Below are 140,200 nucleotides of genomic sequence, written 5' to 3'. Positions count from 1 at the left end.
TGGCTAGTATCTTGGTGAGAATTTTTGCATCCATTTTCATCAGGGATATTGGTCTGTAATTCGCCTTTTTGGTGGGGTCTTTGTGTGGTTTTGGGATCAAGGTAATGCTGGCCTCAGAGAAGGAGTTTGGAAATTTTCTGTCCATTTCTATTTTTTTGAAATAGCTTCAGAAGAATAGGTATTAATTCTCCTTTAAATGTTTGGTAGAATTCCCCCTGGAAAGCCATCTGGCCCTGGACTCTTGTTTGTTGGGAGATTTTTGATTACTGCTTCAGTTTCCTTGCTGGTTATGGGTCTGTTCAAGTTTTCTATTTCAGAAAGTCTTGTGTTGCTATATTATTCCCTCTTAGGACTGCCTTTGCTGCATCCCAAAGTTTTGAACAGTTTTATTTTCATTTTCATTTGTTTCCATGAATTTTTCTAATTCTTTTAATATCGTGGCTAACCCATTCATTCTTTAGTAGGATGCACTTTAACTTCCATGTATTTGAGTTCTTTCCAAATTTTCTGTTATGATTGAGTTCAAGTTTCAAAGCATTGTGGTCTGAAAATATGCACAGAATGATCCCAATCTTTTGGTATTAGTTGAGAACTGATTTGTGACCCACTATGTGATCTATTCTGGAGAATGTTTCATGTACACTTGAAAAGAATGAGGATTCTGTTGCTTTAGGATGGAATGCTCTGAATATACCTGTGAAGTCCATCTGGTCTAGTGTGTCATTCAAAGCCCTTCTTTCCTTGTTGATCTTCTTCTTTGGTGATCTATCCATTACAGTGAGTGCAATGTTAAAGTCCCCTACTGTTATTGTATTATTATAAATGTGTTTCTTTAATGTTATTATTAATTGGTATATATAATTGGCTGCTTCCACGTTAGAGGCATAAATATTGACAATTGTTAGATTTTCTTGTTGGATAGACCTTTTAATTATGATATTGTGTCCTTCCTCATCTTTTATTACAGTCTTTGGTTTAAAATCTAATTTGTCTGATAGAAGGATTGCTTCCCTAGCTTTATTTTGATGTCCATTAGCATGATAAATGGTTTTCCACCCTCTCACATTCAATCTGGAGGTGTCTTTGGGTCTAAAATGGGTCTCTTGCAGACAACATACTGATGGGTCTTATTTGTTTTAATCCAATCTGATACTCTGTGTCTTTTGACTGGAGGTTTTAGGCCATTTATATTCACAGTAGCTGTTGAAAGATATGAATTTACTGCCATTGTATTACCTGTAAAATCTCTGTAAAATCACTCTGTTCCTTTCTGGACTATATTACTTTTGGGCTCTCTCTTCATTTAAAAAATTCCCTTTAATATTTCTTGCGGGGCCAATTTAGTGATCACAATTCTTTTAGTTTCTGTTTGTTCTGGAAGCTTTTTATCTCTCTTTCTATTCTGAATGACAGCCTTGCTGGATAACGTATCCTTGGCTGCATATTTTTCTCATTTAGTATCCTGAATAATCATGCCAGTCCTTTCTGGCCTGCCAGGTCTCAGTGGATAGGTCTTCTGCCAGTCTAATATTTCTACCTTTGTAGGTTATGGACCTCTTATCCTGAGCTGCTTTCAGGATTTTCTCTTTATCTCTGAGATATTGTATGTTGAAATGTTTACCTATTTTCGTTGATTTTGAGGGGGACTCTATGTGCCTCCTGGACTTGAATGCCTGTTTCCTTCCCTAGATTAGGGAAGTTCTCAGCTTTACTTTGTTCCAATTACCTTCTGCCCCTCTCCACCCTTTCCTCATCTTCTGGGATCCCAATTATTCTAACATTGTTTCATTTTATGGTATTATTTATCTCTCAAATTCTCCCCTGATGATCCAGTAGTTGTCTATTTCTCTTTTTCTCAGCTTCTTTATTCTTCATCATTTTGTCTTCTATATCACCAATTCTCTACTCTGCCCCACTTATCTTAGCAGTTAGAGACTCCATTTTTGAATGCATCTCACTAATAGCCTTTTTGATTTTGACTTGATTAGATTTTAGTTCTTTTATTTCTCCAGAAAAGGATTCTCTACTGTCTTCTTTTTTCAAGTCCAGCTTGTATCTTTATAATTGTCATTCTGAACTCTAGTTCTGACATCTTACTTACATCCATACTGATTAGGTCCCTAGCAGTCAGTTAGTACTACCTCTTATTCTCTTTTTTGAAGTGAGTTTTGTCACCATGTTGTTGCAGAATGTGATTGCTTTTCTATTTGTTGAATTGTAGCAGTTCTTTTCTTAGATTTCCGTTTGAGTTCACAGGTGTTCATAATGATTTGATAGGTATCTAGCTGAATTCCTGGGACCAGAAAAACTAAGGTCTCCTACTCCTCTGCCATCTTGGAAAGTCCATGACATTGTAATTTCATGTCTTAATTATTCAAGTGATCAAATATGTGAAGGGAAATTTGAACCCCCCAAAAAATTAGACCCCCACACTAAACCAATATTTCCATTCTAATAGGACCTCTGGCCCCAAATGCTACATGTGTACAACTTCAGCAGGGCAACACCACTGTGGAACCCCTACTTAAATGCCCACTACGTATCTTACATTTACTAAGAGTCTGTGTATAACAAGGAGGAGCCCCTACTGTTAATTACCTAAGAAAAAGAAGGAATGTCAAGGGCCTGTAGTTGCATTCATCCAGGGTCTAGGGAAGACTACCCCCAATGTTTCAAGTGTAGAGGGCTGTGCCCCAAATCAAGGGGCAGTGTAATGATAATCTGAATTGACCGTGTTCAACATAACAGTGGCTAGATTTAAGACTTCCAATCAATGCAAAAGTTGGGTATTCATCCTTTCTGATGGCTAAGTAATATTCCATTTTGTATATGGACCACATCTTCTTTATCCATTTGTCTGTTGAAGGGCATCTCAGCTCTTTCCACAGTTTGGCTATTGTGGACATTGCTGCTATGAACATTGGGGTACATAAGGAGGGCACGTATTGCATGGAGCACTGGGTGTTGTACATAAACAATGAATCTTGGAACACTGCATCAAAAATTAATGATGTATTTTATGGTGATTAACATAGCACAATAAAAAAACCCCAAAAACTTCCAGTTGAACTCCCCATGAGCACACATGAAATATGTAAGGACTCATTCTCAACCACCCCATTGGAAACCCACACCCTACTTCTCTTTGTCCCCCTGATATCCCACACTTACCCTTTCAGCCTTGTCCCCAGATGCAGTTTGTAATTTACTTCCCCCTCCTACTTCCAGTCTACCACATGGACCCCCAATTCAGAGCTGGTCTCCTCTTGTCCACTTTCACATAGTGCAGACCACCCAATATAGTATTTACACACCTGGCTTGGCCTCAGGATACTCTGAATGAGGATGTACTGAGTAATGGCTTCATCCCTCTTTCAGTGCCAGAGAGCCATTCATTCATTCACCATTTCACAGACATCGACTGAGCACATGCTCAATTCCAGATATAATATCAATACCTAGGACATATGCACAACACCTCCCTCAGGGAGCCGGTCCCATGAACCCTCATGCTAGTCATAGCCTGGACTCACTCACTCAGCAGCCATTCACGGTCTTCCAGTCACAGCTCCCTGGATTTCCTTAGCAGAACCTTGGCTCGCACACTCACATTCCTTCTTGTCCCTGAGTGCTGAGGTGGGGGTTCTCCTTCCTGCCTTAACACCATTCCCTGACCCTCCTCTCTAAAGTCTGTGGCTTTGATCATTATGTTACCAGCCCTGCTTGCTCCAGTTATCTATAGACCCCTGGGGCTTTCTCTCTCATTCCTTGAAGATTTCAGTACTTGCACCACAGTCACTCCTTCATGGTATCCTTTTAGGGATACTGTGATTATATATACCATATAATGACATTCCAACACTATATATTTCAAGCTCCTTGACTTCTTGGACTCCATTCAGTGTGCTGAGCAACACGTATATGTATGTGCTAAGTTCTCAAAATTTACTGGGTAACTGGGTGGTGACAATAAGATAGTCAAGTTAGAGTGCCCCACATCTTTCTTTCTTTTTCTTTTTTTTTTTAAGAGAGAGAGAGAGAGCGCATGCATGCACAGGGGCAGTGCTGGGAGGGGCAGAGGGAGAGAGAGAATCTCAAGTAGACTCCATGCTGAGTGCCACACCTGATGTGTGGCTTGATCTCTTGACTGTGAGATCATGACCTGAGTTGAAAGCAAGAGTTGGATGCTTAACTGACTGAGCCACCCAGGCACCCCAGTGCCCCAAATCTTAAGGAAAGCACAGCATCAGAGCACCTCCGTGGCTCAGTTGGTTAAGAGCCTACCTTTGGGGATGCCTGGGTGGCTCAGTTGGTTGAGTGGCTGCTTTTGGCTCAGGTCATGATCCCGGAGTCCTGGGATTGAGTTCTGCATCAGGCTCCCTGCTCAGTGGAGAGCCTCCTTCTCTCTCTCTCTCTGCTGCTCCCCCTGCTTGTGCTCTCTCTCTGTCAAATAAATAAGTAAAATCTTTAAAACAAAAAAGAAAGAAAGAAAGCACAGCATCTTGTAGTTTCTTGGGCAAAAAAGATGGTGCATGGAAGAGTCTCCATTCAGTGAACCGAACAACATACTGGGTGTACAAGTGTATAGCTCTTGGAGGCCTGTTGTAGGGAAGGTAATCCACTAGGAATATTGAATCTAACATGAGTGTGCCACAGCACTTGTAGAACTGTTAAGTGGCAATTAGACAGAAATCCATTGCTAAAGGAGACTCACCAGATCCAAATCCTACAGTTTGTTACAAAAAGAGAATATGGATAGAAACAACAATAAAGTAAGACTATGCATCACAATTAAAGGTTAGTTTATGGGAAGGGGTCCAGAGAGGCCAGGTACAGGATCCTTTGTCCTCCCTTCTGTAAGGCATGTGGCCAGATGCACTTTCCCTTTTGGATCAGGAACCACCTGAAACAAGTTGGAAACAGGGAACCCGAAATAGAGGCTCAGCTGGGAATTTTAATATTTTTGTTTGGTCATCTAGATGTATTTCCAAGGCATAACCAGCCTCAACAGCAGAGTCCTCTTGGGGGTCTCACTGAGACCAGGTGCAAATCATCTGTCTCACTGTTTTCAATAAACAAGGCGGACAAGCTGGTACAAATCTGCTTGAACCTCTACAAACCCATGATTACAAAGCAACATTATTAATCAGTATGCTTCATGCCCTGACCAGGAATCAGGGCCATGCAGGAGCTTTAGCAAAATAGCTCAAGCTGACTCCAGGCCCTCATGGTACAATAGCTTTTGTAGTCATTGCAAAATGAAATGGTACAAGTAGAAGTTTACATTCAGCACAGTGATTACCAAAGTGAAATAAAGGCATTTCCTTTCATGGTGTTGGGAACTCTTTTGTGAGAAAATCCATTCACTAGACTGAAAAACTTACTGAAAGTAAAACTGTCTAGCTCAGAAAAGGGAGAGTACTGTTTAAAGATGCCCCCCAATGTATTGAACAATTGTATAAAAGAATTGTTGGGCTTTTGCTGTTCGCTGGGGAAGTGATGTTGGGCATGTCAGAGAGTCCATTGGGTGTCCGGGAAAGAGCAGAAGTGCAAGTATTCCAGTGTTCCATTTTGTTATAAAAATGAGATGGTATATGTTTTCACCATGGTGGAAAAAAAAGTGGAAGTACTCTTGTCTGGCATTTGCAATTTGTTATGGGGCCAAGAGAATTTTTGAATACTTCATTCAGCCAGCAGACTGAATAACACAGTAGAAAGCCAAGTGCTCAGTTCTTGAATTTTTGGGGTATGATAATGGGGCATTTAAGATACCTCATTCCACATGCTGAACAGATTGGAAATTGTTCAGCTCATGTATCCACATGTGTTTGCATGTGTGTGGTGGGGGTGGGGAGGGCAAATTTGAATTGTGTGTTTAAAAGGCTCAAATCACAGCCAGCAACATATGGGAAGTACAAGTATTGGAGCATATAAGTGACTGCATTTGGAGGAGTAAATGACAAACTGGAAGGACCAGTGTCCAACCCTTGCAGCTTTTGGAAACCTGAGATGGTGTTGATAAGATATTCCTTCACGATGCTGAACAACATCTGGGATGTGTAAGTGTCTAGACATTAGAATTCACTGAGGTACTCAGATGGTGCTTAGCAGAGTCTCAGATCAGTGTCAAAGCATTCTGGATGTACAAGTGTCCAACACTTGAAGCCTGGGGGAAACTAAGACGGTGGATGTAGAGGGTTATTCAGCATGCTACAGAACATAGCAGAAGCATAGAAATCTAGATTTTGGGGGCACCTGGGTGAATTAGTCGTTAGGTGTATGCCTTCAGCTCAGGTCATGAATCCAGGGTCCTGGGATGAGCCCCACATCGGGCTCCCTGCTCAGTGGGGAGCCTGATTCTCCCTCTCCCACTCCCCCTGCTTGTGTTCCTTTTCTCCCTGTGTCTCTCTTGCTGTGTCTCAGTCCATAAATAAAATCTTCAAAAAAAAAAAAAAAAAGAGCTATAGATTTTATAGTTTAATGGGAAACTGAGCTGATGCCTGTATGCAACTCCATTTAGCTTCTTGTGCAAAATACTAGTAGTCAAAGTGTTTTGCCTTTGTAGTTGTAGGGAGACCTGAGCTAGTTCACATAAAGGACTCCATTTTGCTTGCCAAAACCATTCTGAAAATAAGAAGTTTCTAGTTCTTATACTTTGTTGGCAAAATGAGGATGGTAAGGATGTGAGGTTCCATTTGCTGAACCACATGCTGAAATTACAGGGATCTTGTTTTGGTGGTTTCTCAGGAATGGCTGCTGTCTGGTGATCTGCGAGGTAGCAGACAACAGAATCTGATTGATAATAGCTTTTGATCATCTACTTGGATACTTGTACTTCTGTCATCTCCTCACATTCTCTGTGCTCTTTGATGTGTTTGTTTACCACTTACAGTGCAAAGACTGTGTGTGTGCATGCATGTGTGTGTGTGTGTGTGTTGGAGCTGCTGGATTGGTGTTTTTGAGTTTCAGATTTCCTGTTAACCCTTGGCTGGAGCTGTAAAACCTAAGCTTGTAGTTCTTTTTGTATGGGTGAACATTTAATTTTATTTTACTTATATATTTATTTAAAAAAAGATTTTATTTATTTGACAGAGAGAGAGAGAGCACACAAGCAGGTAGAACAGCAGAGGGAGAGGGAGAAGCAGGCTCCCTATGGACCAGGAAGCCCGATGCAGGGCTCCATCCCAGGACCCTGGGATCATGACCTGCGCGGAAGGCAGATGCTTAACCCACTGAGCCACCCAAGTGCCCTTGTATGGGTGAATATTCTAAAAGGGAGTATGAAAGGAGTGCCCGGGTGGCTCAGTCAGTGAAACGTCCAACTCTTGGTTTCAGCTCAGATGGTGATCTCAGGGTCATGGAATCAAGCCCCATGTCAGGCTCCACGCTCAGCAGGGAGTCTGCTTGAGGTTCTCTCTCCCTCACCTTCTGTCCCTCCCACTCCTTCTCTCTTTCTCTGAAATAAGTAAATAAATCTTTAAAAGGGAGTCCAGGGGCGCCTGGGTGGCTCAGTGGGTTAAAGCCTCTGCCTTCGGCTCCGGTCATGATCTCAGGGTCCTGAGATCGAGTCCTGCATTGGGCTCTCTGTTCAGCGGGAAGCCTGCTTCTCCTCTCTCTCTCTCTCTCTCTCTCTGCCTGCCTCTCTGCCTACTTCTGATCTCTGTCTGTCAAATAAATAAATAAAATCTTTAAAAAAAAATAAAAGGAGTCCAAGAGAGAAAAAATACCTTTCCTCACAAAAGATGACAATCTTTTGCAAAGGCTTGTTTGTCAATAACCCTTTCTGCATCTCTCTTGTCTCTCAATTTAAGGGGAAAGCTCCATGGGCAATAATAAAGTGTTATGAAATCTTAAAAGCTATGCCACTAACTTCAGCCACAAGCTGCCCAGACAAGCCTACAGCTAAGGGTGTAGAACAAAATAGCTAGAGGTAATCTAGCTATTAACTCCTCTTTAGGGTCCTCTTACCTGAGATGAAATGGTCTTTGGAAGAAACACCAAAAGAACCACAGTCAAGGACTGTGGATACAGAATAGACTGACATTGTCAGCATAGACTGCTGTCAACCTGAACTAAAGGACTGGGGTAGGTTTTGCAGACTTCTTAGTCCAGAAGCAGACAAATGCATGAAAATACACTGCTTAACCCAGGAGCTGCGAAACCTACTTTTGATTTAATTATGGGTAATATTCTACTTTTAGTGAACATATCAAAAAGCTTTTCCCTTCATCTCTAACCACCAATTTTACTGCCATACTTGTTCAAACTGGAATGAGACATCCTTTATATAATATGCTGTACTAACTGACCCCTTGGAATTCAGAATAAGCAATCCCATAAAGAGTATAAAGTAGATTATAAGCTAACAATGAAAACATATGATAAAGATTATGTTATGATTAATGATATAGGTTGGTTAGCTTTATCTACAAAACTGCTCAGAATAATGGTAACATTGGTTAAATATTATGCAAAGTGTCTTTACCCAGTTTTCTTCTTTCCTAACCATAATTTTTTTTTTTTTTTTTTTTTTTTTTTTTTTTTGCATAGCTTCACTAAGAATCTGTCTTCTTTTTTACCAGGTTATAATTGGATAAATCAATTTATAACCATGATCATGATGAAGATTTCATTTAAGTACAATAAGCTTTATCAAGGAACAAGGTGGTATATTTCCTTTTTTTTTTAGTTTTGAGAATTCTTTATATATTCTGGATAAAAGTTATCTGTCACTGATGTGACTTGCAAAATACTTTTCCAATCTGGGCTTGGCTTTTCTTTCTCTTAACAATGTCTTTAGCAGAGCAAAAAGTGTTAATTTTGATGAGGTTCAATTCACTATTTTTTTTTCTTTTTTGGATTGTGCTTTTAGTGTCTCATCTAAGAACTTTTTTTAAAAAAGAGCTTTATTCAGGTATATTTCACATAAGATAACATTCTCCCTTTTAAACTATATAATTCAGCAGTTTTTAGTATATTAACAGACTTGTGCAACCATTATTATTTTAGAGCATTTCATCAACCCAAAAAAGAAACCCCATACCTGTTAGCAGTCATTTTCTGCTCCTTCATCCTCACCCTCTGTCCCAACCCCCAGCCCCCGGCAACCACTAATTTATTTCTCTGCCTATTCCAGGCCTTCATTATAAATGGAATTATATAACATGTGGCCATTGGTGACTGAATTCTTTCATTAGGCATCATATTTTCAATATGTGTCTCACAATTGAGACATTCATGTTGTAGCATTCATGTTGTAGCATGTAACAAAATTTCATTCCCTTTTATAGCTGAATAATACACCACTGCATGAGTATGCCACATTTTGTTTGTCCAGTCATCAGTTGATGGCCATTTGGGTTACTTCCACTATTATGAATAATGCTGTTATTAATTATGAATTAACTATGAATATTATGGCTATTATGAATAATGCTGTTATTACAGCATTCATGTAGAAGTGTTTATGTGAGCATATATTTTCAGTTCTCTTGGGTATATACCTGGGAGTAGAATTGCTGGGTCAGATGGTAACTCTAGGTTTAAATTTTTTGAGGATCTGTCAAACTGTCTTACGGAGTGGCTACACCATTTTGCATTCCCACCACTAATGTAGGAGGGTTCCAATATTTTCACATTCTCATCAATATTTGTTATCATACAACTTTTGGGTTACAGCCACCCTAATGGGTGTGAAATGGTATCTCACTGTTTTGAGATTTGCATTTCCCTGATGACTAATGATATTGATCATCTTATCATGTCCATTTTTGGGGTCCATTTGTTCATCTTCTTTGGAGAAATGTCTGTTCAAATCCTTTGCCCATTTTTAAATTGTGTCATCTTTTTATGTTGAGTTATAGGAGTTCTTTTTTTTTAAGATTTTATTTAAGTATTTTTTTTAAATTTATTTATTTGACAGAGAGAGATCACAAGTAGACAGAGAGGCAGGCAGAGAGAGAGGAGGGAAGCAGGCTCCCCGCTGAGCAGAGAGCCCGATGCGGGGCTCGATCCCAGGACCCTGGGATCATGACCTGAGCTGAAGGCAGAGGGTTTAACCTGCTGAGCCACCCAGGTGTCCCAAGATTTTATTTATTTTAAAGAGAGAGAATGAGAGAGAGAGAGAGAGAGAGAGCATGAGAGTGGAGAGGGTCAGAGGGAGAAGCAGACCCTCCGTTGAGCAGGGAGCCCAATGCGGGACTCAATCCTGGGACTCCAGGATCATAACCTGAGCCGAAGGGGTTTCTTAACCAACTGAGCCACCCAGGCGCCTGAGTTCTTTACATATTCTAGATAATAAATGCAGATGTATGACTTGCAAACATTTCCTCCCATTCCATGGCTTGTCTTTGCACTTTCTTGATAGTATCCTTTGAAACACAAAATCATAAATATTTTTATGAAGTCTAATTTTTTTTGATTCCTTGGGCTTCTGGCGCCATATCTAAGAAATTAGTGTCTAATTCAAGGTCACAAAAATATACACCTGTGTTCTGTTCTTCTGAGTGTCTTATAGTTTTACTTTTACATTTTTAAAAAATATTTTATTTATTTATTTGAGAGAGAGAGATTACAAGTAGGCAGAGAGGCAGGCAGAGAGAGGTGGGGGGACTGGGGGGAGCAGGCTCCCTGCCTAACAGAGAGCCCCTTGCAGGGCCCCATCCCAGGGCCCGAGACCATGACCTGAGCTGAAGGCAGAGGCTCAACCCACTAGGCCACCCAGGCACCCCTTACTTTTATATTTAAGTCTTTGATCCATTTTGAATAACTAGTATGAAGTACAGATCAAGTTTCTCTCTCTCTCTCTCTCTCTCTCTCTCTTTTTTTTTTTTTTTTGCACATGGATATCCAATTCTTCCAGCACTAATTGTCAAAAAGACTTTTTCCTCCATTGAATTGTTTTGCAACTTTGTAAAAAAAAATAATCAATTGGCTCCACTCTTTATTTATTTATTTTTATTTAAATGATTTTATTTATTTATTTGAGAGAGAGAGAGAGAAAGAGAGCATGAGAGGAGAGAGAAATCAGCAGGAGAAGCAGACTCCCCGCCGAGCAGGGAGTCTGATGTGGGACTCGATCCCAGAACTCCAGGATCATGACCTGAGCCGAAGACAGTTGCTTAACCAATTGAGCCACGCAGGCGCCCCTGGCTCCACTCTTTAAATGAGAGCTGCACATATTGTTTTCTTTAAGGGGGAACAGTAATTTTAAAGTATATAAAGTAATACATTACAAATATTACTTTGGCCAGGGGACCACAGTTAAAATCAGTACTAAGTCATGTGTTGGTATACATATGATGGGATGAAATGGCACTTTATCTCTATAATCTTCCTCCCTCAAATCCTTATCCCCAGTCTAATCAGAAGAAAAACAGCAGACAAATTCCAGTTGAAGATTAAACAAGATACCTGACCAGTACTCCTCAGAACTATCAAGGTTGTTATAAACAAGAGGGGCCTGGGCGCCTGGGTGGCTCAATGGGTTAAGCCTCTGCCTTGGGCTCAGGTCATGATCCCAGGGTTCTGGGATGCCAGCTCTCTGTTCGGCAGGGAGCCTGCTTCCCTCTCTCTCTGCTTGCCTCTCAGCCTGCTTGTGATCTCTCTCTCTGTCTGTCAAATAAATAAATAAAATCTTAAAAAAAATTTTTTTTTTAAACAAGAGGGGCCTAAGGAAACACAGCTACTTAAATGTAATGTTGTATCCTAAATGGGATTCTGGAACAGAAAAAAGACTTTAGGTAAAAACTAATGAAATCTGAATAAAGCATGGTTTTAAATTAATTGTGTATTGATGATATTGGTTCATTAATCTTCATAAATGTACCCACCTTACATTTGATAAATGTAAAATATCAATCATAGAGGAAACAGATTGTGGGATCTATGGAACTCTCTGAACTATCTTTTCAATTTTTCTGATAAACTGTTCAAAAAAATAAAGTTGATTTAAAAATACCAATTGACCCTATTTGTGTGTATCTGTTTCTCAACTCTACCTGTCCATGGATCTGTGCATCTAACTTTTCCCCTATAACCCACCCTCTCTTTTTTTCAACTTTTTTGAGAGGCATAGTTGACAACTACAATTGTAATATATTTCAGGTGTACGACATGATGATTTTATGTACATATACATTGTGAGAGGATTTTCTCCATCAAGTTAATTAACACATCCGTTACCTCACTGATTTCCTTTTTTTTTTTTTTTCAAGTGTTTTCTCCACTACTATCCTTTTGACCAATGTAAGTCATATGGCCAAGGCCATAGTCAGAGTAGAAAGGGACTACAAAGTTACATGGCAGGGACACCTGGGTGGCTCTGGATTAAAGCCTCTGCCTTCAGCTCAGGTCATGATCTCATCATGGTCCTGGGATTGAGCCCAGCATCAGGCCCTCTGCTCAGCAGGGAGCCTGCTTCCCCACCCCCCACCCCACCTCTCTCTGCTTGCCTCTCTGCCTACTTGTGATCTCTGTCTGTCAAATAAATAAATAAAATTATTAAAAAAAAAGTTACATGGCAAAGCTTAATTAGGGCCCTTAATGCAGTCAGTCTACCACGGGTCTGAAGCCATTCTGACCCCTAACACTTTGTGTAGAAAATCTGTTTTATCTCCTCAAAAATGTATCTGAAATTTAGAAATAAGAGTTGGTGTACATCTTTTCTCATTCACCGTGGAGCACTTGCTGGGTCCTTTTAATAAGTAAATCATGTTCTGGACAATTTCGGTGGTTTTATTGATTCTGTGTTCTCTCTTTTTCCTATTCTCTCTTTTTGGAACTCCTGTTTGAATTTTGATTTCTTGGACCATTCTTCTAATTTTCTTACCTATTTTCCATTTTCCTGTCTTTTTGTCCTACTTTCTGGGAGAGCTTCACTTTATAACTGTTCTAGTGAATATTTTTCTTTCTATAACTACATTTTTAATTTCTTAGAATTCTTTTTTGTTCTGGCTATTTCTTCGTATGGTATACTCTTCCTAGTTCACATTACCGTATCATTTAACTTCTCTTATCTGCTTGAAAATCTTACTTCTTTTTTTGAGAAGTTGTCTTCTCTCTCTATATTCTCCCTTTACTCCAAGTTGCTTTTTATTGTTTTTGTTTTAGTGTTAGATGCTGTATTCATTTTTTAGGGCTGCTGTAATGATTACCATAAACTGAGTGGCTTAAAATGATGGAAATTTATTCTTTCACAGTTCAGGAGGGGAGAAATCCAAAATCAAAATGTTGACATGGTTGGTTCCTTCTGGAGATTCTGAAGGAGAAACTATCCCATGTTTCTCTCCTAGCTTCTGGTGGTTGCCAGTAATCCTTGGTGTTTCTTGGCTTTTGGCAACATGACTCCAATCTCTTCCTCCTTCTTCACATGGCCATCTTCTTTCTGTGTGTGTCTATGCCTTTGTGTCCAAAGTTTCTTTCTTTCTCTCTCTCTCTCTCTTTTTTTTTTTTTTTTTTTGGAAGGATTTTAATCATTGGATTAGGTTTAACCATAGTCTGGTATAAATTCACTTTAACTTGACTATATTAGCAAAAACCCCATTTCCAAATAAGGTCACATTCTGAGGTTCTGGGTGGATATGAATTTTGGGGGAGGATGGGTGTAGGAGCTACTACAGATTTCTACAGATTTCTACTACAGTTTTCTCAGATGTGTGTTAATTCCTCACTGTCTGTCTGTTCCAAATGTCTATTGCTGTGCAACAAGTGACCCCAAATTTAGTGGTATAAAATAACAAACGTGTTATTTTAACATTCTATAGAAACTGTGAGATAATAATAAACGTGGATTGCCACTAGGTTTCTGGTAATGTTACAGAGCAAGAAATGACTAATACATAACTGTTGTGAAATTAGATTCTGTGTCTTTTAATTTACCTGTATGGAAGAAACTTTGATCGATGATAGAGTTGTACTTTGCCATGCTGGGAGACACTTCACTTTCAAGGGGGCAGTCTGACCTTGTTCCTTTGGTAGGAAACCTTGGAAGATAGAAAAAGTGTCTGTGTCTGGTGCAAAGGGCAGGTTTGTTTATAGCCTTTAAAGACAGAGATTGTGTCTCCTTTTGAGCAAATGGCAGATGTTCTTACTGCCCACTACTAAAGGTTTTTCTAATCTCACTGTTCCTTTCCTGTGATGCAACCCAATGTGTATGCAGCTGTCACGTGGCCCTCCTCACCCCACTCTGAGAATCGGGGCTCAGGGCACTGGCACAATAATGTGGCTACTGGGCTGTTATAGCTTCAAGCAATAAATTACCCTTCATCTCTGACCCAGTGGTTTTCTGGCTTCCACTGGCATTCATGGAACTGCGGCAGGCAGATAGGGTAAAATTTCAGACCCTTCAGAATTCTTAAAAAGCTAAAGAGAGCGGTGCCTGGCTGGCTCAATGGATTAAGCCTCTGCCTTCTGCTCAGTTCATGGTCTCAGGGTCCTGGGATCGAGCCCCGTGTCAGGCTCTCTGCTCAGCAGGGAGTCTGCTTCCACCTCTCTCTCTGCCTGCCTCTCTGTCTACTTGTGATCTCTTTCTCTGTCAAGTAAATAAATAAAATCTTAAAAAAAAAAGCTATAGAGAATGATATACAGCACATATTTACCTGTGGAAATTGGAAAGCATTTTTTTTTGCAGAGGTGGAAATGTAAAAACTATACATTTATATATATATTATATATGTATACATGTGTATGCACACATATACATATAAATACACACTTACACATAGACTCTGAACCTATTAAAGAGGCAAGTGAGAATTCAAGCTGTGTAGTTCTTTCTCAGAATATGGTGTTACTTCTTCTCAACCAGCCTCAACTAGTCACCCTCTCTTGGTAAAGTCTCCCTACCTGGGATCGGTTAGGCATGAATGATGGCTAAGAATACCTTTATCATGGAGGGATTTTAGAAACCACTACCTTAATTGTTGCTTGCTACTTTATGGGAACTGTTGTCCCCTCCACAGAGTGACTGCTTGCTGCCATTTGTACTTCAGGTAGCCATTTTGTACCGTACGATAACATATTCACTGTACTATGAAGAAGTCCATTACCGTCACCATGTCAAGTCTTATGGCCTACTAGTTTAGCAAGTATAGTAACAGCAAAGAGACCCAGAGGCCTGAAACAGTAAAGGATTCTTGGTTAAGATCAGAAGGGAGGGGTGCTTGGGTGGCTCAGTGGGTGGCCTCTGCCTTTGGCTCAGTCATGATCCCAGGGTCCTGGGATTGAGCCCCGAATCGGGCTCTCTGCTCAGCAGGGAACCTGCTTCCTCCTCTCTCTCTCTCTGCCTACTTGTGATCTCTGTCTGTCAAATAAATAAAATAAAATAAAATAAAATAAAATAAAATAAAATCAGAAGTGAGAAGCAAGAACTTGTTATAAAATGTACTAATCAAACTAACCTGAGTTGCCTTTGGAAAAAAAATGGTTGAACACAATCTTTTATTATTTAGTTTCCACATGCCACCTACTCTCAGTTTAATCTCTAATTATAGTTGTCTGATTGTTGTATTTTTCTTGGGGAAAATGGGTCATTATTGGAAAAGGTAGCATTTAAATTGTGTAATCAAAATATTGTAAACCATCTGTTTGATAAAGAAAAATTTTAGATCAGAAATATGAACCTTATCTTTAAGATGGGACAGGTTTTGATTAAATGAACAAAACCTCTAATTTCCTAGGTTTTTAGGCTTCCTGTTTGCTCAATGCAATGTTGGAAATTGTTCCTGACCTTGCAAGTAAGTGTTTTTTGCAAAGATGTTGTGAGACATGAAGTTGGATCATCCAGGCAAGCCATGTGTTTGAAATGGAGAAGACACTGTGTTTTATATGCTGTTTTATATATAGGGGTTCATGTCCCTGAACTGTCCCAATACCCAAGACCCAAGAAAGTAAGGGTTTGCTCAGCTGTGTATAAAGCCTGTATTTTGTCATTTCAATTGAGGGTGACAATAGTCTCATTTGCTGTGGGACGTCTGTTTTTAAAACTGCAAATCCTGTGTGCTGGGAAACCCCAGTCCTGGGAAAACTGGGATGATTTGTCACTCTACTTCAAATATAAATCCTAACCCCTTTTCTTGAGTTGACTTCACATTTGCGAACCGTGTTTGGGAAAACTGAATACCTTCAGAAAGCATTGTGTTATAGCTCATTAATTGTACCTCTTGTTATTCACTTACCATGTAAATGAACTGGTAGCGGTCCCTTGACTTTTTGGGTCCCTTTTCTTCAAATTTATAAAAATTACATATGATTTCAGGCATTTGAGAAACAGACTGTCTCTCCTCTGCAGTAGTTAAAACACAGATAACTTGGCTTTAACCAAAGTCCTTTCATAGTTTCTGAGATTATGAAGTTGTTGAGAACTGGAGGGTGGGATGTGGTCAGCTGTGGGCCCAGTACAGGCCTGGTAGACAGGCAGATATAGGGCGCTAGGCAGACCCAGAGAGGAAGGGCAGAGGAGGGGTAACAGCAAGGGCTCAGAAGAGAGGAAGAACCTGGTATACATTTCACTTTCAGTTAAATTGGGTAGTCTAAGGCCTTATAGTTACCAGATAGATGTTGGAGACAGCAGTGGGCTGCTTGTGAGAAGGCCTCCGGTGCTCCCTGCTTCCTTATGTAATGCTCCCTCACCCCTGAGGGTGACTTCCTTCTAACCCTCAAAGGTGATTAGATGTCACTTTTGTGGTATTGTGACTGACTTCTTGCTAGTAAGCCCTATTGCCTTCTTGGCTTGCATGCTTTGATGCTATTGGGGAACTCCAAGTGGCAAGGAACTGTGGGTGGCCTCTAGTTTCTGAGGACAACCTCCTGCTGACAGCCAACAAAATGCAGAAGCCCTTAGTCCTATAACCACAAGAAACTGAATTCTGAGTGAGCCTGGGAGCAGAACTTTCCCCAACAGAGCCCTGGATGAGACCATACGCCAAGCAACACCTTGATCGCAGCCTTGCGACACCCTAAGCAGAAGAACCATATACGCCTCTCTCCTGACACACAGAAATTGTGACATAATAAATGTACATTATTCTAACCCACACATTTTGTGGCAATATTGTTATGCAGTAATAGCTAATGCAGAAACTTGTATATTTTGTCACAAATAGATTAAAAGTGACAAATAGGGATTTTATTCATTTTTTGGGCACACCAATTACATATGGAGAATTTTGCTAATTACTGGGTAAGTACACCAACAGAAGAGATCTACTTCATAATACTGGATATACCTGTATCTGTATCCAAAATGCAACCTCGGGAGGCCTCAAGGTAATCCATGCTTCTTTGGAGGACGTGGCAGAAGTGCAGTAAATTGGCTGCCTGTAGGAGTCTACACCAGGGCTTCCATGTTCTGACCAAGGGGGATACCTCAAATGCTAGCAGAAGAAAATGGGAGGATGATGGAGATAACAGGAAGTGACTGTTCTCTGAAACTTCCGGGTTTGTGGTTTGGACCCCAGGAGTGGAGGTTAGCGGCAGAAGCTAGATTTGCTTTCTTAAGAGATTTTGTCAGATCATGAAAGCAAGCAGTGCTGTGATTGACTCTGGAGTGCTGTGATTGGAGAGAATGACTTGTTCGGCTGCTCTGCGGGGAACATAGCCCTGCTCTGGCACCTGAGGACGGATGGTCTTTGAGACTACTGGAGGGGCAATGTCAACATCCCCCTTGGTGTCTTCACAGAGGGCATTATCAGCTGAGGTTGCAGAGAAGCATTTGAGAGAATTTGTGAACAGCAGGGGAACACTCAGGACAGAGAGCTGAGTTGAATCCTTTCAGTGACTCTGCTTTACAGATTGGATAACTAGCAGCATAAGAAGCTCTTTATGGCTTATGCTGCCTGCATTCCTTAAAAGACAAGTTTGATGAGTGTTGATGTTCAAGCTGGAGAGCATGAAGGAAAAGGGAAAGGAAGCAGGAAGGACAAGAAGTGCTGAGTTGGAGCTGCTTCCCACAGGATGCCAGAACATCAGGAAAAAGCTTGGCAGGTGGCGCGCTCAGCCACACACATCTCCTGACAGGTGTGTAGAGAAACCATGCCTTACACTAGTCCACCTGGGGGATAAGGAAAGGGAATTTATTTGTCTGGCTCCTTCTGGCCTTGTTCCTACTGATCAATTTGCCTTGATCCAAATTTGCTCCTCGTATCAGGCCAGGGAAGTCTGGGGTATTTTGGTTTCAGGCAAATGACTATAGTGAAAGGCAGGTCTACTCAAGCTTCTTAAAGAGTCTCTGGCTTAGTCCTTTTGGGCTGCCATAACAAAAGTACCATAAACTGCCTGGCTTATAAGCAACAAATATTTATTTCTCACAGTTTTGAAGTCTGGGCTGTCCAAGATCAGGGTGCTGGCAGATTGGGTATCTGGTGACACCTGCTGTCGGCTTCATTGATAGCTGTCTTTTGCTGTGTCCTCACTTGGTGGCAGGGGCCCGGAGTTCTGTGGGGTTTCTTTTAGAAGTACATTAATCCCATTCATGTGGATTCCACCCTTATGATCTCAGCACCTCCTAAAGGTCCCATTTCCTAATACCTTCCCATGGGGCATTACGTTTCCACACACGAATTTAGATGGGACACAAACTTTAAGTCCTCAGCAGCCTCTTTCCTGTTGGAGCAAAGAATTTGAGAAAACTAAACCCTAAAGGGGTTTAACCAAACCCTGAAGGCTGACATTCCAAATAAAAGGAAGATAATGGACCAAGATACCAGGGCCAGGAAGTGCAAAACGTGTTAGGGGAATCCCAGTGGACGTAAAGTTTCGGCCCACTTTACATTTCTGGATGAAGTACTTGAACTTTATTTTTTAGGCAAGAACACGCTAATCAGTAGTTTTAACCCAGAGATATCACGCAATGGGAGATTAGAGCTTAAGAAAAGTTTTCTAGTTTCTGTAACTGTGGTATTGTACAGTTGAATCCACAAACACAGAGGGAGAGATAAAGCTGGGTTAACCCCTGTATGTGAAACGCTTGGGGGGAAGTGTCTGTGAAGCTCAGAAATTGCACCCTACGTTTTTATGGGGGGGGGTGCCTAACTTTCATCACCTTTTCAAAGGGTCCGGAACCCAAAAAATTAAAGTGCCCTGCCAAAGAGAGAAAATCAGCACGTGCCTTTCTGTCCTAAGCCTGGAAGTACATAGCTCCCGTTTGGGGACCAGGAGACTGGAGTGAAACTAGCCTGAATATCTCCTCATTCAGAGTTAAGAGGCAGTTTCAGTTGTAATGACATGACCTGGGGAAAGATCTTGGATGCCAGGAGGGACCTATCACCGTACACACTCCAGCAGACACAGGACGGATTCGGAGACCCATTTTACGCGCAGGGAGATGAAGAACCCCGCACATCCTGCCTCACGCTTTCTTCCCGCAGCTGCGCAGGCGCTAGGACCCAGGCCCGGCCGCGCGCCTCCCGCGACGCTCCACCCCGCCCCGCCCCTGCGCGAGGCAGGACGGGAAAGCCAAGATGGACGCGTTCATTTGAACATCTCGCCTGAGTGGCTTCTTAGCACTCCTGTCTGTACCTGCTTGTCGTTCGCTGTCGCGCCAGTAGCTGCTGCCCGTTCTTCCTCCGGAATAGGGGAGGGAGAGGGAATGAGAAGCTGCAGCGGCCGAGGAGTCACCGTGACCGACCCCGCCACTGCCCTCGGGCCCCCTCGGCCCCGCGCCTCCGGGGAGCAGCCGGGGCTCGCCGCGCCTGACGCGTCCCGAGTTACACAGGTGTGGGCCTGGGCCCGCATCGTCGGGTGGTTCACCGCGTGCCCTGTGACCCTGCACCCGCCCCGAGCTGACCTGCGTTCGGTGACCAGAGGGCTGGGAGCCTAGGAGCAGGCCCTGAGCGCGCGTTTGCGCCAAGTGGCCCCCGGCCTGCGGACTGGGCTTTCCGGGGTGCACCTCCCCGCGCCGCTCCTCGCCGACTTCCTTCCAGAGCTAGACGCAGTGTCCCATGTGGGCCTCAGCTTCTATATCGGCCCCTTGCTTCTCGGACAGGATTTTTTGAGGCCCAGGGGCTTAGCTTGTTTGGTTTCACCTAACCCTAAAGAGGCTGTTCCTGCTCTGCCTTTTTGCGGAGACTCTACGCGAGATGCCTTTCCTGTGCATTTGGGTCTCTTCTCGAAGCAGTTTTGTGGTTACCTTTGGCAGGGTAGTTTTTGTTTATTGTAAACAATGCCGATAACTTGATTTATAGCTTATCAATGTAATATAGTACTTTTATATGTAGCTTTTTATGTTGCCCTAATAAGTAAACACATAGAAATTTGGGGTACTATAAAGGTATTAAATATGTTTTAATCGTACAAAAAGATACTGCACTGTTAAAATAATTTTGTAATAATGTAATTTTCTCAAAGTTTTAATAGAATAACATTTCGAAATTGCACAACTGAAGTTGGATAAAGTCGCAAGTTTAATGCTGGCTGTCCTGTTGACTAGGAAATAGGAAGACCAGCAGAGTTTTGTTGTTTTCTTGTAAGTTTTATAAGGCACGTTATTAGTTATGTCCTAAATTCAACTGTTCTCAATTCTGAATTTTAGCAGGAGGAAGTAAGTGCCACCATTGTGACATACAGTTGTCTCAGGAATGTTAATTCACAGCAAAATAGGTTTGCAACCCTGGTTGCTGCATAGGAGCTAAATAGGCTTTGAGATAGTGCAGCAAGGAAAACTACTGATGCCAAAAAAAAAAACACCTCAAGTGAGAACTCTAAATCAAATTTAATTAAACTCTTCATTTTGAGTACTTTCCAGATACTAAATGTTGTATGTGGTGTTGACATCAAGTGTTTGTTTTGATTCCTTTGTTCGAGGATTGCAGTTTAAATGTGTTGCCACAAAACCTTATTTCTAATGTAGGTGTTGTCTCAGACAGAACTGGCTTCCACTTTACATACCATATTGCAGAGTATCAGAATTTTATTAGCTGTCAGTTGCTGTATACAGAAATGTTTTGGAGGTAAAGGAGTATTTTTCCACCACAGCTTCTACATCTAATGAACTGTGCTGTAATAGATTAAAAGCTAGCACTCTTAAATTTGCTACAAGCATGAATATTTCATGGCCAGGGTTATTCATGCCTTGGTTCTGGTTTGACCAAAAATTGGAATTGGTTGTAATTACATGTTTAAATGAATTGGGGTGTCAAAACTGTGGATGATATTTGACAGTTTATTATGTCTTTTATGGACTGGTCAACCAAAAGCAGTACTTCAACTACTGATGAGTTAGAAGTAATTTTTTTGTTGTTGTTTCCTTTCAGTATGCCAGTGATCCTTTTGGTATGCTTCTCATGAAATCTGAAGTGCCCTTTGATGTTATGATTACTTGTATACCTACAATATGATAGGATTATTTGACACTCATCTAAGGATTAATGACTCTTCTGTAAACTTTTATGATATTTTTATTCTGGTTTTGACTTTAGAAGCTGACCAGAATGTGTTTGAATTCATGCAGAAATAATGTTGATATTTGGAACCCATGTCGAACTTCTATGAAGAAAGGGCAACGATGATTGCAGCCGGGGATTTGCAGGAATTTGTTCCTTTCGGTCGAGACCACTGCAAGCACCACCCTAATGCTTTGAACCTTCAGCTTCGCCAGCTACAGCCAGCATCTGAGTTATGGTCTTCTGATGGTGCTGCTGGCTTGGTGGGATCCCTTCAGGAGGTTACAATACACGAGAAACAGAAGGTTCCATTAAGCTTCCCATTATATTTTTGAAACGTAGAGTGGTGTGATCTCTTTGTAATTTAAGGCTACTCAGATGCAACAGAAAGGAATATGATGCAACTTGTAGAGTAGAGATTCAAATTTCAGTCAAGGCTAAAATAATGACATTATTGTATTATGGGGTCATAACTATTTATTTATTTTAAAGATTTTATTTATTTATTTGACGGAGATCACAAGTAGGCAGAGAGGCAAGCAGAGAGAGAGAGGAGGAAGCAGGCTTCCCACTGAGCAGAGAGCCTGATGTGGGACTTGATCCTAAGACCCTGAGATGATGACCTGAGCCGAAGGCAGAGGCTTAACCCGCTGAGCCACCCAGACACTCCACATAACTGTTTATTTAGACATGTGTAACTCATGGTGTCATAATGAGTGTCAATTTCAGTAGTATGATTATGGTCTATTTTAAACCTCCTCTTCACTTAGTATGCAGAGACCAAATTTCATGTTATTTGATGAGTAGATTGTAGAGTTAGAAATGGTTCCTACTGCAAAAGACCTGCATGTTTCTAGAGGAGAAAAGAAATGCTACACAAGTAGATAGAGTAGGGGAATGAGATGCAAGTGTGTGTCAGAAAATCAATCTTTCCCGCCTTATGCCCTTTTCCTATCCCTTTGTGATACCAAAATCTCAGAGGGGAGGTTTAAACCTTTCTGGTTCCCATTCCTTTTGATGGCTAGGACAAGGGAAGGAAGGTGAGCGTATATGCAGTCGTGAAATAGGGAAATGTGTATTATGCATTAACTCTGCTGGTGATTCCCATGTGTACCTCACTACTCCCTTTCCATCATCCCCACATATGCTTAATACACCTTTTTAGTGTCCCACGTATGTTGGTTTCATTCTATAGATAGGATTATTTTTGTTTGTTTATATTTTTGGCAGGATAATGTGTTATAAGGCAGTTAATATAGAGAATTTTTGAGTAAAGTTTTGTTCATGAAGTCATGTAACATTTATAATATACACCCACTCTGTTAATCAGTGGCACCAGACCTTCCAAGAGATTGAGTCTTACTCCACAGGCAGAGAGAGAGTAGGAGACTTGTATCTGGATAACCATTTGATTTAATTAATAAATCTTGTTCCATACTGTTGTAAAAGAGAGTGCTTTAACATGTCTTATATTTGTTAATTTTTAAGGAAAGCTGGCAGTTAAGGAAAGGCGTCAGTGAAATTGGAGAAGAAGTGGATTATGACGAGGAACTCTATGTGGCTGGAAATATGGTGATCTGGAGCAAAGGAAGTAAAAGCCAGGCATTGGCTGTTTATAAAGCGTTTACAGTTGACAGCCCTGTTCAGCAGGTGAGTTGATTGGAATTTTAGCATTTCGTTGACTATTTAACACTTTTTTTAAGAAAAGCTTTTGTCCTAGAATTTAACAGAAGTGATGAAAACGTAGTTGAATGATCCCAGCAGCAGGACATATATTTAAAAATGTAGTGAAGATAATAGTAGGAAAATAAAAATTTCACTTGTTTTCTTTGTCCTCACTTTTTAAATATTGTCCTTTGTCAGTTTAATGATAATCTTTAAACATTGTCCTTGATTAATTTGATTTATTGTCAATAAAAATTTATAAGATGTTAAGGGTACAAAAATGTTTTAACATATGATGATTATAATTGATTGCAGAGTATTGAATAAAAATTTGGGTTCAGAGTAATAGAAAGGGAAAGGAAAATAGCCTACTTTGCTATCATTATAGTTGGCTATTAAAACGAACTCTTCTAAAATTGGTAATTAAAGGGAAAGAATTAAGCACTTGCCCTGCCTTTTTGGAAGACATGCAATCCATCTCCAGTTAATGAGGGAAAACCCTTATTTATAAAATGCTGGTGAATAAATTAAAAGGGAATGGTAGGATTAGAAATTACCATTTTTTGGGAGCCTGGGTGGCTCAGTGGGTTAAAGCCTCTGTCTTCGGCTCAGGTCATGATCCCAGGGTCCTGGAATTGAGACCCACATCGGGCTCTCTGCTCTGTGGGGAGCCTGCTTCCTCCTCTCTCTCTGCCTACTTTCTCTGCTTACTTGTGATCTCTGTCTGTCAAATAAATAAATAAAATCTTTAAAAAAAAAAGAAAAAAAGAAATTACCATTTTTTAACCTCCAGTGTAAACTGATAAGAGACAGTGATTGTTAATGGACACTAACACTATTGAGTAAAAGGATGTGACCATGGCACCAAGGTGTCACCCTATGGCTTACTTGTTAATGTGAAGGAACAACTGTATCTCTACTTTGGAGGTATCTGTTGGTCTCTGCCTCAATCACATTGATTGACTTTATCGGCACTGGTAGTGAGGCGAAGGAGTAATATGCACCTCGAGCTGTAATGCAGCATGAAATACATGTTGTCATCTACTAAGTTTTCTTCCCAGAAATACTTGACTATCTAGAGTTAACTTTTAGTTTTAGGAAATATGGGGACAATAGGATCGGTTTTTAAAATATCAGGAAATGAGGAGTGGGTTGGAGGTGTAGATGAAACAAGAATGGCCAAAGCTTGATAATTATTGAAGCTGGCAGATGGGAATTAATTGCTATTCCTTTTACTTAATACATATTTGAAATTTCCCATAATAAAAAGTTAAAAAAAAAAATAACACTATGAGAAAACAGTTAGGGGGATAGTCTGCAATTCTGGTCTCTTTAAAAAGTTAGGGACAGGGGCGCCTGGGTGGGTCAGTGGGTTGAGCCTCTGCCTTCAGCTCAGGTCATGGTCCCAGGGTCCTGGGATCGAGCCCCACATCGGGCTCTCTGCTCGGTGGGGAGCCTGCTTCTCCCTCTCTCTGCCTGCCTCTCTGCCTACTTGTGAACTCTGTTAAATAAATAAATAAATTCTTAAAAAAAAAAAAAAAAAAGTTAGGGACCAAAAAAAGGTCAGGGAGAAAGAACGAAAAGGTGGAGACTGCTCTAGTTAAAAAAGAGTAAAAGGGCATCAAATGCAGTATTTTTTGAGACTTGTTGAATGAACTTCCAATTGAATCCTGGTTTTAGAAAATTGGCCAAAAAAGACATTTTTTGGGGAAAATTTGCAAAACTTGCAAATGGACTGGGTATTAAGTGATGTTAGAAAGTTTTTCTTAGGCAGGATGATGATTTTGTGGGTATATAGGAAAACATCTTTATTTGCAGGAAGTGCATGATGAAATGTTGAGGGGTAAAGTGTCATGACATGATTCAAATAATGCCCCCTCAATCCCACATGGACACAAACAGATATGGTGAAATACTGGTAACTTAGATTTAGGTGAGACAGATTTTTAGTGTACTGCTTCAACTTATTGAGGATTTTTAGAAAGAAAGTTGAGGGAAAAAGGAATACATTTATAGTAGTTGGATTGTTAGGCTGTTTATGAGATGAGGCTTTTGACTAATATTAAATTTCTTATTGGTATACACTGAGACCTGTACCTGATACTACTTATTATTTATTATTTTTCCATTAACTCTTTTCCTGATGAGCACTAACAATTTATTGGGAAAGATAAACTGAATTATTTTGAAACCTGAGGGCATGTGTGAAAGTGTTTCTGTTCAGAAGTGTTAAAGTCAATAATCTTTTTTTTAAAGATTTTATTTATTTATTTCAGAGAGTGCACGCACGTACACGCTTTTGCAAGCTGGGGAAGGGGCAGAGGGTGAGGGAGAGAGAATCCCAAGCAGGTTCCACATCCAGCATGGAGACCTAGGTGGGGCTCAGTCTCATGACCCTGAGATCACAATCTGAGCTGAGATGAAGAGTTGGGGTGTTCAACCAACTAGGCCTCCCAGATGCCCTGCCAGTGATCTTTTTGATGATGATTTTTCTCTATGTAATTCATACGGTTAGTGTAGATGTGAAAAATGGATTTGATGATGTCCAGATAGTTCTTTGCTTCTGTGTTTCCATCTTAATTTCTCCCAAGAATGATTGCCTATTTACTAGATTCCATTGGTATGTGGTTAGATATATTGTCTCTTTTTCTTGTCTCCTTTCTCTTAAGATTGTTTATAAGTAGGGGTGCCTGGGTGGCTGAGTCGATTAAGTATCCAACTCTCATTTTCTGCTCAGGTCATGATCTCATGGTCATGAGATTGAGCCCCAAGTCTGGCTTTGCACTGGGCATGGAGCCTGCTTAAGATTCTCTCTCCCTCTTTCTCGCCACCCCCCCACCCCCCAAAAATGGTTTAAGTGGTAAGTTTTATGTTGCATATATTTTACCACAATTAAAAAAATAAAACATAAAAATGCTGTTAAACAGTTTCAATAAGTGATTGTCAAGCATGCCAGTTGAAGTCTAATGGTTTTTCTTAATTTGTATTTTGTAAGAGGGACCTTTAAGAAAGGAAAATGTTAATTTTTCTAAAGCTTTTTTCTAAAAGAGTCTAGGAGAGTCTGAGAAAGTTAAGATCATTGGGTCAGTCTGGAGATTATAAAATGGCTTTGCAATTTTGAACTCTTCTGATAACTCTTTAGCTTTCTAAAACTTATTTGCAAACACCGTTTGTCTTTCCTTATATTTATCATTAATCTGATTTTATTTTATCTTATTCTTTTTTGTTCCAGTGGTGTATGTATTGAGCTGATAAGGAGAGACAGGTATTATGTAGGTGTAATTGTTATTAATCAGATACCATTAGAGAATAGGTTGTTATTTAGATACAATTTTCTCAGGTAAGCATTTTGTTTTGATTTTAGGCATTGTGGTGTGACTTCATCATATCACAGGATAAGTCTGAGAAGGCCTACAGTAAGTTTCTTTTTGAAATTTTACTTCATCTTACTCCAAATGTTTATCTCCTTGCTTATTTTTTGTTGTTGTTCAAATAAGTAGCCACTAATAATAGTGATTTAGCCTAATCATTTTTTTTATGGTATGTTAAATAACTTGTCCTGTTGGGAATTGTAGTTTGTGATTGTTGAGTTTTTTTTTTTTTTTTTAATGTATAAATCTTGTATCATTTCTTTTCAGGTAGTGATGAAGTAGAAAAATGCATATGTATATTGCAAAGCTCGTGTATCAACATGCATAGCATAGAAGGAAAGGATTACATAGCTTCTTTACCTTTTCAGGTAATTTGAGTATTTCACTATTTTTGTGTTTTGTTGTAGAATATTCTTGAATTAATTAGGTGCAGAACTGTTGCTATTCTTAGTATATTAGCTATTCATAGTAATCAAGACCATCATTTTTATTCAAATAAAGTAAACAAATTTTAACGGTTTTAATCTATTTTTCCATCCTTTGCATAAAAAATAAATTATTTAATGAAGTGGATCATGGAGTTTTTTCCTGAGGGATTTTTTTCAGTTTAAGTTATAAAAGAAAGCATTTTGGAATATTAAAGCATGTGAAGAAGATTATTGTCTTTTTCCTGTTTTCCATCATCACATTGTCATTTTGGTACTGTTATTAGCCAGTGGCAGGAATTTCTGATTGCACTCTTTCTTAAATTTGATTTTGTCTTGGACTTTAAAAAAATATTGCTAATGATCACATTGTTTTGTGAAGCTTTAAGTTGGAAGAAAATCTTAATGTTCTACAGTTTCCTAAGCACATGTTACAAAGAGTAATTTCTTTTACTTCTGTTTTTTCCTATCCTTTTACCTGATAGGTTGCAAATGTTTGGCCCACAAAGTATGGATTGTTGTTTGAACGAAGCAGTTCTACACATGAGGTACCTCCAGGTCCACCCAGGTATCCATTTTACTCAGTTCAGTATATTATTATTTGGGCTTTTTGGTGCTGGTTTTGAGGTAAAATTGTTTACCTAAAAGTTCGGGACGATGATAATTTCCGTGCTGACAGCATAGATAAATGCAATTTTCTCATCTCAGTACTGTACACTTATGAGGGCTACTTCTGACATGGCACTTAATTATCTACTGATTCCCTCCTCCCCTCCATAGTAAAATTAAACGAGCACATACTCAGTGGATATGAAGATTGTTCTTAGAGCCATTACTGTTTTACTGTGTTACTTTGGGCAAGTCAGTAGAGCTTTCTTAGCTTTAGTTTCCTTATCTGTCACAGAAGTACTGTCATTTACCTCTTAGGATTTATGCAAAGATTAAATGAGCTGACATATGTAATATATGATGTGAGATTTAGGACATATTAGATGCACAATAAATGGTAGGTGCTTATTGGTAGCATGTTTACCTTGTCTCCCTAATAAATTGTGAGCTCATTTGTCATAGTCTGGTGTAAGTAATAGACATTGTTTTTAAAAAATTGCTTGTAGATTTTAATCTTTCTGTGTTTAAACAGAGGCCTGTTTTTTTGTCCTTTTTAAATCACTCCTTAAAAAAAATATAGCCTTTTTATTCACTTGATCTTTTTCTTCCTTTTTTGTGACACTTTTTTGTAAATGGATATAGGACACCAAATTTCTTTCTTAGCTGCCAGAGACACACTGCCACTAAGGGAGGTTAAAAAAAAAAAAAGAAAAAAAGACTACCTTATGCTTATTACTCCATTGGCTCTGTAATGTGATGGTTCCTGTATGTAGAGATTCCCTGGGCTGTGTTGATTTCCCTGTGTGTGTGCATGCATAGAATTACCATGTACAAGAAGAGATATTTCCAGGAATGAAGTAGAAGATACTGTGAGAAATAGTATGTAAAAAGTTTAGAGGCTTGCTTTTTGAGATGATGGGTTTCTAGTTGCCTGTATAATCTGGAGAAGATATTTCTTTGCAAGGAAAGCACAAAATTTGCACATAAATGGAATCATTTTGTGTTGGTGACTGACTGATTATTTGTTTATTACTAGAGAACCTTTACCCACTATGTTCAGCATGCTGCATCCGCTGGATGAAATAACCCCACTTGTTTGTAAATCTGGAAGTAAGTGTATTTTTATAAATTCTTTCATTCCTTTTTTTTTTTAAATAAATTCTTTCACATAAACTTTTTTAAATTTGGGGGATAGGAGGAAATGGAAGAGCTTTATGAAAATTGGGCTTGTTTTATAGAAATAATGTAGTTTAAATATTTTTATTACGAAAAATTATATTAAAGCAAGAACTTGAATACTATGGTATTGTTTTTTAATTGTTATTTTATTAATTTATTGTTAAATGTTATTAAATGTTATTAATTGTATTAATAGTTATTCTTTTATTAAAAATAGGGCCTATAATCAATCAAGAATATTGATATATTTGCTACCCTATCTGTAGATGACTGGATTCTGTTCTTCATAAGTAAATGAACAATATTTAAATGAACTATAATTTTTTTTGTTGAAGAAAAAAGTATAGGTTCTTAGGCCTCTTCTGTGTAAATTTTAATAACTCATTTTCTGTTCTCATAATAAAACAATTTGCTGAGATGCAGAACTTTTAGTATTTCCTAAGGTATTTCTAGTTGCTTATCTTAAAAATTTAAATGTGGCCAAACATGATAGGTAATTATAAATAATGAGGACTTGAAAACTGAAAAAAAGTGTTTATATTTTTTGACCAATTTTACTTGTAGGACTTTATCCCAAGAACATACTCTGAAATTCCACTGAGGTTTTTAATCTTGTGTATCAGGGCTTGGTAAACTGCAGCCCGCAGGTTAAATCCAGCCAACAGCTTGTTTTTGTATAGCTTATGAGCTAAGAATGGTTTTAATCTTTTTAAAGGGTTTTAGAAAAAAACATTATGCAACAGTCATTGTGTGGTCCACAAAGCGTAAGCTATTTATTCTCTGGCCTTATACTGAAAAGTTTGTTGATAATTCTGTATTATACTGGTAACAATTACAGACAACCTAAATAAACATGTTAGGATGGTGTGAACCTTATTGATCATGTTTTTGAGTAATATTTAATGACCTCAGGAATTGCTTGTGCATAATGTTAAGTAGAATATAAAACTAAGTACAGTGATTTTAATTTTTGTAAAGGCATAAAAAGTGTGTGTATACATGTAGGAAAAAAACACTAAAAAAGGAATGTTCCCTAATGTATTAAGAGTGGATATTTTGAGATGGTGGAATTATGAGTGATTTTTATTTGTTTCTTTATAAAATACCTCTTATTTTTATAAAATATTTAAAATTAAAAAATATTTTAACTGGGAGGGAAGAGAGGCATTTAGGAAGCTGTCAGATAAGGTTATAGAAATCAGTTCAGGGTACTATAAAAGTAAAAGCTAAACTCACTAGGAAAAACTTATTTTGCAAGTATACTTAGTAAATAGTGTACTGTTCAGCTCTGTTTGAATAGTTATTACAGGGGACAGATTTCATATGGAAGAAAAACAGTCAAGAGGTCAAACTTGGCAGGATAGTTGATTGCAGTTTGCAGATCAGTTAGTTGTTGAGTAGTCACAGACCTACCTGTGGCCCATCTTCAATATGTAATTGCATGTATGTGAATTGAAACTGTATTCTGTATGTAGGTTGAGGAAGTTGTTGCCCAAAGTAAATTTAAAAATTCAGGGTAATTGTATATTAGTGGATTTTTGTGTCTTAATTGGCTGGGTTTCTCTTTAGGAATTATAGAAAGTCATTTCTATAATTGTCTTGTGAAGTTCATTGTTCAATACCTTATCATTTCTATTTTATCTTTAAGGTCTTTTTGGTTCATCAAGAGTGCAGTATGTTGTAGATCATGCAATGAAAATTGTTTTTCTCAACACTGACCCCTCCATTATAATGACCTATGACACCGTTCAAAGTTTGCATTCTGTGTGGGCTCTTCGGAGAGTCAAAACAGAGGTAAGGCTAAAGGCAAGTCACTTCTTAACATGAAAGGATAGTTAACACTGAAAACTTTTCACATGTATTTGGAAGAATCATTTGTGAAATGCATTGAGCTTCTTAGGAAAAAAGAAGTATTGTGTCTTTAATAACTGGCTTCTACCCTGAATTCTCACCAGGAAATTACCCTTTTAATCTAATTATTGCCTTTTTTTTCCTCCTTCTCATCATTTTGACTTAAGGAAGAGAATGTTGTCTTAAAGTTCTCTGAACAGGGGGGAACCCCACAGAATGTGGCCAGTAGTAGCTCCCTCACAGCACACCTCAGAAGCCTCTCCAAAGGAGATTCCCCCGTGGCTTCACCTTTCCAGAATTACTCCTCCATTCACAGTCAGAGTCGCTCGACCTCCTCACCCAGTCTACACTCTCGTTCACCTTCTATTTCCAACATGGCAGCTCTAAGGTGGGAATTAAGTGTGGAAGTGTTTCCTTGTTTTAAACAAGATATCCCAAGAAAGAGATACCTTCTTTTCAAACTTTCTCTTAATGTTTTGAAGGATTTAAAATCTCTGTTGATAGCTCTTGGGTTTTTTTTAGGGAAAATAGTGATTATCCCAGTTGTGTTGCTAAGTAAAAGTTAGTTTTTTTAAGTGAGTCCTATTTAGAAGCTGCCTGTGCTTGTCATAAGATTCGTTGCCTCATTTCCATCATTAAGTGGCAGCATTTTGATGAATATTAATTGCAAAAATATTTTGGTTTCTCTTTCCTTTCTTGTTTTTGGTCTTTGTATGAGCTTTTTCATTTTTACTAGTATCTATCTGGTAATGGGGGGACATATTTTTGTTGGTATGTACATATCAATATGTAGGAATGTAGTTTGGACCTTTCTGAATATAAAAACAGTTCATGTTCTGAGGCAGAAATGAACAAATTTTCATTTTTAAAATTATAAAGATTGAATTTTAAGAAGAATTTTAAATCTTTAGAATACAATAAAACACATAATGTGAGCCATTTAAATAGTTATTCCCTTTTAAAAAAATTTATTCCTGACAGGGATTATACCAGGAATGCAGTTGTTACATAAGAGTTTCAGGAAGTGTGATTGGAAAGCATGTTCTGTCAGCCTGCCTTGTTAATTGTGATGCCCTCTCTCTGTTTATTTTGCAGTCGTGCTCATTCTCCTGCCTTAGGAGTGCACTCTTTTTCAGGGGTGCAGAGGTTCAACCTTTCAAGCCATAATCAGTCTCCAAAGAGACATAGTATTTCTCATTCTCCAAATAGTAATTCTAATGGCTCCTTCTTTGCACCAGAAACAGAGCCAATTGTTCCTGAACTTTGTATTGACCATTTATGGACAGAAACGATTACTAACATAAGGTTTGGGACATATATTTTTATATTCAAAGAAAAATGTTGGTACAAGTCTTAGAAAACCCTTAGTGTTTTGCTTAGAGTTTCCTTTAGTCTTTTAATATAATCAGTTATTAATACTTATAAAAATGTAGAGATAAGTGTTAAGGCTGCCTCAGTTTCAAGAGGCTATTAATGATATTAAAAGGGATTATAAAAGTATTCTTTTATCATTTACTATTTCTTCTATAGTAGTAAGAATCTCTTAGATTTGAGGTGTTTGATGTTTTAGAGAGAAGCAACTAATTTCTGTAGATTAAAAACTTGGGGTTTTAATAGTGTTTTTTAAAAGTTCTATCTTTATGTTAGTTGAGTGTCAGGAGTTGTTTCTGGGATATGCAACTTAGACCTCTATTCTGGGTGATCTTTCTCCTTTTATGTTGTCTTTGATCAATCATTCATTCAGCCAGTTCCAGTGTGTATGCTAGTGGTTGTGGGTTAACAGGCAAATTGGTCACTGTCCCTATCCTGAAAAAGAGAAAGCTGAAGTTGGTGACACAGAGGCACTGCCCACTCAGCTGGTAGGGCTTTGGGAAGATGAATAGTAGGTATTTGCTGGATGGGAAAGGGAAGAAGGGTGCAGTAGGCAGGATGATCAGAACAGAAGTTCAGAAGTATGAGTGTATGATATATACAAATACTCTCACTTTGCTTATGCTGGAAGGAAGGGCAAGGGTTAGGAATGGGGACGGTTGAGAGAAAGATTGCCCTTCAGGGCTGCTCTGTTTGATGAGGGCTGTTAAGGTGTTTTATGTGTGGGTCATAAACTTAGGGGAAAGAGCAGAGCAATAAATGTGGGAGTTGTTGGCTTGTACGTGGTGATTGAGGCAAGGGAGGTGGATTAGAAGTTAAGAATCGTGTAGACATCAGGTTCCTGGAGGGCCTGGGGATGAGCTTGTGGTTGCAGAGGGTCTAGTGACCTAGCATCATACAGTAATCATGTGCATATTAGTTTATAAGACTTTTCCTAAGGAGAAGGTTTTAACATTCATTAGATTCTCATAGGGGGTCCGAGACCTCCAAATAATTGATCTGGTTGTGTAGAGTCAGAAGAGAGCTAGGGACTGAAGTCTTGGAAACCTAAGCTTTTGGGGGTAAAAAGAGAAAAAATACAACTGCTATAGAGAGACAGAGCAAGAAAGCTTAGGTGTGAGAGGCAGCAGAAGTGTCATGGGACACTGGAAAAGAGAGCCTTTCAGAAAGAAAGTTGCCAGTATTGCCAGGTGTTGGTGAGGTGTGGCACTAAGCGGTGAACTTAGGACATACCTGGTTGGCAGTGAGTTCGCTGGTGACCTTAGCCAGAGCACTTGGGAGAGGTGCTGTGGAGTGGAATGGCATGAATGGGGACTGAGGAAGTGAACGTTGACATATAGATTATTTTATGGATTGGGGATGGGGATACAATATTAGAGGGAGTCTCAGGGTCAAGGGAGCCTTTTGTTCCTGCTGAATTACATTAGAGAAAATTAGTCTTTGTGACTAAATACCTCAGTGAGCATCTCTAAAATATAAAGACAGCTTACCTAACCACAATACCATTTTTTTACACCCAATTAACAGTAAGTCCTTTATATCATTTATTATTCAGTCCATCTTCATATCTCAAGATTTTTATCTTTATATGAGAGAGTAGGCTGCAAGGATGATACTCAACGTAGGGAAAGCATCGGAAGTACAGGAGAGAGGAAATGACAGATAGAACGAGGAACCAGAAAGGAGCGCAAGCAGAGAGATTAGCCTTCAGGAGAAAGACAAAAGACAGTGATGGTTATTAGATACATAGGGCAGGAGGCTGGGCCCAAGCCTTACAGTCGCATTTTCTCTGTGCTGCAGAAGGCAAATGCATGTTCTTAGGGGTTAGGGAATAGTAAAGTGTGGAAAGTAAAGTGTGAATACAGTGTTGAAGTAGCTTCTCTGGTTTTGTTCCTCATAAATGAAATAAAAGTTTCCTACATTTAAAAATTGTTTGTCTTTAAATATCTGTTGGTAAATTTAATATATTGCAGGTTATTATTTTATAGAATTATGGTCTTCTGTACCACTCCAGAAAGAAATCTTTGGAAATTAGAGATATGGTTTCAGAAAGAGGGATAAAGTAGAGCCTAATCTGAGAGAGGATGGACAGGAGAGGTATTGTTATAAGAGGTCTGACCCCTTACAACCTTTAAAGGATAGGAATTCAAGTTTGCAGCTTTAACAGTACATAACTTCACTAGTATGGAATTAAAAAGGTCATTGTTAATGATTAAATTTATTATAATTTATTCCCCAAAAAGCTGTGGAATGGACTCAGAATCAAAGAACTGAAAGGAATCTCAGAGATCATGAAGTTCCAGTCTTAGAAGTGTTGTGGGGTCTTCAGTGTTACTGCTTGGCCCAAGTAGTTTTAAGATTTCTTGCAGGATATTTTCATGAAGAGTTACAGTGGCAGATTTTGGAACCAATGCTGACAGTTACTTTATTAATGTATCTACTACAGAGAGAAAAATTCACAGGCCTCAAAAGTGTTTATTACATCTGACCTATGTGGGCAGAAGTTCTTGTGCTTTTTAGTGGAGTCTGAGCTTCAATTACGGTAAGTACGCCTACTTCCCTTTGATTCTGTACAAATAAACTTAGGGCTGCTTTTTCTTTTTTCTTTTTTTAACTTAAGTAGCTTCACTGAAATAATTTACATGCCAGTGGGTTAATTTACATTTACATGTATGTAATTTACATACATGAAATAATATACAACCCAGTGGGTTAAAGCCTCTGTCTTCAGCTCAGGTCATGATCTCGGGTCTTGGGATCGAGCTCCACATTGGGCTCTCTGCTCAGCGGGGAGCCTGCTTCCCTTCCTTTCTCTCTGCCTGCCTCTCTGCCTACTTGTGATCTCTGTCTGTCAAATGAATAAATAAAATCTTAAAAAAAAAAAAATTTACATGCCAAAAAATTGACATTTTTTAAGTGTACAATTAAGTGATTTTTAGTAAAATTACAGTTAACGCAATCACTATAATCAGGTTTTATAACATTTCTGTCCCCTTAGAAAGAACCCTTGCGTTTGATTGGCAGTTAGTGTCTCTTCTGATTCTCAACTTCAGGTGACCACTCTGTATATAGGCTTTCTGTGTAGTAGATTTGCCTTTTCTGGAGATTTTATAAAATCATGCCAAATGTAGTTTTTTGTGGCTAGCTTCTTTTACTTAGCGTAATATTTTCTAGGATCCACCATGTTATGAGAACTTTAGTCCTCTCCTAGTGTAGTAGTCCGTTATGTAGATATACCACATTATGTTTATCCGTTCGTCTGTTGATGGACATGGTTTCCACTTTTTGACCATAGTGAGTTATGGCCCTGTGAACGTTGGAGCAGAAAGCTTTGTGTGGACATACATGATTTCTTTTTTCTTGAGATAGCTAGGAGTGGAATTGTTGGGTTGAACAGTAAAAATTCATGTTTAACTTCTTAAGAAGTTGCCACTGTTTTCCAAATAGGTTACATCCTTTTATATTCCCACTGGCAATCTATGAGGGTTCCACTTTCTTTATCGTGTTGTCCTTCTCTTTGTAGCAATTCTAGTGGATGTGATGAAGTGTTTTTATTTTTTATTTTTCATTTATTTATTTTTTAAAAAGATTTTATTTATTTATTTGACAGACAGAGATCACAAGTAGGCAGAGGCAGGCAGAGAGAGAGGAAGGGAAGCAGGCTCCCTGCTGAGCAAAGAGCCCGATGTGAGGCTCGATCCCAGGACCCCGGGATCATGACCTGAGCCGAAGGCAGAGGCTTTAACCCACTCAGCCACCCAGGCGCCCCATGAAGTGTTTTTAATTTGCATTCCCTAATGACTTAATGATGTTGAGCATCTTCTCATGTTCTTACTGGCCAGTCATTTATCTTTTTAGGTCAAAATGTGTATTCATATCTTTTGTCCACTTACTTACCTTTTTATTTTGAAATAATTATAAAACACAGGCAGTTGCAAAATAGTAGGGGGGTAGTCCTGTGTACCCTGTACTGTTTATCCCCCAAGGGTAACATATAATTATAGTACATTATCAAAATAAGGAACTTGGCATTGGTACAATCCACAAACCTTATTCAGATTTCATTAGTTTTACGTGTCCTCATTTGTATGTGTTTATAATTCCATGAAATTTTCTCATGTGTAAATTTGTGCAAACACCACAGTCAAGATATAGAACTTCTTTATTACCTCGAAGATGTCCCTCCTTTATAGTCCCGTACACTAAACCCACCCACCCCATCCCTAACTCCTAGTGACCAGGGATCTGTTCTCCATTTCTAAAATTTTTGTCATTTGAAGATGTTACATAAATGGAATTATACAATATGTAACCTCTCAAAATCGGCTTTTCCCAGTCAGCATAATACCTTAAAGATCACTATAAGTTGTTGCACATATCAGTAGTTTGTTTCTCTTTTTATTTTACTATTTAGCTGTGTAAAGTTTCAGGAGAGTAATGATAAAACTCAGCTCATCTTTGGGTCCATCACCAACATACATGCAAAGGATGCAGCACCAGTGGAGGTAAATGCAGGCACATTTCTTGAGAGTTGAAAATCATTATGTTTTATAATTTGCACAGATTGGCAAATAAAATTTTTGTCTTTCTCTCAGAAGATCGATACCATGCTGGTCCTTGAAGGCAGTGGAAACCTGGTGCTGTACACAGGAGTGGTTCGGGTAAGTAGTAAGTAGCCTTTCATCCTTTTGTAGGACCACCTCCTTGATTATTATTATTATTATTATTATTATTATTTTAAAACATTCTTTTTTAATGATTTTATTTATTTATTCATTTGACAGAGGGTGATCATAAGCAGGGGAAGTGGCAGGCAGGGGCTGAGGGAGAAGCAGGCTCCCTGCTAAGCAGAGAGCCAGTGCGGGGCTCAACCCCAGGATCCTGGGAGCATGACCTGAGCTGAAGGCACTTAACTGACTGAGCCACCCAGGCGCCCCTGATTATTATTTTTTAATGTGAGTTTAGTTTAATATTTAATATTAGTGACCTAATATTAAATTTGGTTGTAGAATTTGGCAGAAGATTTTTTTTTAGTTGAAAATGAAGTTCCCGCCCAGGAAAAAGAAGAAAGAAAATCAAGTCTCCAGTTAGGTTGGTCCCAATTTGGAGGCCTAGGACTCATTGCCATTAGATGGATTGGTGCTATCTGGCACAGATGGGGACTCATTAATTAATATAGGTAGATTATTTAAAAAAAAATATATATATATAAAATAAATGAGTAAATCTTAAAAAAAAAGAAAAACAAAAGTTAACCTGAAGTTTTATAAAGAATATAGTTTTGAAATTGATGTATGGGTAGCTTTGTTAAGTCTCAAGGTTTTTATAAAGTTTCATTAAATGTGTAGTGTGTTCACCATATAGTTTTTTTTTAACAGTTGTGAAATTTATATACAGAATTATGTAAATTTTTAACAATTTAGATTGCAAAATTTAAATAGATATACACAGTTTGAAGACTAATGAAGTGGCCCTGACAGTGACCACTGGCCACCAATCTGGGCAGTATCTTTATTGTCTGCAGGGTGCTGTTTCCTTACTTACATCCTCATCTCCCACCTCCCCCTGGATAGACTGACTTTTTGCAATAAATCTTGTTTGTTTGTTTTTTATTTGGAAAGCTTTTCATTGTTTATTGTCATTTACTGAGTTAAAGAAGTGGCAAGAGTGGACATCCTTGTCTTGTTTTTGATCTTAGGAGGAAAGTTTCAGTCTGTCACTATTAAGTCTGATGTTAGCTCTAGGTTTTGTTTTGTTTTGGGTTTTTTTAACATACTCTGTGTACATTGAGGAAAATCTTGTTTTTATTACAAGTTTTTTTTGCAGTTATGTACATGTCACTAAGGAGTAAATTGTTTAGTTTTCCTTAAATTTGAATTTTTATATAAAGGAGATATACCATATGATCTTCTCTGGACTTCATTATTTTGCTCAACATTATTACTTATTTTTAGATTTATCTATGTCCATGTGTAGCTGTATTTATTCACTGTTCTCTAGTAGTCCATTGTATGGTTATACCAAAACTTTTACCATTTTATTGTCACTGGGGGTGTTTGTGTTGCTTCTGCTGTTTCCTCTAGTAATGCTTTAAAAAAGTTCTTACACATGTCCCTTAACCTTCAGAGTATATGCATGTTCAATTTGGCCACGGGGGGTGGGGCACCAAATTGTCTTCTAGGATGTAGGTTGTACCAGTTTATAATATGTCCCCTTAATCCTTACATTCAACAGTGTACGAGAGTTCTGAATGCTGCTTTATGTAGCGTTTAGATTGGTGCCTTGTTAGAGTCAGGTGAGAATGGAAATCTAGGCTCCCCACTTGGACTTTGCTGACAGGACTGAGATGTAGGACACAGTTTTTCCCATGGTGATTTTTTTTGTTTGTTCGTTTTAAGATTTATTTATTTGTCAGAGAAAGCGCAAGTGGAGGGAACAGCAGGCAGAGGGAGAGGCAGGCTTCCCACTGAGCAAGGAGCTTACTGTGGGACTTGATCCCAGGACTCTGGGATCGTGACCCAAGCCGAAGGCAGACGTTTAACTGACTGAGCCACCCAGGCATCCCTTTCCCATGGTGTTTGTCTGGAGTAGATCACTTATTGTCTAAAAGTTTTCGATCTTGTTAAGCTATTCCTTTCCTAATTTTTTTTGGCCAAGGAGAGCGGTATTTCTGGGACTGTTTTTTTTTTTTTTGTTCGCTCTTACTGAGATTGTATCTGCCCCAATTTCTTTGCTACCCAGAGGCCAGCTTGATGAACTGAGTGGTGTTACAGATCAGTGTTTAGTTCTTAGATCTTTTACTGTGTCATTTTTGGTCAGTTTCACACATAGCTCACTCAGAGGTCTGCCCAGGATTTCATACACATATTTAAGAAATCCTTCTCTTATTTCCTTTCCGTTCTTCCTCTCACTTCCTAGGTGGAACAGAGAGGGGTTACTGCCTTGTTACTGCAGGGTGGTGATGGAACACAGTGCTCCACCCATAATTTCTGTGGAGGACAGAAGGGGAGAGGTATGCTGCCTTACTATTGTAGAGTAAGGATGAAAGCCAGTGTTCCTCCCCCTGCACCATGGGGAGGTGCAGAGGGGCTGCCTCTTGGCTATGAAAGCAGCAGTGGTCTGTCCATAGTCTCTGCACCTGCAGTGCCTGATGAGGAGGGGAGGAGATAACCACCTAGTTACCACCATGCAGAATAGGCCTGGCCCACAGTCCTTGTGCTGAGGGAGGGACGCCACCTATTCCTTGCAGAGGGAATGATAGAACTCTGCCCATAGACTCCAGACCACAGCTCCTGATACAGAGGAAACTGAGGGCTGTGGCTTTTTTCCTAGTGTTTACTGGAGTGGGGCAGGTATGTTGAAGATGTCTCTGTCTTGCTTCGTCCCTCTTTTCCTGACATTTTTCTAAAAAGAGCAAGGTTTCTCTTGGTTTGCTTCTGTGGCCATTTCTGGGTTGCAGGCCCCTTGAGAACACAAAAACTAGTTATGGGAAGAGTGAAAGAAACAAAAACACCTAGGGAATTCATAGGTTATTTCTGGTTCTCAGGTCCCTAGCCAGTGTCTTCTTTTCCTCAGCTTTCAGAGTCTTCCATTACATTATAAATTTTGTGCAGATTCTATTGTAAATAGTGGGGGGGATAGCATGAAATGTGCTTACTCCATATTTTCATTAACTGGAGGTCTCTCATAGCTTATTCTATTTTTTTAAAAAGATTTATTTATTTATTTGAGAGAGAGAGCATGAGCAGGGGAAGGGGTAGAGGCAGAGGCAAAAGCAGACTCCCCACTGAGCAGGGAGCCTCATGCAGGGCAATGTGGGGCTGGATGCAGGGCTCAATTCTAGGACCCTGGGATCATGACCTGAGCCGAAGGCAGACACTTAACTGACTGAGCCACCCAGGCGCCCTCTTGTAGCTTTTTAAAAACTTTATATATACTGTTTTTCACCCTCATTTTATTTTTTAATCCTGAGGATTTTGTTTGGGTAACTTTGTAATTTTATTAGTTTTGGGGTAATATATGGACATAAATAAGGATTTTGTTAGAATTTCTCTTGAGTTCTGATTGTTTCTTTTGAGTCTTATCAGAGTTTTCAGCCCGCGTGGATCTGAACTTCTGTTGTTTTTCCTGAGAACCTCATGAATAGCCAAAATAAGGGGTCAACTCACTCTTCTAATGAAGAATATACATAAAGTTTTTTGAGGAAATATTTGAGAGTTTATGAGGGAAGAAGGCAGATTATGAGCTCAAGAGCACAGTTCGGATTACATTGGATTTACTATCTGGAGCATTACCTGCATTTTTTTTAGCCCCTTGAAAGTAATTGATGTTCATTCTTTCTGACCGGAGATGTCATCAACAAGATTGCTGCTTATAGTTTCAGAATGCTTAGTGTCCCTGCTGTCTTTACCACCAATATGGTAGGAAAATGCATCATATCTGGGATCTTGTATTATGTTCTGACTTTATTAGCATTCACCCACTTTCTTATGCCAGAATAAGTCCTCAGTAATGAAGAAAAGGAATCAGACCAAGAAAAATTGTACCAAGATATTTGTAGGGGATGGTGGAATTACTAAAATTTTAGTTCTTCTAAATTCATTTTTTAGATGTGTTCGGTGTGTGTACAATTTAGAATATGAAAAGAAATTTATGCTTATGTGCCATAACATTTTATTTAAGGATATGATACATTAAAGCCAATATTTTTTCCCACATCGTTTTATTGCTTAAAGGTGGGAAAGGTTTTTATTCCTGGACTGCCAGCTCCTTCCCTGACAATGTCTAACACGATGCCTCGGCCCAGCACTCCACTTGACAGTGTCAGTACTCCTAAGCCTCTTAGTAAACTGCTTGGATCCTTGGATGAGGTGAGTAATGAATTAGGTGTTGTCTAAAATTAGAGACTCTCTCTTTTTTTAAAAAGAGTTTATTTATCTGTCAGAGAGCACAAACAGGGGGAGGGGCAGGCAGAGGCAGAGGGAGAAGCAGGCTCCCTGCTGAGCAAGGAGCCCAATGTGGGACTCAATCCCAGGACCCTGGATCATGAGCTGGGCTGAAGGCCGATGCTTAACCAACTGAGCCACCCAGGTGGCCCTAGAGACTCTTACTCATAGGAAACAAACAGAGGTTTTCTGGAGTGGATGGGGTAGGGGAATGGGTTAATTGGGTAATGGACATTAAGGAGGGAACATGCTGTAATGAGCACTGGGTATTATATAAGACTGATGAATCACTGAGCTCTACTTCTGAAACTAATAATGCACCGTATGTTAATTCAATTAAAAAATACTTAAAATTTAAAAAAGTCAATAGTGTTTTAAAGAAGTTTGGTTCAAATATTAGTTCTTTCCATGGTTAACTTTTTTCTGTCTTAAAAATGACAGACTTACAAGTTCAGATAATACTTGTTAGAGTATGTATGTTTTCAAACACAAATGATTCAGTAAACTTACTGATTGCCCTTGTGATGTGTAAGGTACTACAAAGATGAGAATGAGACATTCTTTTTCATCTAGGAATCTCATAATTGATTTGGGTGGAATAAGTGTAATGCTGCATGAGAAATTATAATTTAAGGTAGATTATTAAGACTTAGGAATGAGGAATAGAGAGTGCCACAGCAGATTTGCTGATAGAAAGATATATCCTGATGTGTTGATGTGGCAGAACCAGAAGCTTGTATCTGAGGGGCATGTTTAAGTTGGTTTGGACCTTTACGATAAGTAGGATATCTATAGATTAAAAGGGGCATTCAGAGCAAAGAGGAATCTCATGGGAAATGAGTGTGGAAGCAGGTAAGTGCAGAACATTTCTTTGGAATATTCATATTTCCATCATGTAGCATGTAAGACTGTGGAATGAATGAATGCTTAATAAAAGTACAAGTCGCTTCTTGGGTGGGGCAGGGCAGGGGATGGGTAATAATAACTTGCTTTTGAGTGTTTTCTATGTGCTAGGCACTTTTCTAAAATGTTTTATATGTATTAACTCATTTAATCCCTTAGAATGGCTTTGTTGGGAAGATACTGCTCCCCATTTTACGAACGGGTACATAGAGATAAAAGGTTACTTATCTAAAGTCATATAGCTAGTAAGTGTTAGAGTTGGGATTTAGACTCTAACATGTTCTTAAAGGCAGAAAGGATGAAAAGGTTTTTATTCTGAATGCTATCACCAGAACATTACAGGTTTTTGAGGATGGAGTTATGAATATTAGGCTCTGTGTTTTAGATGTTTATTTTAGGACTTAGACCAAAGAGATTCCAAGTGTTGTTTTCTGTGCTAGTTCAAGGGGCATGAAGAGGATCCGAGGAGTTACGCCAGCATATTGGAAAGGAGGGGAGTGAGATGAGAGGTCTGGAGAAGTGGAAATGGCAGAGTCTGTTAGCTGATTGGTTTTGTGCTCTGCTGGGGAGAGGTGTTGGGGAACAAGGCTCAGAGTTCTCTGAGCAAGCTGGGTGGACACCCATGCTTACCAAGTTAGGAAGCCTGGAGAAAGGGCGTCTGTATTTGAGAGACGTTTGGGTGCAGGTGTTTAGGGGCAGTTGAAAGTGAAGGTTGGTGCAAGCAGTTTTATTGGTCAATGTCTAGGCCTTGGTTTTGTTTTTTAATATGTGCATTATTGAGTTTTTTTCCCTTAAAGCAGGACATTTACAGAATTTTCAAAAGGCAGCTGGAGAAGTGTCAGAGTTTCGTGTGATTTGGAGGAATTTTTGTCTTTTTTTTTTTTTTAAAGATTTTATTTATTTATTTAATAGAGATCACAAGTAGGCAGAGGGGCGGGGGGGAGCAGGCTCCCGCTGAGCAGAGAGCCCGATGCGGGGCTTGATCCCCAGGACCCTGAGATCATGACCTGAGCCGAAGACAGAGGCTTTAACTCACTGAGCCACCCAGGCACCCCAATTTTTGTCTTTTGTAATGTAAAATGGTTCCTAACTTTCTTAGAATTCCATTAGCCCAGGAATGATTAGCGTCTTTGTGGTAGCCATGGAGTCACAAGATCATTATATTATACATTAGCCGATGACTTCCCACATCTCTGATTGATTGTGCAGTTAGACTTAGATTCAGGACCAGTGGAGCTCAGCTCTCTTTTTGTGGCAGCTGTGGGAGTAGAAGCTTGAATATAATAAATAATCTTATACTTCATGGGCTGTCAGTATTGATAAGATATTCACTTAGAGATGTCCTGTGATTTGAATTATGGAATTACAAAAAGGGTCAGTGTTTAGGACTCAATCTAAAGCCTGAAGCATGTGTATGTAATTAGTAATTAAGATCATTTAAGTTTTTTGTTTGCATGTCTACAATTGAGCAAGTAAATATTCTTATATGTTCAGAACAAACATTTGGCTGTAGGGGAGATACCACTATGTACCTGTCTTGTTTGTTTGCTTTCTCATTGCTCTCCTTTCACTCTGGGATCTTAGATCCTCAAGTCATCTCTGCCTTGGCTGCCTCAAGTTACAGTTTATGTATCTAGCTCTGTAAGATTGCCAGAAGTGTTGCTGTCTCTTCTTCCTCTTAGCACTGGCCTTCCTTGCACACTCAGTGTATCCATACTCCCTACCAAATCCCCACCAAATGTCGCACATGCCAAGACCAGGAAAAGTGGTGTAAGAATTTTGGACCATCTCCCCGTGACTCCCTTCTTTCTCTCCTGGATCTTGGCCGCTTAGGTCTAGGTTGTCTCCATAGCTCTCCAGTGCTATTGATCAGATGTTTTACTATTTTACTGACTTTTTCAAGTTGCTTTGGGTGAAGATCTTGGTCTGCTGTAAGGTGGTTCATCATACTGAGAACAGAATGGCTTTAAATCATTATGTACAGTTGTTAGACCATGTACCAAAAGAGCTTTCTTTATCCTTAATTCCTCAAAAAATATTTCATCTGTGTTGTATTTATAACTGTTTACAGGTGGCTCTGTTCTCCCCAGTTCCGGAACTGAGGGATTCTTCAAAACTTCATGATTCTCTCTATAATGAGGACTGTACTTTCCAACAGCTTGGAACTTACATTCATTCCATAAGAGACCCTGTCTGTAACAGGGTAACTCTGGTAAGTATATTTATTTTTAAAAGATTAGGTAGCTCTCTAAGAAATACGACTATCATTTCAAATTTGTCAGGATGGAGAATTCTGTTTGCAATATGAAAACATATTTTTTATGATTTTTAAAAAAAAATGTCTTTTTTGGTACTATTTTACTTTAAAATAATTTGAGGTAATTCTGCTTACCTTTCTACAGTTGCTTTATTATTAAAAATTATTAAAAAACAAATCTTATTTAAATAGTTGAATTTTGGGCATCTGGGTGGTGCAGTCAGTTAAGCAGCTGCTTTCGGCTCAGGTCATGATCTCAGGGTTCTGGGATTGAGTCCCACATCGGGCTCCCTCCTGAGTGGGGAGTCTGCTTTTCCCTCTTCCTATGCCTGCTGCTCCCCCACTTGTACTCTCTTTCTCTCTTCGTGTCAAAGAAATAAGTAAAATCTTAAAAAAAAAGTAGTTAAATTTTATATTAATAGGATTTTTGTCTTTTTTAAAAAAGATTTTATTTATTTACTTGACAGATCACAAGTAGGCAGAGAGGCAGGCAGAGAGAGAGAGGGGGGGAAGCAGGGTCCCCGCAAAGCAGAGAGCCTCACATGGGGCTTGATCCCAGGACCCTGAGCTCATGACCTGAGCCAAAGACAGAGGCTTAACTCACTGAGCCACCCAGGTGCCCTAGGATTTTTGTCTTTTCATTAAAAGTTAATCTTTTTTAGTGATGATGAGTCTTAGTGTATGTATAAAAATTAAACATTTCATTAAAACAAGAACTTTTAGAAATGCTATTTATTTGTTTGTTTTTAAATATTTTATTTATTTATTTATTAGAGAGAGCATAGCAGGAGAGAGGTAGAGGGAGAAGAAGAAGCAGACTCCTCGCTGAGCTGGGTGTCCAACCCAGGGCTCTAATCCAGGACTCTGAGATCATGACCTGAGCCAAAGGCAGATAGATGCTAACACGGCTGAGTCACCTAGATGTCCCTGGAAACGTTTTTTAAATAAGGACATTTACAGTTTCTGAAATTTGAAAGTATTCAGTTCTGTTTGAAAAATATTTTTCATTTATTGTATGAATTTTACTTTGACAGGCAGTATTATAAAGCATAGCCATTTTTAAGACATTCAGAAACTTAGAATGCACAAATTCTAATTATGTGCTCCTGTTTGTTTTCATTCTTTCCCCTAGGAATTGAGTAATGGCTCCATGGTTAGGATCACTATTCCTGAAATTGCCACTTCTGAATTAGGTATGATTGAAGTCAGACCTCGCTTCTGTGTATTCTCAGTTTGATTGCTAAGATTTGTAGTATTTGCTGATTTGCAATAGTAATTGGGATTTTAAAAAATTTGCTGTTTTTGAAGCTGTGGGATTGAGGTTTTTACTTAGCGGAGAAGCTGTGAAGAGCTGGGGATCACTTTTCAGTGTCTACTCCATATGTGCTCTAAGACTGGGGTATACTTGAAGGATGTACTTGCTCTGTTTCTCTGAGATTTCTTACGTTGAAGAAGGCCATGCAGTGAGCAGATATGCCTCTTGCAAGAAAATCTGAGAAACAAGGAAGCCTAAGCAGCTAAAACATCTTTTGGCATATGTGGTGGCTTTAAATCATAAGAGACTCTTAATCTCAGGAAACAAACTGAGAGTTGTTGGGGGGTGGAGGGAGGATAGGGTGGTTGGGTTATGGACATTGGGGAGGGTATGTGCTATGAGTGCTGTGAATTGTGTAAGCCTGATGATTCACAGACCTGTACGCTTGAAGCAAATAATACATTATATGTTAATTTAAAAAATAAATAAATATTTCTATTGTTAGATAAATTGAGAAATTAACATAATTGCCTTAATTGAATAAAACTCAGTGTTATAGTCAAAATACAGTCAGGTGTATTTTATTAAAATGAGAGTCTGTTTAAGTTATTGAAACACAATTTGAAAAATACTAGGAGGATATTTCTGAATAGAGAATAGTAGAACTTCAGAATTGGAAGGATTTATCAACAGTTGTAAGTTAAGAAAACAGTGTATAAGAAAATTCACAACATCTGTTAGTTTCAAAATCTAAGTGGCAAAGCAAAGCATTGGCAGATTGAGTGGTTTCTGGAATTTGGTTAAGTAGGATAGAATGACTTTTTTGTTCTAGGAACTGTCTTTCATTGGTGTGGTAAAATGATACTGTGAGAAGATGTAGAGATACCTTGCTTTTCTAAGAGGTATTTAACCAAGTAATTTCAAGGGCATATACCTCAGAAGTATAAACCTAAACAAAAAATATGAAAACAGATAACAGACTAAATAAAATAAAATGAAAGCAGAGTAGAATCTTACTCTCTCATAGCCAGATAGAAGTCACATAAGTTTCTGTACTTTGCTCTGAACTTTCTGTACTTTACTTATAAACATTCCTCAACCCCTTAGGCAGTATCTGGTTTACACTTGTTCTGGATTCAACCATGACAGACTTGGTTATTTGATTTTTCTAGCATTTATTCTATTTGACTCTAATCTTTGCTGCAACATAGCAAATTGATGAGAGAGGATATGCTGCTGAGGATGGGCCTGGTGACAGTGGGAAGGGAAGAAGAGAATCCTCTAAAGAGAAGATGTGAGAATACAAAAACATTGCGGTTTGAGGCCACTTAACTACGAAAAGCAGACCCAGGCCTCTTCAGCACAGTAGCATGATAGTGTAGCACTGTGACTGATATTTCTTCAGCACTAAGGAAGTCACTAAGGAAGGTATAAATTATGTAATATTGGCTGATCCCATGATGTAAAATATTTATAAAGTAAATGGTGTCAGAAATAATTAAAAATTATAAAATTTTGGTTAGCAGGGATGTTAACTCATTGAGACCATTGTTTAATGATAGTTAAGCATTGCTATTTGAGGTTGCGTATTTTGAGTATTGAATATTTACTGAAGTATTTCAGCAGTATCTTATATGAACTTATTCATGTAGAAATTACATGTTTTTGATAGAATGTCCTTTATTGTCCAAACTAGAGTATTTCTGAGAGGAAAACGGGGAGCTGTTAGTAATTGCTAGGGCGGTGGGTATAAATCAGTTCTGTCTCAGGCTAATCTGGACTGTTGGTTGACTTATTTCTGATCCACAATCAGTGAGCGAGAGGAAAGCTGCCCTGAAACCTTTTGCAGTTCCTGTTGGATTCAGCAGTTGGTTTAAGTTTCAGGTGATCAGCTGGGAATGTTTTTGTCCCACTGGGTCTGTAATGACAGTTCTCTTTACAGAGTAATTGGCATTTACACTGAAGTAGTTAAAAAAAAAAAAAAAACTTTCTTATTGAAAGGGGAAAAGAAATGCATATGGGAAGCATACTAAAATTAATCTTTGCTTTTAATAGTGCAAACATGTTTGCAAGCAATTAAGTTTATCCTGCCAAAGGAAATAGCTGTTCAAATGCTTGTCAAGTGGTACAGTGTCCACAGCGCTCCAGGAGGACCCAGTTACCACTCCGAGTGGAATTTATTTGTGACTTGTCTCATGAACATGATGGGTTATAACACAGATCGCTTAGCATGGACCCGAAATGTAAGTACATATAATTGTGTTTTTTTTCTGAGTTATCCTGTTGTTACCAATGTAATGTTTGCATAATTGGAAATATAGTATTTAGAGTACGTAACAAATCAATTTACTAATAGGTAGAATAGACCCAGGCCTCTTCAGCACAGTAGCATGATAGTGTAGCACTGTGACTGATATTTCTACAGCACTAAGGAAGTCACTAAGGAAGGTATAAATTATGTAATATTGGCTGATCCCATGATGTAAAATATTTATAAAGTAAATGGTGTCAGAAATAATTAAAAATTATAAAGTTTTGGTTAGCAGGGATGTTAACTCATTGAGACCATTGTTTAATGATAGTTAAGCATTGCTATTTGAGGTTGCGTATTTTGAGTATTTAATCACAAAGTAAAATAATAATAAGGCTTATTGTGTCTACCTATATGGTAAATCACATGTCTTTTAATATTTAAAGATTATATTTTACTAGTAATTATAATTACTGAGTTTTGTAACATGGGAGAACATGTTTGACTATAATTTCTCATTTCATCTTTGTAAAATGACTGGAAGTTATGCTAGGATTAGTAGTAATCATTTTGGTTTTATTAATGAAGAAACTGAATCACGGAGAGAACACAGACTGGTGATTTGCTCAAAACAGGGCCTAGACAGTGTCTTCTGAATGATGGCTTAGTGTTCTTCTCTGTAGTTCATATTGTTTTCACAACACAAATTGCTTAGTCTTAGGGGAGGAAGGTTTGATTTGAGGGCGATTTAAAGGACTTTAGTCTAAGTATCTACTCTGTTAATGATACAAAGCTGTATCCCTCATTCTATCCCAGAAGCTTTCTTATAGGCCTTTAACAAGGTTATTTACAAAAACCAGCAGAGTAGTGTTTTCAGTATTGGTGATTCCTTTTGGGTCTAGAGATAACTCCCAGGACAACCTTGCCTGGATTACTCTGAAGAAAATCACTCTAGAACATACTTACCTTTGTCTGGTAACTCAGCTGTACATTTTAGTCTCATAGTAGTAAATTCATTTAAAAAATCATTTTTTTCTTCATTATGACTGTACATTCTTACAGAGGAAAATCTGGAGAATTGAAGAATTAAGAAGAAAATAATTCTACTCAGATAACCACTCTGAACATCTTTGTATATTGCCATTTAGATAAACACGACAAATGAAAAATTCTAATATCATTAAAAATTCTTAGGAAACCCCCCCATTTTATCATCTTCATAATAGGTTACCAAGTGGTTTTATCATAATTAACCAACAACTAATAATGGAGCATTGTTATATCAGTTTTTTTTTCTCATTAGGAATAGTTTGCAAACACACATCTTATAGCCCTAGTCCTTTCCTAAGAATTTAACCTTAGAAGAGCTATTACTAGGTCAAATAATTTTTGAAAATGGTTGTCCAGTTGACATTCTCACTAGCTTTATTTAGAAGTGCCCATTTCAGCATAGTGATGATTTGTGGTATGGTGAACCTTCGCCAACTTAGTGAGACATTTTCTCTCATTCCTGTCTAAGTAAACGGGAATGGGCTTTTCAGATTCTCATTGGTCATTTATTTATATAGGCTCCATGCCCAGCATAGGACCCTGAGATCAAGACTTAGATGCTCCATCAACTGAGCCAGGCAGGAGCCCCTCTCATTGGTCATTATGGCTGCCGGTTTTTGACTCACATTTCATGTCCTGACCTGTTTCATTTTCTTCTCTGCGCAACAGTCAAAGTAATCCTGTCTGACAAAGTCAGGTCATGTTACTCTGTTCAGAATCCTCCAGTACCTTTCTTTCCTACTCAGAGTAAAAGCCAGAAGCCTGCAAGGTGCCATGTGACCCATCCCTCTCTTACCTCTCTCATCTTGTCTCCTCATCCCTGCCTTGCTCACACTGTCCCCACCACACTGGCATCCATTTCTCTTCTTAGAACACACCAAGTGTGTTCCTGCTTCAGGATCTTTGCACTTGCTATTAACTCTGGAGAAAAAGCCTTCCTCCAGACAAGACAAGCCTAGGTCTTTTTCAGGTGGCATCTCAGTCCAGCCTGCTCTGTCCATTCCATGTGGAATTGTTACTATTCCCCATACTTTATATCCCCTTTACCTGTTTTATTTTTCCCTTAGCACTAATTAAATATGCTGCATATTTTACTTATTTATGTTGTTTGTGTGTCTCTCTCTCTTCTAGAATGTGAATTTTATGTAAGCAGGGATTTTTGTTTAGTTTTGTTCACTGGCTCTAGGACCTGTAGTAGTGCTTGGCATAGATGGGATACTCAGTGAATTTGTTAAATGAATGCACTTTTACGTCTGAATGAGATACTGTTTTTAAGAATTTGTGTTTATTTTATCATATGGAAGAATTTCCCTCTGAAATTTCCTTGAGAAAAACCTTCCTGGTAAAATAGGGACAATTTTCTTATTTTAAACAGTTGCATGAAAACTACTTTATTCCACGTTTTCTCATTCTTCGTTAAATATGAAGAAATTGAGCCTTACTAGGAACTGAGGATTTCAGTAGTGCTTCAGCTTTTTGTGGTTGTTGTGTGTGACTGTGCTGTGGAACTCATTGATGAATACAGGTTCTTCTGCCCCATTCTCTGGCAGAGAGCCAGGGCCTCCCCTTAGGTTTCCCTGTTATGACGGAGCACCCACCATTTTTTCTTTTGTAAAGAGGGATGGGGCTCTCTGACTTATTTATTGGATAACAGTCCTAAAAGAAGGAATAAGGAAATCAGTTCTGAGGCTGAGTTGCTTCACATTTATTTATAGGACTGCATAATTAAACCCTTGCTATTCTTTTTTCCTTACATCAAAGCTCAGGATGAAATGGCCCTCAATGGCAAATCGTTTCCATTTTGCTTTGTTCAGATTTATTCTTTTTTGTTTTCATTTAAACAATGGTGGGGAGAGTAGGCAGTACAGAATTTTTGCCAATGACTAGTTAAATGATTTTTGGCATTTCTTTGGGCCTTCCTTAATTTACTGATGTGTTAGATGAGAGCACTGGGCTAGATTATGTTTCCTTCTGGTTCTTCCATTCTGTGAACAGTTGCATCTGGGGTTAGTGTTTTGTGTCCTTCAGGATGCCCATATTTTCATTAGTTAGAAGTTGAACGTCTGCTGAAGGCCAGGCGTGATGCCAGGCTTTTCAGATATGCATTAGGCAAGGTAGTTCCTCTTATGGAATTGAAGGTGTCAGGAGAAGGCAGATAAGTATTTTACATCAGGTTATGACAAAGGTCAGGGATTTACTACAGAAGTGTATAACAGGTAGGTAGCCTGCAGAATATTAAAATAATGAAAATAAAATAGATCCATATATGCTACAAAGAGGTATCCGTATCAGATAATTTCTGTTGTTTTCATAACCCTAGGTCTTGAAATGTGGTAACCATAGCAGGAATGAACATTCTTTAGACTGTGGTACTTAGAATATGTGTGAGAGAGAATGTTTGTATGTAGGTGTGCATGTATGTGCTAAATTTTGGTTGAAGCTTTAACTAAGATAGCTAACAGAAATGCATCCTTTGATTTTTACTCTCATCATTTTGTTTTTTTGATAGTTTTGTCTGTGAGTTGGATGTGTTTCTTTTGAATACTTCGTAAGAAAACCTTTTCTATTGATCAGTTTTAAGAATTACTCAGTTTAAAAAAGTACTTTATTCCATTTTATATTTAGTATTTAAATATCTTATATTTATTAAATATTAAAAATAATTTATAAAAATTAAAATATTTATATTTAAATATTCAGCTTTAAAAATTACCTTATTGCTATCTTTAGTTTTTTTTATAGAAATCAACTTTCATATCAGTGATATTGATTGATAAAATGTAAATTTTTTAAATAAGGCATTGGAAAATAGCCATTGTCATTTATGGGCTTATGGTTGATTCATTGGTAGTTCAGTGCCCATGTGAAGTAGCAGAGGTGGCAAAGGTGATGCGGGGGGAACCAAATAAGAGTAAACGTTGAGAAAAGTGCTTTTATATAACTGTATTAGTTAGGATAGGCTAAATATGATAGAAAGTTCTCAAAAGATATAATGACTCACACAATAAAAACATTAAGTCTTGCTCATATAACACTACTTAGCAGGTAAAGAGGCTGCACAGTTGTTAGGGACCCAGGCAGAGAGAGAGAGAGAGAAAGAGAGCACAAGAAGGGGCAGTGGCAGGCAGAGGGAGAAGCAGGCTCCCTGCTGAGCAAGGAGCCTGATGCAGAACTTGATCCCAGGACCCTGGGATCATGACCTGAGCCGAAGGCAGAGGCTTATCCCACTGAGCCATCCAGGCACCCCTTAACATCCACTTTCATTCATAGTTATGCTGTCACAGGGTCATACCTAACTCTGAGGGAGGCAGGGATATGTAGTGTGGCTGTGAGTCCCAGAGGAGGAGGAGAACTCTTTACTTTAAAGAGTAGCTACCTGCCTCTGCCCTAGAATTGTTAGCCTGTCCACTATAGACAGACTCTAAGTAAATGTCTGCTTGGTTCTGACATTTGGCTAACATTGGGTGTACTTAGCATATTTGGGATGTGGCTCAAGCTCCTCGTTCTACTAAAGCAGTGTTGATCTGTGTCATCACAGAAGTTGGGTTGGAAAGAAACCACAGTTGCAGTGCCTGTGAGCCGAGGCACTGTAGTAGGTGCCTTGCATATATGATTTCATTTCTTTTTCACAGCGACCTGAGAGGAAAAGTATTCATACCATGTTTTTCTGGATGAAAAAATAAGTTTTGGTGACTTTCTTTAGTTTCCATAATTCATGGAACTGATATTCGAATTAAGTTGAACAGCTAGCAGTGATAAATGTATATGATTTTATCTTTTTTGGGGTTGTCTTTTTCAGTTTGACTTTGAAGGATCACTTTCGCCCGTCATTGCACCCAAAAAAGCAAGGCCTTCTGAGACAGGATCTGATGATGTAAGCATTATTATTTCTTGCTACTACAAGTTCATTTTTGGGTACTCTTGTTGATTTGTGTATCTTTTAACACCTTTTGCTTTAATACTGTATAGCAGTTATTTTGAAGGTTGGATATGTTATGTTTTCTGTGGTTATTCATATACTTTTATCTTTAATGATCATCTAAAAATTACTGAACATAGGTAATACTGCATGATTTGAATTTGGATTTGTTGATGTTTTCCTGCTAATTAATCCTCTGATTTAGGTTCTCAATCATATTAGATTCCATGGTTATATTCTTAAGTGATAAAAAAAAAATTTTTTTAATTGAGGTATAGTTTACATAAATGAAATGCTCAGATCTGAAGTTTATAGTTTGATCAGCTTTGACAAATGAATACTCAAGTAACCCATACCCCTCTCAAACACAAAACATTTCTATTATTCTGTAAAGTTTCCATGTGCCATTTTTTTTTTAAAGATTTTATTTATTTATTTGACAGAGGGAGACATCACAAGTAGGCAGAGAGGCAGGCAGAGAGAGAGGGGGAAGCAGGCTCCCTGCTGAGCAGAGAGCTGGATGATGGGCTTGATCCCAGGACCCTGAGATCATGACCTGAGCCAAAGGAAGAGGCTTTAACCCACTGAGCCACCCAGGCGCCCCTCCAAGTGCCATTTTTAATCATTCCCTTTCTCTATTTTTGAAGCAACCACTGATTTGAATTGTGTCACTATAAGTTAATCTTGCCTGTTCTAGAACTTGGTAGAAACTAAATATGGTACATAATCTTTGGTATAAGGTTTCTTTGATTCAGCATGATATTTTTGAGATTCATCCCAGGCGTTGCAGATATCAGCACTTTGTGCCTTTTATCGTTGAGTAGTATGAATATACCATAGTTTGTTTATACATTCTGCTGATGGATACCTAGGCTATTTCCGTTATTTGCCCATTATAAATAAGGCCACCATCAGTATTCAGTGACAACTATCTGTGGACGTATATTTTCATTTCTTCTGGATAGATACCTAGCAGTGAAATTGATGGGTCCCAAGCTCATTATACTACGTTGCACTCTAATGAGTGATATATGAGAGTTCCTCTTGTTCTTCATCTTGGCCAACATTTGCTGTTGTCAATCTTTTTCATTTTAACCATTTGAATGTGTATAAAGTAATTTCTCTGAGGTTTTAATATGCCTTTTTCTCAGGACTAATGCTGTTAAACACTTCTTTATGTGCTTATTAGCCACTTACATATCTTTTTGTCAAGTTTGTGCTCAAACCTTTTACAATTTTTTAACTGGATTTTTAGAAATATTTATTGAGCTGTAGAAGTTCTTTATATATTCTGAATAAGAGTTCTTTGTTTTGTATATCTTAGTATATGGCTTAATAGTGTTTTTTAATGTGATTTTTTATTTTATTTAATTAATTATTTGACAGAGAGAGAGAGAGAGAGAGACAGTGAGAGAGGGAACACAAGCAGGGGGAGCGGGAAGAGGGAGAATGAGGCTTTCCGTTGAGCAGGGAGCCTGGTATGGGGCTTGATCGCAGGACCCAGGGATCATGACCTGAGCCAAAAGCAGACGTTTAACGACTGAGCCACTAAGGCACCCCTGAACAGATTTTTAAAAATTTTATTACTCTTTTCAATTTTTTACTTTTATGGCTTATTCTTTCTGTATCTGGTCTAAGAGTGTTTAAGTTAGAATAACACACTGTATTAAACCTTACAAAAGCATCAGTAAATTCCAAGACCTGAAAATAGCATAAACCATATTCTCAACACAATACGATAAATCAAAGTAGAAACCAAAACAGACTCAGTACTTGAAAAATGGAATACAATCAGTGTGAATATAAAATTCAGTTGATTATTAGGTTGTAATTGCAAGCCCCAGCATCTTATAAATAAATATACAAACTGAATACAAGTAGACTTCACTCCTTATCAAAACAGATCAGTGTAGTGGTCACTAAACTTGCCTATCTACACTTCCCACCTTTTATTCTTTACTTTTGGCCTCATAGGAAATCACCTAAGATAATCTTAATTTCTTCCTCAATCTCTATAAATAGTGGAATTCTTCTCTCAGTCTCTTTCCTAATACGGCACGACTTAAACTTTTCAAATGGCTTTTGAAGTGATTTGTCTTAATGTCTGTTGCTGGCATCTGGAAATTGCTTAGCTATTTTGATGTAGGTTTTAATTTTTTTCAACTTAATGTAAAAATAGAACTTGTATTGTTTTAATGATGACATTATAAGGAGGCATTATTTAAAAAATTAATATCTTCTTTATTTTCTCAGGACTGGGAGTATTTACTAAATTCAGACTACCACCAGAATGTTGAGTCTCATCTTTTGAATAGATCTTTATGTTTAAGTCCTTTGGAAGTTTCACAGATGAAGGATGAAGATTTTTCACAGAATCTCATTCTGGATTCTTCTACACTTCTGTTTACTCATATACCTGCAATTTTTTTTGTTCTTCATCTTGTCTATGAGGAGCTTAAGTTGAATACTCTAATGGGAGAAGGAATTCGTTCACTTGTTGGCCTTCTTGTTCAGTTGGCAAGGTAAGTATTATTTGTAGATCAGAAACTGCCAAGAGGTCCTGAGGTGACTTGATCTCAGCCATGAATATCATTTAGGAACCTTATAAATAAATTTCTGAAATCTACCTTTTCAGAAAACCAGAGCATTTTCTATAAACCACAGAAGTGTTTTAAGGTACTGCCTATGTAAAGCCTTGTGGGCTGTTACTGGGGTTCTTAGTCTTTGTCTTAAGATTAGTGGGAAGTCACAAAACTGTGTTAAATAATGGAGGTGACCTGTTCAGCTCTTCATTTTGACGAGATGACTTGGCACACTGTGGTGGGCGTTCTGTAACACCTGCTGTTTTGTAGTAATACCGAAATTCAAATAGGAGGTATGGTTAACATAATTGTAGTTTACATAGATGAATTATAATATTATGACCCCTATTTTAATGATGATGAAACTTGTCTAAGGTTGTTCCTAAGAACATGAATATTATTTGCTAGTTGAGAGTTCTTTAGCTGTGTTTTTGTTATCTCAGTCTGTGGTTGTCCCTGTCTTCGAGGCTCTTGTAGTGTATCCACAATAAGATTGTGTTTGGCACTGAATTCTGAAGGTCATATTTAGGTGCTGTTTCAGCCTTTGTGACCCCTGGTAATAAAGAAAATTGAATTTGAATTGAAATGTCAATCTCTGAATTAAGATTATAGCACATTTTCTAATTTCTATGATCTTCCTTTAAACTTTGAAATTCTTTTCTGAAATGTAGCAGTTTTAATTAATGGTCAGTTTCTCTTATGATGAATCATTACTATCATGAAAATTCATTTGTAATGAAATGACTTCCAAACTCTAACCATGGCTTTCTGAAATAAGTAACATTTTTATAATGTTTTACATTTTAAAGCTATTTTTTACATACATTTATTATTTAATCTTCAAAACTTCTGAGTGAGTGAGGGAGAATTTGCCTACTTCCTGGAAGAAAATACTGATGTTCATAGAGATAACTTGCTGAAGACAACAAAACTAACAAATAATAGAGGAGAAACTAGTTTTACCCCCATAAAAGTTACCTAGCAAAAAGTTTGAGTTGCATTTGTTATACTGGGCACTTCAAGGTCCAGAAATAGAATAAAAGGATTGTAGATTTGGTTATCTTCTTTGTCATAAGTTTTTTAAATTGAGAAGTTAAACCGATGAATCCTTTCTTTGGGGGAAAATACTACCTTTCTTGGGATTTCTTTTTTATATGCTTTTATTGTTTTAGGGATTTAAAATTGGAGCCTTATGTAGATCATTACTATAGAGATTACCCAACACTTGTCAGAACTACTGGACAAGTGTGCACAATTGATCAAGGTAAGTGTTTTTATCATTAAAGATTTTCTAAATGGTGAGTGATGTTTGCTTGTATTTTTATCGGTGAATAGCACTGTATTTCCTACCATTAGTCTCTAAGTCAGAGGTGATATCTTTCCATCAGGTAGATTTCAGTTTGTAGTGTTTGATCTCTGACTTATATAGTAAGAGATAACATTAACTTCTTCAGTGTGTGGGAAAAATTCTACCCATCCCCATGTGCTAAGGATGCTTTTGCCTTAGACTTGTCTAATCAGTAGCCAACAACCATCTGTTATTTCATACTGAAAATTCAGTTCCTTAGTTGCATAAGCCACATTTCAAACTTTCAGGAACCATATAGGATAGTGGCTGCCATATTGGATAGTACAGGTTATAGAACATTTCCATCACCACTCTACTGCCCTAGACCTTGAACTATAGGTACTCAAGATTGGAGCCCAGTTGTTAAGAGTGGAATCCTAGGTTTCTCTTGTTTTCTCACCGTTAGGATTAGGGTACAAAATTTTAGTTAAATTCTTTATGCCTTGAGTACAAGAATTTGTTAAATCTCCATCCAGAATGGGATAGTAGTCATTTGGTCTACATATTATAATACAGTAAAATATTTTCTGTGGCAGAAAACATGAAGTATTTTGGAGAAAAATGTTATTCTGTTTCCAAATGGCACATACTGCCCATTTTCCCTTTAGAATAAAATGGTATTGTGGGGTGCCTAGGTGGCTCACTTGGTTGAGTATCCGATTCTTGATCTCGGCTCAGGTCCTCATCCCACACTCAAGAGTTGAAGCCCCATGTTGGGCTCTGCACTAGTCATGGAACCTACTTAAAAAAAAAAAAAAAGGAATAAAATGGTATTATCTTAATGTATTCTTATTCTTAGATTCTTTATAAATGTTTGCTCTAATTCTAAAGGTCAAACAGGATTTATGCATCATCCATCGTTTTTTACTTCTGAGCCACCAAGTATTTATCAGTGGGTGAGTTCTTGTCTGAAGGGTGAAGGAATGCCTCCCTATCCTTACCTTCCTGGAATCTGTGAAAGAAGCAGACTTGTAGTCTTGGTATGTATTGCCTACCTTGTTTATTTTTCTTTCTCTTTTTATTTATTTATTTATTTATTTTTTAAAGATTTTGTTTATTTATTTGACAGAGAGAGATCACAAGTAGGCAGAGAGAGAGGAGGAAGCAGGCTCCCTGCTGAGCAGAGAGAGCCTGACGCAGGGCTCGATCCCAGGACTCTGAGATCATGACCTGAGCCGAAGGCAGAGGCTTTAACCCACTGAGCCACCCAGGCACCCCTATTTTTTTCTTTTTAAACTTAATTTTAAAAACTATACAAAAAATGAACTTTTTTTCATTTTGTGTACATTCTGTGAATTTCAGCAAATGCATAGTTTCATGTAGTACCACCATAATTAGTCCATAGAACAGTTTCGTCACCCCCAAAACTTCGCAGAAGCTTTCGCGATTCATCCAAGTTGTTGTCTGGTCTGCAGTTTGTTGCGTTTAATTGCTGAGTGCTAGTCCTTTGTGGGATATTTCACAGTGGTTACCCATTCACCCGTTGAAGATATTTCGGTTGGTCCCAGTTTTTGGCAGTTATGACTACAGCTCCTATAAACATTCATGCCTAGGTTTTTGTGTGAATGTAAATTTTCATTTCTTAAGGGTAGATATCCAGAGATAGGATTGATGGTAAAAAAAGTAAGTATTTTTCATTTTCCATTGGATAGTCTTTCCTGCATTGTTGAAGATTAGTTGACCATAGAGTTGAGTGTACATTTCTGAGTTCTCTATTCTGTTCCACTGATCTGTGTGTCTGTTTTTGTGCTAGCACCATACTGTCTTGATGATTACAGCTTTGTAATGAGCAAGAAGTCTGGAATTGTGATGCCACCAGCTTTGGTTTTCTTTTTCAACATTCCTCTGGCTATTCAGGGTCTTTTCTGATTCCACACAAATTTTAGGTTTATTTGTTCCATTTCATTGAAAAAAGCTGATGGTATTTTGATAGGGGTTGCATTAAATGTGCAGATTGCTCTAGGTAGCATAGACATTTTAACAATATTTGTTCTTCCAGACCATGAGTATGGAACGTTTTTTCCATTTCTTTGTGTCTGCCTTCATTTCTTTCATGAGTTTTCTATAGTTTTCTGAGTACAGATCCTTTGTCTCTTTGGTTAGGTTTATTCCTATGTATCTTATGGTTTCAGGTGCAATTGTAAATGGGATCAATTCCTTAATTTCTCTTTCTTCTGTATAGAAGTTGGTGTTGGTGTATAGAAATGCAACTGATTTCTGTGCATTGGTTTTATATCCTGGGACATTGTTAAATTCCTGTATGAGTTTAGCAGTTTTGGGTTGAAGTCTTTTGGCTTTTCAACATAAAGTATTATATCATCTGCAAAAAGTGGGAGTTTGACTTCTTTGCCGATTCAGATGCTTTTTATTTATTTTGGTTTTCTGATTGCTGAGGCTAGGACTTCTAGTACTGTGTTGAACAGCAGTGGTGATAGTTGGACATCCAATTCTTTCTTTTTTTTTTTTTTTAAAGATTTATTTATTTATTTGAGAGAGAGTGAGTGCAAGTAAGAGAGAGCATGAGAGGGTAGAAGGTCAAAAGGAGAAACAGACTCCTTGTGGAGCTGGGAGTTCGATGGAGGACTCCATCCTGGGAATCCAGGATCATGACCCGAGCTGAAGGCAGTTGCTTAGCCAACTGAGCCACCCAGGTGCCCTCCGATTCTTTTAATACCATTTGTTGAGAAGACTCTCCTTTATTGTTTTTGCACTTTTGTCAAAAATTAATTTGCCATAATATTGTGGATCTCTTTCTGGGCTTTCTATTGTAGTTCATTGATAGTATTGCTATCCACACTGTGTTGATTCCTGTAGCTGTATAGTGAGTCTTAAAAATTGGTTAGTGTCCCCAGGGGGACCTGGGTAGCTCAGTGGGTTAAAGCCTCTGCCTTCAGCTCAGGTCATGATCCCAGGGTCCTGGGATCGAGCCCCACATTGGGCTCTCTGCTCGGCAGGGAGCCTGCTTCCTCCTCTCTCTTTGGCTGCCTCTCTGCTTACTTGTGATCTCTGTCTGTCAAATAAATAAATAAATATATAAATCTTTATAAAAATTGATTAGTGTAATTACTCCTTTTGTTACTCTTCTTTTTCAAAATTGTTTTAGCTATTTTAGTTCCTTTGCCTTTTCATTTAAATTTTATGTTCAGCATATTTATAGCTACAAAAAAATTCTGCTTGAATTTTTTCTCCAAAGAAACATCTTTACTTACTTTAAAAAACTTAGTTCACTTTAAATAGTTAATACATGTCCAAGGTCAAACCTTCAAATAGAACCATAGGACGTTGGTAAGGGTGAGTCCCTTCTCCCAAGGGCAGTTGGCCTACAGGTCCTTTGTGTAGCTTTCCAGAGGTGGGGCCTTCCTAGGCTTATAGGAGAACCCCATGCTTTTGTTTCCTCCACAGATACTACCTGAATGTAAATGTCTTTGTATCCCACATCTTTTCCTTATTCTGCATTCTGCTTTGCTTCATGTTGAGAGAGGCTTCAGAGTCCCCTGTGGCTCTGGAACAGACATGTAAAATAGTGATTCTGCTTTTTTAAAAAAATGGTGGTAAAATCTACATAACATGATATTTATTATTTTAACTTTAAGTGTACAGTTAATTCAGTGGCATTAAATACATTCACAGAATATTAAGAGCAGGTTAATCCCAGAACTTTCACATCCCTTGATGCTTTTGTCGAGACATTTAAGTGAAACCACCAAATAAATACATTGGTCCTTTCCAACTCTGCTGAATGGGGGTAGACTTGGTATAGTCTCTAGCCACGAAGAGGAGCTAGAGAAATATGAATTTACCAAGTTGGTCAACCTCCAACTTAAATTATGTTAGTCAACTTATAGATACTCAGATTATGGCCTTTTTTTTTTTTTTTTTGGTTAAATAATGATGTCAGTTAGGTTCAGGATTATGTCATTTGCGATGCTTATATAGGATTTTTAAGATTCTTCAGCATTGTAGTAAAATTTTAATAGAATTGTGCTACTTTTTTCCAGAAAAAAATTAAAAGCTACTTGCAGGTACAACTCTTGGTGGTAGTAGCAAGTAGCAAATACTCAAAGGAGAACTTTGAAGGCCAGAGTGGAGAAGGGTGTGGGTTAGGGTTCACCTAACAGAAGCAATGCAGGTTTATGAGTAGAGAAAGTTTAGTAAATCTGCATAATGGAATACTACTCAGCAATAAAAAGAAACAAACCACTGCTGTATGCAGTAATGTGAATGAATCTCAGAGGCATGCTAAGTTAAAGAAGTAGGACACAGAAGATTACCTATTCTAAAATTCTCTTTATGCAACATTGTAAAATAGGCAAAACTGCAGGGAAGGAAAACTGGTGAGTTGTTTCAGGTGCCGGGTATAGGAGGAGTGGATTGACTACAGAGGCTATAGGGGAAGTTTTTGTGTGATGGAAATGTATATTGTGATTGTATTAGTGGTTATATTATTGTATAATGTTTGTCAGTACTCAGAGCTGTACTGGATGGATTTTCCTATACATAATTATATCTCATTCCTTTAACAAATAATTTTAATTTTCTCCTTTTGCAGAGTATTGCACTCTACATACTTGGTAATGAGAACTCTGTTTCTGAGGATTCCTCACAGTATTTATCCAGAATAACTATAGGTAAGTCAGTGTAGTGATAGACTTCCCAAAATGAATTTTTTCCAAAACAAATTTTCATAAATGTTGATATCAGAGTTGAAATTAAAAAATGAAAAACTTCCACATTGGGGAGGGTGTGTGCTGTGGTGAGTGCTGTGAGGTGTGTAAACCTGGCAATTCACAGACCTGTACCCCTTGGGATAAAAATATATTATATGTTTATAAAAAATAAAATTAAAAAAAAATCCAACACACACACACACACAAGAAAGAAAAAAAATAAAAACCAAAAACAGTAAAAAAAAAAAAAAAGAAAAGAAAGAAAAACTTCCTAAGTGTGTGTTTTAGAGGCCACATCTTGCCTCCTTTTTGAGATGGCCTCTTGTACTTTTGTAGCCTGCAGTCCACAGCTGATTTTCAGAGACCAGGAGTACTTTAGATTTAACAAGTTTTTTGTTTTCTCAATGAATGTAAAAAGGGTTAGGGTTAGTATTTCCAGTCTGCCAATGGACTGCTTATTTTGTTATTTTTTAGGAATTGTTTGTGAATTTTATTTCCTAATATCTTCTACATGTTATATGTTTGCTTTATGAGGATGACTATCTAAGTAAAATTTCATTTTGTTGCCTTTTAGCCCCTCAAAAGTCACAAGCAGAACAAGAAGAAAACAGGTGACTTTTGTTCAGATTGTGCTTGTATATTAAAAATAGAAAGCACTATTGTATTTTACTGTTGAATAACTTCATGTTTCATTCCCTTACAGGTTTAATTTCAAGCATTCTACATCAGTTTCTAGTCTAGCTGAACAATTAGTTGTCTGGATGACTAATGTAGGTAAGGTAGTCCTTGTTACTTTCTACGTGTCTTTGAGATGCTAGTGAGAGCCACCTGCTTTCCCCAGACACGTCCTTGTTAGTAGGCCCTGTTTCCTCCCAGTGAGCTAGAACTGGGTGGCAGGACAGGGGCTCTCACTCTGTGTAAGTGTCCCGCAGGACCAAGATTGTGGCCCATCAAGCACAGTTCCTTTCCCTGACATTGTCACAACTTCCATATCATAATCCTGCTATATCAGCTTTTTATCTCTCACTGGGTAATTTGCCTCTTATTTGCTTATTTGCCTCTCACCTTAGAGCAGTCAAAGCTGTGACTCTGCAGATTGGCCTCAGAATGGAGGACTGTAGTTCTTACACGTTCAAACTTAAAGCCATTGTAGTGCTCACATATCAGAAGGGAGGATTTCTGGCAAAATCGAAAAGTAATTATACAGACATTTCAGGGTGCTTCTGAAGAATATAGGTTAGTGATTTAGGCTCCAAGATGAGGATACAGTTGGGAGGGAGGGAAAGGGAAGAAAGGAGTTCCTTATTCCCTTTTCCCAAAGCTGGTGCTCTTAGGCTTTAAATGGAGTAAAATACTAGACTTTTTTTTTAAGATTTTATTTATTTATTTGACACAGAGAGAGAGAGAGAGAGATCATAAGTAGGCAGAGTGAGAAGGGGAAGTAGGCTCCCTACTGAACAGAGAGGCCGATGTGGGAGCGCCTGGGTGGCTCAGTGGGTTAAAGCCTCTGCCTTCGGCTCAGGTCATGATCCCAGAGTCCTGGGATTAAGCCCCTCATCAGGCTCTCTGCTCAGCAGGGGGCCTGCTTCCTCTTCTATCTCTGCCTGCCTCTCTGCCTACTTGTGATCTCTGTCTGTCAAATAAATAAGTAAAATCTTTAAAAAAAAAAAAAAAGAGGCCGATGTGGGGCTTGATCCCAGGAACCTGAGATCATGACCCGAGCCGAAGGCAGAGGCTTAACACACTGAGCCACCCAGGTGCCCCTAGAAATTTTTTTTGAAAATGAAGAACTAAGAAAAACTTTAAATTATGGATATGAAGATATAAAAAAATGGCAGTGTTCTAGAATAGTATGTTATAAAGTAATGAATATTACAGGATGTCTGAATTCTTATTTAAAGAATATTTTAAATGATTTAGTTTTTGCTTTTATTTTGTATGCTTCCTTGGAAAATTATAATAATTGTCATATAAAATTATAGGTAGGATACCTATGCTGAAAAGTATTAGATAAGCTAGTTATATTTGTATACTGTATAATATTTAGTGGAAGTGTTACAAGGAAACAGTTTTACCTCAGTAATTAACTTTCAGTATTAATAAATAATATATAATAGTATAAAATTTAGAAAGTCATTATAAGAAAAATAAATTTTTATATGAGGTTCTGAAAAATTTTAAATATGAATGTATCGAGTGTGTAGAAAATAATAGTAAGGTGAACATTGTTGTATACTGGTTACCTACCATTAGAAATAGAACATAGCTAGTGTACTAGAAGGCCCTGCATCTCTGCTCCACATGTAATCTTCCTCTCACACACCTTCCTACTACCCATAATCACGGCCTTACCTAAATTTTGTATTAGCTCTTTTTTTTTTTTTGTAGTTTCATCATCCGTGTTGTATGTCTTTGAACTTCATATAAATGGATATAGAGATAAATTTTTTTTTCACTCACTTCTTCCATGTTGACTTGTGTAGCAGTAGGTCATTCATTTTCACTGCTACATACTCCATTGTTTGACTATAGCACTGTTTATCCATTCTGTTGATGAGAGTAGCTGTTTCCTCCCTTCCCTCTTTTTGTCATAGTGAATAGTGTTGTTACTGAATGTTTTAATAGTTGTGTCCTGGTGCACTTGTGTACAAGTTTCTGTTACGCCTATTAGTGGACCATAGAGGTGGACCTATCTGTACCTGCCATGTGTTTTCCAAAGTGATTGTACCATCACCAGCTGTGGGTGGGAATTTATATTGCTCTACATAGTTGCCAACACTTTCTGTTGATTTACTTTAATATTGGTCAAGTGAGTGTGAAATTATAATTGTAGTAATTTTAATTTGAGTTTTCTTGATCACTTTTCATATGTTTATTGCCCATTTGTGTTTCCTCTCTGGGAAATGTTTCTGGATTTCTGGTTGTTTCTCTCTTTCTTAAGGTTTTTCTTTCTTTTATTATTATTTTTTAAAGATTTTATCTATTTGACAGAGTGAGTTGAGGGAGCACAAGCAGGGGAGGGGCAGAGGGAGAAGGAGAAGCAGACTCTTCACTGAGCAGGGAGCCTGATGCAGCGCTCGATCCCAGGACCCTGGAATCATGACTTGAGCTGAAGGCAGACACTTAACTGGCTGAGGCACCCTGGTGCTGTTTTTAGTTCTTTTAGTTCTTATACTAATCCTTGCTGTCTAGACACTAGACTGGCAGTAAGATGAAAAAAATAGATCTGTCTTTTGTCAGAATAGATATTGATTAATTTGAGTCCGAGGATAATTGGGACAGTGGCAGGTTTAAATGAAACATTTTCTCCCTTCGTTTCATCACAAGGTTTCACATTAAGAGACTTGGAAACTCTTCCCTTTGGAATTGCTCTTCCCATCAGAGATGCAATTTACCACTGTCGTGAGCAGCCTGCTTCAGACTGGCCAGAAGCTGTCTGTCTCCTGATCGGGCGTCAGGATCTTTCCAAACAGGCCTGTGAAGGAAACTTACCCAAAGGGAAATCTGTGAGTCTCAACATAGAAAGTTCAAAGTTCAGATTTAGTCTCAAAATCAAAGTAGAAATACTCTTCATTTTTTTCTTAAGTTTTTTTACAAGTGTATATATTGGTTTGTCTTTTACATTGTATGCCATATGGGATTTATTATTGGGCAGATTTTCTTACTTGTAAAGTGAACATGGGAATAAGAGATTATGTGAAGGTTTTGTCTTGCCTAGAACTTTCTTTCCTTTGAGTCAGGTCAAGTACTGAGTCAGTAGATCCACTACCATGACTATTTCTTTACTTGTACTGTACTGGTAATTAACTACTTTGTAACTTACATAGAAAAAGAGGGAACACATGTATCTTCAATTTGAATATGTTAACTATTTTCTCTTTTATACTTTTTTGATGTGTTGAATTTCTAGAATTTAATCTTTTAAATAGGTGTAAATATATGTTTAATCACATAAAATTGAAGTTGCAGGCAAGTTTTTTTGGGAGCTGGGATGAGAGACACTGAAGTTGTTTAGAAGATGTCTTAGGTTATTCCTCCTGACTTTCTATCCTTCATCGTCTTTCTCTGCTTTTATAAAGAATGGGTTCTGAGAAGCCTACAAGTAGAAAATGAAATACATCATTACTCTCCAATTATCTCTCTTTTAAAATCAGCCTCTTTTAAAAACTTAAACATGGAATTTCGATTTTTTCTAGAACTCTGTTTAAGTTAAAAAAATATAAATGATAGCACTGCATTGCTCTGAGGGTCATAGGATTCAAGGATGGTTTTCCCACTCTTGATAATTCTTTAACTTTGGATTTTTTTTTTTTTACCCCCAAGAGTGAGTGGGGTGGATGGGGGCAGAGAGGGAGTGAGAGAATCCTGAGCAGGCTCCACCCAGCATGAAGGCTGACATGGAGCTCCATCTTACAACCCTGATATCATGACCTGAGTGGAAATCAAGAGTTGGATTCCCAACTGAGCCACCCAGGCAGCCTGTTTGTACTTTGTTTATATCCCCAAGAGAACAGCACAAGCTTGCCTCATCTCATATTAGCTTTTGAACCAACACATACTCATCAAAATGGTATAACTATTTATAATCCACATTAGGTCTTAGGCTATTAATGCTTCTTCAGAGCTTAAGAGTCTGTATCAAAATTTTATTTCTAACATCAGAGTTGCCTACTGAACCTATGAGAGTAGCAGTTTCCATGGGATTCCATCTCCAGCAGGGTTGGCCCAGCACATCTCTCTCTTAATCTGCACTCATATAATAGCTCTTAGTTGAATTATGTTTGTCCTACTTTAAACAAAAAACCATTTTTTTTTTTTGCTAATAATATGACTATCCTTTCCTTTACCAAGATAAGTTTTAGCTTTAGACCTTATTTGTTACTATGATTGAGAGCAGTTTAATATCATTAGCACTAAAACCAAATAGCATTAATAATCTTTGATCTATTTAGATATTGTTTTGAGTAATTCTGTCTAAATTCAGTTTGTTCCATTATTTGAGGTTATATTTTATATTATTTGAGGCTACCTTTTATGACTCATTGAAATTCAGTTTATCAGCTATTTGGATCTATACTTTATAGTTAACTCACCCAGTAGAATAGTTTTTTTAAAAGTTAGATATTCCATAGGACCTATAATGAATATTTATGAACTAAGTAAGGGATTAATTAGTCATATCTGCTATAATTTTTTTTTTACTTTTTTTTAAAAAGATGTTTATTTATTTATTTGACACAGAGAGAGCACAAGCAGGCAGAGAGGCAGGCAGAGAGAGATGGGGGAAGCAGGCTCCCCGCCGAGCAGAGAGCCTGATGTGGGGCTTGATGCCAGGACCCTGGGATCATGACTTGAGCCAAAGGCAGAGGCCTAACCCACTGAGCCACCCAGGCACCTCTGCTATAATTTTTTATAGGCTAATGTTGCTTCCATGTTAAATATTGCAAAAATTTAGCATTTTAACTGGGGATTAATCTTGTTAAAGGAATGTAAAATTCTTGAGAGAAAATGAGAAGATTTTATACTATGCTCATTGAAGTTGCAGTGTGATTGAATTTTTTGGATGGGGAAGACTCATAGGAAAACACATGCTAAGCTTCTGAGGACAGAATGATAATTAAGAGATTAACCTTCTTCCATTTGTTTTGCTGTTGCCACTTTCTGATTAAGAAATTTTTATTTAAGACATCCTTACTTAAAAAGGTGAAAATCAATAATGATCCATTTAAAGTACTAAAGTAAGAAAATATTGTTCAACTTCCTCCAGCCCTTGGCTTATATCCTTCCAGGTTGTTTTTTTCTGCTTATATTAATCAAAGACAATATTTGTTTGTATGGGCTCTTTAGTAATAGTGAGTGGGTTTCATGTTCCACTTGCAGTAATTCGTTTCCTTTTTAAGATATAGTTAGGATAACTATATTTTAAGATATAGTTTAGGATATAGTTAGATCTTTATAAGTTATTTAGAATGTTTCAGTGGAATCAGCTTCTTGACTGTTGTCCTAAATTTAATGTTTTTCCCTTGGCTCAATAAAGAATTTTCCCAAGTGAGCAATATAATTGTACTTTAAAAAAAGACTTCTAGATAAGAGCCCCAGTATACATGGGAACCCAAACCAGCCTTGCTTTGGAATGCATATTTTCTCTGTATGATAGAGAGATAGATGGTTATAAATGCCCCTACTTCCACAATTCCTGTTTGAATTTGCTATGAGGGGCTACATGGAATGTGATTTAACATAGAAACAAGTTAAGTGTGGTATATTAGTTTCAAAATATAACCTATTGAAGCCATTTTAACTCTCAAGTACATCACGTGTATATCCTTGTGTTCAGTAAGTGCATGGTCTTTGGTTTTTAAATTATTATTACAACCAAGTCTGTTACTCAGGTGCTCTCATCAGATGTTCCTTCAGGAACAGAAACTGAGGAGGAAGATGATGGCATGAATGACATGAATCAGGAGGTCATGTCGTTAATATGGAGTGAAGATTTAAGAGTGCAGGACGTGCGAAGGCTTCTTCAAAGTGCGCATCCCGTCCGTGTCAATGTAGTACAGTACCCAGAACTCAGTGACCACGAGTTCATTGAGGAAAAAGAAAACAGGTAAAAGAGGCATGTTGTTATCTGTTATCAGTGTTTACCACTGAAAACCCTGAAAAGATAGTTAAGAATTAAAAGTACCATGTGTTTTAATTTTTTATCCATCCTCGGTAAACCATACATTTTTTTCAAAATATTTTGGCATTTGGTAACCCAAGAGTATCTGATGACATAAGTGATCCTCCTCCTCTTAAAATATAGCTTTGTGCTACTTAGAAAAGGTGACTCTGAGACCATTTTGCTTAGCTACCATAAGAATTTACTAACAAAGCAAAACTCTGAACTCATTCTTCTGTATCTTGAGGAGGAAAAAAATATGTGTATGTGTGTTTTTGTGTGTGTGTGTGTGTGTAAGTTTTTAGTGTAGGTTAAACTTATACCAGTATTTTTTAACCTGATATGACAAGTAATACTCTATAAATCTTCTCTACTCCCAATCTCTAACATATATTATATCCCTTGATAATAGTAATACTCAGTAGTAACCATCCTGTGACATTCCAGAGTCGTTGCCTTGGGACAATTCAACTTGTATTTGAAAATTCTCTCCTGTCCTATTACCTGCTGTGTCTCTGTCACCTGTCACTTTCCACCATTATTCTCTGGTTCTCCTTGCATTGCTTATGGCGGTCCTGCTTTACGGAGAAGGATCATCTATTACCTAGCTGCAGGGTGCTGAAGATCTGAGTTTGTCCTAATCTGCCTCTCACTGTTTCCTCTTCATCTGTACTAAGGTGTTAGTCACCCATAATTGAAGAGTCTAAGGGACAGAGAAATTGTGCGAAAACATAGTAGTTATTGTGGGCTCTGGATCTGATGGGTGTCTTTGCATGAATTACTTAACTTCTTGCTGCCTCCGTTGTCTCAACTTTAAGAATAGGCATAATTGTAGCATTCATACCTCATGGGGTTGCTCTGTGTATAGAATGAGTTATGTCTATATCGTGCTTAGAACACTGCTCTGTATGTACTAAAGCTCAGTGCAGTTAGCCATGATTATTAACTGAGTTCATTGATATATGAAGCTAGTTGTTTTTTTTTTTTTTTAACCTTTATAATCAGTGACATCTCAGAAGGGACTACAGTATTTTGTTTTCATTATTATAGTTTTGTGGTTTCTGCTGAAAAGTTCTGTGGGATATGGCCTTGAGTTTTTCAGATTCTAAATTAACATGGGGCACTATTCCTAAATAATCTTGGGACCAACAGATTTTTCTCACCAAAAAGACTAGAAAAGCAGCTCGTATGTATGTACAAGTTAGGGAGAGAACATGCTTATGAATAGCTTTGAAGAGAAAAATGTTAGCCTCTGCTTGGGTATTTCTGTCCCTTAACAACACAAATATCTTAACAAGAGTTTGATTGTTGAGTATTTCTTGGTTATATATGCCCCTATTTCCACAATTCCTGTTTGAATTTGCTTTAAGGGGCTACATAGAAACAAGTTAAGTATGGTGTATTAGTTTCAAAATATAGTCTATTGAAGCCATTTTAACTCTAACATTTATAGTAATATTAATCCTGTAAGTCTTGAGCGCCTGGGTGGCTCAGTGGGTTAGGCCTCTGCCTTCGGCTCAGGTCATGATCTCAGGGTCCTGGGATTAGGCCCACATCGGGCTCTCTGCTCAGTAGGGAGCCCTCCCCCCGCCCCCCGCCTGCCTTTCTGCCTACTTGTGATCTCTGTCAAATAAATAAAATTTTAAAATATATATATTAAAAACAAGATATTTGAAAAATAAAATCCTGTAAGTCTTAGCCATCATGTAAGTGAAACTAATTCTTGTTTCCTTGGCCACACCATGAAATCCACTGACTTCTAATATAGGAACTTCTTCCTTTCTGTGTACAGGTCACAGAAGTGACACTTCTTTTTTTTTGAAGATTTTATTTGTTAGAGAGAGCATGAGAAAGAGATCATGAGGGGCACCTGGGTGGCTCGGGGGGTAAGCCTCTGCTTTCAGCTCAGGTCATGGTGTCGGGGTCCTGGGATCTAGCCCCACATTGGGCTCTCTGCTTGGCGGGGAGCCTGCTTCCCCCTCTCTCTCTGCCTGCCTCTCTGCCTACTTGTGGTCTCTCTTTGTGTCAAATAAATAAATAAAATCTTCAGGGAAAAAAAAAAGGAAGGAGATCACAAGCAGGGGGGAGGAATAGAGGGAGAATCAGACTCCCTGCTGAGCAGGGAGTCTAATGTGGGACTCTATCCCACGACCCCAGGATTATGATTTGAGCCGAAAGCAAGATGCTTAACTGACTGAGCCCCCCAGGCGCCTGCAGAGGTGGCACATCTGAGGCTATGTTGGCAAAAAGGATGGCAGGATGATCCCAGATACACTGAGGGCAGCTAGACAAAATAACAAAATGAGGAAACCCAAAACATATTATTTTCCTTTGATCAGGTTAGCATCAGAATGGCATTTTGGGTTTCTCTTTTTGGTTGCTGAGGGAGAGTTGGCTTGGTTTATAGACCAAGTTTTTCACTCAAAGACTGGTTTTCACTCAAAGCAAGTATGGAACAAAAGAAATGTGTATCTCCCTTAGAGTTTCTAAGAACAAGAATATTAAAATGAGAATAACCATGTTTGGATGATTCATCTACATTTTGTGTGAATTTACTATGATGTGATTTCCTCTTACCTAGCAGTTTTTCTTTTGGAATGCTTAACTACAGATTATATTCCAGGTTTTTTTTTTCTCTTAAAGATTTTTCACATGTTGGTTTTGATTTTAATTATAGATTGCTCCAGTTGTGTCAGCGAACTATGGCCCTTCCAGTAGGACGAGGAATGTTTACCTTATTTTCATACCATCCTGTTCCAACGGAACCACTGCCTATACCCAAATTGAATTTGACTGGTATGTTAAATTCTGGGCTCAGTGAGAAAGGAAAATGGTTAAGTATATTTTTAGTGGAGTTATTGAATTATTTTAGTTAAATCCAAAGGAATGGTCTTTCTATCCCCACTGATTTAAGATATCAACCACTCTAGCAGATGTCAGAGCACAAATAGGAAATTAGACTAACCACTGTGGAAAGTCGCATGCAGCCCATTACTAAATATGCTTTTAATGAGACTGTTCCATGATACAAAAAGGCACTTGGGAAGGTTTAGAAAGATGATATTGATGATAGTGAGATTACTGGACTTTAAATAATCTTAAAGTATAATATATAAAAACATTGTATCTTAATGTGTCTTGTTATATCTTATTACGAGTATATGATCCTTGTACAAAAACACAAAAAGATACTAAGCAGAAAGAAACAATGCTCATGTATAGTATTGTATAGTATAGTAGTCCCACTTGGTAGTGTTAACGTTTTGGTATATATGGTTCCCAATTTTATTCTTCTAGTTTATAATTTTATATATTTTTAATTATCAGAAAATTTAAATCTGTTTTAGAAATTGTTTTCAGATTTAGAGTAAGCATCCTTTCATATCTAGCATACATAGGTATATAATTATATTGTGTATATATGTAGGTAGGTAGGTAGGTATTATGTACAGATATTTTTAATCAACTTCATTTTTATTTTTACTGGTGGAATATAGTTTAGGTAAACAACGTGATTTTGTTGGAAATTACCATTTTTTTGCTATTATAAATATGCTGTCAGGTTATAGTCATTTATTTATATTAATTGCTTTAGAGGTAGACCTCCCAGCGCAGCAAGATTTTAAGGTTTTGATATAATGTATTGTCAAATTACCTTTCTGATTGGTTGTGTGAATTTTTACTTCTATAAGATATAAGTGTGTTCCTTTCCTAATGTTGATTACAGTGGGTTTTATAGTGCATGTTCACCTGATGCTGGTAAGAATATGTTCTAAACGTGACAGTTGTGTAGTTGAAATTATCATTGAAAATTCCTAAAGGTATAGTAGGTGTGGTTTTATGAGACCTGTACGAGATATATTTATGATACACATAGTAATGTATAGTGTAATAATATATACCAATAGAATTCCACAGTGTTTTAAGTTGCATAATTTAAAAAAACCAGGGTCCCATTCACATATGTGGAGAGCTCATTCTTTCAGTAACATATGGAAAATGAGATCAGCTGAATGAAGAATACATTTTCATCTCCAGTATTATACCTATTGTGGAGCTCTGATCTTATTTAGAGACATCGCAAGCAGAATTACCTTCAATATTGGTATTGTCTTCTCTCTTAGAGAAGGAGCTGTATGGCAAAATCTGAATAATTACTGAATCTTCATGGAGAACGGGCTATATAGGTGTTCCTTCTGTTAGTCTTTCAGCTGTTTGAAGTTTCCATATAAAGAATTTGAGTTAAAAACAAAAGAATCTCATGTAAAACTGGCAAATGTTAAAATGTATTAAATCTGGGCAGTAATGCTAGGGTGCGTATTAAAAAAATTAATACATGAGTCGTCTTTTTTTCCCCCTGCATACATTTAGTTAAATTTGCATGTTTAGAATGTGTTTCTGACATTAGTCCGAACTTTTATTCTTTTAGCCATTCTGGTACCCCCCCCAAACATTCTTAAAATACATTCAAGATACGTTCTTAAAATAGCTTCTTGACTCACACTGATATCAGTACCTTTGTATGTCATTATTCTTATTGAAGAAAATTTGGTTTACCCTTTGCCTGTCATTTTTTCTTGTGTGTAAATACTCTGGTGAATATGATGAATTCTTTTAGAAAGTTCATTTGTTTTTTCATTATTAATCTCTCTGCCTTTTGAGAAGGTGAAAGTATACCTCATGAGCTTGTCGCCCATTGTGGCATTGTCATACACCAGTATTTGAGTTAGTTCTTAGGTACACAAAGCAAATGGTAAAAACAAATATATTTTCACTTTGTATGTTTGTGTATACATACTCCAATTAAGACATTGTGCTTCTATCTGAAATTTATTTTACATAACTTCAGAACTCCTTTAAAACCATATTTTCAAACTCGTAGTGAACTGTGTAATTTTATGCAATATTTAGAATAGTTATTTTAAATATTCATCTAAGACCTGACCTAATTAATACAGAACATTAAAGATATAAAAAGCATTCAGTATTTGCATGTACACAGTGGAGATCCAAAAGAGAACCAGAAGACTCAAGGAAAGGAATTCAAAGAGAGCTTAGTAACATTATGAACATTTAATTTACAGTATTCTTACATAAGTTGACCATAAAATTTAATTCAGCAAATACTCTTTATGAAGTTCACTGGATAACTCAGGTCTATAAAATGATACTTTTTATAGTACTATCTGAATGCAATTTGGCATTTTTAACAGGGGCATGTAATTAGAAACAGAGAGAGAGACAGACATATATAGTAAGAGAACAAATTTATAAAGGTCCTTGTCTCTTTTTACGATGTATTTAATGTTCAGAGAAAAATATAGGCTGACATGTTTGAAAGTAACATCATTGTGATCAATCACAGGTTGAAATTTATTATTCATATAGCTCGACTGTGATGTTAGCCTTCATTTTATTTTTTAATAAGCTTACTTCTGTCAGATTTGAAGTAGTGGGTATCCTAATCAGATCTGTATAAAGTTAAATTGGTATCCATTTTCATAACCTCATGTATTTTAGAAAAAGGATAATGGATTATTTTATTTTTAAACTTTTTTTATTTAAAAATTTTATTTGAGTATAGTTGACTTACAGTGGTAGATTAGTTTCAGCATAGTAATTCAGTAACTCTGTATGTTATGCTCACCACAAGTATAGCTACCATCTGTTACCATGCAGTGTTTTTATAATATCATTGACTGTATTCCCAATGTGGTATGCTTTATTTCTATGACTTATTTGTTCCATAACCGGAAGTCTAAATCTCCTACTCTCCTTCACTCATTTTGCCCATCGTCCTACTCTCCTTCTTTCTGTTGATCATCTGTTTATTCTCTGTATCTATAGTCCTGATTCTGCTCTTTGTTTACTCATTTCTTTTGTTTTTTAGAGTCCACATATAAGTGAGATCATGTGGTATTTTTCTTTTTCCATCTGATTTATTTCATTTAGCATAATATCCTCTAGGTTCATCCATGTTGCAAATGGCAAGATCTCATCATTTTTAGTGACTGAGTAATATTGCTGTGTTTGTGTGTGTATACGTATGTACACTACATCTTCTTTGTTCGTCTATTGATGGTAGATGTTTGGGCTGCTTTCATATCTTGGCTATTGTAAATAATGCTACAGTGAGCATAGAGTGAATATATCCTTTCAAATTAATGCTTTTGTTTTTGGATAGTAAATGCCCAGTAGTGGAATTATTGGGTCAAATGGTATTTCTCTTGTTAAATTTTTGAGGAACCTCAAAATACTGTTTTCTTCAGTGGCTATACCAATATACATTCTCACCAACAGTGCATGAGGGTTTCTTTTTTCCCCCACATTCTCACTAACATTAGTTAATTCTTGTCTTTCATTCTAGCCATTCTGGCAGGTATAAGGTGATATTTCATTGTGGTTTTGATTTGCATTTCCCTGATGATGAGTGATGGTGAGCATCCTCTCATATCTGTTAGCCATCCTATGTCTTCTTTGGAAAATTGTCTATTCAGATCCTCTGCCCATTTTTAATTAGTTTTTTTTTTTTCTGATATTGAATCATTTTAAATTCTTTATATATTTTGGATATTAACCCCTCATTGGATATATGATTTTCAAATATCTTCTCCCATTCAGTAGGTTTCCTTTTTGTTTTATTGATGGTTTCCTTTGGTTTTGTAAAAACATTTTATTTTGATGTAGTCCCAATAGTTTATTTTTGCTTTTGTTTCCCTTGATTTAGGAGACATATATAGAAAAATGTTGCTTTGGCCTCTGTCAAAGAAATTACTGCCTGTGTTCTCTTCTAGGAGTTTTTTGGTTTCAGTTCTCACATGTAGGTCTTTAATCTGTTTGGAGTTTATTTTTGTATATGGTGTAAGAAAGTGGTCCAGTTTCAGATGATGAATTATTTTAAATACGGTTTTTTTACCTTGCATCGAATTTGATGTACAAGTTAAAGTTTAAGTACTCATAATAACTAATGTCATTCCAGATATTATGAGGTTAAGGGTTTTGAATGTAGAAAAGGTAATCACTGTTCTCAAAAATCTAAATGGAGCAATTTTGGATTTATGAATTAGTCTCAATTTTAAATTCGTTTGATTGAATAGGACGGGCCCCTCCTCGGAACACAACAGTAGACCTTAACAGTGGAAACATCGATGTGCCTCCCAACATGACAAGCTGGGCCAGCTTCCATAATGGTGTGGCTGCTGGCCTGAAGATAGCTCCCGCCTCCCAGATCGACTCAGCTTGGATTGTTTACAATAAGCCCAAACACGCGGAGTTAGCCAATGAATATGCCGGCTTTCTCATGGCCCTGGGTCTGAATGGGCACCTTACCAAGCTGGCTACTCTCAATATCCATGACTACTTAACCAAGGTGAGACTCCCAGCACCTGGCAGTGTGCCTCATCCAGGCCCCTGCAGTAGCTCCTAATTGTTCTCTTTGCTCTTCCTTCTTCATTCTTGTACCTCTCAGTCCATTCTTCCCATAGCAGGCGGAGTCATTTTTCTGAAGTGTCGATTAGCATGTATCACTTCCCTGGTCAAAACTGTTTAAAGACCTTTCGTTGCTCTTGATGTACATTCTGGGAGCTTTTGTGATCCCCCTCACTTATCCAGCCTTACTTTGTACCACTCATCCCCTTGCTCTCCACACTCCAGCCACAGGGACTGGCCTTTTTAACTCCTTGGCAAACCAAATTCTCTCACTTCAGAGTTTGGCAAACAAACTCTTTCTCTTGGCATAAACTCTTCCACTTATATACCGTAAAAATACACTTAGAGTATACAGTTCTGTGGTTTTAGTGTGTTCAGAGTTGTGCATCCATTCCTGCTGTTAGTGTTGGAAAGTTCATCGGTCTGTAAAGGACCCTCATAGCAGTAGCAGTCACCCTCCATTCCCTTTCCCTCCAGTCCCTGGCTACTACGGATCTACTATTTGTCTCTGGATTTGCTGATTCTGGGCCTTTCATTTAAATGGAATCCTATTGTAGGTGGTCTTTTATGGCTGGCTTCTTTCTGTAATAATGTTTTCATGGTTTGTTCATGTTGTATCATGTATCAGCACTTAATGTTTTTTTTTTTGCTGACTAGATAATTCCATTTTGTGAATAGATTGTGTTTATCCATTTATCAGTTGGTGGGTAGTTGGGTTATTTCTACTTTTTTAACTTACGAATAGTGCTGCTGTCAACATGTACATGTTTTTGTGTGGACATATGTTCTCATTTCTCTTGGGTTTATTCCTAGGTGTGGAATTGCTGGGTCATATGGTAACTCTTTGTTTAAATTTCTGAGGAACTACCAAACTGTTTCCAGAGTGGCTGGAACCTTTTTACAGTCCCACCAGCAATACATAAGGATTCTAGTTTCTCCACATTCTTGCCAACATTTGTCTGTCTTTTTAATTATTGTCATCCTAGTAGGTGTGAAGTAGCATCTCATGATTTTGGTTTGCATTTCCCTGATGGCTGATGATTTGAGCATCTTTCATATGCTCATAGGACATTTGTAAGTCTTCTTTGGAGAAATGTCTATTCAGATCCTATGTTTATTTTAAAGTTGAGTTATCTTACTGAGTTGTATTCTCTATGTATTCTGGATACTAAGGCCATTAACAGATAAAGGATTTGCAAAAATTTCTCCCATTCTTTGGGTTGTCTTTCACTTTCTGATGGTATCTTCGAAGCACACAGGTTTTTAATTTAATGAAGTCCACTTTGTCTATTTTTTTCTTTAATTGCTGTGCTTTGGCATCATATCTCATTGCCAAACCTGTGGTCCTAACCCATTAATACTTATGTTTCCTTCCCAGAATTTTACAGTTTTGGCTCTTAGGTTTAGTTCTGTGGTCCACTTAGAGTTAATTTTGGGGAAGGATGTAAGGAAGGTGTCCAGTTTTATTCTTTTGCATGTGGTCTGCAATTATCACAGCACCATTTTCTGAAAAGACTGGTTCCCACTGAATTGTCTTGGCACCCTGTGGTCACTTGACCATTACTGTGAGGATTTATTTCTGGATCACATCAGAACCTTTTACATGTTGTTCTCTCACCTGACCTCATTTTCTCTTATTTTCTAAAGCTGCGTACCTCCCTTTCTACCACTTTTCCTGGTTAATTTGTATTAATCCTTCAGGTCTTGTTGTAAGTTTTACTTCTTTAAATATTCGTAATAATTCTTCAGCTCCTCCTAATCGAAATTAGGCTTTCAAGAAACACTACTTCATATTACTTTGTACTTTTTCAACATACTGCTTTTTAGTAATGTATTTATTTTTATATTTTTACTTCAATGCTTTTCCCCCCATTAGGGCGCTTGCCTCATGAGAGTAAAGACTATTTTTCTTTAGTTTGTTGTTGTATTCTTGGTACTTCTCACTGTACTTGTTAATAAAAGTACTTACTGAAAGTCTGGCAGGCCTTAACTTTATTCAAGACTGCATATTTGTTTTGGTAGTGACTTATATTTCATTTTACTTTCTACCGTAGGGTCATGAAATGACAAGCATTGGACTGCTCCTTGGTGTTTCTGCTGCTAAACTAGGCACCATGGATATGTCAATTACTCGGCTTCTTAGCATTCACATTCCTGCCCTCTTACCCCCAACGTCTACAGAGCTTGATGTTCCTCACAATGTCCAAGTGGCTGCAGTGGTTGGCATTGGCCTCGTATATCAAGGGACAGCTCACAGGCATACTGCGGAAGTCCTGTTGGCTGAAATAGGTATGGCATTAACAGTGCTGTGTCTTCATAAGCATATACTGCCCTCTCCACAGGAACCCAAGTAAAAACGATGGTAAAATTATAAAAGTTAAGGAAAAATAGTAGCTTTTATTAGAATATTCTGATGCTAATTTGACAAAATAGTGTAAGTAATATTTTCCAAGGCTGATACTAGTGTGCAGGTTATTTATCTGGATGTTTATTTGGTCAGCCTGTTGTTGGGCTCTAGAGAGCCTATTTAATGAGCTAACCTATGTTCTTAATCACTAGTGAGAGGCTGTTTATGGTGCTTTGTCCTTGCTAGGCAATATCTGGCAGTGATCTGCACTTGAAATGTGAAGTTGATTACTTTGATCCCTAGAAACAGTGTTCATTATGTTAGACAATTCTTACTTTCAGGAGAATGGAAGTGATTGACTCTTGCTTTTCCTCCTTTCCATGCTGGCGGTTATGTTGTTAATGAAATGCATTTGCTCTGTCTGTAATTGAGTCTAAACTTTTTGGAAATGTGTCTTATGTATTGTTATCTTTTTCTGACAAGTGGAAATACTGTTGGCCTTACTATTATATTCCCTAATTTAGATACATAGTTCCACGTCTTGTTCTATATTCAGGATCTTTTCTACATATATTTCCGGATATATTGTTGAAGATATATTTTCTCTGGAATTCTGTTAGTTAGCTATTGTCTCAGTAATGCTACCTAACAAACAACCACAAAATTGGCCCAGCATCTCAGCTTTAGGCCATAGATCTAAACGTGGGTGTGCTGCTCTGGCTCCTGCTCCAGATGACTTATTCTGGGGCCCAGGCTAGAGGATGTGGTTGTTTTATGGTGATAACAGAAGGCCAAGAGGGAGAACCAAATAATGGAAGCACATTTCAGGCCTTTGCTTACATTGTGCCAGCTGAGATCCCTGGTTAAAGCTAGTCACGTGTTAAGTCAACCATCAGGTTCTGTCAAGAGTATGGATGTGTACATAAGAGCACTGTAGGGCAGTGAACTATTTCAACAATTTAATCTACTATAGTGATGAAATAAATTATTTATAAAACTGACATTTTTCTGTTACCAAAATACGTAATAGCATAAGTTGGTCTGAAAACATTTATTCAGAAGATACTCAAGAGTAGCTTTTTTTATTTTTCATTTTTTAAAGATTATTTATTTATTTATTTGACAGACAGAGATCACAAGTAGGCAGAGAGGCAGGCAGAGAGAGAGGAAGGGAAGCAGGCTCCCTGCTGAGCAGAGAGCCCAATGCGGTGCTCGATCCCAGGATACTGGGATCATGACCTGAGCCGAAGGCAGAGGCTTTAACCACTGAGCCACCTAGGCGCCCCAAGAGTGGCTTTTAAAGCTTGTTCATCTGCAAGGTGAATCAAAGCACACCTCTTTCACGTGGTATATAGAAGATTTCATCTAGATTCATATGCATATGCTCTTTTATATAATTATAGTCAGATATACATACTATTTTATATTGCCCTTTATATATATCATTGTCATAAATGTTTTTTAAAATTAATTTCATACTGTGTAATCTCATTGAATTGGTGTTCTGTAAATTGCCTATTTTCTGATTTTCAGGACTTTTTAGTTTATTTCTAATTCTTTGCTATTATATATAAATACTGCTTTTGTATAATATTGGTTACTTTTGTATAATATTTCTTTTTTTTTTTTTTTTTTTAATTTTTTCTTGTGGGTAAAATCCCAGGAGTGTGAAATTTGTTTTGGACAGAGGGGTCTTTATGTATAATACATTTTGCTGTCCTAAAGGGTAGAATTAGAATCAGGAGGTGCTTTTTAAAAAAATGAGCTAAGTGTCTGAAAACATAGTATTTAGCTTAAAAACTTAGAGTCTTTCCTGTCCATTATTAGTATTTGAACAGTGAATTGGAAATAGTAAAATAAAAACAAAATGCAAGAGATTAAAAATTAAAACATTTTTAAGTGCTCTTCTTTTAAAAAATTTTTCTATTTCTTGATAATTTTTTTCCCCCAGAACATCAGTTTTACTTTAAGAATGGAGAACATGTGAACACATCCTTTTTATACTAAACCACTTAAAATATTTAAAAATAAAACAGATTTTTATATTTTAAGACAAAACAAGAAATACCTTACATGTAAAGATATATATTTATATGAGATCTCACAGACTCCCTGGTGTATCAGTTGACTTTTCCTTTTATTGAGAAAATAATTTTAGAAATACTGTATTAAATCATTATCTTCTATTCTCAGTTTTTCTCATATGTATATGTGTATGGTGTATCAGTTGACTTTTCCTTTTATTGAGAAAAAAATTTTAGAAATACTGTATTAAATCATTATCTTCTATTCTCAGTTTTTCTCATATGTATATACTTGGAAGTGGTCAAGTAGTTTTGTTTTTCTTTTCTTTAATAAAACCCAAGGTTTCATAGTGTATAAAAGTCACTGCTTTCAAATTGATACATTAAAAGACCCATCTTGAGCTTTACATTGTAGTAAACCAACAGTTGTGCATATCATCTGTGATAATGTCATATCTTTCTGAGTGGGGTTATATTGAATCCATGGTTCTTATGCAACTTACTAGAAAGCTAATTCTAAAACTTATGATAGAATTTTAAGAGGCCAGGAGGCCAGCTTGAACTGTGTTATTTTCTATTTTATAGGACGGCCCCCTGGTCCTGAAATGGAATACTGCACTGACAGGGAGTCTTACTCTTTAGCTGCTGGCCTGGCCTTGGGCATGGTTTGCTTGGGGGTAAGCATTCTCTGTGCCTTCACATGCTTCATTTATGATGTCTGCATGTTGAGACAAATGATCTTGACACTTAACTCTAAATACCACTCTGCCTTACTGTGACTTAACCTGATTCTCAGCTCTTTTTTCTTTTTTTCTTTATGGATATTTTTCAAAGTGCTAGATTTGGAAATGGAGAGAATTTGAAGTGAAGAGTGGGGCTTTAAGGTTTTTATTCCCCTGGCTTAGATGTCAATGTTCATGAATGAACCAAGGGAATGAACTATCTTGAAGAATTGAAGACATAAGATGAAGTGATAGCCCCCTCAGACAGAAAAAAGAAAATTATATATGATCAGGAGCTCTAAGTGTCTATAGTAGTTGCTAGAGATAAACCATGTCCTTTTGACATCTTGGTATTCACTGGGATCTCATTATGTTTTCACCATAGTATTTGCTTTGTGACGGAATGCAGTATGACTTTGTTCCATCTTTAAACACATCCATGAGACGTAGTGTAGAATTATTGGAAATGTTTGATCGAATTGACTATGTCACCTGAAATGTGGGTTCTTAAGAACCACCAATACTGTATTATACCGAAACTAAATTATAAAAAGAAAGTTCAAAATAACATGGAGGACATGGGGAGATGGAGAGGAGAAGGGAGTTGAGGGAAATTGGAAGGGGAGGTGAACCATGAGAGACTATGGACTCTGAAAAACAACCTGAGGGTCTTGAAGGGGTGGGGGGTGGGAGGTTGGGGGAACAAGGTAGTGGGTCTTAGGGAGGGCACGTAGTGCATGGAGCACTGGGTGTGGTGCAAAAACAATGAATACTGTTATGCTGAAAAGAAATAAAGAAAAGAAAAAAAGAAAGTTCACTGTTAGGTTTTTGATTCTTCACATTTGACACATGAACTAAAGAATCAGATGGTATAATGGAAAAGCAGCATACTGGGAACTGGGATCTTGATTTGGTTCTGACCAGTGAGTCATGTCCTTTAACTATAGTATCGTCTAGTGGTTAAGCAACTCCATGGGTTGTTTTATCCTTGTTTATATCCACCCCTGCTGGGTACTAGCTCTGTAACCTTGGGCTTTATGTGTGCCTCACTTTCCTCATCTGTAAAATAGTAGCCATTTGGTAAAATTGTCATATTAAGTAAGTTAATCCATGTTAAACACACAGAATAGTACCTGAAACAGTGTTCAATAAGTTTATTATTATACTTATTATTGCTGAAATAGGTTGTAGGTACAATAATGAAAGAACTCAGATGTTCAAAGTTCAAGTTTCATTTACATACCTCATATATTCTTTTATTATTAGTATAATTAACTGTATTTTGAAGCCTTTATTTTGTGATATGAAAGTATTAAACATGTAAGTTTGTCATTTTTTTTTTTTAAAGATTTTTAATTTCAGAGGGAGAGAAAGCATGTGCACTAGCACGTTCAGGGGGAGGGACAGAGGGAGAGGGGAAAAGAGAATCTCCAGCAGACTCCGTGCTGAGTGAGCATGGAGCCCAACCTGGGGCTTGATCTCACAACTCTGAGATCATGACCTGAGCCAAAATCAAGAGTCGAATGCTCAACCTACTGAGCCACCCAGGCATCCCGAAGTATAGTAATTCTTAATGTGAATAATTAAGAGCTTGTTTGAATGTTAAGTCTTGAGTAATAGTTATTTTAATTTAAAAAACCCAAAATACCTTGAAGTTAGTTCATTCTTTTATTTGCCATGGGTGTGTGTTATGAGTCTTATTCCATAAGATTTTCTTTCATATGTTTGTTATCTCATTTTCCAGCATGGCAGTAATTTGATAGGTATGTCTGATCTCAATGTGCCTGAGCAGCTTTATCAGTACATGGTTGGAGGTCATAGGCGCTTTCAAGCAGGAATGCACAGGGAGAAGCATAAATCTCCAAGTTATCAAATCAAAGTAAGTTCAAAATAAAGCAACAGATCAAAATTCTGAAAGCTAAGAAGTTAATTTGAAAATAGTAATTTTCTTACCAACATTTATAGATCTGTTAATTTTAAGCATAGGCTAGTATGTAGAAGAATTTGTAATAATTCGGAACTTTTTTACATAAATAAACTTTTTTTTTTTTGATAGGAAGGAGATACCATAAATGTGGATGTAACTTGTCCAGGTGCCACTCTTGCTTTGGCCATGATCTACTTAAAAACCAATAACAGGTATCACATTCCCCCACTTCACCCCTTACTATGATAGTGTGACTTCTTTTATGACCTCAGTAGTAAAACTAAATTATTTAATGTATTTATTTTCCTTGTACTAGATTAACTTGATTTTGATTCTCTTCAGTACTCAAGTTCCACAGATTTTTATCTAGAAACAGTATATTTTGCTATTTTAATCTTTGATAATATAGTTGCCAATTTTTATTGATTTTTGTTTTGTAGTTGATGTCACAACTAGAAAATACCCAAAGTCCTCTTCATTAATTATGCATGTTATTTGAGGATTGGTTAAACCAGAATCACTTAGCATTATTCTATTCTTGGTTACCATGTATAAAAATGATTTCTGTTTAGTTCAAGAACTTGCCTAATAATCATACCAGCTTCCTTCCCAACTCCCAATAATTAGGGCTGGACACATAAAAGTAGACTTTTGGCATTTATTTTTTTATTTTATTTAGAAGAGTAAGTTAGGTAGGAGACAGTAAACTATGTTTTATATTTTAAGTCTTTTAAGTTAAAAAATGTTCTGAAATTCAAGAATTTTTTCAGCATTGTGAATTTCCCCTGTTAGAAAAAGTGAATGTATGTAAAATTAACAAAATGGTTAAAAACAGGTATTTATTCATCTGTTTTGGTGACTATGTATGTTAGTGCTTTCTTGGTAATTGGAGATATTTCAGTGAACAAAAAAAAAACCCTAAAAATACCTGTTTTCATAAAGCATATGTTGTCATAGGGCAGGCATTCATCCATGACAAATGCTGTATTAGAGGGTATAAAGTACTATGAAAAGCAAATATGGTAATGGATGGAGTGGGGGTTTCTTGAGTGTCTTGGGGTTCCTCATTTTTTTGTTCTCTAGTTGAGCAATAATGCCTCCTGATGCCCTCCACCAACAGATCGATTGCAGATTGGCTTCGCGCTCCTGACACCATGTATCTGCTGGACTTCGTGAAGCCAGAATTCCTCTTGCTTCGGGTATGGCACTTCGTCACTTTTTATTTCTGCTAACATGAGGAGTCTATTTGTGCTTCTCAAGTTTAGCTCGTGAATATAAATGTTTCCGCAGGGGAGCCTTTTGCTATTAATCCATCATCTAGATGTAATTGGTAGTAATCTTTTGAAATTTCCCAAAGTAACTTGTAGGATTGCCAGGAAACACAACCATATTGCTATATAATACTAGGAGTTAACATTTCAACTTCTTACTTTAGTCAACAAGCAGTTAAGTGGCTGGGGCTGCTTTATTTTATGTTCTTTCATTATTAAGGATGCAGCATTACTATTTAGGGTATAATTAGTGACAGTAACTATTTGACATAATTGCCTACATTTTTCCCTTTATTCTTTAATGTTTAAACTTGTATGTTTTTAGCTCATGAAAGCTTTTAACTTATATAGACAGTGCTAAGATTCTCTGTGATTTTTCTTTTATGAAGCGAGTGTTTAAAAATTCTTTAAACTTTGGTAACAGTTAATTCAATTTAGGGTTTTAGGTGTGTTTTAGGTGTGTTAAAATTTAAATCTTCAATTTATTTTAATGAGTTTAGCTTAGGTTGATATTTTGTACCGTATTTTTCAAATTGCCTTCAGTTGGGAACTGATTTTTACATTATTTAATATGATCATTGTTATAAAACCTGTGAACTTTGCCTGCTCTAATTGATTTTATCTGTTACATTTTTAAGACACTTGCTCGATGCCTGATTCTGTGGGATGATATTTTACCAAATTCCAAGTGGGTTGATAGCAATGTTCCTCAGGTGAGTATATATAATAAATATTGTTATATCTTTAATAGCATAAATTATAATTTCTTGTGGGGTTTTACAAAACCTTGTAAAATACTTATTTTGAATAAAGGCAATGTTGATAATTATAGTATCTCTTGAAAACATGGGACCTTTCAGTTTAAGATTGTGTGCTGACCAGACCACAGTCTTCTCTTTTGGCCCCAGATCCTGAGAAATTGTAGTATTAAAAACTAAATCTACCAAAGTACCCTAAAAAAGTATTTTGTCCTTTTTATCCTAATTAAGCTGCCCTCTACCAGGACCTGTCCTCAGTCCAGAAGCCATGAAAGAGGAAACTTACCCAGTGGTTTTCCTGTCTTCCTAGTGTCACCTCTCCTCTAGAAACTCCTTGCTTTTGTTTGATCTCTATTGCATTTAGGTCAAGGATTGGGGAACCATGGCCCACCTATTTTTATAAGTAAAGTTTTTTCAGAATGCAGCCATGTCATTCATTTACTTATTACATATAGCTGCTTTTGTGTTAAAACAGCAGAAATCAGGAGTTGCTTTAGATACTATATTATCAACAACCCAGAAATGTTTACTCTTTGGCCCTTTAAGGAAAGGTTTGCTGACCCCTGCCATAATAGTTAATTTTTATAATAGTTAATTTTTATATTTTGCCTAGAGTTTATACTTGTTTCCTTTTTTTTTTTTAAAGATTTTATTTATTTATATGACAGACAGAGATCACAGGTACGCAGAGAGGCAGGCAGAGAGAGAGGGGAAAGCAGGCTCCCTGCTGAGCGGAGAGCCCAATGTGGGGCTCGATCCCATGACGCTGAGATCCTGACCTGAGCCAAAGGCAGTGGCTTAACCCACTGAGCCACCCTTGTGCCCCTATACTTGTTTTCTTTTTCTTTTTTAATTTTTATTTTTTTATTTTATTTTAAGGATTTTTATTTATTTATTTGACAGAGAGAGAGATCGCAAGTAGGGAGAGGGGGAAGCAGGCTCCCTGCTGAGCAGAGAGCCTGATGCGGGGCTGGGTCCCAGGACCCTGAGATCATGACCTGAGCCGAAGGCAGAGGCTTAACCCACTGAGCCACCCAGGTGCCCACCCATACTTATTTTCTGCAAGAGAATCAGTCTGATAGTTTATTCATCCATTACCTAAACTCCTAGATTTATTTCTATTTGTTTGATACTTCCAGTTTGTTAGTGAGGAACAGATGAGGAAGAGTTGTTTTAATTGACTCAGCCATTTTTCAACCAAAATTTTAACTCCTAGCACATCTGAATATCAGAGATGTCAGTTCTTTCTGAAAGTGCCATTTAAAATCTGTATTGTAGGATAAAATTAAACTTTTTCCCCCATTCCTTCATTTAGTGCATATTTGTTGATCTTCTTTAAATGAACTCTATAAATGTTAAACTCTAGGCTACATTTAACATGGATCTGACATGTGGACTGTCCTCAAGAAACTCTAATAAATTTACTAAATTTAGTTTACAAAGTTAAAGATATACACAAAATAACTGTATTCCAGAACAGAAAGTGAAAATCTATGCCAGAGTTTTCTTTTTAACTTTTGTGGAAATGTGGCCCTTGGACTTTGAATACATAGTTATCTTTACTTCAGACTCAATATTTTAAAATTTGGCCTTTTTATATCAGGGATCCTCAAATACATGTTAACAAATTCACAGTTATGTTCATTGATACTTTCTGTCACTCTCCACTTTCTCCTAGTTTTCACCCATTCCTTTCACTGATTTTGTAGCAGGGCCTCTTGTAGGATACAACCTAGTGTCAAAAGAGGTCTTAAAATCACTTTGTAAATGGCTTTTTTTTTTTTTTTAAGATTTTATTTATTTATTAGAGAGAGAGAGAGAGAGATCACAAGTAGGCAGAGAGGCAGGCAGAGAGAGAGGGGGAAGCAGGCTCCCTGCTGAGAAGAGAGCCTGATGCGGGCCTTGATCCCAGGACCCTGAGATCATGACCTGAGCTGAAGGCAGAGGCTTAACCTACTGAGCCACCCAGGCGCCCCAAACTGCTTTTTTTGTTTGTTTGGACTTAAGGCATATCTAAAATAACAATAACTACATCTTCATAGCACTTTTTCCTTCATCACAAGCTTTACTCTACAACCTTATGTTATGTTCCTAGGCAGTGCTGTACTGTGAGTTGTTCAGGTATTGCCCTCTGTGCATTGGTGGGAACAGTGTGCTCTTTTTGTTATCAGTATGTCTTTGAATCCATAAGACTGTGAACTTCTCAAAGTCAGCTGCTGTGTGTGTTCCTTCTTTCCTTCCTAGCAACTAGCCCTTAGTAGCAAGAGCTACTGTGACAGTTATAATAGACTCATAAAAAGAAGGCAGACCACAGCACTAGACTAGACTAGAATCACCCAGCTAGTCAGAGCTGGGGTAAAACGGAAACTAGCTATTAGGACCTCAGATCTTAAGAGTTTTGCCTTGTACTCTCTACGAGACAGAGGAGTTTGGTGGTCTTTTCTTGTTCATTTCCTGTATGCCTTACCTTGCCTTTAAAGGACTATATTTCTCCCTTGGATTACTCCTTATATTTTTGATTTTTTTTTTAAAAACTTCCGGAGACCATAGGAAAGATGACAAGGACCAGATTGAGGAGGGGTTCTCCCTCTCCTCCCCCAATTATTTACAACCCAAGTTCTTAGTGATGCTTTTCAATGGTTTATGATCAAGTATAGTGTTAGAATACCTAGGTTAATGATGGTGATGATGATGATGATAGCAGCTAACACTTAAGACTTAGGCATTAATTTTAAGAGCTTTGAGTAGATTGAGTCTTCTAATTCTCAAAGGAACTTAGAAGGTAGGCACTTAAATTGTGCTCATTTTACAGACAAGACACAGAGCAGTCAAGAAAATTGCTCATGGTTACAGAGCTAGTGTGGGCCCTGCTGAACCTAGGCCTTAAACTCCAGTTTTAAAGACAAAAGGAGCTTATAAATGCCTGCTGTGAAAATAGAAATACTCCATTCCTATATGATATGATAGACACTTTATATAAATGTTATAATTAGGTTATCTATGTATATATAAATTACGTTGGAGTTATAGCAGTTTTTTAGAATGTCACTCAATTTCTGAGTAAGTAGCATACAAAATTAAAAATTAAGTCTGAAGAGGAAGGAAGAAAGATGGAAGTAGTTATCAGCCTATATTATACAGCCAGCATAATTGCTTACCTCATTGAGATTATCAGAGAGCAAAGGTATTTCAAGTTTTTTGATTTGGTGATGTTCAGTACATAAAAAGATTGTATCAAGGGCACGTGGGGTGGCTTACTTGGTTAAGTGACTGCCTTTGGCTCAGGTCATGATCCTCGAGTCCCAGAATTGAGTTCTGCTTCGGGCTCCCTGCTCAGCTCTCCTTCTCCCTCTGACCCTCCACCCTCTTGTGCTGTCTCACTCTCTCTCTCTCAAATAAATAAATAAAATCTTGATTTGTATACTTTTTTTTTTAAGATTTTATTTGAGAGAGAGAGAGGGAGCACAAGTTGTGGGGAGAGTTAGTGGGAGAAGCAGACTTCCCTCAGAGCAGGGAGACTCATATGGGGCTTGATCCCAGGACCCTGGGACCATGGCCTGGGCTGAAGGCAGACGCTTAACCGACTGAGCCACCTAGGCGCCCCTAAATAAAATCTTAAAAAAAAAAAAAAGAAGAAGATTGTATTGTTAGTGAGTTTACAATATTTATTGGTTTCTTATAGAAAGCATCCTGAAATGTTATTCTCCTAAACAGTCTTTGAAAAGATTATAAGAATAATTTTCAAAATTTAATTTAAAGTTAATTAAATGATTTAATTGAGTAATTTAAATCAAATTTAAATTTGATAAAGTTGTTTACTACTTAAACTATAAGGATGTGTTTCTCAACAGTAGTTAAAGATTAACATATCGATGGTTTAGTTTAGCTTAGGTAATTTAGTGACTAACCTTACTCTGCTGGGCATAAGGCTAGAAATACCTCATGAATAAGAAGTATATATTTCTGATTAGAGTTCTTTCCAGTTGCTTTTTCCCCTCTTCCCACTGCTTTCTCATATCCTTGCTCCAGCCCTATTCTCCAGTCATCTTTGCATTTCACTTCACTGGTGTGAAGTATTACATCAGCCTGTTACTGACTCAGAATACACTTCAGTCCTCCAGTTCATATGCATTCAGTCCTAATCAGTTATTGTTGGGTCTGTCTTAGATTTGAAATTGGATTGCATTCAATGTGATTAAAATATATGTTTTTGAATGAAATAGCTTATTTTATGTAATATGACCATGAAAAGCAGTTATGTTCTTCTTCTCTTTTCTTTTTTCTTTTTTTTCTTTTTTTTTTTTGGTGAAGGGGCCTGTGGGGCAGGGCAGAGGGAGAGGGAGCAAGAATCGGAAGCAGGCTTCACGCCTAGTGCAGACCCCTTTGTGGGGCTTAATATCACAACCCTGAGATCATGACCTGAGCTGAAATCAAGAGTCAGATGGTTAACCAGTTGAGCCACCCAGGTGCCCCAAAAAGCACTATGTTATTTTTCAAATCATGTAATATTTATAACTTGAATATTAATGTCCAGGTATTCTTGCTTTCTTTCTTAACAGATTATAAGAGAAAATAGTATCTCTCTCAGTGAAATTGAACTTCCTTGCTCAGAGGATTTGAATTTGGAAACTTTATCGTAAGTTAGGAAATACGTAAATCAAAGGACCTATTATAGAATCTCTCATAAATAAATAGAAATATACTGTGTGGGAAAAGTACTCCTTGATTTGAGTAATTCTGAATCCCCTATGTTTCTAACCGTTACTTACCAGATGCTCACAGAGTTAATTTTTTCTTTGTTTTTTGTTTAGGTCTCTGAAGTGTAGAACTTTTGCCCTCAGAAAACAATATCAGAGATTTAGCTTGTACATAGTCCTCATTTATCCTTTTCATTAAAAAAATTGGCAGTTATTTTTAAAAATTATCTTCTTTGCTGTGTGTGAAACATGCAGTCAAGAGGCATACTTTATCAGTAAGGGCTACATGGTCCTTCTGCTGAAGAAATTCGCTGGTGGAGTAGAGGCACAGTTGAGCATTCCCAGAAGAATGTAAACTAGTTTTGAGAACAGGAATATTTATTATTTTTACCCCCAGAAAATAGTAATAATGAATTTTAAAGCAAAATAATGGTAGTATTAAATTTCTTATAATCTGTTTTCAGGCAAGCACATGTCTACATCATTGCAGGAGCCTGTTTGTCTCTGGGTTTTCGATTTGCTGGCTCAGAAAACTTATCTGCGTTTAACTGTTTGGTAAGAAGTATCTTAGTTTATTCTCTTTTTTTAAACAAAGTGTTAATAGGCTTCTTTTAACCTCAGATTTTTTCTTTTGTTTTTCCAGCATAAATTTGCAAAAGATTTTATGACTTATTTGTCTGCACCTAATGCTTCTGTAGTAAGTCTTTTTAATGATCATTCTCCTTGGGAAAAAAATTGAACTTGAAAAAATTTATTGGTAACTAAGTTACTTAACTTATGTGTAGTTAAGTATTTCTGCAGTTTGTTGAGTATGGGAGATTTGAAGTTTTGGCTCATCTTTGTATTTGTGGTCTGGGGTATTAATTAGGTAAGAGTATGCTTACCCTTGAAGGATATGCAGGTCTCTAATTCTTGTGATATCAAAAACCATATCTTTCATGGATTGTCATACCCTATGGCAGGGATCTCAGGACTGAATATTGGTAACTGCTTTTTTTTTGGTAACTGCTTTTTTAAAAAGAAAGTCCTTAGTAAAAACGCAATTCCTTTTGAGGCATTGCTGCTCTAATAACAGGAGATTATAAGATTTTCCTGATAAAAACCACACAGATTTCTGCAACATTATAATATGAGAAAACTAGAAAATCAAAAAATCTGAAAGTAGTTAGGTGAATTTGATTATGGTGTATCCAGACATTGTTATACAATGGAGCTATCATACTCATGCTGTAAGAATTTTTTATGAGTAAAGATTGGTTACATATAATAGATTTAAAAAGTTAAAAATATGTGTAGTGATATCTCAGTTTAATTTAAAGAAAAAAAATTCATAGATACAGGAAAAGATTTGGGGAAAGGCCAAAATATTTATGGCAGTTTTCTTTGGGTGTTAGTATTCCAAGGAATTGTTATTTCCTTTTCGATACTTTATTTTCTGACTTTTCTACGTTGAACTTAAATTTCATAATCAGAGAAAATTTTTGTTTTTACAGATATTTTTAAAGTTGTAAATATTTGTAGTGTCATGATGGCCAATTTAGTTTTGATAATAAATGTAATGCAACAGTTGTAGTATGTCATCTTTTTGCATTTCCAGACAGGTCCTTACAACCTAGAAACCTGCCTGAGTGTGGTGCTTCTGTCTCTTGCCATGGTAATGGCTGGCTCGGGGAACCTAAAGGTTTTGCAGCTTTGTCGCTTCTTACACATGAAAACAGGTGGTGAAATGAACTATGGTTTCCACTTAGCCCATCACATGGCCCTTGGACTTCTCTTTCTGGGAGGAGGAAGGTAAGTGAATATATATTTTTTCTTCAATGAAAAGATCTCATGAATAAGATCTGTAAGAGTGAGTTATTTTAGTTTTGAAGATACTTGAAAAAAAATTTTTTTTTTTTTTTTTTGAAAAAATTTTTTTAAAAAGATTTGATTTATTTGAGAGAGAGAGAGACACAGCGAGAGAGGGAACAGAAGCAGGGGGAGTGGGAAAGGGAGAAGCAGGCTTCCCTCTGAGCAGGGAGCCTGATGCGGGCCTAGATCATGCGGGCCTGGGATCATGACTTGAACCAAAGGCAGATGCTTAACGACTGAGCCACCCATGTGCCCCAATACTTGAAAATTTTTGATCCTGACTGGCTGTTAGCATGTTGAGGAGCATTAGTATACTTTAAAAGGGCTTTTTTGTTTGTTTGTAGTTTAACCATCAATTTATGTCTTAGTAGAGTTGTCATCCTTGCTCTATATTTGCAGAAGAGTCAGTACTCATTTCTTCAGTGCGTCACCTCTTGTTCCCCATTGTTTAGTGACTTTGCCTTTCTACTGAACTCCTCTCTCATAAAGGTTGTGAACACTATCAGTCATCAGGTCCTATGAGAGTTTCTTGGTTTTCCCCTTCTTTGCTCTTTCCAGCATCTGTCATTCCTGACCACCTCATCTTTTTGTAAGACTTCCCCAGAATACCTATCTCTGCCCCTGCTGTGCCTCTCCTGTTAACGATTACTTCACTTCTACCCAGAGATAATCACTGTTTAGTCTCCTAACACCTTAGACTGGCTTTGCCTGTTTTTGAAATTCAAGTGGAATCATACACTGTGTGTTATATCATACTTAGAGTGGACCCTTGACCAGCATGGGTTTGAACTGTGTATGTCCACTTACACATAGTTGTTTTGGTTAAATACAGTACACTGCTGTAAATATATTTTGTCTTCCTTATGATTTTTCTAATATTTTCTTTTCTGTAGCTTTATTGTAAGAGTACAGATTATAGTATATATGTTCAAAATATGTATGTGTTTATCTACTTTTATCTACTTTCAGTCAACAGTAGGCTGTTAGTTAAGCTTTGGGGAAGTTATAAGTTATTCGTGGACTTTTTTGACTATGCAGAGTTGTTGGTACCTCTAACCCTCACATTGTTCAGGGTTCAGCTATACTTCTTTGGCTCAGCCTTTTGAGATTTATCCATGTTGCATGGAGTAATGTTGTATTCATATTTCTGTGCTGTTGAATTCCATTGTCTGATTATACCACAGTTCTCAATCTACTCTGCTCTTGATGGATGTGTTGTTTCTATTTTGGGGCTGTTACAAATATTCTTGTACATGTCTTTGATTTTGTTATATGTAGATCTATGCGTGGATCTGTGCATATGTATGTATGTTTGCTTAACTTCTGTAGATAATGCCATCAGTGCTCCAAATACATCAATCAGTATTGTATACCGTTCTAGTTGTTCCCTGTCCTTCCCAACACTAGTTTTACTGGGTAGTCTTTTTGATTTTGCCATCTGGTAGTAGTTGTGGTTTTAATTTCCATTTCTCTGAATAATGATATTTAGCACCTTTTATATTTTTAATGGCTAATTGGAAATCTCCTTTTGTAATACCTAAGTCTCCTGCTACCCATTTTCATTGGCTTAGTTATTTATTTAAAAATCTTATTTGTGGTGGGGCGCCTGCGTGGCTCGGTTAGTTAAGCATCTGGTTTCAGCTCAGGTTGTGGTTCCAAGGTCCTGGGATTGAGCCCCAGATCAGGCTCCCTACTCAAAGGGAGCCTACTTCTCCCTCTCCCTCTGCTTGTGCTCTCTCTCTGTCAGATAAATAAAATCTTAAATTTATTTGTGGTAATATACATGTAACATAAAATTTATCTTCTTAATCATTTCTGAATGTGCAGTAGTAGTAGTTAAGTGTATTCACCAATCACCAGAACTTTTTCACCTTGCGGAACTGAAGTTCTGTCCTGCTTAAACAACAGCTCCTCATTTCCTCCTTCCTCCAGCCCCTGACAGCCTCTGTTCTACTCTCTGTTTCTATTCATCTGACTGTTCTGTATGGCTTTATCATTATGATCCTGAACCCTCTGTCACTCTTACGTGTTGTACTTACTTTCTGCTGTGTGGTTCACCTTTTTGGTGTCTTTTGATGAACAGTTAACATTTTTCTTTTATGGTTTGTACTTTTTTGTCCTTTGGATAAAATATTTCCTTACCCCTCTCCCCCAAATGAAGATACTCTATTTTCTACAAGTTTTTTAGCTTTCCATTCACATTTGGATATAAAATCTACCTGTACTTGATTTTTCTATAAAATTCTTTTTAAAGATTTAATTCATTTATTTGACACACAAGAGAGAGAGACAGACACAGAGAGAGCACAAGCAGGGGGAGCAGCAGAAGGAGAGGGAGAAGCAGGCTCTCCCCTGAGCCGGGAACCTGATGTGAGGCTCGATCCCAGGACCCTGAGATCATGATCTGAGTTGAAGGCAGACACTCATGGTGTCTATCCAGGCACCCGTCTATGTGATTTTTTGATAATTGATGCCCTACTATTACTGAAAAATTTATCCTTTCTCCACTGTTCTGCAATACCGTTTTTATTATAAATTAAGTGTCCGTATATATACATTTATTTCTGGGCCATTCTGTTCATCTGGTCTATTTTTCCATACTTGCACCAATACCACAGCCTTAGTGCTTGTAGTTCTGTAGTAAGTCTTCATGTCAGGGAGAACGAATCTTCCAAACTGGGATTTCTTCTTCAAAAGTGTGTTTTTCTGTTTGAATTTTTATATAAATATTGGAATTTGTTTATTATTTTCCACACTAAATAACCCGAAAAAATATTGACCAGAATTGCATTGAGCCTATATATTGGTTTGGGAGAAATTGAAATCTGTTATACTATTGAGTCTTTCAGTGTATTTCATTTATTTAGCTTTAGTGTGTGTAACCTTGGCCAACTGATACAATTTCTACAAGTCATATAGGTATATTTTCCTCTCTTCTGTAAGACTGAATTAAACATTGGAGCTCACCTTTCTAGAGGTATAAAAGGTAAAGATTGTCAGAAAGGGTGCTTTCCCTTTTAACAAGTTTTGTAGAATTTTTCTTTCTCTAATTGTTTAGAATTAAGAATAGTTAAAAAAACTTACTATGAAAATTCTTATTTTATGATTTTTTAAAAAGATTTATTTATTTGACAGAGAGAGAGTACAAGCAAGGGTAGCATCAGGGAGTGGGAGAAGTAGGTTCCTGCTGAGCAGAGAGCCCAATGTGGGGCTTCATCCCAGGACCCTGGGATCATGACCTGAGCCAAAGGCAGACGATTAACTGACTGAGCCACCTGGCGCCTCTTATTTTAGGATTTTTGAAAATTTATTTTCCTTTCAAACTAAACCCCTGCACCTCTTGTTCTCTTATTCATTCTTTTTAATTTTAATTCCAGTGTAGTCTTATTCAATGTTAATCTTTCATTGTTTTTACACCGTGACCCTACTTGCTCTGCTTTCATATTGAGTAAATTTTCTCCCACTCTGCTCTGCTTTTCTAATGATTCGTGGTCTTTAAATGGTTATATGTACTTAATGACAACATTTAGATTTCTCATTGCATAGCCACATCCTGTGTTTAATCTCAAAATTTGTAACATTAATATCTAATATTATCTTTGGGTTTTGGTTTTGTCAAAATGGTAAAGAGACAAAGGCCTATTTTATGCACATGGGAAAATGGATATATTTCCTTACTTAAATTTTGAAATATCTTCTTCCTAATTCATTAAATATATGTATATATGATAAGGGCTATGTTCTTACTTGATGCCTAAATTATTAAAATGATAAAGACTTGGGAATATATGTGTGTATGTGTGCATGTGAATGTATATAATGAAATGTATATTGATTATCTGCAACAGTGGTTTTATGTGATGTCCAGTACCATCTTTATTTCAAGATTTTTGTAAAATATTTGTAAGAATAAAACTATTCTTACAAAACCTTGTAAGAAAGACTTTAGAACTTTAGAGTCATCTGCCTATTGGCCGTGCGGAGTTTGAGCAACGGTAAAATAACATAAGGAAAATCTCAAAAGGTTTTATTAGGAGTATGTGACTTTTATAAAAATAAGTTTATCACAGTGATAAGAAAAAAACTGTTTATACTTGGAGTTCTATACATACCTCCTTATTGTCATGTCTTCATTCATGACTTTCAATTAAGTGTAATCTCTAGGATTGCATTCATGGTCCTCACTATTGTGATATTTTCAGTTAAAAATCCATGTTTACTAATTCAGGTTTTGAAAGTTATCATCTGTGGAATGTTACTTCCGCTTTCAATAGTAGATAATCTTAAAATGGCTTAAAGACTCACTGAAGGGGCGCCTGGGTGGCTCGGGGCGCCTGGGTGGCTCAGTGGGTTAAAGCCTTTGCCTTTGGCTCAGGTCATGATCTCAAGGTCCTGGGATCGAGCCCCACATCAGGTTCTCTGCTCAGCAGGGATCCTGCTTCTTCCCTCTCTCTGCCTCCCTCTCTGCCTGCTTGTGATCTCTCTCTCTGTCAAAAAAAAAAAAAAAAAAAAGACTCACTGAAAAGTGAAACGTTGATAGCACCGGCACACTAGTATCTATCAAAGCATTTCATCAGTGGGCTTTGCTATAGTACCCCAATTATTGGATTCTCAAGAAGGCCTTGGAAGTTTGCACAGTGTATTTAATAACATTTTTCCCTCCTGCATTTGTTTCACAGGTACTCTTTGAGTACGTCAAACTCTTCCATTGCTGCTCTCCTCTGTGCCCTTTACCCGCATTTCCCAGCTCACAGCACTGACAATCGGTGAGTCTGATGATTGTGTCCTCAGTGTGATCTTCCGTAAGGTCTCCAAGGGGTAATTTGATGGTGCTTTGGTTCCATGGACTCATTTCCAAATTAATTTGTTCTCTTCTTGGACTTAGTTACCTTCCTGACTAAATCTTCTAAAATGTTTCTCCAAATATTAGACCAAAAGAGAACTTTGGATGTCTGATGGACTGATGGATCCATCTTCCACCATTCTTTAATCAGTAGAACTGCTCTGAACCCAGAAGTGGGCCAAACAGGTTTACCTTTAGGGAAAAATTCATCAAATGAAAGATACTAGCCAACAGAAGCAAGATGATATATTTTATATCATAATTGTTTAATTCTAAGAGAGAAATTGGTCTGATTTAGTGGCAGTGTCTATATGAATTCCATTTTCCCCTCTTACATTAATGTTGAGAAGTTTTGTATAAATGAAATAAAAGGGACATGAAAAGCAAAATGCAGCAAAGAATCAGAGATAACTTATAAGTGGCAGTGAACCCTAGAACCTCAAACACGTAGGAAAGGAGTGATTGTACAGAAGCTCTGCATTTGAGAGCACAGACGGCCTTCAGCACTGCAGTCTCCCTGGCAGTTTCAGGCATAGCTGATTCCTGCTGCATATGGAGGAGGGGGAGAAAATAGCTCTTTATGTTCCCATGACATCCGAGGTGACCAGTGTGTTCGGCTCATCTCTCAAGAGATGCATCCAGAAATGGAGCACTAATGTAGTAACTGAGCTGTCATGCTCTAGTGTAATGTCGTTTAAAATAGTAATAATAAATGAAAGTTAGCTGTTTTATAAAAGTGGCCTGATCTGACGTCTAAACTCTGATGATAGGTGGAGCACAAGCATATTCTTGTTAAATTATTGCAACTCTGACAAGTGGTCTCTTGCTTGTCAATTTAGGAAAGACTTTTTGAGTTGTTAATGTCCGTAATTAGTGGTTAGGGTACAACAAGGAGCCTCACTTCCCTATTGCTAGGAGAATTGTTTGGTTTAGCTATTTTAAACAAAGCTGTTTGGTGATAAGCACCAAGAACCTTTATGTAACTGATAAATACCGTTTTTTTCTTCCTGGGCTTGATTGCTTTTAATTTTTTCTTTTTTAAACAAGAACATATCTACACATTTATTTATTTATTTATTTATTTATTTATTTATTTATTTATTTTTCAGTAAGGTTAAATCCTTGAGGGGTACAGCATCACACAGATTCTGTGGCCAATGACTTTAACAGGAAGGTGGCTTTGGAATTTGGCACGAACCATGCCACTGTTTCCATGAGCACGAGTTACTTTTTCCCAGATTACTCTGGTTTTGTTCAGTTTGCCACCAGGAGTAACTGTGTCATTCTTTGCTTTGTATATATAAGCTTATCTCTTGCCTAGATAGAATTCAGTTTCATTTCAAGCATAAACACTTTCAATTTTAAGAGCTATGTGCTCCCTCTGGTTTCGGAGACCCTGCTTATAGCCAGCAAAAATGGCCTTGGACCACAGCCTTCATTCGTCATTATAGGAGACCTCTTCTCAATAGGCCCCGCTTACTTGCACCCAGAGTTTAGCAGCAGGAGCCCCCTCTACTTTTAATTCTGATTAATTTATAGGAAAGGGTAGGTTTGGGTGGGAGGAGGGGGAGGCTATTGCTGTAACTTAAATTTAAAAAGAAAAATTTGAAGTCTCATTTTATCCTTTTATGGCATCTTAAAATCTAAAAACTTTTTGTGTCTAAATGCTAAAAAATAGAGGAGTGCCTGGGTGGCTCAGTCCTTTAAGTGTTCGCCTTCAGCTCAGGTTGTGATCCTGGAGTCCTGGGATCGAGCCCTGTGTCAGGCTCCTTGCTCAGTCTCCCTGTCCCTCTGCCATTCCCCCCTGCTCGTTCTCTCTCTCTGTCAAATAAATAAAATCTTTATAAATAAATAAATAAATGCTAAAAAATAAATGGTAGTTAAAAAAATTTTTTTTGAAAGCCCAGAAAAGCATCATGATCTCCCCCATTAGTTTTCAGTGTCCTGGATCCCAGGTGTGTGTGTATATATTTGTGTATAGGGGTGCGTATGTAGATGAGCTTTCCTTCTCCCTACCAGCCCTTATGCCAGAAAAACAAAGACCTAGAAGTAAGTCCCTTGGAAGGTAAAAAGGTGCCTGTGTAGGTCACTAAAGGATTATTTGAGAGCTGATTTTATAAGTGATGATTTTTTCAGTAAATATTTTCATGTTAAGGTAATTTTTACCTTATCTATAAAACCTTGTAACTATGAAAAAAAAGTTAAAAAAAGTAAAAAAAAAAAAAAAAGCAAAGAATTCTTGAGTCAAGGATCATGTGTCTATAATTTTTTAAAGAGAATCTCTTCATTAGTTTTTTTTTTTTTTAAATTTTATTTATTTGACAGACAGAGATCACAAGTAGGCAGAGAGGCAGGCAGAGAGAGAGGAAGGGAAGCAGGCTCCCTGCAGAGCAGAGAGCCCGATGTGGGACTAAATCCCAGGACCCTGGGATCATGACCCGAGCCGAAGGCAGCGGCTTAACCCACTGAGCCACCCAGGCGCCCCTCTTCATTAGTTTTTAATTGAATCTTGTCATCTTCCTAAATTTCGGACCGCTGTCATGGGAAGATAACAACCCCAGCTTCCATCGGGGTTCAGTGTCGGCAGCAACGGGGTGGAGAGCTCACACTGTCTCAGCTGTTCGTTACCTCCTGTCTGTGTTTTCTGTGAGCAGGTATCATCTGCAGGCTCTGCGGCACCTGTACGTGCTGGCTGCGGAACCAAGGCTCCTGGTGCCCGTGGATGTGGACACAAACATGCCCTGCTATGCCCTTTTAGAAGTTACCTATAAGGTCATTCTCTCCTTTCATTTATCTGTAGTTTCGTTACCACTCATACATCTTTGCAGGTCAAATATTTCAGAACTCTTGTCCTTTAAAAGATGACAGAGTGAATTAATCTTTTATAAAAATTGAAGCTTCTAAAGTTCTTGTACATCCTGTCAGGCCATTCAGGCTCACTTGTAGTTTAGGAGGGTAATAGTGTAGAAGTCATCAGCTGCTCTTCTGCCCCAGAGTCTAGAGTTTGAAAATGTCCTTGTTCACAAGTTTGAGTTAAAACTATTCTAGATCTGTTTGCAGAGCATATTTGATGAGAGATCTTTGATTTAGATGCACACATTGTAAGTCATGTGTATCCTTCCTTCATTCAGAATATTATTAAGTACCTTCTGTGCAGCAAACTGTGCGAAGGCTCTGGGGTATAAAAATTACATCTTTGTATTCCTTAGGGACCTGCTGTCTATTAGGTAGCCAGGCATGGATGCAGTAAGAGTAGCGCATGGGGGTATGTGTAGAATGCAGGGGAGCAGAGGAGAATTGTCCCCTCCAGCTGTTGAGGACTGGGGAAGTTGTCCTGGTAGACACAGTGTTTGGGCTGAGGTTTGCCAGCTGAGCAAAGGCACGTTCCCAGAAGATGACATGTGTGTAAACCCAGAGGCTTCAGAAGTACAGATATTCTGAACTGCTAGTATGTGAAGTGGTATAAGGTGATGCAGGCCTTCCAAAGGATTGTACACTTAGCCCTTAAGACTTGATACAACGAGCATTTTATGCCATCTGGCCATCTGTATAGAAACGGTGGGGAAAGAGAAGTACGGAGTGGATGGAGATGTTTCTTCTTGGTAGCTTCCCCTAACTACATAGTAAATTGTGGCTGTTCTTTTACTTCTGTAAAGGGTACTCAGTGGTATGAACAAACCAAAGAAGAATTGATGGCTCCTACCCTTCTTCCAGAACTCCACCTGTTAAAGCAGGTGAGTGGGATGTGATTTAGGGAGATCTGTGCAAGAGGTTAATTCAGCCACATCAGTGTGCATCAAAGGTAACTGAGATGAAGCCTCTGCTTTCTCAGTGTTCTGTAGGAAATAGGAAAGCAGCCCCGGTAGGAATTATCATGAACAGAGACAGTCTTTACTTGCAGATCTTTACTGAGAGGTTAGATGGCCATAGAATTTGATTCATATACATTTTTGTGTAGTAATGTAGCTTGTTAACTTTTCAGTGTCTCTTTCCGGCTTATTTTACTTCTTCTGAGAAATGTGGGTTTCATTTTGCCACACTAGCACCTTTTTAGCGTTTGATTGACTGTGTTCACATTTATCTTGGCAGATTAAAGTAAAAGGCCCGCGATACTGGGAGCTGCTCATAGATTTAAGCAAGGGAACACAACACTTGAAGTAAGTATACCGAATTTCTTAGATGTGTCTGTGAAGTGAATAGAAGTAAATGGAAAGGTAGAAATTGCAGATTATTATCTAGGATGGTTCCTTGTCATTCTTTGATCTCATGCAGGACAGTAGCGTATATATCGAATAAAGTGGTCTGTAACTTTGAAACGGAGTTTATATTAGAAAATGAGTTTTCTTTTTTTTTTTTAAAGATTTTATTTATTTATTTGGCACGGGGGCTGGGGAGAGCAAGCATAAGCAGGGAGAACAGCAGGTAGAGGGAGAAGCAGGCTCCCCGCTAAGCAAGAAGCCCGATGTGGGGCTCGATCCCAGGACCTTGGGATCATGACCCGAGCTGAAGGCAGATGCTTAATCGACTGAGCCACCCAGGTGCCCGAGTTTTAGTTTAGAAGACACCCTAAGTAGTTAGTTATATTTATTTATTGAGAAACTTGTAGTGACCTAAGTTGGTACAGTAATGGAATTATCTGTTGGAGCAGTAATAAAAGATAATCAGTGTAAAAGAGTAAGGCTGGGGTGGTGCCTGGGTGGTTCAGTCGGTTCAGTGTCTGCCTTTAGCTCAGGTCATGATCCCCAGGTCCTGGGATCAGGCCCCACATTGGGTTCCCTGCTCAGTGGGAAACCTGCTTCTCCCTCTCCCTCTGCCTGCTGCTCCCCCTGCTTGTGCGTTCTCTCTCTTTCTCTCTGTCAAATAAATGAATAAAATATTAAAAAAAAAAAAAAAAGATGGGGAAAAAAAAAAATAAGGCGGGTATGTATGTCCATCTAGAAAGGGAACTTTGTAACAATTGATATTTGCCAGACCACATCTTGGATATTTTTATTACTGTTTTGTTGAATTGTTCTTATAAAATTAAGATTATGATAGATAACTTTTGAGTGGAAATAGTCATATGCAAGTAATTACTTTAATGAACAGAGTGTTAATTTTATACCTTGAGTAGGGTAAATTAAGTCTTTAAATTTCTAGAAAGTTTAATAAGCCCATAACGATTTGGTTTGAGAGGGTTGGGGGTGGGGGATGGGATAACAAGGCGATGGGTGTTAAGGAGGGCATGTGTTGTGATGAGCACCGGGTGTTACACGCACCTAATGAATCATTGGACATTACATCCAAAACTAATGATGTACTATACAGAGACTAACTGAACATATTAAAATAAATTAATTAAAAAAAGAATTTTTATAGTTTGGTCCCAATTTATATTTCCCTTAAACTAGATATGATGGCTGTTTTCTCTGTTGTTCTCTTTAGATTTGCAGTACCATTTTTTCCTGCTGCTGGCCAGTCAGTAGAGATCTCGTACCTCCAGTGGATAGAGGATAAAGGGAATATGGAGAAATGTTAGATAAAATATTGCCTTTGAAGCACACACTTGAGCAGGCAGAGCATGAACTAAGTTCTGTGAACTTAGATACCAAAGAGTAGTAGAACTTTATTTTGGCTTTCTCATAGGGACTGATTTAATTTTAGACACAGTAAATGATCATATACCCTACTGGAAAATGATGAAGGCTTCATCTCATGTGAACATGATGTTGGGAGACACTGTGTTTCCAGCTGAGAACTACAAATAATACCTCACATAAAATTCATTCTTGTTTTTTTTTTTCCCCAGATCAATCCTTTCTAAGGATGGAGTTCTGTATGTTAAGCTCAGAGCAGGTCAGCTCTCCTACAAGGAAGATCCAATGGGGTGGCAAAGTTTGTTGGCCCAGACAGTGGCCAACAGGAACTCTGAGGCTCGGGCTTTCAAGGTATTATTGACTGGTTAAAAACTGAAGGATGAGGTGGAATAATTACAAATCCCACTAGCCCACTCAAAGCATGTACTTCTTTGGTAACATTTATGGTACCATTTAGGTGAATCTGCTCTCTCATCACTGCAGATTATAAAGACTGAATGACCTTGGATCTGTTTCTTGTTTTATGTAGCAGCTACAGTAAAATATGGGCCATCTGCCAGGACTCTAAGGATGACTTACATTTAGCAGTAGGGACAGTATATCTTCTTTATTTTTAATTAATATGTAATGTATTATTTGCCCCAGGGGTACAGGTCTGCGTATCGTCAGGCTTACACACTTCACAGCACTCACCATAGCACATACCCTCCCCAATGTCCATAACCCAGCGCCCAGGTCTGTATTTCTTAACACTATAAAAATGTTTAGTGTAGTAATTTTACTTATTAATCTTCAAATCTGTTAAGATTTGTCTAATTCATGGCAGAAATAGATAAAGATTTTTACAAGGTAGCGCTAATTAGTTTTTCTTTAGACCCCCCATTTGTTGGTTAAATCTTGGTGAGGATAAAAGGATGACAGGTTTATTTGATCAGTTTGCTTTATTATTCTCATAGTACTTGACCGCTAATTTAAGAGTATTTCAAATGAAAAAGCAGTTAAATTAAGAGTGTTTGAAACAATCTCATCCCTATCGTGGTCAGTATGTATTTTACTCTATACTTAAGAAGTTAAATATGTTCCCCACACTAGAAGTGTGTTCCACAGGGACGCCTGGGTGGCTCAGTCAGTTAAGCGTATGCCGGGGTCATGATCCCAGAGTCCTGGGTTTGAGTCCTGCATCGGGCTCCCTGCTCAGTGGGGAGTCTGCTTCTCCCTCCCTCTGCCTGCTCGCCCTGCTTGTGAGCGTTCTCTCTCTCTCTCTCTCTCTCACAAATATATAAATAAGATCTTAAAAAGAAAAAAAAGAAATGTGTTCCATAAACTAACATTAAAATTTCTCAGTTTAAGTATAGTTTTCAGGAATTTCATGAGCAAATGTGCTCCTGCTGAAGATACATCAAGTCGCAGTATAAAGTGATCAGAGCCCCTAGAGGGTGGCGGTAGAGGCAGAAATGTGGCCGGTGGACTGGCTAAGTGGTAGCCAGGGGACTAAATTAGCCACCTTTGTTTTTCCACATAAGGAAATAGCATTTATTTTAACTCATATTTCATTTTAGACCGGTTACTTACGACTGAGCCTTTATAATAGTTCCCAGGGTTTAAGTAGATGTAGTTGACATTAATGAATTTTGTTGGGCAGTATTTGATAGGATGTCTATGAAATAGTTCTGAAGGACTTTTGGATATGGTTTAACTTAAGCTCTCTTGCTTGTATAAATTAGAGCCCATCTCAAAGACCCTAATCTAATTTGTAAAGAAAATAGAAAAGTTTATACTTGATTTTGAATTGGGAAATTCCGTAAAGATTAAAAGACATCTCAATTTCCTGCTTCAAGGGAATTCAGAAGCAAAACATAAACCTCAGTGGAAAATTGTAATACCTTTGTATTCCATGTATTCCATATTCCCTTTTCTTGAACCTTGAGTGTTAATCTCTTTTTTTTTCCAATTTTTTTTATTGTGGTAAAATAAATACAAAGTTTGTTGTTGTAACCCCTAAGTGTATAGTTCAGTGATGTTAAGTCCATTCATATTGTTGCGCAGTCATTAGCCACCATCCATCTGTAGGGCTCTTTCATCTTGTAAAACTGAACCTCTGCACCCATTCAACAGCAACTCCTGCTCCTGCTCGCAGTCCCAGGTGCCCACCATTCTGCTTTCTGTCTTGGAATTTGATTATTCTAGCATCCTCATACCAGTGGAATCCATACAGTATTTAGCTTTTAGTGAGTGGATTGAGTGGTAGTCTTTTTGCCTTACCTTTTCAGTTTCAGTTCTAGTTTCTTATTTGTTTTTCAGTCAGTGAGGGAGAGGGGAAAGCCTTTTGGGGGCAAGTTGTATAAGAAAGACCCATTTATTATTGGCCTTTTGAGAAGTCAGTAGCTTATGTTTGGCTTATGTGAAAAAGCGTCTTGTAACTTCTCAGCGGAACAGGTTGGTGAAGCTCTAGCAGATTTGTACAACCTTGGGCTTTATGGGAACGTTGTATGAAAACAGTGAGGTAGTTTTCTTACAACTGCATATACTACAATTTGAGCAATAAGGAAAATAACCTCTGGTATTTCACATTTGTTGCTGTTTATTTTTTTTAGCCAGAAACAATTTCAGCATTTACTTCTGATCCAGCACTTCTGTCATTTGCCGAATATTTCTGCAAACCAACTGTGAACATGGGTCAGGTATGTATCATCTTTGACTCAGCTGCCAGGCTACAACTTATTATTTATCTGTGAACACCACCAAAAAACTCGGGTACATTGGATGATTTTTGCTTGGCAAATACAGATTTTTCATAATCTTTTTTTTTAAAAGATCTTATTTATTTGACAAAGAGAAAGCAGGAGTGCATAAACAGGAGGAGCAGGCTTTCCGCTGAGCAGGGAGCCTGACGCAGGGCTCGATCCCAGGCCCCTGGGATCATGACTCGAACTGAAGTCAGTTGCTCAACCAACTGAGTCACCTAGGTGCCCCAGATTTTTTGTAGTTTAAAATTATTAAATTTGTTAACTCCCTACCTTGATAGAAGAAACAACTTAAGATTTCTAAGACGTTAATTTCAATAGGTGATATTTTCTTATGTGCCTCCTTGTACTGATTGATATTTTCATTGTTTACTGTCTCTTATTTTTTACATAATTTTATTATTTGTTTCCTCGCATTTTATAGCTTTTTTCTCTTGGTCATAAAACTTGTTCTCTTCAGGATTCAAAGGGTGCCCAGTAGATCTTTTATTTAATCCAAAGTTTGGATGTAGGAATTTGATATCTGGGATTGAGGGCCTGTTGCCTATAAGTGTGTGTAGCTCCGGGAAAATTTTTTAGCCTCTCCAAAATGCAGTTTCCTTGTTTCTAAAAGTGGGATTATGATAGAGCCTACCTTACATTGTTGTTTTGATGGCTAAGTGAGATAATTGTAACCCCTTTAACTTACTGAATCTTAACTATTTATTGGACACTTTGCTCAGTATTTTATGTAATTTTCTTATGGATTCTGACTCTGAGGGTAGGTACTTTATCATTCCAGGTTTGCAGATGAGGAAACTGCCACTCAGCTAGCACATGCCTAAGATCACATAGCTAGTAAGGGCTGGGCAAGCATTCAAGGCTGCAGGTCTCTGATGAAAGTCCGTGCCTGTCCTTTAGCCCAACTGGGTTTGGTTGTGCTGCCTCCTCCATACCTGTTCTGCTTGGTGTTTTTATGCATCTTTGTTGGATGCTGGGTTTTCTTTCTGGATCTTGTTCTTGCCAGCCTAATCCAAGGCACGTCTCTGTAGTGTCTTGTCAGCTCATTTTACCGCAGCCAATACTTCCTCTCCTCACAGCACTTAGAGCCCTAACTGTCCCTTCAGACTTAATTTTACTACATTTGATTGATGTTTAGTATTGCATTCACTATGCTTTTATAAAGAGATAGCTGTTTTACCTTATGTATTATTGACTGTTGAGCTTAAGAATGGGCCATGTAGTTGCTCTACAACGTTGAATTGATTTTGGAATATACATTGATGTGCTACAAAAAGTTTCTAATTTTCCACAGAAACAGGAAATTCTGGATCTGTTTTCTTCAGTACTGTATGAATGTGTTACTCAGGAGACCCCAGAGATGCTGCCTGCATACATAGCAATGGATCAGGTATGGTTCAAAAACCAGTTCAATTCTGATGACATTTATACTGTATTTTAATTAACATACTGAACAATGAGGTAAGGTTCCCTGTGTGTACATCTTTTTTGGTTTCTCATTGCTTTTAGCAATTCAAAAAAGGAAACCCTATAAAACTTAAAAGCTTTACTTATGACAAAAAAAAAAAAAGCTTAGAATTTATGATGCCAGGAACTCTAGGGTTCCCAGTCTCCCCTTTTTTCTCTTCCTTCGACTATCAGGGGAAGACCACATTCCGTGCCTTTCTTCCCTAGCATCCTTCTCTTGTCTCCTTCCTGCAAAGCCTCTTCATGGAAAAGAAATGCAAATGAGCAGTAAGTGAACAAACAGTACTCTAGTGATGACAGTAATGTGAAATTATGCTTGTGTGATTAAGCGTGCAAGAGGTTATAGTATTAGTATGTAGGGATTTAGGAAGCTGGAGTTCATTTTTAAATTTCTTTTATTTTATTGCTGTTTTAAAAGAGCCTAAAAGTGGTAATGCAGAAAGTGATGCCTAACTGCTTCCCTAAAGGATCAGGCCAATTTATTCACTTTGGGTTATTAGTAATACACAAGACTTTTTAATAGTATCACACCTTTCAGACCCAAAATTGCAGTTAAGCTTAGCCAGTAGTTTTCTAACTGGGCTTAAATTTATAGAGTAATCTTCAGAATACAGATCTTTAAGTCCCGTTCTGTATCATCTACTGAAACAGAATTTTCTGGGATGAGGTCCAGATCTGTGATTTTTAAAGAATTCTTTAAGTGAATGTGACATGGTGAGTTCATAGATAAGCATGTGGGACTCAGTGTCTAAATCCAAAGGAAGTAATCTCTAATGGCAAAATAATCTTTATTGAAAAGTAGGAAATGACACTTAGGAAGGAGAGAATTTCCCAAAACCTGAAAATCACATTCTGTCAAGTTATATTCTTAATTAAAAGGCAAGTTCTAATATAACCAGATAGGCCCAGAATGGCATTATTGTCTGGTATCCATCCACATCTTTTAATTGGAAAGTATGATTTTATGATGTCCACACTAACACTGTTTGTCACAGGGCTTCTCTATATAGCAGTTAAATAATGAGTTTTATTTTTCCTTTGTTGGCCGAAAGTGTTCCCTTTTTATGCTCTGAACCTTTACCCCTTCACAGTCATGGGCAGGTGTCTACAGAAGAACATCCCTGCTGGTTGCAGCCATGGTGATTTTGCAGATGGGTCCCAAGAACAGTATTATTAGTAGTATTGTTTTGCCTTCTGACCCCTGGGTTCCCTGGCCAAGTCATTGTACTCTACTTGGGTTTCCCAGAGGTGATGGCAGTAGACCTAGTGGGTCTTCATTTTTCAGAGCCATTGAGCCAAGGTCATTTGCCTTTGTTGCTTTTACCTAAAAGCTATTTATGTGGGGACCACACTGAAGAGGGTGGACATGTATCTGCACCCTCTCCTCTGGGGCTAACTGCATCAAAACATGGAATGGATTCCCTTTGCCCTTTATTGATCTATGAGCCATATTTTAAAAATACTCTATTATGCAACTCTAAGGAAGAGACAATTAGAGCAATTTCACTCTTTCTTTCATTAAGTGGACTGCTGTTACTTTTATCTCCTCAAGGCTATGAGAAGACTAGGAAGAAGAGAAATGTGTGAAACATCTGAACTTTGGCAGATAAAGCTGGTGTTAGAGTTTTTCAGCTCCAGGAGCCATCAGGAGCGGCTTCAGAATCACCCTAAGAGGGGGCTCTTTATGAACTCTGAGTTCCTCCCTGTTGTAAAATGCACTATTGATAATACTCTGGACCAGTGGCTACAAGGTAATAATCGCATTATGCCCAGCGCTTTTTTATTTTTTAAAATTCTTTATTTAAATTCAATTTAATTAACGTATAGTATATTATTAGCTTGAGGGGTAGAATTTAGTGATTCATCAGTTGCATAGAACACCCAGTGTTCATTACATCAAGTGCTGCCTTAATGCCCATCACCCAAATACCCCATCCCCCTCCACCTCCCCTCCAGCAACCCTCAGTTTGTTTCCTAGAGTTAAGTGTCTCTTATGGTTCGTCTCATTATTTTCATCTTATTTTATTTTTCCTTTCCTTCCCATATGTTCTTCTGTTTCTTAAATTCTGCATATGAATGAAATCATGTGGTACTTGTCTTTCTCTGATTCATTTCACTTAGTATAATACCCTCTAGTTTTACTATGTCATTGCAGATGGCAAGATTTCATTCTTTTTGATGGCCAAGTAATATTGTGTGTGTGTGTGTGTGTGTGTGTGTGTGTGTGTGTGTGTGTGACATCTTCTTTATCCATTCTTCTGTTGATGGATGTCTGGGCTCTTTATATTTGGCTATTGTGGCTATTGTGGACATTGCTGCTATAAACACTGGGGTGCAGGTGCCCCTTCAAATCAATATATTTGTATCCTTTGGTTAAATACCAAGTAGTGCAATTCCTGGGTTGTAGGGCAGTTCTATTTTTGACCTTTTGAGGAACCCCCATACTGTTTCCAGAGTTCCTGGTGCTTTTAAGATATTGGGACTCAGGCTTTTTAGTTTTAACATTTTCTTTCATTGTTAACCAAGATAAACCTGAATATAAGCTAGAATGGCTTTAGATGTAATGTTTTCAGTTAGGTGAATTGGACTCTGCTTATTTACTTCATCTTCTTTAAAAAATATATTTAAGGGGCGCCTGGGTGGCTCAGTGGGTTAAGCCGCTGCCTTCGGCTCGGGTTATGATCTCAGGGTTCTGGGATCGAGCCCCGCATCGGGCTCTCTGCTCAGCGGGGAGCCTGCTTCCTCCTCTCTCTCTGCCTGCCTCTCTGCCTACTTGTGATCTCTCTCTGTCAAATAAATAAATAAAAATCTTTAAAAAAAAAAAATATATATTTAACTCTGCTTAATACACTACAAGAATGTATATACGTACGTATGTATATATGTATGTATATTTATACATTTTATTTTATTTTTAAAATTTATTTATTTATTTGACAGACAGAGATCACAAGTAGGCAGAGAGGCAGGCAGAGAGAGAGAGGGAAGCAGGCTCCCTGCTGAGCAGAGAGCCCGATGCGGGGCTCGATCCCACAACCCTGAGATCATGATCTGAGCTGAAGGCAGAGGCTTTAACCCACTGAGCCACCCAGGCACCCCTATTTATACATTTTAAATGCCACATGACACTTAAGAACTTGTTTTATCTTTTCTAGCATCAGATCCTGTTTCCTTTCCCGGGTCTCTCTCTGCTGTTTCTTAGGGGTATGGCCTGTCACCTAGCTATGAAGTCAACAGGCTGTTTTCTTCCCTTGCCTTCCCTTCTGCCCTGTGTACACTGAAAACTCGATGTGTGCTTAGAATGAAGGTTTGTTTTACCAGCTCTTTGAGTCAGTCAGTGGGAACCTGGGACATCATGTGACTGTGGCTTAGAAATATAGACTTACGATTGCAGGGGAATAGTGTAGAAGTACTTATGCCTCACGTGAGGCAAATGAGGGGCCTTTTGATTTTTGGAAACCTGTCTAATGTGTGATATATGTTTGAAATTGATTTTTAGTCAACATCTTGATCTTTTTATTCTCTTCAGTTCCTTCAAATAACTTCTGATACATACCTGACAGCAACCTGTTTGGGGTAAATACTAACCTTAGTAATAGCAGTAGTAATAATTCTTGATGTTTTAAAGCTGTTAGTAGCCAGTAGAACCTGCATTTGAATATAATTTAGGTAAAAACTATCTACTGTAATATAGGGAATAAATTTCTGGAAAAAAAAAAGAGTAAACCAGATTACGAAGAGTATACATGGAAAACAGCAATTTCAAACTCCTCGTGTTTGATTAACAACTACATTGTTCTGTCATTTTCTCTTAGAATTCAAAAGATTATGTAGTTTTAAAATGTTTTTTAAAAAATCTCATTTTTTGGGAAATATACAAGTTACTACATGGGTTTTGATATTCTGTTTGTATTCAGTTCAGCATGATCATCTATGGCAGACCTTTGCTGTTGATAAGAAGTGTGTTCTTAACCTTTGCAGAGTCTCTGATTTGCACATTTAAGTAATGAAGTAATGAACTTAGGCAGTGAGTGGAGCAGTCTCTAAAACAGTGCTCTGAGTTACTGTTTTTCTTACTGCTCGTTAGGGCATTTGGTAGTTTACAACATTGCTCTTTACCAAATCTGACTTGCCATTGCAATTACCAAAATTTGCATTTATTTTTCAGTGAAGAACCATCACTTTTTTTTTTTTTTTAATTTTTTAAGATTTTATTTATTTATTTGACAGACAGAGATCACAAGTAGGCAGAGAGGCAGGCAGAGAGACAGAGGGGGAAGCAGGCTCCCTGCTGAGCAGAGAGCCTGATGCGGGGCTCGATCCCAAGACCCTGGGATCATGACCTGAGCTGAAGGCACAGGCTTTAACCCACTGAGCCACCCAGGTGCCCTAAGAACCATCACTTTTAAATTGAGGTAAAATTGATTGCATTGGTTTCGATATAATGCATTTATATTAGTTTCAGGTGTGTAACATAAGTTGCTACTTGTATATACACAAAGTGATCATGATTGTAAGTCTAGTTAGTTACCATCCTTCACCATACATCTGACTCCCTTCACTCTTTATCTACCTCTAGCCCTCTTCCCTTGTGACAACCATCACTCTCTTCTTTGTATCTATGAGTTTTGTTTTTTAGGTTCCACATATACACAAAATCATATGGTATTTGTCTTTCTCTGTCTAACTTACGTCAGTTAGCATAATACCCTCAAGGCCTATCCATGTTATTGCAAGTGGCAATATTTCATTCATTTATATGGCAGAGTAGTATTCCATCATGTACATATAACCACATCTTTATCCATTCATCCGTTGATGGACACTTAGGTTGTTCCAGATTTTGGCTATGGTAAATGATGCTGCAACTAAGTAAATATCTTTTTGGTTTAGTGTTTTTTTTCTTTCTACCATATATGATCCAGCAATTCCACTGCTGATAAATACCCAGCAGTGGAATTGCTGGATCATATATGGTAGATCTATTTTCAAGTTTTTGAGGAACCTCCATTCTGTTTTTCATAGCAGCTGTACCAGTTTGCATTCCCACCAACAGTGTAAGACAGTTCCCTTTTCTCCACATTCTTTCCAATACTTATTTCCTGCCTTTTGATCATAGCCATTCCAACAACTATGAGGTGATAGCTCATTGTGGTTTTGATTTGCATTTCTCTGATAATTAGTGATGTTGAACATCTTTCATGAGTCTGTTGGCCATCTTTATGTTTTCTTTGAAAAAAAAAAAGAGTCTATTTGGATTCCCTGCACATTTTTTTTAAAGATTTTTTAATCATTTGACAGGGAGAGAGAGAGCACACGAGGGAGAAGAGCAGGCAGAAGGAGAAGCAACCTGCCTGCAGAGCAGGGAGCCCGATGCGGGGCTCGATCCCAGGACCCAAAGATCATGACCTGAGCCAAAGGCAGATGCTTAGCCAACTAGCAACCCAGGCGCCCCTCCCCACACATTTTTTAAAAAGATTTATTTGTTTATTTTAGAGAGAGAGTGCACATGTGAGGAGGGGGAGGGTCAGAGGGAGAGGAATAGAGAGAATCTCAAACAGACTTCGTGCTGAGTGTGGAGCCCCAAATGGGGCTCAGTCTCATGACCCTGAGGTCATGACCTGAGCTGAAATCAAGAGTCGGATGTTTAACCAGCTGAGCTACCCAGGCGCCTCTCCCTGCACATGTTTTAATTCAATCTTTTTTTTTTCTGTTGAGTTGTTTGAGTTTTTTAAAATATATTTTGGGTATTAACCCCTTATTGGATATGTGATTTGCAGATTTTTTTTTTTTAATTTGCCAGGTTGCCTTTTCATTTTGTTGATGGTTTCCTTTGCTGTGCAGAAGTTTTTAATGTAGTCCCACTTGTTTAATTCTGCTTTTGTTGCCTTTGTTTTTGGAGTCAGTTCCAAAAATTCAGCACCAAAGAATGATGTCAGGGATCTTACTGCCTCTGTTTCCTTCTCAGAGTTTTATGGCTTCAGGTCTCACAGTCAGGTCGTTAATTTTGAGTTATTTTTTCTGTATAGTGTAAGATGCATATGGCTGTCCAATTTTCCCATCCCCATTTATTGAAGAGACTATCCTTTCCCCACTGTATAGTCTTGACTCCTTTGTTGTAAATTAATTAACCTTATATATGTGTGTTTATTTCTGGGCTCTCTGTTCCATGGAGGTCGTGCATTTATGCCGATACCAACTGTTTGGTTCCTATAGCTTAGTAGTATAGTTTGAAATCTTCCTTTCCATTTGGGATGCCTTTTGTTTCTTTATCTTGCCTAATTACTGTGGCTAGGATTTCCACTACTATGTTGAATAAAAGTGACAAGGGTGGGCATCCTTGTCTTGTTCTTTGTCTTAGAAGAAAAACTGTTAGCTTTTCATAGTTGAATATGATGTTAACTACAGCTTTGTCATATATGGCCTTTATATGTTGAGGTGCATTTCTTCTATATCCACTTTGTTGAGTGTTTTTTATCATAAATAGATGTTGAGTTTTATTAAATGCCCTTTCTGTATCTATTGAGATGATCATGTGATTTTTATCCTTTTTTTTATTAGAAGTAGTTTACTATCTGGGATGCCTGGGTAGCTCAGTGGGTTAAAGCCTCTGCCTTCAGCTCAGGTCATGATCCCAGGGTCCTGGGATCGAGCCCCACATCGGGCTCTCTGCTCACTGGGGAGCCTGCTTCCCCCTCTCTCTTTGCCTGCCTCTCTGCCTACTTGTGATCTCTCTCTGTCAAATAAATAAAATCTTTAAAAAAAGGGGGCGTCTGGGTGGCTCAGTGGGTTGAAGCCTCTGCCTTCGGCTCGGGTCGTGATCCCGGGGTCCTGGGATCAGGCCCCACATCGGGCTCTCTGCTCAGCGGGGAGCCTGCTTCCCCTTCTCTCTCTGCCTGCCTCTCTTCCTACTTGTGATCTCTATCTGTCAAAAAAAAAAAAAAAAAGAAGTAGTTTATTATCTTTAGATGTAATAATGTTTAAAATGTTTTAAAAATGAACAGTTTTAAAGTTACAGAAAATCGGAATAAATGAGAATATTCTACATTTGTAATAAGGAAATAATGATTTCCTCTTTATTTATTTTTTAAATTTTTTCTAATTTTTTAAAAGATTTTTATTTATTTATTTGACAGAGATCACAAGTAGGCAGAGAGGCAGGCAGAGAGAGAGAGGAGGAAGCAGACTCCCTGCTTGAGCAGAGAGCCCGATGTGGGGCTCTATCCCAGGACTCTGAGATCACGACCTGAGCCGAAGGCAGAGGCTTTAACCCACTGAGCCAGGCGCCCTGGCTTTTTTTGACTCCTCTTAATTTATTAATAATTGCTTAATTATCCTTTGTTTTGTTATTGTGCTATATCACTTTGATTTGCAGATGTTGAACCATCTTTGCATTCCTGGAATAAGTCCCACTTGGTAGTGGTGTGTGTGATCCTTTTAAAGTAGCTTTTTGTTGTTATTGTTATTGTTTTGAGGAATTAAAAAAGAATTTATTGAGGACAAGAGGATGCACACAATATAAAAATCAAAAGTTTATCTAGCTTTCACTGACTTTTCTTTCTCTGCTTGTCAAATGGTTGGATTTTACTTGTACATTTTCAGAGGATCCTGGCCTGTTCATGCAATCCTTTATACAGGGGGAAGCTATGGGGCAGATTCCTTAAGGGACTACTTAAGAGTCCCTTTGGGAGAACTCTCATCGGGCAGGAGTGTTCCTGAATGATTCCTACTTCTTTCTCTTCCATGTCATGTATACTACAAAATACTCATTGCATGCGGTGGTGAGCCCAGCAGTTAGCGAAAAGAAGTTCTGAAAGTCCACTTTGCCATCTCGGCACTGGTCTAGGTCCAGGTCTAGGTTCAGGTCCTTCATTATTTTGTCCACAGCCAGAGGGCCTTTTTGATTTTCCAAAAATCCAGGGAACTGCTTTTCCGTGAGTACTCTTAGGTCCTCCTTTGTTAAGTAGCCTTTATCCCCAGCAAACCTGGGGAACATGCACATCATGGTTTCCATGGTATGTTCCATTTGAGATAGGATTTTGGTGAGGTCTTTTGAAACCGTGGCCAGAGATATGGTGGGGACCCCTTTTGATGTATTTTTGAATTCAGTTTGCTAATATTTTGTTGAGTTTTACATCTATGTTCATCAGGGATATTGGTGTGTAATTTTCTGTGTGTGTGTCCTTGTCTAGTTTTGGTGTTAGACTAATGCTGGCCTTGTAAATGAGTTTGAAAGCATTCCCTTCCGATTTTTGGGAAGAATTTGAGAAAGATCGATATGTGTTGAATTTTCTTTGAATGTTTGCTAGAATTCACCAGTGAAGCCATCTGGTCCTGGAGTTTGCTTATTGGAAGGTTTTAGATTACCAGTTCAGTCTTGTTACTAGTAATCAGTCTATTCAGATTTTCTGTTTCTTCATGTTTTGTCTCAGACATATGTTTCTAGGACTTTGACTTTATCTGTTTCTTCTAGGTGGTCTCATTTGTTGGTGTGTAGTTGTCCATAGTAGTCTCTTATGATTGTAGTTTTTTTTTTTTTTTAATCAATTGTAATTTCTCTTTTTCCTTCTTTCTTGGGACTGTTAAATATGCTGCTTTCCCTCCCTACAACCTTTTTCTTTCATTCTCTGCCTACTCAACTTATATTCATTCTTATAGCCTCAGTTTAAGTGCCCCCTTTCTCATAGGCCTTCTAAGACAACACTACTTCAGGCAACTTTCCTGCCATTTTTATTTCTTTTTCCCCGCCCCCTTTCTCCTTCCCCTCTCCCAACTTTTATGTATCAAAATGCCTTTGTATACAAGTACTAGAGGGCCTAACTGAACTTGGCTTAAACAATAAGGACACATAGAAGCTTACATTGTTGGAATAGGTAAGGTGGTTTAAGGATCATCTTATTTTAGTGCCTTCAGCTCCATTTCTCTGAGGTTCCATTATTTATACTCTGTGCCATGGCTTTATCCTCAGAATTCTTTTTCTTGTGGTAATAAAATGGCTGTTCCTTTCCTCAAGCTCAATTTTGCAGAGAAGAATAGAGTTGCTTCTAGGAGCTTTGTCATAACAATGAAATTTCTTTCTCAGAGGCCTCTAGCAAATGTGTTATCAAACATCTCATGTCTCTGGCTTGAATTGGAACCCATACACATTCTTCAGTCAGTCCCTGTGGCAGAGATTGCCTCTTACTGAATAGCTTAGGTCTTCCAGTTCCTGAACCAGTCATTGGGTTGAGAATGGGATTGCCTTGATTGTCCTGGACCAGTGGTTTTCAAAGTGTGATTTCTGGAGCAACAGTAGCATCACCTGAGAACTTGTTTGAAATGTAATTTTTCTGACCCCATCTAAAAAACTTTGGGGATGTGGGCCCACTCATCTGTTTTAATCAGCTTAGGTGATTCTAATGTGCCTTAAAGTTTGAGAAAGTCTGGCTAATAGTAATCAGGATCCAGTTCTGGACCTGAAGTCAGTCCCCTCAAATGTTGTATACTGCAGGGAAGGAGGGGCTTTAAAGTGGGTGTCTGGAGAGGAAACCTCAGTGACCACCACTCCTTTATAGCACTCATCACAATTTCTATTTATTCATGTTTGTGTCGTTATTTGTATAATGTCTCTGTCCCTTACAACACTTCACAGTCTGTGGTGATAGGCACTCTGTCTCGCTTACCGCTGTAGCCCTAGTTCCCAGCATAGTACCTATCTGGTGTATGGTCAGTGCTTAATGAGTTCTAGATGAGAAAACAAGTTGCTTCAGTTCCATTTGTGTTTCTCTCACAGCTGGGGGTGATGTGTGTGTGCACGCCTACCTCAGTGGGCAGCCCTTTGAGGAATCTCAGCTGAGCATGCTGGCGTGTTTCCTCGTCTACCACTCAGTACCAGCTCCATGGCACCTGCCGTCTATAGGACTAGAAGGTAATTGCAGATCTAAATCCTCTTCAGTACCTGTATTATTGACTCACTTATTTTTTAAGTTTCTTGGTAGGAGGCCTTTCTAGTGAGTTATTTTATCTAGTTAGGTTTTGGTCTTCATTCATGTTTGGGTGTTACTGTTGAGAACTTTTTCTAAAAAGACTATCTGAACTTTATACATGCATAAACTTTTATTTACATTCAGAAAAGGATGGGTTCTTCAGAGAGCCCCAAACACCAGTGTATACTAATAAATTAAATGGTTATGTTATTTTTCTTTCATAATTTTTATTAAAGTTATTTTTAATTTTCTTCATTTTTTCGGTTTTTAGTTTGGATTTTTTTTTTTTTTTTAAGATTTTATTTATTTGGCAGAGATCACAAGTAGGCAGAGAAGGGGGGGAGGCAGGCTCCCTGCTGAGCAGAAAGCCCGAAGTGGGGCTAGGCTTTATTTTAACCCACTGAGCCACCCAGGCGCCCCTGGATGTTTCTTTTTAATCATATAATCTTAATTTCTAATATTATAAAGCTTTAAAATGACCAGGTACCTGGATTTTATATGAATTTGAATGTTTCTTATGATACAGAGTTTAAAATATTAACACCTCACTGTATTTTTCAGAATATGTAATTAGATATGGAGCTTGCCCAGTGACGTGAATCCTAAAATAGAATTAATTCTAAGCACCCTTATTATTATCACTTTCAAATTTGTGCTTACTAGTTGAGGGTTCAAAAATTGTTTTTAAGAAGAGCATAGATTGCTCCATTTAATCATTTAAAATTTAATAACATTACTAGTTTATTGCTGTTTTGAAAACCTTGGATAAGAATGTACTTTCTAGAGACTTCCAGTTATAGCCATGATGGAATTGCTTATATTGGAGTGACCTTCCCTCAAAAACAAATACAAAAGTTTGACAAATCACATAAAACAGCTATTTAAAGGAATTGGTAGCAACCATGCTGGCCAGACTTGATTGAGGAGCCACAGTCCCCATGAGAAGGGAAGCATAATGAGGAAACTCCATATTTACTCAAGCTTTCTTCCAAAGGAATTTGCCAATTTGTAGCACAAATAGAGTCCCAGCAAAAGGCAGTGGTGCTACTGGGCAGAGTAGCCAGAGGTTAGGTTAACAATTGCCTGAGAATCTAGAACTTGAGCTAAATCCCTGGTAGGAGGGAATAATAGGAATAATAACTCAAAAACCTGGATGTACTCTTTCCTTGAGACCCATACCAAATCTTAAACATGCACAGGATAAGACTTCAAGAAATCTAGCAAAAGCCAGGAGACTAAAGATGTGAGCAAAGATTTCAGCAACAGCATAGTGCCAGGGAGACAAAGGGTAGTGTTCCAGGGCTGCTCAGGTGTGAAGTGGCTCTGATAAGCATCCCAGCCATTACCACAGCAGGACCAAGCCCCAAGAGTAAAGGTAAAAAGTGAAACCGAGAAGACCTAAAGTTAGCTTCAAGTAGAACAGAAATCTGTTTGCATTCTGCCTGCCTTATAGAAGAAACCATAACCTTCTTAGGAGGAACAAAATATATCCTGAACCTTTATACTTTTTAATACACAGTATCCACTTTTCAATCAAAAATTACAAGACATAACAAGAAAAGAAGGTAACAGAAGCTGACTTATATGTGACCTAGATAAAAGTTACTGGATTGGTCTTAAAATAACTACAACTGATATTACCAAGAAAATAGATGAAAAGATAGAGCATGCCACCAGAAATCTGGAATCAATAAGAAAGAGTTAAATGGAAATTCTAGGACTGAAAAATATAACTGAAATTAAGAATTCAGTGTATGGATTAAGTGGTGTATCAGACACAGCAGATAAATGAACCAGAAGGCAGGTGTGTAGAAAGTAAGCAAATTAAACACAGAAGTTGGGTTGAAAATACAGAAAAGGAGCATGGTAGAATATGGTGAAAAAATCAAACATGCACATAGTTGAGATCCCAGAATAAGAGGAGAGAGAAAATGAGATAGAAGCAATGTTTGAAGAGACTGGGGCTAAAAATTTTTAAAAATGGAGAATGGACATCCACTTAGAGTGAACACTAAGCAGGATAAATATGAAGAAAACCACACGTAGTCACAGAATAGTCAAACTACTAAAAATAAAAGAGGAAACAGTTTTCAAGCATAGACTTCCATTTCCAGCCAGGATGGTGTAACTGGGATTTGATTTGCTATCCTTTGTGGAACCAAAAAGACTAGACAGTGCATATGAAGCAGTGGCTTTTGACACATTGTATATTAGGTGATGAAGAACAGTGATCCCTGAGGATGAAGAACAATGTGATATGCCCTATGATTGCCCCAGATTATAACCTCGAGCGGTCCCAGATGTGGGGAGGGATCGAGAACCTAGGTGGAGCCTGAGAGACTCCGTGAGTTGAGGTCATGTTGCTGAGAGTACAGGGAGACCAGAGGAGCTAGAGTTTACAAGATGAAATCCCAGAGAGGAGAGAGCTACACAAAGAGAAAATGTCAGACATCTGCAGAGGGTCTCTCTCAACTATCAGAAGAGTACTTACTGGTCAGCACATGAATGAGAAGAAACTATGTGAGGGTTGGGGGAGAACTGTCTACATGGATTAGAGGACACACATTACCAGTTGCTTATATAGGTTCAGGAATAATGCCTGTTCCCACAACTTCATAATTAAAGGGGCCATAGATACGCAGAATGGTCTTGCTCTAGTAGTGGGAAGTATTTAGCTGTAGACTAAATAGACCTGAGTGTATTCTGGTCCCACCTAGCAAATCTTAAAAGCATGGCACAAAAGGATTAAACTTTTTTTCAAGAAATGTAATTCCAGAACAAAGCTCAAAAACATAGAAATACAGAAATACCCAATACCCAACAAGGTGAAATTCTCAATATCTGGTATACAAAGAAACAGGAAAATAGGACCTACAATGAGATGAAAAACAATTACAGCTGACCTGGAATTGACACAGAGGTTCGAATTAGCAGACAAGGACATTAAGACAGTTATTGTAACTCTATTCTGTATTTCAGAACATTAAGAAACATACAAGATATAAAAAGACTGTAATTGAACTTTTTGAGATGTAGAATGCGATATTTGAGATGAAGAGTACACCGAATGGGATTAATGGGCAGATTAGACATGCCATAATAAGAAATTAGCAAGCTTGATGACATAGCAATAGGAACTGTCCAAAATTAGATGCAAAAGTAAAAGAAGGAAAAAGAGGAACAGAACATAAATGAAGTGAGCTGTGGAACTTAAAACACCTAATTCACATGTGATTGGAGTCCCTGAAGAAGAGAGAAATTGAGGGAGGGAGAGGTGCAGCAGAAAAAAATATTTGAAGAAATAACACCTGGAAATTTTCCAGATTTGGTGAAAACTGTAAATCCACAGATTCAAGAAATTCAGTGAATCTCAAGCATGAGAAATATGAATAAAGTTATATTAAGGCAATCATAACCAGATTGCCCAAAACTGATGGCAAAAAAGTCTTAAAAGCAGCTAGAGGAAAAAGACATGTTACAGAGATAAAAATAAGAGTGACTGTGTATTTCTCATAGGAAGCAATTTAAGTGATAGATCAGTGGAGTAAAGGACCCAGAGGAAAATAAAATGTCTTGTTAGAGTTTTATACCCAGCAAAAATATCTTTCAAAACAAGTGACCATGAAATAATGCCAGAAACACAGAAGCTGACAGAATTCGTCACCAGCAGACCCACACTACTGGAAATGTTGTCAATTAAGTCCTTTGGGCAGAGGGAAAATAATATGAGATGGAGATGGGGGGTTACACAAAGGATTGCAGAACACTGGAAATGGTAATGGCATGGGTTTATTTATGCAAGGTTTATTTCTCTTAAAAATACATTTTTAAAGACCACTGACAGAATAAAAATACCAGCAGTGTGCTATGGAGTTGATAAAACATGCAGAGTGAAAAATAGGACAATAGTAGCTCAAAGACTGGGAAGGGAGAAATGGAAGTACTATGGGAAGGCCTTTATGCTAGTATGTGAAGTAGAATAATCTCATTTTGGTGACATCTTGGGTGAGATCAAAGGTAATCTTTGATCATTTAAATGTGTATGTTGGAAGTCATAAAGCAATTACTAAAGTAAGAAAACAGAATCAGAACTTACTTCAACAAAGAGGCTACAGTGGAATCATAAAAAGTCATAAAAAGTAATCCTTTTAAAAGAGGACAGTGAGGAACAGAGCACAGATGGAACAAATAGAAAGCGAAGAGCAAGATGATGTGTTTAAACCTAACCATTTCAGTATCGCATTGAATGTAAATGGTCTATTACATTCCACAGTGTATTAGTATGTTGGAGTTGTTTCATATCTTCCTGGATGTTTTTATTCTCTGTGCTTGGGTTTTAGTAAGGTCTGGGGAACACCATAGAATAACAATTAAATAAGAAATTTGTCTAAATTTCCGTTGAGGTTTTTTGAATATTTAATTCAGCTGGCTGGCAGAGGCCAGTCAATGAAAGGAAACAGGAGTAGTAGTTGCCTCCCTCATATTCTATGTAGCAGATCTCTCTCTTGTGTTAGTCGTGCCTTAATCAGAGAGCCACATGATCACATTGTGAAACGTTTCTGTTCATCTTCATGAGGTCCCATGATCATGAACATGCCTCTGGTGTCTGCATGTCTGCTAGGTTGCTTCCTGTGGCCTAGAGTCACAGGGACCATATTCACATATATATTGGAGCTAGGAGAGAGGGAATGGTTTACCATTATATGTGGTAGGATGGAGGCAAAAAGGAAGATGATGCTTAATAGGATTTTCAGGTTATATACTTGCTACTTCCTTTAGAGAGGTATTTCTTGACTTTGGCTGCTCATCAGAATCACCGGGGCAGCCTTCAGGCCTCCAGATGCCCAGGCTCCACTCCACGTGAATTATGTTGGAATCTGTAGGACCACAGTTGAGAACCTTTGCTTCTTGGAGATTGAGGCATTAGACTAACTTCTGTGTTACTCATTGTAAGCCTTTATTCTTTTTTTTAGATACGTATTGGAGTGTATAGATTATGGTAGTTGAAAGTAGACAGGCACATTTATTAATTATATTTAAGTAATATGTAAATAGTAACAGTTTCAGATGTAGTTACAGGTCACTTTTTGAAGTACAGAGTAGGATACATTTGACATTTTTATATCAAATTATACTTTACAGTGCATTCGGGAAATTCATAATTTAAATATTACCTTTGGGTTGTTTTCAAAGGGAAGAATGTAGCTTTAAATGTGATTATGTTTCTGAAGCTTCCTTGAAAGGGGTGTGTACAGCTGAATTTATATAGAAGTTTGACTTTCCCCCCCATTTCCATTTCTTTAGGGAGCACAAGCTTTGCTGAACTCCTCTTCAAATTTAAACAGCTGAAAATGCCAGTGCGAGCTTTGCTAAGATTGGCTCCTTTGCTTCTTGGAAATCCACAGCCAATGGTTATGTGATCATGTCTGGTGGCAAACCTACCCTGAAGCGTGACTTCTGCACAAAAACATGACCAAACAACAAAGCTAAAGAAACATTTATAAGTTTTATAATATAACTAGTGGGGAATGAGCTGCACAAACCTCAATGTATTTTAAAATCCAAGTGTTTTAAATATTCCAGAGGCTCTGTTGCTGTCAGCATTAACATTATATGATATATAAAAGTGAGTTAAAATTTACTTTTGTAAATAAAGTTTTTTGGTTTGTTTTCAAAACTCTTGGTTATTTTAGTTTGGGATCTCAGAGAGTAGAGCAGTGGGGGCTGGGGTGGATATTCATTTTTTAAGTCTTCCAGCTAGGGTGATTCAGATGAAGTGACTATGTTTAAATTTGCAAGGTTTTTAAAGAAGCTGTGTCATCAAGTTTTATTCTCTGCAGCAAGAAAATGGCTTTTTAGCATCTCCTAAGATGTCGCAATGTTTGGGTCTAAACTTGGTGTGTACTTTCTGTGACAGTGCTAGGCATCTTATAGTATGAGCAGTCACCTTCAACAGCAGGACGTTTATACCCTAATGAGGAATGGGTCAACGTGAAGCCTGTTCTAAATAAAGAAAATGTGCAATTGCTACTAAGAGAGGTCTTCAGAAATTGCATTTAAAAATAAATGATGGTCCATTCCCACCCAAGATTTAGAGAATGTACATCTGTATGGAGAGTTTGTAGAGTAGGTAATGATGAAAGATATTCCAAAAGAGAGGCCTGCAGCTTCAGGTTTCCCGAAGAGGAAGAAGAAAACGCCCTGCTGTCCAGTGCCTGACGTGTGCCCTGCACTTCCCGAATGGCCAGCTGGATTAGTAGAAATGGCAAGATCCATTCAGTGATTTCACATTTCCACATCCTGAATTTTGCTGTTTAGCTCTCAGTGTAAAAATCAAAGCAAACAGAAACGTTTCCATTGAGATTCTGGCAAAAACCCATGTGGCATTTGCTTCTGCAGTGTTGGGGGGGCACACCTGTAGTGGTGATGGGTTCTCTCTAGACTCAGTACTCCATCTGCACGCTTGCTCCAGGGACTTGCTCCGGCATTACTGCATAGGTAAGACACGGCTGCCTGGGAGGACGAAATGTGCTTCCCTTTCACACTTAGCTAGTTTTTTATGTAATTGAAAAAAAACCAGGTTACAGAAATTCCATTTGAATCAAGATTTTAAGAACTCAGTATCCAGGCAACTTTTGCTATTTTCAGTCTCAGTTGTTTATGATTTGTATTCCTTTCTCTGAATGATGACTTGAGAGACTGTTACTTGCACATTATGTATTCTCATATATGAGGGAGAACAGTCATTAGAGTGTTGTCAACAAAAGCAATAATCAGGCTTTCTAAAAGAAAGAGCAGAATACAAGATTGCAGATGGTCTGGACACAGCATTTTCTTTGTAGTTTAGACCCAGTGTTTAGGTAACAGGGAGCAAAGAGGGTATTCTGGGCAGTCTTTTGAGCAGACATGCTAGGATCATCAAATGAATTCTCGCTATTTATGGGTTCTCAAAAAATTTGGAAAGTAGTTCTCACCATCTAGAATATTTCGGCCCCTCACAGTTAAGACAAGGGAAGAGCTGGAGAAGTGTGTCTGACTCCTAAGGGTTTTGGCCCAGAAGTGGCACGTCACTTCCAGTCACAGCCTGTTGGCAGGAAGTAGATCAATCCACATCGTGTGACTCCTCCTCCATGTGTCCATGAAGGGGAGGAGAACAGCCACTGGTGAGTACTGGTTACTTAATGTCACAATATGGTTCCTAACTTACCCCACATTCATCTTTTCTACTTACACAGCTACACATGCTTCCATAGATGGGCATAATTAAATAATAGTTGCAAACACCCCCCAAGGGAGGGCTGATATCGGTGTCCCTCCCTTGAGTACGATGTCCTACGAAGAGGTGAAGGCCTGAACTTGTGGGTAGCTCTGACGTATGGACGCCAGACCCTAGCAGGAGCGTCTGTTGGGTTAAGCCTTACAGAGCTCCCCTCAGTGCTGCCTGATCTTCAGTAAGGCCACTTTTTTACCCTTTGTCTAAGAACCAGCCAACTTAGCTTATGGTGATCCCAGCTCAGAGATCTTTTGACAGCCCAGTGGAAGCGAGGAGGAGGAGGCGGCCTCTCATCTCTCAGCTTGATTGGTGTACAGACCCATTTGGTGGGAGGCCACTGTGCCTGCTGGGCACAGGCCAGAGTTTGGGAGCTACGATTCCGAGTAGAAGCCAGAGCATGTGGATCCAGGCAGGAATTGCCGGAGGAGTGGATTTGTGGACTGTGTGTGTGGCATGTATTCCGAGGAAAGCTATGTCAAAGTCCAATCTGAAGACAGGAGTAGGCCGAAGTCAGGAGAGGATGCTGGTAGCTGAGCGAAGCTGGAAGGCCATGGAGCAATTTGAGATCCAAACCAGGAAGACTTAGTTGGTAGTACATAGATTAACTAATATTTCTTTTGCATATAGGGCTGGGGCCTTGTCTTCTGGGTTCCTCCATCCTCATACCACATTTTGTAGAAAATGCCAAGTTGTATAAAGATCTCTCCAATTCAGCTATGCGGGAGGGGATGGAATTTGGTCACCTTTGTACCCCCAGTATCTGTAGTGTTCAACCAGCAATAGAGGGAAGCAGAGGGGAGGTTGGAGGGGCAGCTCCTAAGAGGGTACCCCCAGGCTGGAGGCCTCTGTCAGCACATAGGAGTCACCCTGCATATAACCATGTAACTGGCTTTTCCTGCTTCCCAGGGCCAGCCAGGTTTCCCTGATTCTGAAATACGTTGCTTGCTTCTCATCAGTCACAAACTGTGGGAAAGTCTTTTTTGCTAAATTGAAAGAAAAGCCCTTAAAACCGTATCCTTAATTCTGGCTTGTGGTTAAGGATGAACTTGCCTGTGGGCCATCCTCTTGCTTTGCTCCATGTTCTGTCCTTCAATGAAAGGGAGGCTGGGATGGGAGTAAGGGTTGCCCAGATGGCAGGACTGTCTGTCTTCAGGCAGCTGCATAAAAGGTCAGCAGTGGAAGATCTCTCTGCCCCTCTTTCTATAGCTGAGACTCCTGAGGCTCAGGGAGGAAAGTGGTGGGTTGGCCTAAGGCCGCACTGCTCCTGTCACAACCCCTAACAGGCCTGGGCTTTCAGACCATACTGTTTCAAACCCCCAAATCTGGTTCAGTATTCCCTCCCTTAGTGCAGTAGATGCTGAGAAAGAGGCAGATTAACGTAAATTAGGAGGATGTTGCACCAGAGTTTATGGACCCTTCCCTTCTCTGCGCATCTTTAGAAAAACAAAGACCTTTGTGTACTTTCTTGGAATTAAATTAGTCCTGTGAGCTGCTTTCTGGGTCATATAACAACCATCTTAATTTAAAACGTCTCTTTTAGCTGAAAATGTTTCTTCCTATTCTGTGGCACATTATAACATGAAATAGGAAATTTAGAAAAAAATTTATACCAGGTTCAATAAAATCAGTGAAAATCTATTAAAAAATGCACATTCATAATTTCCACTGCTTTTACTCCAATACTTAGGTGTGAAATCTGTTTCCTTGTCTCTGTGGTTAATGGATCCATCTCTGGTCTTACATTCAGGTACGCTGCCTTGGGAAGCTGTAGTCCATGGGCTTCCAGAACCCAGACGTGCTAGATCGTGATCTGGGTAATCATGTCAGTGGGGGGACTTATCACAGGGACAGTGTCTGGAAGCTAGTTAGTGCTGCCCATGTTCTTTCATTTGTCTTGTGTTCATATTCGTGCGTATTTTTCATTCAGTCAAGGCTTGTGTTTGCTTACTGTGCAGAGATTAAGAAGATAATCTCATCAACTGAAGTGTGGGTAAATGTATATAGCTCTTCAACAATTGAAGGAAGAATCATTAGCAAATCGTTGTAATTAGCATCCCCAGCTGCAGTCTCTCTCCCTGGTAAGATCTAGAGGAGATGAGCACCAACCCCTACTTGAAATTTCTGCAAAACCCCAGAGGGCTGTGTGGGTGCTATCTTGTCATCTTGGTGTCCTCTTGCTCCGAACTCCCTCTCTCCTCTAGTTAATTTTCATTCGGGTCATCTCACTGGATCCGTGCCCTCTGCCTGGACTGGATGTCAACTCAGTATCCTCACCACCTCCTCCCCTTGCTGCTCAGCCTCCAGCTATTTCCTGTGTGGGGCCAGGTTGAGTGTGTGCCACTGGGAGGAGCCAGTGAGAGATGCCCACGTGAGGCCTGGAGGTGGAAGAGGTAGCCAAGGCTTCACGGGTCACGGGTGGCCAGGAGGGCAGATGGTGCAAACCCGGCTGCAGCCACCACCAGCTGTGACAGGTGTCCCCCCGCCCCCGGATGAGTTTTGCCGGGGCTTCTCAGGCTTCTGCTCCCTAAACATTTCCATCTACTTCCCTTCATCAACACCCTTTCTGCTTGGGTCCCTGAGCAAACCCTGTGCTGTTAGGTGGGACATAATGACCCAGGTGTGAAATCAGCCCCATCCCCAAGTCCCATAAAAGCCACTCACACCACTTGGTATCCCCTGGTTTTGCTCATGGAATTTCTAGCCCCTTGGCTATCTCTTGAGCCCCCGGTGCTGTTCACTTTCCTTTCCCATGATCACACCCTCAGGTGTGCTCTAACACCAACATTTTATGACAGTCCTGCAACTCGTACACTAACTCATCTGGATGGGACCAAACTCAGGCCACAGTGGCAGTGACCCCCCTTGAGTGGCCTTGGGTTTCTCCCTAACACTGAGAGGACTCCCTGACTAAAGGAAGAATGCATGGTCTTTCATCAGCTGAGTAACCCAAACGGTGTGGGTTGGCCCCGTATTGTGCCAGATTTCCCAAGACTGAGTCACTAGATGCATGAGTGAGGAGAGAAACCACCTCTTAGCCTGTTTCTCCCTTGGCCTTCTGGGGCTGCAAGGACTAGGTGTCACAGATAGTAAGAGCTATGATTATTTGCAATTGCAAAGTTCCAGAGGACTCAGGAAGAAAATGCTAAGCCCTCATGGGATAGTCGGGGTTGAACAGCAACTGTATTGCTTCCTGAAGGGAGTCAACTTTTTACAAGACTGGATATTCTGTCTCTGCTTGACTGTGAGGTTCCTGGACATCTTGTAGTCTAAGCAGTTTCGTGGCAAATCCGGCATTTCTATGGGAAAAAAGTGATGAAGAGCTAGACAGTGTCTGTCTGGTAACTGCAATTATTGCCCAGTAATTAGACTTCCTATCTAGAATAGTTATACATATCTATACATCTGTATATCCATCCACCCATCTATCTATCTGTCAAGAGTGCTATAAACTCTAGGAGCATCACTGAGCACATGGAGAGGCGGTGGGCCAGCCCAGGCTTGTGGAATTGCCTGGAATACTGGGCACCTGCCCCGAGATCCTGCCCCCCAACCCCATCCCAAGTGTTCTTCCACGTCTCTGAAGGATTTTGCATCTGAATGTTCCTTTCCTTGGTATCAAGATCACAATCCCTACTCTTATTGGAGGGTATTTGCATGGTGCACCCCACGCCCTCATCTCATTGTTAGCACCTCAGCATGATCTAAGGATAATCTGACAGAGCTGGTTTTTGCTTTGTGAATCAACCTGAAAGTCTTTTAGTTGTGAGTTCAGATTTATTCATACAAGTAATATGATTGATCTCAGTTGAATCTCATTTTTTAATTGTTTCTGTATTATATTTCTACTATATTTCTTTTTTTTTTTTTAAGATTTTATTTATTTATTTGACAGAGTTCACAAGTAGGCAGAGAGGCAGGCAGAGAGAGAGAGAGGGAAGCAGGCTCCCTGCTGAGCAGAGAGCCCAATGTGGGACTCGATCCCAGGAACCTGAGATCATGACCCGAGCCGAAGGCAGCGGCTTAACCCACTGAGCCACCCAGGCGCCCCTCTACTATATTTCTTATATTTACCATGTAACTTTGATTTTTTTTCCTCTTAAAATTTGTCATATTCATTTATTTGGCATTCAGGATGATTGTATTCTTGTGCATACATTTAACATTAATATCCGTATAGGATTCTTCCAGTCACCCCCCTCCCTTTTTTTTTTAACCTCAGCTTCCACTGCCTTTTTCTGGCCTCAGTAGCACCCTGGGACCTCCCCACCTGTCCCCCAGGCATCCATCCGTTCATGACATCCTCCTTTCTTCTCTCCCTTCTCCTCTCATTTTGAAACTTGGGTTATTTCAATGATGTCAGAGCCTATGATGGCATAGGATTCCCCCCTTTACTCCCATTCTTGTTTCAGCATTAGATCCACACATCAGTGAGCTCCATGTCTCCCTCTAGTCTCCTGGCTGGAATTCCCCACCAGTGTCAGGAAAGCCTCCAAGGACAACTGTCCCCAAGATGCTGATTGCCTAGAATAGGCTGGCCACATCCTGTATCCTCTCTCCTCATGTGTTTCTCCCTCCTTCCTGTCTCCTTCTCTTCACCTCACCATCTTTTAGCTAGTTCTTTGGCCTCTTCCTTCAGGGGCCTCCTCCTCAGTGATCCAGGCCTCTTCCCAGACTTTCTGTCCTCTCTCCCAGATTCTCAAGTTTCCACAGAGGCTCCTGCTCTGGTCTCTTGGCTCCTTTGGTCCCCCCTCCATGTTACTACTACACTCTTCCAGATTACCATGGGTCAGGGCCTTTGCAGGCTGACACTCACTGGAAGGTTGGGGAGCCATTGTGCTATTCAGGCTGTCATGGTTCTGACTGTCCCCACACCCTCCTTCCTGTAGGTCTGAGGAAAACTGAAGGCCCAGTGCTGTCCCTCTGTGCCTTCCGGAGCCTGCCAAGGAGGCAGCAGCTTAGTGTTGGGGCAGGAGAGGCAGGGGATGGGTGGGAGCTACAAGAAAAGAAAGCGAGATCAGAGCGGGAGGCAGACTCCCGGGTGAGGAAGTTCTCAGTGCACCACCACAGGTGCATGTTGGAAAGGGGCTCAGGCAAAATCAGCTGCCCCCCCTCAGTGCTTGTGTAAGTGACCAGATCCAAGAGTGGCCCCTGTAGCCACTATTTGTCTCTCTTTTATTACGGCAATAATGCCATTTTCTCTGGAATTTGAGATTCTGACATATATAGTAGTTGTTGGTCCTCAAATAAGAAGCCTGTGGATGAATTAAACTTTATCCCAAACTTGGTTTATCACAGAGCACACTTGACCTTCTTTTTCCTAGGGTCAGAATGGGCTCCGTCACACCCTGCAAAGAGGTGGGGGGGGTGGCTCAGTTCACAAGATTATTCTGGTATAACCATCTCCCCAGGCAAAGGGTGCCTTCTGTGTTTCACCAAAGGTCTCCCCCTCCAACTTCAAGTAAACCCAAAAATAAAAACCAAATTTAAACAAAAGAAAACATGTTCTAAAGAGCGTGGTGCTGGCCAAGCGTCCACTTTCATAAATGTGGCATCTACGGTGTGCTTTCTCACAGTTCTCCAGGTGCTTGGTGCCATTTTTCCCCCAGCGATCTGATCTTTGCAGAGACCAGGAGCCCTAGAAGCTCCTTTTGCCTGTGACAAGACAAAACTAACACATCCTTCAGGGACCCAGCTACTAAGCTTGCTTCATGTGGGAGGTAAACACATACCACTTTTGATGACGTGTTGAAATTAATCTCTCTCTTTCCTCCAAAGAGCCACCAGGGGAACAACCCCCCTTTCCAGAAAGGGTGACTTCAGTGTATTCCATTTATTTATTTAAAATTTTCAACTCCGATCAAAACCCCACAGAGGTTTTCATTATTTAGATCAGCATTTCCAGGAGTTTTCCCAAAAAGTTTTTTTGATATGCAAATCGGGATCTGGTGTTGCATACTTGATTCCATAGTCAAATGCATTTGGAGAGTTTTGATATAAACACAGGTAATTACTTTCTGTATCACGGGAGTTCTCAGAGCCCTTAGATGCTAATATGCTCAAAGGGATGCTGTACTGCTTCCCCTTCATGCCCACCAGCCCAGGAGGTGACTGCAGGGGCACAGAAGGTGGAGACCTCCTGTCCGCGGAGCCCCAGAGCACTCACCTGCACCACCTGCAGCCCCCGCTCTGTTCCCCGGGGACCTAGGGGGCGCACTGGCGCTCCCGACTCCAGACCCAGTGATGCGGGTTCTGGGCCTGGATCTGAAAGGGAAACAGCAGCCTGAGCACCTGGAGCAAGGGCACAGCCCCACCACTGGGGTGCGCCCCCCCCCCCCCCGCCCAGGTCCCCAACAGACCTCCTCACACAATTCCGGGGTGACCCAGGCACGGTGCCCCATTGCATGGAAGAACTCCACCTTCAACTTCAGGAACTCCTTGTAGAGCTCTGGCCAGTGCTCCCTGCCCAGCAGGAACTGGAAGATGCTCCGTTTGGATGTGGGGTTGTCCTCCTCCATGTCAGAGGCAATGTAGCTGCCGTGGGGAAAGGGGGGATGCTTGTCAGGCCCAAATGAGGGCTGGCCTCAGGCAGCATGGCCAGGAGAAACTGCAGAGGTCACACCGGAGAACCCAGTGCCCAGGGCGGTCTGTCCAGGAAGGAGGGTCCGGGAAGCCCTATCTGCGGGGAGTCTGGCTCCAGAGGGACAGCAGGACCATCCTCGGGACCCAGCCTGTGGGGCCCACACTGTGCCTGGCCTAGGCCAGGGTTCTCGCCATTTCCCTGGGGCTTCTCCCTCTGGTCACTCAGTCTCTGAGCAACAAGTGATGTTTCTTGGCTACTTTTGCAGCCTTCCCCTCCCCCATGACCTTACTCATTGCCTTCCCCTCCCCCCCACAGAGCCTTGTGTGCTCTGTGGCCAAGAGGAACCACCACTTGAGACCCTCAGGTGCATAGGCATGGCCAAGCCCATCCTGATGGGGTGGTGAGGCTGTGGGATGGGCGGCTGGGGGGCAGAACTGAGAGCATCCCCGAGGCAGCACTCACAGGGCCAGGAAGAAGTGGATCCTGTTGTAGAGGTGGCCGGGCAGCCCGACACGGCCGAAGTACTCCACCACCATGGAAAGCAGGTACTGTGTGGACATGGGAGGCAGGCAAACGGTCAGTAGAGGTGGGGAGAGTGTCCCACATGGGCTGCAGGTCCTGCCCCATCCAAGGGCCATGGCGGGAACCCCTCAGGGCGGGCTGTGCTGAGGCCCTGTGGCATGTGGAGAGGAACCCACGGGGAAGCCAGGAGAAGATGCCCATAGGCAGGCCAGGCCTCAGGGGGTGTGTCTTCTGACATGGATCGCGGGTCTCCCCCGGGCTTCTCCCACCCGACCAGAAATCTGGTTCTCTGTTCCCGCCCCCATGGGTGGTGACTGTGTGGACCCCGTGGCCCCTCCTCATTTTGGTGCTGCAGATACCTTATCAGATACTTTGAGGAAAATGTCAGCTTCCAAGAAGCTCTGGATCACGGGGTCCTCTGTAAAGGAAGGGAGAAGTGAGGGGGGCCTTGGAGCAGCCCTTCTGGGAGAACTGAGCGGAGGGCTATGGGACATTCCAGAGGGAAGGAGGAAAACCAGAGCCTCCCCCAAGTCCCTTTGTCTCCCTGAAGTGGAGGCAGCCTCCCTTCTGCCAGGAGGGTTGTGAGTCTTAATATTTGTGACAGTGGCTTTTCCTTCCAGTGATGCCTGTCGTGAGTTTCAGCTGTGGGTCTTGGATTTTGCTATTATCAACTTCCACGTGATGGGCAGGGATACATCCACTGATCACAGAGATGTGACCTGATTCTCAATGCTTAACACATTTGCCCCAAGCCAGAGCTTGGCTGCAGCCACGGTCACTGTGACAGCGCATCTATCCTTGTCACTTTATCATGCCGCAGACGAGTGAAGCTTCCTGCCGCCTCCCGTTAACCGAGTGCCCTGAGCTCGTGGTGTTCGGTCCACAGCCCCTGGGGGTGCTGGGCGTCCTGCCCTCCTCCTCCTGGATCCCCTCGTTTCCTGCAGATAATGACCTGACCTCTCGGCCTCCCCTGCCCCCTGCTCCCAGCAGCCTTGTCTGGGATTAGAGTTGTCCCCTGGAGGTCCCATTTTCCAGGGGAGCCCTGAGAGAATGCTGGGCACTGTCTCTCCCTCGCTCCTTGCCTAGGATAATGACACTCGCACGGCAGCGTGACCCTTCTCCAGTGAGTCTGGCTCTCTGCAATAGAACTTTCTGTGATGATGAAAGCATTCTAGATCTGTACCGTTCAATACGGTAGCCATTAACCATGATGTGGCTGCTGCACACTTGAAATATGGCTCATGAGACTGAGAAACTAAATTTTTAAATTTAATTTTAAATGAGTTAAGTAAGCTTTTCATAGCTACCTGTGGCTAACGAATGCTGCATTGGGCAATATGATCACAGTGTCCCCAGGGCTATCACACTTAATCCTGCCTCTGCTCCTGATGGCACCTTCTCAGACACACGTCCCCTGAAGACACCTTTTCACAGAGCTCCCCTCTCCTTGCTCACACTCCGTCTCCAGGCATCGTTGCCTTTGGAAAAAAACATTACTTCTCTGCATTTGTCACTGGCTGAGAGCAACTTATTTCTGTATAGCTTTGTTTTTGTCTCCTCCCACCTTGAACGTAAAAGCAGAGAGATCTAGGTTGTCTTTTCATCGCTGATCTCCAAAATCTTAATGGGAGGGAATCTGTGAATGTATCTCAGTGGGCAGAGGTCGCAGCCCTTGATTTGTTCTGAGATGTCTTGACGTTGAGCACTCTCCTCTGTAGCCTCCCCCACTCCTGCTAAGAACTTGTCTCAGAGAGGAGAAACCTGTCGGCCTCTCCAGCAGAATCAAGGTCCCTCTGTGTCGGGTACCACCAAGACCCCTGACAGCTCAGAGCCCAAAGCGGGGAGATTTGAGCATGATCCCAGAGACACTGCCTCCAATGTGACTCTCCGCAGGGCCCTGACCGCTCCATCCGCTCAGAGCACACACCCAGAAGTCGGTAGAACGCTTCTTGGTCTTCAGGACGGTAACTGGGTCTTCTCCTCTTGTTCATCCTGAGTTTCATTCCCTCAACATGATTGACTGTCCAGATGTTCCTCTTCTGGCCCCTCTTCTTCCAGGACCTCAGCTCAGAGACAGCTTCCAAGGTGGCAGAGTTGGAGGCCGGGACGCTGCTGTCTTGGGCCGCTGCAGAAACAGAAGATTCTGAGTGAGCGTGGATGTGACCCACCTGGGAACTGGAGTCCTTGCTTGCTGCTCACTCTGATAACTGGACCTGGACTCAGCCTCGTGAAGATAAGATGGTAAGTGGTCGCTCAGCAGCAGGTGACGCTTTGTGCAGGGACGCTGAGGCACACCCGGGGACACATACCTGCCGTGACATCCATCGATCTCCTCCTCTTCCGGCATCTCATTCTCCTGGCTCTCCGCTCAGGGACAGCCTCTGAAGAGGCAGAACTGGAGGCCAGAGGGCTCCTGTTCCATGGAGCTGCAGGGAGAGAGGAAGGATCCCGTGTAAACATGGCGGGAGGACCCACCTGGAAATGCTATGCTCTTCCTTTCCCGCTGCCCTTGAGAATTTTGCATGTGACATCTGGAGGGATAAGAGAGTGACCATCACCCCTTTGCGCCTGTCTATAGATGAGCGTAGGGATTGAGTTACCATTTCCCTTTCTTTGCCAGGAGAAGCTGCTCTCCTGTGCCTCTTTCCATGGATTGTTCTGCCTGGAAGATACCTCTACAGAGACAGATGTAAAATTCTCTCGTCATGATGTCTTTAATCGCCACAAACGTGCACAGGCTGGTGACATCCTGTCTCACCCCGAAAGCCCTTTCCCCTGCCCATGCAGACCCAAACACATGAGAGCAGAGAGGAGGAATGGGAAGTACTATTGGAGTCATGGTGTTCTGGCAACTTCAATCATTCAGACTGGGCAGAAGCCAGACGACCGCGCACACCTGCTTTCCCTTCCATGCATACCCTTTTCTTCTGACTCTTCTTTGCTGGGTCCTGTTGGCTCGGAGCAGTCTCTGAGGCAGCTCATGTGGAGCCCAGAGGGATCCTGTCTTCTCTGCATATGGAAAAAAAACAGAGGGCACTCAACCTGATTCTGACCGGTCCATTTCTATTTGCTTAACCTGCTCCTGGTGAAACCTAATAATAATTAAAATGGCAATAATAGGGACGCCTGCACGGCTCAGTGGGTTAAGCTTCTGTCTTCGGCTCAGGTCATGATCCCAGGATCCTGGGATCGAGCCCCGCAATTGGGCTCTCTGCTCAGCAGGGAGTCTGCTTTCCTTTCTCTCTCTCTGCCTGCCTCTTTTGTGTGAAAAAAAAAAAAAAAAAAAGAAAAGAAAAAAAGAAAGGCAATACAACAAAATAAAATAGCTAACAGTTATTGGTTGCTTATTGAACTTCCAATATTGATCAATGCATAAATAATGACCTCATTCAATCCTTATAATGATCTGTGAGGTAAGGTGTATGACTTACATGATTTACAGATGAGGAAATGGAGACTTGAGTTGAGTAAGATTTGTTCCTTGACTGAGGTTAGAGCATTTTGGAATTGGGATTAGGACTCGTGTCTGACCAGTGCTCAAGGGAGGAATGGCCAGGGGCAGCGAGAGTTGAGCCTCAGTCACCCTTCTAGGAAGGCCGAGCTGGGTGGCCTTACATACTCAGTCTAGTACAGGAATGAGTGACACTCACCCAGAGCGGACCTCTTGGCTCTCTCAGGATCTAGGCCCCTTACCCTTACCCGGAGCACAGCCTCAGAACAGTGTGAGAAGAACACTCACTGTAGCCAGGTCTTTGGAACCAAATAGCTCCCAAGATTCCAGAGCCCTTGACACGAATGACTGATGACATCACATCATTCCACCAGGAACTGCTTTTTGGTCTATAAAAGGAGGTCAAGAAAAAGAAGATGCACCTCAAAGAAAGGCAGTTAGTGTCCCGGCCTGAGTACTGGGCTCACCTCCTTTTATCCCAACGTTGTCTCCGCTTTGAAACTCATCCTGTGTATAACCAAATCAATTAATGATTCCAGATGAAAGCAATGCACCCACATATCAAAAACACAAACTTAAAAGTTGACAAAGTGCTCCTCCATAATAAAAGCAACTCAGGTAGTTTATTTTTACTATCTTCTCATTCTCATTTCTGTTTAGCGATGATCACAGTAAGATTAAAAATTTTTAACTTTTATATTTTGAGATAATTGTAGATTTATATGCACTTGTAAGAACTCTTTACCTAGGAGCACCTGGGTGGCTCAGTGGGTTAAAGCCGCTGCCTTCGGCTCAGGTCATGATCTCAGGGTCCTGGGATCGAGCCCCACATCAGGCTCTCTGCTCATCAGGGAGCCTGCTTCCCCCTCTCTCTCTGCCTCTCTGCCTACTTGTGATCTCTCTCTGTCAAATAAATAAATAAAATCTTAAAAAAAAAAAAAAAAGAACTCTTTACCTAAATGTTAGGTGTGGCTCTAAACAGGACACTGCTAATTTTTTTTTTTTTAAATGAACACATTGGGACACACACTTTCATGAATGTCATCTTGTTTGAAGTGGTCACTCTTGGAGATTTTACATATGGACGGTGTTCCTATTATCGCTCCAAATTCTTTGTGAAGGGTCTTCAGAACATGAATATCCTCAGTGGCGGCACGCTTCCATTATTTAAAATTATTTTTTTGGCATCAAGAGTGTCCCTACCCTAAGGCAGGTGATGGAGTCACTTTTACCAGCTGCTCTGCTGGGCCCCAGAAGGTGGTCAATTCATATTTGTTGAAATGAACCAAGAAACCAGGGAGGGGGTGGAAAGCTGGGGATGCTTATTTGCTTGGGGGAACTTTTAAATAGGATCTTCCAAACTGTTAAGACAACACTTGGATATCTTTACGTTGGTGTGTTTGCCTTGGAAAACAGACCAAAAAGGAACTATTATTATGTTATAGTTCCACGTCGCAGCAGGTACCCTGACCTTTCCCTCTGCATGTTTGAAAAATATTGAACCCAGTGATTGAACCTCTTGGTTTTCTCATCTCTAAAATAAGAATAAGAGAACACACCTCATATCAACTGTTCCAAGGGTCAAAGGACCAAAACCTATTTGTCAAATGTTACCTGGCAAATGCTATAGTTGTAAGCCACAGGGACGTGTCTGTCCCTCATCTTTAAGTCTGAACCCATGTGTAGAATAATTCTGTGATGTAAGGTCCCCTTGTCCTGAAGTACCCTCTCGTGGGAGCATGAGACTCAATGGTGGCCTCAGATAATAGCCCAGGTGACCAGAGCCCTTTGTTAGGGAGCACAGGTCTGGAGCTGGGTTCCAGGGTAGGACCGTTGATTGGTGGCATTTCCTAGTCACCTCCCGCCCTGCAGGGTGGGTGGGGCAGTGCTTCTGATAAGTTCATTGGTAGGTGGCAAAGCCCGGTCCACCCCTTCGGCTTTTGCTGTGTGATGCCCACAGTGGCCAGTAGGTGGCGCAAGTCGCACACCATTGCCACTGCCGCTGGCTGCGCTTTTTTTTTTTTTTTTTTTTTTAAAGATTTTATTTATTTGACAGAGGGAGATCACAAGTGGTCAGAGAGGCAAGCAGAGAGAGAGAGGAGGAGGAAGCAGGCTCCCTGCAGAGCAGAGAACCCGATGCGGGACTCGATCCCAGGACCCTGAGATCATGACCTGAGCCGAAGGCAGAGGCTTAACCACTGAGCCACCCAGGTGCCCCCTGGCTGCGCTCTTTTGAGCCGTTCTCAGAAGGGAAAGGTCTATTTCTAATCCAGCCTGGGCTTTATGGCAATGCTTAATCACATGGAAAGGAACATGCAATAACTACTGGTATTTCTGTAAACACACATGCTAAGTGCAGCTGCCAGTTGGGGATGAGGACAGAAGGAACACTCAGGGAGAGGTCTCCTGAGGACAGTCTATAAAAGGAAAACCCTGCGGCTTTTTAATTCAAGAGCCTCCCAGTTAACCTTTCTGACTCATAGAAAGAAACATTTAGAACCTGGAAGGACAATGATAACACATTTTGTGGATTGTAACCTGGTCCTCTGTCTACGCTGCCGCCTCCCCTTTTCCCCAAATGGCCAGTTTCAGAAGGAAAGACCAGTTCCCGGGCCCGGGGCGGGCATGCCCACCTCCCAGCCCCTGGCAAGGCCCGGCTGAGGGGCAGAGCCAGCGCCTCCTGAACTGACCGTGACTTATTTCTCTCTCCTTTGGTCCTGGCAAATTGCCTGTGTCTTGTGTTCCTTCTTTCTCTGTCCTTTCCTCCTTTCTCATTCTACCATTAATAAGACCGGCGTTGGATTGCGAAGCTGAAGGAGGAGACACGTCACAACAAAACAAAGAGTGAAATCTGGTCATTGATGGAGCAATAAGGACCGGGGGGCTCTTAATTTTAATGTGTGGACACTTAAAGCACTGTCATACGGTACACATAACATAAAATTAGCCTTCCTAGCCATTTTTACGTGTACTTAACACATTCGTGTGGTGCAATCGTCACCCCCATGCACCTCCTGAGTTCTCCTGTTGTAAAACTGAAACGCTGTCCCCGTGAAACACCAACTCCCCATTCATTGTCCCCTCCCCATGAACCCTGGCCACCGCCGTTGGACTTTCTCTCTCTATGAGGGTGACTATTCTAAGCGCCCCATCTAAGTGGAGTTGTACATCCTGGTAGTTTTGCGACTGGCTTATTTCACGGAACAGAACATCCTCAAGGTTCATCCGTGGAGCATGCGCCAGACTTTCCTTCCCTTTTAAGGGCGAATGCTATTCCCTGACGTGTGCACACCAGATTTTCTTTATCATCCATGCATCCATCGACGCTGGGATTGCCTGTGTGTTTCAGTTATCACCAATATGTGGCTGTTAATGTGGGCGTACAAAGATCACTTTGAGATGAGCTTTCTGTTCTTTTGCGTAGGTACCCAGAAGCAGAATGGCCAGATCACGTGGTGATTTGATTTTCTAGTGTCTGAGGAGCTGCTCAATTGCTTTCCATAGAAGCTTTTACATCTCATCCACAGGCCTCACGGGTCCTAATTTCTCCACATCCTTGTCAGCACTTGTTTCTGTTTTGTTTTGCTTTTGGATAGTAGCCGTCCTAATGGGTATGAGATGGTGTGTGGACACTGAGTTTGTTTTCTCTAGGGCTTTCTCTTGAGTGGACTGGCTCACCTGATATCATCTTATGACAGTGGTCTTATGATAAAGAAGATGTCTTCCCGCCCCCATCCTCTCCTCAGAACCTCTGCCCCCAGAGCCCTCCAAGTGTGGGTACATCTAGGGCCGGCCCCTCTACGACCCACTTGAGAGCAGCTTCATTTGGACCAGTCTTGGGTCCCCAGAGTTTCCTGAGGTGTTACCGGGTCACAGCTTGAGCTCCTCTGAGGACGGGAGCAAGGCAGGCTGATTAGCTAACTGCACTGTGGTGCTTTCCTGCTCCACAGGGGGAAGGTCCCTGGGGTCTTTCCCTCAGAAGGCTCTCACTGGAAGGAGTCTAGGGAGCCTAGGAAGCTTGAAGTCCTCAGCCTGCCTTTGAAATATCTCACAGCATCTCCAGGAACATGGCATGGGCACATTTACCCAAAGGGTGACAGGAGTCACTGGGAGTGTCTGCACACCCAGCCTTCAGTCACCCCCAACGTTCTCTTGGGGCCAACTGCTATATATCGCTGTGGGGCAGCCTCCTAATTACAGATGCATTTCATTTAAAAAACTTTCCAGAAACAGAGTGAAACTTTCTCGCGCATCTTGTGAGAGATACGTTTCGTGGCAGATAGCAGTCAGTAAAGGGCCATCTGCCCCCACAGAGCGGTGACTCGGGAGGAGGCCCAGCCGTGACTCAGGGTGAGTGACCAAGTGCTGGGGTCTCTGGGGATGTGGGTGCGATGGCCTCAGGTAGGCTTTTGCCTGAGTCCCAGGTTGGCACTTAATTTGTTCTGTGTCCTTGACAAAAATGAGCTTAATGAGAGCTACCGTTGGAGTTGCCCGGAGGTTTAAAATGAGCTAAGGATACTCTTGCTTAGAAGCTTCTGGAATAGGGAAGTGCTGTCCATGGTTTCCCTCTTTTCCCTCTTGTCATCTGCTCAGCACAAGATGGGAGTGTTGTTGAGCCCAAGTCCAGGCAGAGAGACGAGGAAGATCAGGGAATAAAAGCTGGAGTCTTTTGGTGGACAGCTGCCCCGGCAGATGGACAGACGGATGTGCTCCCTGCAGTGGGGAGAGGAAGGTGCAGGGGATGGAACTCCAGCTCGGGGATTCCTGGCTCACTCTGGCCAGGGATGAGGTCCCACACAGCACCCACCACTTTCTGGTTAAGCTGGGCTTTGGCCTTTGGAAGGGCTCAGCTTCCCAAGTGAGGGCTCTGCCCTGATTTCTGCTTCGTTGCTGCTGCCAGGGGCCCAGCTGCCCAGAGGCAGGTACAACTTACGGAACTGCAGGAGAATTTCTAGTTTTATTGTTTTAGAAAAATCACATCATTCATCGAGCATTGAGCTTACATTTTGAGATGTTTGTTGGCTGGTAATTAAAGGGCTATTCATGATAGGGGCTTTTTATTAAACGGAAGGTAATAACTTCTATGAGGTGGGTCTGCAAATCCTCTTGGTTAACAGTTCACAGTTTGCCTTTCGCTGATTTCGTCTCATTCTTTCCTTTGACGCTCCCATGTGGCAACAAGGTCCCCCTTTTATAGATGGGGAAACGGAGGCTGAGACGGAGGGCCCCTGCAGACTGTGAGGGGTGCCTGGGGCGTCTCGAGGGCACACTCGTCTTAGTGCTGGCTTCCCCAGTCCCCGTCGGTTGATGTGTGTCTTCGGCTGTGGTTCGGGGACACACTTGCGGGCACTAGAAGCTCCCTTTCCAAGAGGGAAGCTTAGTTTATATCTCAGTTTTAGGCAGGGGATGCAAAACACTACCTAGTTATGTCTGGGGTGTGGACAGAGGGAGAAGGCGGATTGAATGCCGATCCTGCTTTGCTACTCACGAGGAACCCGAACCTTAGTGTTTCACTCTGTCATTTCTATCTTTCCCCTTCTCAGGGCTCTTCGGTTAACTAACCAGGGGCAGGAAATGACCAGCCCTTTCTTCTCCTGGAGAGGCTAGAGAACACGGAGAATGGTGAGGAGCACAGCTGTTGGGGGGAAAGGGGACGGGCAGAGAGCGGGGCCAGCTCATTTGACAAGGAGCCCTGGGAAATGTGAACATTGGATGTTCTTTGCTGAGTCAGAGCATCAGCTGGCCTCCTCTTTTTTTTTGCAGATTCCCCAAAATTTGGTTGCAAAGGGCCCAGCACCTTCCCGGGGCTTTTGCAATCTGGAAGGTAGGCAGCGTTCACCAGAGACGGACGTCCACAGCTGGGGAGGCTCCCACAGTCCTTCCATGCCTGGCGGCTGCACTCTTTAATTTGGGGACTATTGTGGTATTGTTGGCGTTATTCAGGGTTTTGGTTTCAATAGACTCTGTGATGATTTCTTTGTTATTTCACAGAAATTGGTACCCATGGTCGGCATGTAATGGGGTAGCCTTGGTTCTCTTGCTTTTGCCTAACATCTTTCCAGAAGAGCAAGGCAGTGGGAAAGGGAGTGCGGTGAGTTTGTTGACCTGCAGGCATCAACCGTGGGACCTCATACTCTTGCTCAAGAATTTGCCCAGGCTTGGGGCATTTGTAAGTTTGCAAAAATAATATAGTTGGTCTTCACTGTTTGCCCCCTAAATATGAAGAAGCTTCTTGTTTTTTGTTTTGTTTTGTTTTGTTTTCCATAGTGAGGAAGAAAGAATTCTGCTTTTCTAGAATCTGGCCAGATCTCACAGGGGTGACATGTTTTAGTACTTACATTTGCTGTGTTCCTGTCCCTCTGACTTTTTTTTTTTTTAAGATTTTTATTTATTTATTTGACAGACTGAGATCACAAGTAGGCAGAGCAGCAGGCGGGGGCGGGGGGGGAGCAGGCTCCCCGTTGACCAGAGAGCCCGATGCGGGGCTCGATCCCACGACCCTGAGATCATGACCTGAGCTGAAGGCAGAGGCTTAACCCACTGAGCCACCCAGGTGCCCCCTGTCCCTCTGACTTTTACAGACTTGTCTTATTCCTTTGAATTACAGATGCTCATGGCACATACTCCTTGGGATCCTTCACGTTGTTTATGGTGAATTCCTAAAGGTCACACCAGTTTTTCTCTCATGGTTTAGGAACTCACAGAGTTGATCCTTGAGGCCAGGGTTCCTCTCTGGACACCTGGAGCACCCAGCCCTGACTTTACCTGTTCTCCAGATGTTGCTGCATGAGTAATCACCTTGGACACATCCTCTCTTGTGTGGGGACCTCTCTTTTTCGAGGTGATGGAATGCGATATCTCTGCGGTGGAAAGTTTATGTCCGCTTTTCCTGGGATGCTTGGTGACCAGGCTGTGGACCCCATTCTGGCTTTCCGAAGGTGTGTCACGGTCCTGACATAGACCACCCTGTTTTAGAAGGGAGAGGACCCCAAGGATCCCTCCCAGCCTCTTGTTTCCTATAACCACCTATAACTTTCTGTAGGAACAGAGGCTCAGACGGCAAGTAAG

The 140,200-nt window shown here is 39.3% G+C and overlaps 1 protein-coding gene and 2 pseudogenes across 4 annotated transcripts; 1 reads left to right on the top strand and 2 right to left on the bottom strand.

Moving 5' to 3' along the window:
* Nucleotides 1-19,647: 19,647 nt before the first annotated feature.
* Nucleotides 19,648-120,983, top strand: LOC111158407 (anaphase promoting complex subunit 1). 4 transcript variants are annotated; one of them, XM_022520400.1, is made up of 49 exons: nt 19,648-19,711; nt 20,344-20,461; nt 21,446-21,682; nt 22,866-23,027; nt 26,407-26,458; nt 26,681-26,781; nt 27,324-27,406; nt 28,484-28,557; nt 30,275-30,420; nt 30,645-30,865; nt 31,573-31,782; nt 34,295-34,390; nt 36,263-36,353; nt 36,444-36,509; nt 40,584-40,718; nt 43,768-43,908; nt 45,086-45,146; nt 47,264-47,451; nt 52,309-52,383; nt 54,682-54,950; nt 56,183-56,274; nt 57,190-57,338; nt 60,908-60,986; nt 61,600-61,636; nt 61,729-61,799; nt 64,353-64,531; nt 67,406-67,632; nt 70,364-70,482; nt 74,784-75,055; nt 77,169-77,403; nt 80,071-80,162; nt 81,952-82,086; nt 82,264-82,346; nt 83,255-83,333; nt 84,044-84,118; nt 88,723-88,799; nt 89,325-89,415; nt 89,504-89,557; nt 90,458-90,651; nt 95,391-95,477; nt 98,209-98,326; nt 99,211-99,288; nt 99,644-99,711; nt 101,343-101,481; nt 103,725-103,811; nt 105,169-105,264; nt 106,894-107,092; nt 115,114-115,248; nt 120,611-120,983. In XM_022520400.1, exons 3-49 carry the CDS (start codon nt 21,470-21,472, stop codon nt 120,724-120,726), a joined length of 5,847 nt encoding a protein of 1,948 aa, XP_022376108.1. In that variant the 5' UTR covers nt 19,648-19,711; nt 20,344-20,461; nt 21,446-21,469; the 3' UTR covers nt 120,727-120,983. The 4 variants fall into 4 exon arrangements, with proteins under 4 accessions (XP_022376108.1, XP_022376109.1, XP_022376107.1 ...); XM_022520401.1 differs by lacking the exon at nt 20,344-20,461 and having other exon boundaries at nt 19,656-19,711; nt 36,447-36,509; XM_022520399.1 differs by lacking the exon at nt 20,344-20,461 and having other exon boundaries at nt 19,656-19,711.
* Nucleotides 96,669-98,122, bottom strand: LOC111158372 (annotated as a pseudogene).
* Nucleotides 113,068-115,027, bottom strand: LOC111158371 (annotated as a pseudogene).
* Nucleotides 120,984-140,200: the final 19,217 nt, after the last annotated feature.

This window comes from Enhydra lutris, unplaced genomic scaffold (genome assembly GCF_002288905.1).
Source record: "Enhydra lutris kenyoni isolate GAN:26980312 unplaced genomic scaffold, ASM228890v2 scaffoldscaffold59, whole genome shotgun sequence".
In the NCBI taxonomy this organism is placed as follows: Eukaryota; Metazoa; Chordata; class Mammalia; order Carnivora; family Mustelidae; genus Enhydra; species Enhydra lutris.
This window is presented reverse-complemented; position numbering and strand designations above follow the sequence as displayed.

What these genes read in the sequence shown, in the direction of transcription:
- LOC111158407 (XM_022520400.1), top strand. Translation starts at nt 21,470, where the DNA reads ATGTCGAACTTCTATGAAGAAAGGGCAACGATGATTGCAGCCGGGGAT. An exon ending in GAAACGATTACTAACATAAG is followed by an intron (nt 31,783 to 34,294) that starts GTTTGGGACATA and finishes TATCTACTACAG; the next exon opens with AGAGAAAAATTCACAGGCCT. An exon ending in GCAGAACAAGAAGAAAACAG is followed by an intron (nt 61,637 to 61,728) that starts GTGACTTTTGTT and finishes ATTCCCTTACAG; the next exon opens with GTTTAATTTCAAGCATTCTA.